We start from the raw sequence: 144179 nt of genomic DNA, 5'->3' as shown, positions 1-144179 counted from the left end.
TGGACTTTGGGATAGTTCCTGTGTTGCCCATTGCCTTACTTGGATAGAAGGAAGTTTCTTTGCTCACCAGTGGGAGTGGGGAGCCTTGAGCAGCCTATCTGTCCCTGAAGGAGTGACCTCAGCACAAGATCTTGTAGTAATTGGTCGTTTTGGACCATTTCTAGCTCTTTTGAAGTTCCCTGTTTAAAAATCCGCTTTTGCGTGATTGTGCGCTTAGCGCAGCGGCGTTTAAACAAGTTTAAACTATTTCTGGCTCGCCAAGTCTGCTCTTCAGTTTTTCCCTTAAAACAGCTCTACTTTCAATATAATCAGTCTATTCTCTATTTAACAAGCCCAGCACTTGCTCCTAAAGCTTTTTTTCAAAAGTAAAGCACTCTTAAACTAAAGAAAGCAATACATCAACCTACAATCCCCGTGAGTACCTATTTCCCTTCAAGTCCTTTCTGACTCAGTTACACAGCAATCCCTTACACTATTCTAGCATGTCGAGTGGTCAATTACTGGCATCCTCTCCAGTTCAGCTGGTTAATCTGGGAATCTTGAGGCAATGTTACAACTGCCTCATGTACACAGATAACCCTCTCCTCCCAACAAATACAAATACATGTGAGAGATGCAACTATATAGCCAAACTGGAGGCTGAGCTCTCTTGACTCAGGACTGGCAAGACCAGTCAGGAGGAGAAGGTAACCACACACACCACAAACCCAGTCTCACATAGACCTACCACAACTGCAAACCAAACACATAAACACACAAAGACATACTCGGAGGCTCTAATTAAAAATCTACCAAAACAACAGAGGCTTCCAAAGCAGACATCCAAGAAACCACCACCTCAAAACACAGCACATGCAACACATTTCACAAAGTCAGTGTGCCAAACAGTCACAACCCTTAAGGCCAAACACCATGCCTGATACACTTGTAATAGGTGACTCTATAGTCAGACACACTGACGTCCCGCTCACCAGACTGAACAAGGAGAGGGTAATAGTAAGCTGCCTGTCGGGCGTTAGAATCTGCCACATAATACAAGCACTCAGGTCACTCCAAAGCAAGTACAAATATGACTCAGTCATTGTCCATGCCGGCGTGAACAACCTGAGACGTACCTCCCTGGACTACATGAAAAGAGACATAGAGGAGCTCTCCGATTATGTAGCCCAGGCCGGTATGACCCTGACCCTGAGCAGCATCGTACCCTCACCGAGAATGATGCCACAGTACAAAGACAAGATGATCAGCTTTAATAATTGGCTTAATTACTGGTGTCATTCTAGGGGGATCCAATGTCTGTCTGCCTGGTATGACATGCTTGACAAGCCGCGCTGCTTCGCAAGGGACGGCTTGCACCTGTCACACCTAGGCTTCCGGATATTGGCAAAGGCTCTTGCCACCCCCATAGTGCCTTTTTTAGGCAAGGCTCAAAAGACAAACCCACCTCCCTAGAAAACAAAAGTGGAAAAAACTAAGGATAATGCTGCTCAACGCCAGAAGTCTAAACCTCAAGATGCAGGCTCTCGAAGCCCTCCTCAGTATGGAGAGCATTGTTGTCTGTGCAGTGACTGAAACCTGGTTCAAGGCTCCTGAGAGCACCCCAGCACTACCAGGTTATACCTCATATCATGCATTTCGGCCCCAAAACTTGGACAGAACCACAAAGGGAGGGGGAGTGTCCGTATTCATCAAAGACACCCACACCTCCAGGTTAGTGGCAACGCACAAAGCATTGGAGACCATCCATGTGCAACTAACCGTAGGCAAAACTGCCCTACAATTTGTAGCATGCTACAGACCACCCTCTCAAACTCAGGAACCCCACTCAGCCTTCCGGAAGACACTGGAGAATATGAATGTCTCACCAGATACCATCATATTGGGAGACTTCAACTACCCAAACATAGACTGGGAGCATTACTCAAGCCCAAACACCCTAGCCCAAAGGTTCCTAGAATGCATAAACTCAAATGCGATGGAACAACTAGTCACCACTCCCACAAGAGGAGATAATATACTAGACCTGATCATCACAAACATGGGGACACAGTGCTCCACACCGGAAGTATACCATTCAATAGTGAGATCAGACCACAAACTAATCTCACTGGAAAACCACATCCCACCCCCACCACAAAAGACCACAGTGAGTAACTTCTCAAAAGTTGACTTTTCACTTCTTAAGATTGAAGTGGTATCCTTCAAGCCCCCTGGGCCAATGGAAACCACATCCCACACTGCTGAATCCTTTATAAATGCTTTCTACGGACACCTCCAAGAATGCATGGATCATGCAATCCCAAATAAAACCAAGACCCTTTCCACCAAAGGCAGGCGTCCTGTCTGGTGGACCCCAGCCATAAACAGACTTTATAACAGGAGGAGAAAGCTACTACAGGACAGAGCAAAATCCCAAAAAGGGAAGGCATCTCTGATCAGTACTAGCAAAAAACTACGATCACTCATAAAATCATCCAAGGCCAACTTTGAGAGAAAAATCGCAAAAGACACTAAAGATAATCACAAGGCCTTCTTTAGTTATGTTAGAAACCTGGGCGGAAACCCCCGGATATGCTCAGAGTTAGTTCAAAATTACAAAAAATACACTGAACCCATAGATATTGCCAACATACTGGCAGACAGGTTTAGTGCAAATTTCTCCCCTCCCTCCCCCCCAAAAGAAGAAATATCTATCCCAGCTGAATGTAGCCTCCCTGACATCCCAGATGTCCAGGTGAGAGCTGCCCTCTCCAAAGCTAAAAACACAGCATCAATGGGACTAGACGGTGTCCCGGGTTGCGTGCTACATGAACTTCAAGAGGAACTAAACTCGCACATAAGGATGCAGTTTAATCTTAGTCTTACTACAGGATACGTACCCAAAGAATGGCTTACAGCAACAGTGGTTCCACTCCACAAAGGAGGTGCTTCTACGGACCCTGGAAATTACCGCCCCATAAGCTTGACGAGCCTGGTCTGCAAAGCTATGAAGAGGATCATTATGGAACTCATAAACAAAGACATTGGGGACCTACAGACACTTGATCCTACCCAATTTGGCTTTGTTAAGGGCGGATCCTGCCTTTTGAACCTGGTCGACTTTTTTGAAACAGTCACTAAAGCCATCGATGAGGGTAAGGCAGTTCACACAGCCTACCTTGACCTTGCAAAGGCCTTCGACACAATACCCCACTCGGGCATCATAGACAAGCTCATCAGCTTAAATGTAAACCCATATGTCACAAGATGGGTTGCAAACTGGCTAAGGGACAGAACCCAAAAGGTCAGAATTGCTGGAGCCATGTCAGATTCTAAGCCAGTCAGAAGTGGTGTCCCACAGGGCTCGGTCTTCGGACCCCTCTTGTTCGGCATTTATTTTTCAGAGGTACAAGCAAACATAGGAGGATTGTGGCTGACAAAGTTCGCAGATGACTGCAAACTGGGCGCCATAATTGATACTCCAGCGGACACATACATCCTCCAGAAAGGCCTCACAGAAACGGATAACTGGTGCCAGAGCCATGGCCTTAAACTGAATGCCAAAAAATGTATAGTCATACCCTTTGGGAAAAACAAAGTACCCACAGATTACCACATAGGTGGTAATCCATTAAGTACTGAAGAAGTAATCAGGGACCTAGGGAACCAAGTTGACAGTGACTTCTCATTTGACACTCACGTTGCCAAAGTGGTTAGGAAGACCTTCTACCTTGCCCAACTTATCATGAAAGGATTCACATCTAGATCAAGAGATGTCATTGTGCCCCTATACTCTTCCCTTATCAGGCCCATGATTGAGTACAATGCCCCATTTGGTATGTACTTTACCCGGCACCTGCAGTAGCTGGAAAGACCTCAGAAGTACCTCACCAAGAGGATCAAGGGTCTCAAACATATGTCATATGCTGCCAGTCTGAAGAAACTCCAGCTCTGTTCAGTGGCATACCGCCTACTCAGAGGAGATCTATGCCTGACGTACAAGGCCATGTCCAATCCGGAATTAATGGACATGCTCCACCTCAAAAAATCCAAATCCATCAGAGCCACGAGAGCAAGAGATTTGAACCTCAACACAGATATGAATAGGACATGCTGGAGGGACAGATTCATAACTCAGAGGCTTCCCACACTCTGGAACAGAATCCCAGTCCATGTTAGGTAGAGCCCCTCACTGACTCTCTTCAAGAGAAATCTTGACGAGTGGATGGGAGATCGTAGGTTTACCCCAGGGGTCATCTCTGTGTCACTACTAGACAGAGGCACAGTAAATTAAACCTTATATGGGCACAGTCGTATCATTCCAAGGGGTGGCGGAAGCCACACATACTCTGGCTAGGCTTATAAATGCCCTAGGGCAGATATCCTAGTACTAACTTATGAACCTATATATATATATATATATATATATATATATATATATATATATATATATATATATATATATGTGTGTGTGTGTGTGTGTGTGTGTATGTATGTGTGTATATATATATATATATATATATATATATATATATATATATATATAGATATATATATATATATATATTACATGAGTGTTTTGGATATCGCACAGTGAAAACTCTACGACTGAGTTTCTCTTGCAGTTTTTACTGAATGGTCTGTGCGCCATTTTAGTCTTTGGTTTACATGTGCATAGATGTATATCTGTATCTTTATCTATTCTCTTCTTATTGTTCCTTCCTTTCTTACACTTTTGTTTTATTCACAGAATGTGTTTGCTGATATTCTATACTAAGTTGTATATTTGTCCTGATGTTAAATTCTGCATTCTATAAGTAACAAGTCCTTTTTTATCACTGCCTCGGATTCAGCAAGCAGCCGTGCAGGAATAAGTTATTCTTGCATGGCAGGGACTGTTCCTGTATAGCACGGCAGCGCTCTTTGCATATTCATGAAGGCGCACTGCCTGTGCTGTTAAATGGACATACAGCTGTCTACGAGTGCAGGGGGTGTGTCAGAGAGCAGAGCTCTCACAATACTCTCACCCCTGCACTCCAGAATTGCCTTTCGGCAGTTAAAATGAGCGAGAACTCTCATAACACCCCCAACCCATCAGGAAAACAAAAGTGGTCAAAGGCAAAAGGGACCAGGGCTAGTCCACTGGGCCATAAAGACCCTGTTTTCAGTGGAGGCCCAGGGAGAAAAGCTCCAAATATTGCAAGTCACATATTACATGTTACAAAAGAATAACAAAGATTTGTACAGAACAATTAAAACATTTACAGAAATGTAATACATTATGTAATAAGCTTTTAGTGAGTAATTTAAACAGAAGGTTACTAGACCTTTTGGAGGTTGGGTAAACTGAACATTTGCAGAAGACATTTTTGTCAAATAAGCTCTTTGTAGGTAAAAATTAAACAAGTAGCTACTAGCCCTTTGGCGGTTAGGTGGACCATTTTGCACGGAGACAGTACAAGAAAATTGGATTATGGAAAGTATAGTACATTAGATAGCAGAGAGAAATTCAGTCCCTGGTAGGGCAAGACTGTTTTAGGTTGAGATGAAGCAATAGAACTGGTAAATGGTAATGATTCAGTGCAGGGTAGAAAGAGATGAGGTACAGAGGGGTTTATGTTGGAGCGTCACATGGGCTTTCCCATTTGGCTGATAGATGAAAGAATAGCTGAGATTTGAAACTGGTGTGGTTTGGAAGGTTGCAAAGGTGGGGAGGGGGGTTCCACTGCTTGGCTAATGAGTAGGACAGTAGTAGGTGGCCAGGAGGTCATGCTGGTTTGTGGACCTGAAAGAGAATTTGGTTGGTGGATCTGAGTTGGCGGTTGGGTATATAGGGTTTTAAGGATGTAGTGAGAAAACTTGTGGTAGCAGGATTCAAGTTTGAATAGTAAGCCGAGGTTGAGATTTGTGAACAGAGGGGCGCCATACATCAGGGAGGGGAGCAGGAATGCGGATGCCAGGGTTTAATGGGTAGAGGGGCTGAGGAAGCAATTGCGTCTGTAGAGTAGACCTATCTTTTGATGGTTTTTTTTGACTGTGGAGTGGATGTGGGTATCATATTTTAGTTCATCATCAATGATGATGCTGAGAAACTTGGTGGTGGGAACTATTTCAAGGGGGGTATTGTTCTGGCTCTGTACGGTGAATGAGGTTTTGTCAATAATGGAATTTTTGGTAGGGGAAAGGATCATTATTTTGGTTTTATTTGCATTTAGAGCTAAGTGGTTGAACTGCATCCAGGTTTCGGTTGTGGAGAAGGCTAACTGGGGGTTTTGCAAGGAGCTTAGAGGGTGAGAAGGCTGAGCAGATGATAGCCGAGTCGTCTGCATATTGGATGACAGATGATTCTGGGATGGAGTGGTGAAAGTTGTTAATAATCAGGTTAAAGAGTACAGGGCCAAGAATGGAACCTTGAGGGATGCCTGTGAGCTCCTAATTTGCAATCATCTGCAAAGTTAGTCATTCACAGGCCACTGATGTTGGGCTTGACTTCAGAGTAGTTAGTACTCAAAAGGAATGGTCTCAGGACCAATCCCTGATGGACTCCATGTGTGACTGGCCTCTTTGTAGAGATGGACTCCCCAATTCTAACTTCATGGGTCCAGTCTGTGAGCCACCTGGCTATCCACAGGGTGACAAAAGGGTTTGTACATAATTACTTAAGTTTATCAGTAATGCCCAAGTGGGGCATTGTGTTACATGCTTTGGCCAGGTCAAAGTGCACAGTGTAAACCATTTTGCCTTCATCCATTGTTTTGATGACCTTCTCAAAGAAGTCCAGCAGGTGCAGTAGGCAAGTGCTGCCCTTGATGAAACCAGATTGGGTTGTGACCAGTGTCTGAAGGTTCACTATGTCACTACTGATCATCTCCATGATAATCTTTTTCCATGGCTTTGCATACGAGAATATTGAGACTTATGGTTTTGTTGTTCCCGGGATCTGTAGATGGCCCACCTTTGTGCAGAGGGATGACTTTTGCTGTTCTTCATTCCTGATGCACAAAGCTTGTCTGGAGGCTACAGTGATAAAGCAACTCCAGAGTACCTGATAGATCATAATTTATGCTATTTAGAAGGCATTCTGGGATATTCTCTGGGCCCATTTATGCAGTGCTTTCTGGCCTTAGAGCATTAAGGACCTTGTCCCTAGTTGACAGCAGGAGTAGTTATATTTGATGGTATTTCCTGAGGGAAGGCTGATGGTTTTGTGACTGGTAAAGTTGGAGCTGAATTTGCCAGCTAGTAGTTTTGCTACATATGAAGGTTCATAGGTAGGTATTAGACTATCAGCCCCAGGGCCTGTATAAGCCTAGCCAAAAACCAGGCTGCAAAGAACTACAATACATAAGCTCTTTTAAGAGGGTCTCCTTGTTAACTTGATTGTTTTACATTTTTTTGTTTTGTTTGTTTTTTTTTTTTTGCTAGTTTTTATCCTGTCTGTATTTTGAGTTTCTGTGTTTAGTGTCTTATGATACATCCTTGCCAGGTCTGTGTAATTGTACCTTTATGAGTTATGACTGGAAATAAACTGATTTTGAAGAATGCAGCATATATTTAGTAGCAAGGCCTCAAGATTTAGGATGGCTGGTAGTGGTATTCAATACCTTCAAAGAGATCCAGCTATGAATGTCCTGCCCTTTGAGGAACCATGTATCTGTGCTGTAAATGGGAATGCTGCAATTGCAGGCTGTAATGATGTGCTAATGGGTTAGACTTCTATTGTACAGAAACCCATTCACACAAATTCAAAGATCAGAACTTAAGATTGCTCTTTATCATTGAATGGGATTGTTGTTGCACACCAGTGGCCCCCTGATGAGACATCTGTGGGTGCAAAGATATTTTGTGCTTATTTAAATTTTTGCTGACTTGTTTCCACTTCATTTAATTAAGAACTGATGGATTGTTTAAAATGTCTTAATTGATTTAATGCATTTATTTACTTATTTGACTTTATTTACATGGTAATACATCCATCACAAAGTGCTACTTTCAGGCATTGCCTGGGAACATCCTGTGGAAAATGATGGTTACTTTTCTTCTTTTTTTGGGGGGGGGGGGTGTAGTTGTAGAGAGGCTAGTACAGTTCTTATTTTTATTATTTACAATTTATTTTTGCTGGTGACAGTGGACTTATGAGTAAGTCTCAGTATAAGGTGGACAAAGGAGCACTGGTCCTTCTATGGCTTGTGTAACAGGCAATCGCTGTGGAGGGTCATGTTGTATGTAGACTTTGTGAAGGTCATCTGGAGATGAAAATAAACTGTAGAGAGTGGATTTCACATAACCTACTTATACCACACAACTGGGCATACAGGTAAGTGTACATTTTATGTATGGGGCTAATTTAAACTCTTATTACAGTGTTTTACTCTAAGTAGTATATGTATTATTTATTACAGGTTACCAGTTTTACTATACTTTAGTAGCCGCAGTGGTACAGCGGTTGCGTTGTTGCCTCACAGCAAGAGGTTCTCCCGTTCGATTCTCAGCTAGTGTGCAGGGAGTGCCTTCTGTGTGGAGTCTGCATGTCCTCCCCGCGGTCAAGTGGCCTCCAAAAGACATGCTTGAATGGACGTGCCTTTGCTGAAGGTTGGACGTCAGGCTGGCAACTTGGCACCATAAAAATCGACTGCCAATCATTAGCAGACCGGAGTTCCGCTGTGGCGACCCCTTAAAAGACAAACAACAACCAGTTTTACTGTACTTTCATATGATCATTTATTTCAGTGCATACCGGCTCTTTTCTCCAATGTTGTGTGTGTGTGTGTGTGTGTGTGTGTGTGTGTGTGTGTGTGTGTGTGTGTGTGTGTGTGTGTCCATGTAGGACCTGTTGTTTAGGCCTTGTATCCTTTCAGTAAGGTATCCTTGTGTGAGCTCCAGTTGTTGCATGTGTCTGAACACATACATGCCAAAGGGGACATTATGTGCAATGACTGCCCAGGCAAGGCTGAGTAAAGGGGGTCAAAGACATCCCTAGATCTAGACACAATCCCTTTGTTTATAGTCTGTGCAATATAGAAGGACTTTCTTACAACAATAGACACTTGGTCAAAATTTAAGTCACTGTCCACATAAGTTCCCAAATCTGGAACAACTGGGTCAAGTCTTAGGGGCGTATTGTCAGTGTGGTAGATGTCCTTCAAGGATGCATCTGCAGTCCTTACAAATGGGTTGTCCTGTCGTCAGGCAGCCCTTCGGTCGGCCGGATTCCAAAGTCTGGGTCTGGCCTCGGCTGGTGTCGCACTTCACCCGACGTCATAGCTGCAGTTATTCGGGTATAAAGGCACCAGCCGACGCCATTTTCCTCAGTCTTTCTTGCCGCGTGGCGCCCGAAGCAGAAGCTGTTCGCAAGTGCCGGTCGGTCAGAACCAGAGATTACTACTACTGAATACGTCTACTACTACCGAAGACTTCTAAAAAGCTAAGTACCCCGTTGGGGACTCTTTCTTGCCTCAGCCGATGTCAGAAAAAGTGAATAACTGTTTAACTTGTGGGAAACAAATACCTCATAAAGATTTCCACTCTTACTGCTTACCTTGTCTAGGCCCAGACCACGACGTAGCAGCTTGTATAGCCTGTGCTTCTTTTAACCGACGGACGCTTAGACGCCGATCGGAATTTGCTGAGGAGTTTTTCGGCTCCGATTTTGCTTACATTATGCCGTCGGATCCTCCGACTACGCAAATATCTAAAAAGCGCAAGGAAAAGGACCGACACTCGCGGTCCGTGGTTTCGGCCGAAACCGAGGTTAAGCCAACTGCGAGTGTCTCGGTTTCGGCTGAAACCGAGCAAGCGGTTCTTCCTTCAGCCGAAAACTTACCTCCTACCGAGGCCTCTTCCAACCTGGTGGAATCGGCTTCTAAAATCACTCCTGCTCTTACAGTTTCTCAGGTATTATCTGACACTATCCCCTTGGATATTTCTACCCCTGCACGTGGAGCTGCTAGGCCACCTGCATCCATGTCCATTAAGGCCTTTGCCAGGGCCAAAGCAGCTAAAACAACTAAATCTGTGCCTGCTAAGATTCCCTCTCACAGGCCTAGCTCTAGTTCACAAATGCTTAGTTTAGCAGAGGACCTCATTTCTTTACTCCGGGGATCCCAACCTCACCCAGACAGGGCCTCTCACCCACTTCCAGAGAAGAGGCCTAGAGCAGAGCCCCCTGAGCCTGTTTCAACAGATGATTCCTCTGATGATTCAGATAACACAAACCCTCCAGAGGCTCCTTTCTCCCCTTATGAAGACTCTGATGCTGAAGAGTCCATTCCTTCTGCCTCTCCGCCTGAGGAATTTTCCTTTGGGGAAACCTTGCATGCTATGAGGGAACAATTTCAGTGGCAGGGCCAGGATTTTCAGACTCCAGAAAAAGGCTTAGAACCTTTCTGCATTTACCACAACATAGGCCTTTAGCCATTCCTCCAGTTCTTTCTGTTGTAGATGATGCATTTAATGATGCTTGTACTGCTCCTGATTCTCTACCTCCGGCCTCTGCTAAGCCCGATAGGTACTACAGGGTCCCGGACACGCATTACCATTTGTATAAGGCTCCCTTTGCAGATCCCGAGACCATCTCCCAGGGTCCTAAGGCTGTAGCAGCTACCTCTGCCAAAAACCCTCTCCCCTCTGAAAGGGAATCCAGGTCCTTAGAGAGATGGGGTAAAAAAGTTTACACTTCTGCTACTCTTTCAGCTAGGGCCTTGAACTGTCAATTCCACATGATCCAGTATTAAGAATTTATGCTAGACCAGTTAACCAAAAAACTGTCCTCGGATGAACCATTAGACAAAAAAATCTGTTCAGGAGATGGTACATAACATTCAGCAAGTCAGTAACCATTCCTTAAAATGCGGCTATGATGCACTGGAGGCTTCCTTTAGATCAGCCATGACTGGCACAGTTATCAGAAGGCATGCGTGGTTAAAAGAGCAGGCCTTACCAGACCATGTCAAATCAAAACTACTAGATGCTCCCATGGACAAGATCAATTTGTTTGGCTCTCCTGCACAACAGGTGCTGAAGAAGATGGAAGAGAAGGCAAAATCTGTCCAAACAGTGAAAGATTTCTTACAGGTCCAACCTCCAAGGTTTAGCAGGAATTGGCCCTCCAAGAATTGGTCCTTTCCAGACTCCTCCAGAGCTCAGAGAGGCAGGAATAGGCATTCAAGAGGCAGAAGCCAATCCAGGGGTGCCTACAGGGGACGCCAGTGGCAGGGTAACAATCAGCGAGGTGCAGCCACAGACACAGCCACCACCACTACTACAGGACAATCACAGTGACTTGGCTCTAGCACCGCCTACCAGGGAACAACTAGAAGCACCCTTGGGCGGAAAGCTAGCTTTATTTTCAGTAAACTGGCATTACATCACAAGAGACAAGTGAATTTTGCAGACAATAGACCAAGGTTACAGGTTTCACTTCCATACTCTACCAGGGAAGAGAGGAATGCCAAACCTACCTCCAAATCAAAAGGCAGAAGCTCTAAAACAAATAACTCAATTATTAAGGATGAGAGCTGTGGAAAAGGTACCATCTATGGAGCAAGGACAGGGATTTTACTCCAGGCTCTTCCTGGTACCAAGAAAAGAAAGCAAATGGAGACCTATTCTTGACCTGTCCGCTTTAAACACATTCCTCATTGTTCCAAAGTTCAAAATGCTGACCCTACAGCAGCTTCTTCCCATGCTGGGCAAGGAGTCTTGGCTGGTAACTCTAGATCTCAAGGAGGCATACCTGCACGTCCCCATACGACCAAATTGCAGAAGATACCTCAGATTTCTTGCAGGATCAGAGCATTATCAATTCTCAGCATTGCCCTTTGGCTTATCTACTGCCCAGAGTGTTCACGAAATGCCTGGCATCAGTAATTGCTCATTGCAGGCTTCAGGAATCCAAATCTACCCTTACCTGGACGACTGCCTGATACAAGCGGACAACAAAAACAAGCTAGCAGAAGACTTGAAAAGGGTCATTTACCTACTACAAGCTCTGGGATACACAGTCAATATAAAAAAGTCAAGACTGATACCATCCCAAAGGATAACCTTTTGGGTGCAGAGCTGGACACAACGAAACAAATGGCATTCCTAACAGTAGAAAACAGGAGCAACTCCTCTCTACTTCTTGGCATTAACAAAGCAGAATCATCTAACAGCAAGAAACGTTCTGCAAGCCTTGGGTTTCATGGCATCCTGCATAATATTGGTTCCACATGCCAGACTGCATATGAGAAAGTTACAGTGGTACCTAAGGAATTTATGGTCTCAGCACAAGCACAGCCTAGAAACCCAAATTCCAATAATTCCATGCCTGAAGCAAGAATTCCAATGGTGGGCTCAGGCCTGTCAATCAAACAAAGGATTGCCTTTCCACAACACTCAACCAAGCCAAACCATCACAACGGACGCCTCAGACCTCAGTTGGGGGGCCCACATGCTGGACAAGTGCATTCAAGGTTTATGGACTCAAGACCAGCTGCACCTACACATAAATCAGAAGGAAATGCTGGCAGTAAAACTGGCAATTCAGGCATTCAGACCATTTCTTCGAGAAGGTCAACTGTTGATAAGGACAGACAACACCACAGTTATGTGGTACATCAACAAATAGGGAGGCACACATTCTTACCCTCTATGCCGGATGGCAGTGGACCTCTGGAATGTGGCCCTGAGCTACAACATTCAGTTACAAGCAATTTTTGTACCAGGAAAAGAAAACATTCTAGCAGACATACTAAGCAGAACTACCACGGATGCCCACGAATGGATGCTACATCCGGACATCTTCAAAGCCATTATAAGAAAATGGGGGCTCCCACAAATAGGCTTATTTGCATCCCCACGCAATCACCAACTAAAGAAGTTCTGCACAAGGACGTACCACCCACTTGCCTGGAAGGTGGACTCCCTATCTTTCAGCTGGAAAAACCTGACAGCATATGCATTCCCACCACTTCCTTTGATACACAAGGTGCTATTGAAGATCAAAGAGGACCGTCCAAGGATCATTCTGATAGCTCCAGACTGGCCAAGACAACATTGGTACCCATTACTGAGGAGCATGTCTCGGGAACAAATATGGCCTCTACCCCTTGTTCCCTTGCTGTTAACACAGAACAACTACAACACCCTGCATCCAAACCTGAAAACACTGCAGCTGACTGCCTGGAACATTGCATAACAACAAATAACCCAAATTTATCCCAAAGGGTTAAAGACATTATCTTGGAGGCTCGCAGACCCTCAACAAGAAAAAATTATTCAGCAAAATGGAAAAGATATTTCATTTGGAGTACTGCAAAAGGAGAAAATGTGTCACTGGTGAACATAGCCAACATCCTGGAATACTTGGCAGAGCTCTTCCACAAAGGCCTGTCCTATTCTTCCATCAAGATTCATGCATCAGCTGTTTCAGCAGAATACGACTTGGATCCTCCAGTCTTCTCACATCCTCTGCTCAGGCAGTTTCTGAGAGGAATTAAAAATGTAAAACCTCCTAGGAAGCCACCATTGCCAGCATGGGACTTGAACTTTGTGCTAGAAAAATTGACACTTCCTCCTTTCGAACCAGCAGCAACAGCAGAATTACAATTCTTATCATGGAAAACTGCTTTCCTGTTGGCAATCACTTCAGCAAGAAGGGTATCTGAGCTACAGGCACTAATGGCAGTACAGCCCTTCCTGATCTTCCATCAAGATAGAGTATCCATGAGAACTAATCCTACTTTTATGCCTAAGGTGGTCTCCAGAGTATCTTTGAACCAGGCTATCCACCTACCTACATTCTTCCCCAACCCACAGAACAGGGGAGAAAGACTGTTGCATACCTTGGATGTGCATAGACAATTACGCTACTACCTGGACAGGACCAAGGCCAATAGGAAAACTGACCAGCTACTGGTAGCATATGCAACAGGAATGGAAGGGAAAGCAATTTCAAAACAGACAATCTCTAAGTGGATAGGAAATTGCATTAGATTTTGTTACTCCTACCATGGAAAGAAAACTCCAGAAAACATCAGGCCTCACTCTACAAGGGCTACAGCCACTACCACAGCTTTTCTACGAGGAGTGGCTACCAAAGACATTTTAGAGGCTGCTACTTGGAGCTCCGTGCATACATTTGCCAAGCATTATAATTTACCTTTATACTCCAGATCCCGAGCAGGTTTTGCCACTGCTGTTTTGCAAGGGATCTTAACTACACCATAATTTTATTTCTCCTCCTCCCCCAGTTTGGCTATGGTATTCTACCCATTTGTAAGCACTGCAGATGCATCCTTGAAGGACATAGTACAGTTTTGTACCTACCATAAATGTAGATGTCCGATAGGAATGCATCTGCAGTCAGGATTACCCACCCTCCTTCCCCTCTGTGGTACTCCTAGGGTATTTGCCCATCTTGTAGCTAGCTGGGGGAATCTATTATGGTGCATTTGTTTGTATATATGTACATACATGCTTATTTTTTGTTTGCTTCTACTATTTGGAATCATTAGCATTTATCCAAATTTAGCCTTCCTAGAGGGCACCTGGCATCTGGGGCAAGAAACACTGAGGAAAATGGCGTCGGCTGATGCCTTTATACCCGAATAACTGCAGCTATGACGTCGGGTGAAGTGCGACACCAGCCGAGGCCAGACCCAGACTTTGGAATCCGGCCGATCAAGGGCTGCCTGACGACAGGACAACCCATTTGTAAGGACTGCAGATGCATTCCTATCGGACATCTACATTTATGGTAGGTACAAAACTGTACTTTCCCAGGGGTACATGACTTCCCAAAAGATACAGTAATGTATTTTTGGGTATTTATTTTTAGACCATGATTTTGACACCAGTTATTTGCTTGACACAAGCCTCCCTGCAGGATGGCCCAGTCATTAGAGGACACAGTGTCTGCTCCTGGCTTGCAGTCATCTGCAAACTTAGTTGTCATCATCCACTTTTATCATTACTATTAGTGTTATTATCATCATTATTATTATTATTCAGTATTACTTATAATCATTCACTATCCTCCCTCATTATTTGCTATTAGAAGTGATTTCAGATGGGATATTATTAAGTGAGAGGATTTTAAATGTTGTTTTTCATGAGAGAGCTCTGGGGAACACAGTAGAATTGGGGGTGAGCATGGGTTGTGAGTTACAAAGCCATGTTTCAGTGTCTCTTGCAGCTTCCTGAGTACTTTTTTTGGAGGTATGCCAAGTTATCTGATACACGTATGAGTGTGAGGTCATCAGTGTATTGTAGTACGGAAGCATGTTCTGTGGATCAGTGGGGGCTGTTAAGTGTGTTAAAGAGAAGAAGGCCAAGGACAGAGCCTTGTGGGACACTCATGTTGACTGGGAGGTGTGGAGAGAGGGTGGAGTACCATTTTACTAACTGATACCTATTGGAGAAATAGCTCTTGAACCATAGAAGGGTACTGTGTTATAGACCTAATGTGTACATTTCAAGCAGAAGTTTGCGGTGGTAAATTGTGTTGAAGGCTTTAGACCAGTATAGAAATAAGGGGGAGACTAGTTTGTCATTATGTCTTTCTTTACTAACAGCATCTATGAGGGTTAGAGGTGCAGTGTTAGTTATATGGGTGGTATGGAAGCCATGTTTTGCCAATATTTCAGAGATTGTGGGTTTAGCACGATGGTTAATTTTTTTCACCTCGTAAACCCAGAGTACACAGTTTGATTCTGACTTCAGGGCAATTAGCCTGCTATTCGTACATGAATCTAAGGTCACTTTAGGTCCAAGGTTAGTGTTGTCTGTTGAATTTCCTACTTTGTATATATAGAAAATATGTGATTGCTTCCAAAGAAAGGGAATATAGAATTCCTACACTGACTGATTTGTAAGGATTGAGACAAGATGGGCAATGCTACTGGGTGCTTTCTTTAAGATACTCATTTGGAAGGTCATCAGCTGAAGCTGAGCATGGTTTGAGTTGTTTTATATCAAATAAGTGCACTGGTTTGAAGATGAAAGAAGACATAATCATATATGGCTATTGGGCAGTGTTGGGGTTTGATGTTTGAATCCTTGTTTAAGAACACTATGCTGTCTATGAAATAAGAGATTAATTCTATTCCAGGTTTGATTGATGAGTTTTTGGGAGAGAGATTAGAGTTGAATTTTTGACCATGTTGCAAGAGTTTTTTAACAGATGACTAGAATCTTTTTAGGGATGTGTTACCTATTGTTCATCGTGTTGTGCTAGTGTAGTGTTTTGGCTTCATTTATTTGTTTTTTTACTACAGATAAGGAGCATTCGGAAGTTTGGGATATTGTGATGTTTGGTATTTCTACCTTTCATTCCATTCCACTCTTTTACTTTCCTGTATTAGCATCTACTCTTTTTGGATAGCCAGACTGCATTATTTGTTTTTACTCTCTTCCTTCCAGGAGTTGTAAGGCTATTTAGAAAGTTGCATTGAATTCATTTAAATTATCTTGTAAGGATAGGATTTTTTGGATATTCCAGTTAAAAGATAATAGGGTAGTAATGCATATGTCTGGGTTAAACATGTACAGGTTGCATGATGCTTTATAAACATGCCATTTAAGTGGATGTGTTAGATGTATGGTGTAATTTCTCAAACTCTTTTGGGTTTCTAACACCATTATGGGAATGGACCCTACGCCTAAGTTAGGGTTTGGTTAAAGATCATAAAATTTAGTATTGCTTCAATCTTTGTTATCTAGAAGTGTTTTTCATAGCACCAACAACGGGGCCCTGAATTGATTCCTGTAATTCATACAGAGTTACATTTATGGGAAGCGTATCTAAAAATGACTGCAGTTTTGTTTGTTTTTTTATGTGCCCCATTGCTGGTACTACTGCTATTGGAACTATCTGGGCAATTTTCCTCAACACTGCTCTCGTTTCTGCCTGCAAATCTTGATGTTTTATGACTTTGTGTCTTGCTTTATGTAAGACACTGTAATGGCAATGTATAGCAGTTTCAATCATCAATGCTACTTTTGTGTATTTTTCATAAACTTCTGTATTTGGTGTTCTCACACCGACTTTTTTGGACTGTTGGTACTTGGTGATCCAATCTGATGTACACTTCATCATTCTCTTTAATACTTTGTGGTTCATGTTCCTAATTCATCTCAGCTACTTCTGTCTGCGGTGTTTGAACAATCCTCAGTGGAACAATCATGCCACACTATTGTGTCTATTGGTGTATAGGCCCTCTGCCATAAGCATGTCACACCCAGCTACAATGTCTGAGACTCATTGCAATTCTTTTTTTTACAGAGCCTACATTTGTCTGCCTCTCCAACATGTTCATGGACTTTGTAAACTAATGTGTATGTGGTCCACTATCCTGGGCTGCTATTATTGACCTTTCATCCTTTGGTTTCAAATTGTGTCCCCTTATCCATTCCTGTGTCAAATCCTTATCAGCATGAAGTTGTTCCATGAGATCTCTATACTTACTATATTTACGGCTTTTCCACATTGTTTTCTTCTAATCTGATCCTTCTTACATTCCTCTATATTTGCTATGACTTCAAAGAAGTACATTCCAAACAGGAGAGGTGCAAGTGCTGAGTCCTGGGGAACACCACTCTAGTGACAGGTCTATTGGTGGGGGTGGATTCCCCCACCCTAACTTCATGTGTCCTATCCACAAGCCATTTGACTATCCATTGGGTTACGCAGGGATTTATGTCTAAATTTTTAAGTTTGTCTGTGATACCTAAGTGAGGTAGTGTGTTGAATGCCTTTACCAGGTCAAGGTAGGCAGCATGCACTTTTTTTTTCCCATCTTCCATGGCTCAAGTGGTCTTCTCAAGATAATGAACTGGGTTTAGTAGGTGTGATCGACCCTTGACAAATCAAAACTAGGATGGGTCCAGTGTTTGAAGATTTCCTATGTAGTTATTAGAGCCATTATAACTTTTTCCATGGCCTTGTATATAATACTAGTCCAACTTATGGGTCTGTAGATGTCCTTCAAGGATGCATCTGCAGTCCTTACATATGGGTTGTCCTGCCTCAGGCAGCCCTTCGGTCGGCCGGATTCCAAAGTCTGGGTCCGGCGTCGGCTGATGTCGCCCTTTCCCCGACGTCAGAGCACCTCGGGTATAAAAGCGTCAGCCGATGCCATCTTCCCCAGTCTTTCTTGCCGCATGGTGCCCAAAGCAGAAGCAGTTCGCAAGTGCCGGTCGGCCAGCTCCTGTAACTTCAGCTACGAAGACTTCAAAAGCTAAGTACCCCGTTGGGGACTCTTTCTTGCCTCAGCCGATGTCAGATCAAACGCTTAAAGTTAATAATTGCTTAACTTGTGGGAAACAAATACCTCATAAGGATTTCCATTCTTACTGCCTCCCCTGCCTAGGCCCAGACCACGACGTCTCAGCCTGTACAGCCTGTGCTTCCTTCAATCGATGCACTCTTAGGCGTCGGGCGGAGTTTGCAGAGGAATTTTTTGGGGCTAGTTACTGTTACAATATGCCGTCGGAGACTCCGAATTCTCATTTAACCAAAAAACGGAAGGACAAGGACCGACACACGCGGACCATGGTTTCGGCTGTAACCACGCCTAGGCCTACCGCGAGTGTCTCGGTCTCGGCTGAAACCGAGTCCTTGGTACTTCCGACCGTCGAAACCGCACAACCGACAACCTCGGCCCCGGAGGCCTCTTCTGAGTCGGTTATAGAATTTCCCTCAGAAACCGGTGTTCTGGAAACACCCGACACCATTTCTCTAGACAAAACTACGCCAGCACGTGGAGCAGCCAGGCCTCCTGCATCCATGTCCATAAAGGCATTCACAAGGGCTAAAGCTGCTAAACAGCCAAAATCTCTGCCTCCCAAGGCTATTCCTCAGGGATCCACTACAGGTTCACAGATTTTAAGTTTAGCTGAGGACCTTATTTCCTTAATTAGGGGCTCTCAGCCACATCCGGACAGGGGCTCTCAACCTCCTCTAGAAAAAAGGCCCAGGGTTGAGCCCACTGATCCCCAGTCCTCTGATGAGGCCTCAGATGACTCTGCTCTGTCAGACTACCAGGAGGATGCCTTTATGGCCTACGAGGATTCTGATGCAGAGGAATCTATTCCCTCGGCCTCCCCTCCTGAAGAGTTGTCCTTTGGGGAGACCCTTCACTCCATGAGAGAGCATTTCAAATGGCAGGGCCAGGAATTCTTTGTTTCCAGGAAGAGATTAAGGACTTTTTTGCATTTACCTCAGCATAGACCTTTGGCTATTCCTCCTGTTTTGAATGTCATTGATGATGTGTACTCTGAGTCTAGCATTTGCCGTGACTCCCTTCCTCCGGCTCCTGTCAAACCCGATAGGTACTACAGGGTCCCGGACTCAAATCATTTCCTTTACAAGGGCCACTCTGCTGACCCAGAAACTATTTCCCAGGGCCCTAAAGGGGTTGCAACTGCCACTACTAAAAATCCACTCCCCTCTGAAAGGGAGTCCAGGGCTTTAGAGAGATGGGGTAAAAAAGTGTATACTTCTTCCACTCTTTCTATGAGGGCATTAAATTGTCAATTCCATAAGATACAGTACCAAGAGTATTTGTTAGATGAATTGCATAGAAAACTGTCTTCACCTGAACCCCTAGATCGCAAGGCACTTCAGGATCTGGTACATAACTCCCAACAGGTTAGCAACCATTTCTTGCAGAGTGGTTATGATGCATTGGAAGCTTCATGTAGGTCAGCAATGACAGGTGCAGTCATACGTAGGCATGCTTGGCTGAAGGAACAAACTCTGCCAGATCATGTTAAAGCAAAGCTTCTGGATGCGCCACTGGAAAAGCAAAAGTTATTTGGCTCCACTGCTCAGGAGGTCTTAAAGAAATTTGAGCAAAAGGCTAAATCTGTACAAACAGTCAAAGATTTTCTCCAGGTCCAACCACCAAGATTCAGCAGAAATTGGCCTTCTAAGAATTGGTCCTTTCCAGACACAGAAAGATTTCAAAGAGGCAAGAACAGGCATGCCAGAGGTAGAGGGCAAGCTAGAGGCTCCTACAGAGGACGTCAATGGCAGCCTCCTAACCAGAGAGGTAGTGCAGGACCTACAACTGCTGCACAAGGACAGACTCAATGACTTTACCTTGACCCCACCAACCAGGGCTCAATTGGAAGCACCTTTGGGCGGAAAGCTATCTTTATTCTCAAAAAATTGGCACAGTATTACAAGGGACAAATGGACACTGCAAATAATAGACAAAGGATACAGGTTCCATTTTCATACATTACCAAAAAGAAAAGGCATGCCAAACCTGCCACCGAATCAAAGGGCAGAGGCTTTAAAACAAATTTCCAACCTATTGCAAATGAAAGCTATAGAAAAGGTTCCTCTCACAGAACAAGGCCAATGATTTTATTCCAGACTATTCCTTGTCCCAAGAAAAGAAAAACAATGGAGGCCTATTCTCGACTTGTCCGCACTGAATACTTATCTCATTGTGCCAAAATTCAAAATGCTGACCCTACAGCAACTCCTTCCCATGCTGGGCAAGGGGTCTTGGCTGGTAACTCTAGACCTCAAGGAAACATGCCTGCATGTCCCTATCAGACAAAGTTGCAGAAGACACCTCAGATTTCTTGCAGGTTCAGAGCATTATCAATTCTCAGCATTACCCTTTGGCTTATCTACTGCACCCAGAGTATTCACGAAATGCCTGGCATCAGTAATTGCACACTGCAGACTTCAGGGGATTCAAATATACCCATATCTGGACGACTGCCTTATACAAGCGGACATCCAACAAACTTTGGTAAAACACTTGAATTATGCCATCCGCCTACTTCAGGCCTTGGGATACACAGTCAACATTCGCAAATCAAGACTTGTTCCATCCCAAAGAATAACTTTTCTGGGTGCGAAACTAGATACAACCACCCAAATGGCTTTTCTCACAGAAGAAAAACAAAGACAACTACCGGATTATTTTGAAAATCTGACAAAACAAACCCAGCTGACTGCAAGGAAAATCCTGTAGGCCCTGGGTTACATGGCATCTTGCATTCTTCTGATTCCACAAGCAAGGCTGCATATGAGGAAACTACAATGGTACCTAAGGAGTTTATGGTCTCAGCACAGTCACAGCCTAGAAGCTTTGATACCACTCATTCCATGCCTTCAAAAGGAATTCCTATGGTGTGCTCAAGCAAGCTAGTCAAACAGGGGTCTGCCCTTCAGCAAACCAATAATCAGCCAAACCATTACAACGGACGCTTCAGACCATGAATGGGGAGCACACGTGGAGGGCAGATGCATTCAAGGACTATGGTCACAGAAAGAATTGCGCATGCACATAAACCAAAAGGAAATGCTGGCAGTGATACATGCAATCAAGGCCTTCAAACACTTTCTGCATCAGGGCCACCTGCTAATAAGGACAGACAATACCACAGTTATGTGGTACATAAACAAGCAAGGAGGTACCCATTCCTACCCTCTTTGCAGGCTGGCAATGAATCTTTGGGAACTTTCCCTAAAACTCAATATAGAGCTGCAATCCCAGTTTGTGCCAGGAAAAGACAATGTACTGGCGGACAGCCTAAGCAGAAATATCATGGATCCACACGAATGGCTGCTGCACCCAGACATCTTCCTTCAGATAACACAATTATGGGGGAGGCCGGACATAGATCTTTTTGCCTCCCACCACAACCATCAGCTGAAGAAATTCTGCTCAAGGACATACCACCCACAAGCATGGAAAGTGGACACCCTCTCTTTCAGCTGGAATACTCTAACAGTGTATGCATTTCCACCTCTTCCATTAATGACCAAGGTCTTACTGAAGATCAGGACAGAACAGCCAAAAGTGATTCTGATAGCTCCGGACTGGCCAAGACAGCACTGGTACCCACTGTTAAGGAGCATGTCACGCACGAAACCGTGGCCTCTACCACAATGGCCACTTCTTCTGACACAGCACAATTACAAAACTCTGCACTCCAGCCTGAAAACCTTGCAGCTGACAGCCTGGAAAATACCTTGACTCCTCACCAGGATAAGCTATCCAAGAGAGTGAAGGATATCATTATGGAAGCTCGCCGGCCTTCCACAAGAAAGGCATAGTCAGCAAAATGGAAAAGATTTCGCACTTGGAGCACCACAAAGGGCCTAGATGCGACAGTGATGAACATTGCACATATCCTGGAATACTTGGCAGAAATGCTCCACAATGGCCTTTCTTACTCTTCCATAAAAATTCATGCTTCAGCAATTTCAGCAGAATACAATACTGATCCACCTGTCTTCTCTCATCCTCTGCTAAGGCAGTTTCTAAGAGGAATTAAAAACATCAATCCTCCAAGGAAACCACCAGTGCCTACATGGGACCTTAACTTCATGTTGGAAAAATTAACTCTACCTCCCTTTGAACCAGCAGCATCTTCAGAACTACAGTTCCTGTCTTGGAAGACTGCCTTCCTTCTGGCCATAACCTCAGCAAGAAGAGTATCTGAGTTACAGGCCCTCATGGCAGTACAACCATTTCTTATTTTTCATCAGGACAGAGTCTCATTGAGAACCAATCCTTCATTCATGCCAAAGGTGGTATCCAGGGTCTCATTGAACCAAGCTATTCACCTGCCTACCTTTTTTCCAAATCCACAAAACAAAGGGGAGAAACTTCTGCATACCCTGGACATTCACAGACAGTTGCACTACTACTTGGACAGAACTAAGACTTACAGAAAAACTGACCAGCTGTTTGTAGCATATGCTGCTGGTGTACGAGGAAAAGCAATTTCCAAACAGATAATTTCAACATGGATAGGGAATTGCATTTGATTCTGTTACTCTTTTCATGGCAAAACTGTGCCAGCTAACATTAGACCTCATTCCACCAGAGCCACATCCACCTCCACAGCCTTCTTAAGAGGGGTGGCTACCAAGGACATTTTAGAAGCTGCTACATGGAGCTCCGTGCATACATTTTCCAAGCATTACAACTTACCCTTATATTCCAGATCCAGAGCAGGCTTTGCTACGGCAGTCCTGCAGGGCATTTTAGCTACACCATCCTTTTCTTAGATCCTACCACCCCCAGCTTGGCTATGGTATTCTACCCATATGTAAGTACTGCAGATGCATCCTTGAAGGACATAGTACAGTTTTGTACCTACCATAAATGTAGATGTCCGATAGGTATGCATCTGCAATCAGGTTTACCCTCCCTCCTTCCCCTCTGTGGTACTCCTTGGGGACTTATCCCTCTTCTAGCTAGCTGGGGTTATCTATTATGGTGTATTTGTTTTATATTACTGTGCATGTTTGGAATTTTTTGCATCTCTCCAAATTTAGCCTTCCTTAGAGGGCACCTGGCATCTAGGGCAAGAAAAACTGAGGAAGATGGCGTTGGCTGACGCTTTTATACCCCAGGAGCTCTGACGTCGGGGAAAGGGTGACATCAGCCGACGCCGGACCCAGACTTTGGAATCCGGCCGACCGAAGGGCTGCCTGAGGCAGGACAACCCATATGTAAGGACTGCAGATGCATACCTATCGGACATCTACATTTATGGTAGGTACAAAACTGTACTTTTCCTGGGTCTGTTGATGGTCCACCTTTATATAGAAGGATGACTGGTCCTGCATTTCCTAGAGATGAAGCCTGGCTAGAGGCTGTGGCTAAATAGACATTCTAGTGGGCCTGAGGGGTCAATTTTCAAAATAAAACTGAGGCATCTTTCGTATCCTCAGTAGTCCACTCTATCATCTTTAGGGCTCTTTTTTGCCCATCAGATCTTGTGGACTACTACTTCTTTCTAGAATGGGGCAGGGACATCCTCTCCCTGAACCTGGCATAACCCCATTGTTGGAATGTTTCTGTGTCATGAAGATTCTACAAAAAGTTCTTCCAGTCCTGGAACCAGTGCACATATGAGGCTCGGGCACTTTTTTTTATCTTATTACTTGTGTACCCAGTTGTCTTTTTTATTTTTTAACCTACTTATGTCCGTGACAAATACTATATAAAATGCATTGTATACATCAGTGTCATACCCAGTAATGTTAAGTTTATTTAAATAGAAACTCATTGCTAACCAGTGTCCTGTCTTTTCCTACATTCTGCTATAGATGATTGTAGTTATTATATGTATTTCTGGATTCCAATGTGTTCTTGTTACACAAAATTGTAAGAAAAGCAATTTCATGTATTTGCAGCTCACTAGAAGAAATGGTCATTGGAGGTTACCAGTCTAATGTCCCTAGAGCCTTTTTAAGCCCAAGGACTAGAAAGACTTTGTTTATGCCTGTGGCTTAGAACATCTGTAAGCTGCTGCTGTCCATAAAGACCACAGGTGATACGCAGGGGTGAAGTTATGATTTCCCAAGGCCACAGGTGATACGCAGGGGTGAAGTTATGATTTCCCAAGGCCACAGGTGATACACAGGGGTGAAGTTATGATTTCCCAAGGCCACAGGTGATATGCAGGGGTGAAGTTATGATTTCCCAGACATTGATCCGAATTTTATTTGAATAGGCTTAAAGAAGAGCTCTGTTTCACATAAATGGCGAGTCCTTTCCAGAAAATGGGTAATCTCTCAAGCATACACCTTTTCCTTCAACATATTTTGCTTATGTCACAGATGATGTTTAGATCCTTAGATTGGGTAATTGTTGTGCTGTTAGTTTTGTGAATGTTTGGCATATTCATCAGGGCTGGATCTGAGAAGGCCTTGTAGGCTAGGTATAGACTGCCCCTCAGTAGTCTGTAGGAGACTTGAGTACAGGGACAAGGGTTTGAGGGGATCCACGTAGGACATGTTATTTACACCCTGTATTCTATTAATGAGGAATCTCTGTGGCCATTATAGTTGTTGCAAATGCCTGGTCAGGTACATGCTGAAGAGTGCAGTGTACTCGATTATTTGTTTAATGAGGGCTAAGCTTATGGGATTATGATCTCCTTAGATCTGGATGCCATGCCTTAACTTATAAGTAGTATGGGTATAGTTCCCCATACTAAAGGGGTGGCGTAAGCCACAAAACTATGGGCTAGGCTTGTAAATGCCCTCGGGCAGATAGCCTAGTATGAACCTATGAACCTATGAACCTATGAACTTGCCACACATAGAAGATTTTATCACCACCATGGACACATGGTGATCAAAGTTCAGGTTACTGTTAACCTGAGTTATTAAGTCCATTACCAATGGGTCTGCTTTTAGGGGAGTGTTATCAATGTTGCAATTTGCAGGGGTGGTCTTCTTCTTAAAGGGTATAAATATGCATTTTTGGCATTGAGTATTGGGTAATGTTCCTGGCACCAGTTACATTGCTCTCAGACCCTCCTCAAGGGTATCTACATCTTTGGAGGAATCAGTCATTGCACCCAACTTGCAATCATCTGCAGATTTGGTCACCCAAAGACCCTCTATATTTGCTATGACTTCAGAGAAGTGTATTCCAAACAGGAGTGGTCCAAGTGCTGTGTCCTGTTGAACAATACTAGTAACAGGCCTAACCTTTTGGTGGAGGTGGAACACCCCCCCCCCCCAATTTCATGTGTCCTGTCCATGAGCCATTTTGACTATCCATCGGGTTACTGTGTAAGTCCGTCTTGAAGTATACTGACATCTTTTGGAGATTCGGTGATTGCATCTCATTTGCAGTCATCAGGAAACTTAGTCAGCCACAGCCCCTCTATTCTGGTGTGAACTTCAGAGAAGTGTATTCCAAACAGTAGGGGGCCCAGCAGTGATCCCTGTGGAACCCCACTGCTAAATGATATGCTGGTTGAGGTAAAGTCCCCAACTTTGAGTGTGATCTGTCAGTGAGCCAGTTAGCAACCCACCTGACAACATAAGGGTTGATATTTAACTGGAAGAGTTTATCAATGATGCCTGAGTGTGGGACTGTGTCAAGTCCTTTACTAATTCAACATAGGTTGTATGCACAGATTTGCCTTAATTTATGGTGCGGGTGATGTTTTTGAAAAAGTCTACCAGGTATAACAGGCATGACCTGTCTTTGACAAAACCAAACTGTTGGATCAAGGGTTTGGAGATTACCTATGTGCTTATTTATTGGGTCCATGATGATTCATTCCATGGCCTTACATACAGATAAGGCTGGTTAACCTTATGGGTCTGTAGTTTCTGTAGTCTGAGTCACACTTTTAATACTCTTGTCAAGTGGCATATGACAAATGGAAAAAAATAAACTCTTAGTTGTAAAACTAACAATAAGGGGTCAGTGACACAAATGCTGTTAGACGCAGTTATACTGTCACCTTAGTCAAAATACCTTCTGCATGCCAGTGTATGAGGGTGTGTATATGTATATATCCACTATATATATATATATATATATATATATATATATATATATGTATGTGTGTGTGTACACATATATACGTGTGTGTGTGTGTTATCACACACACACACACACATATATATATATATATATATATATATATATATATATATATATATTATATGCATATGTGTGTGCGTATGTGTAGACATACAAATATACCTGGATCTATAAAGACATAAACATATACAGAGAATACATTTTAAACAACCAAAGCAATACATATGATAAACACCCAATGGCACGACACATGGATTTATTTATTTAAATTATCTGTTTCCATCTTGATAAGGGGGAAGTGGTCGCATCAACACAGCCATTTCTTTGTTATTGTACATCAAAATATTGTTAATGAAATAAAAATAAAATAAAGATTTGAAAAAAAAAAGCCATCTGAGTCACAAAAGAGGCAGGTTTGAGAAAAGGTTTGAGAATTCTAATATAAACAGTGAAGTATACCACTAAAACTGTTATGAGCACTACATACAAAGTTTTAATAAAATACACTCATTATCACATATCCAGCACATACAAATTTGACAAGCACTCAAGAATGCAGTCAAATATTCAGGAAACGACTGAAAGATCCAAACATTTTACCACCGTACAGGGAAGAAAAAAGGAAATAAATTCAGTTGGATGGAATCAGTATTTTATACAGACAGTTATGCTGTGATTCCTGAAGGGTGTCAACTAATGGGAAAATACTTTTAGTACAGTAACAAGATTCAATTTCAAAGGTGTCTGACATGTATTTTTATTGAAACACTGAAAGATTTTATTCTTCTAGAGTCTTAGGACATTTGCAACTCAATGGGTTTGTTTCCAAGATGCAACTGTCCAAAGCAATGCTGTCCTGTGAAATGAGGGAAACTGTCTTATAAATGTATGTCTGCATGAGTACATGCACTATATAAGCAAAACTATTGCTGACAATATGAAAAATAATTATTATTGAAGGGAAAAAGGCATGTAGCAGCAAGCATGAAACGAAAAAAAAAAATACAATTTCTTAGGCTGGGATAATCAGTTTTAGAAAAAAAACAAGCACATACTGAAGATGTAATTTCACTGCTGCAAAGGCTACAGATCTAAGTGTGTGTGTGTGTGTGTGTGACTAAAAAGCATTTCTGGCTGATGCCAAGTCAGCCACTCAACTAATTAACTTCCTATGGGTGGGGGAAGGAAAATACAAAAGGACACACTGTAAATTCTCCCTCCCCCACTGAAGTTTGTGAAACCTGACCTGCAGTATCAGTATGCTAATAAGCTTCTCTGAAAACCCTGACTCTGTGTGAACATGTGATTTGCACTGCACTGAAATGTAAACAAAGTCTCTAGCAAGTAACTTATTTTAGAAACGAGATAGTGCCCCTTTAACTGCAGAGAGACAGAGATACAGTGTTTACAGAATCAAAGACACACAATATTTACTGACTCAAATCTTAAATAAGTGCAGAAAAATATACTTAAATCAACTTGTGTCCAGTTGATATATGCAGACAAGTCTCAGTAGCCAGCAACTCGATTTAAAATGATTACTAGAAATGTAACCAATAAGGTCTTTTAACTGTTTATTTAATTGCTCAATTATATTTAGACTGTTAAATAATTAAGCCAAATGAATATTTAAGAGCTGGTCATTTTGTGAAATTCATTCTGAAGTCCTGACTTGAAAGGGGATAAAAGCACTTAATGTGCTGTGTTTTTAGCAGTGTGATGTGTATTAAACATATTCTTGCTTCAAATACACTTTTCGAGTTCCATTTTTCCACCGTTCTGTATGTTTTATATTTCTTACTATGCTATCTTTCTGCAGCTGCGTTATTCTTCTGAATTATACTGATGTAAACTGTTTTAACTGGACTATTGTACCTGGATCATAGCTGAACAGGGTCAAGAGACCAGCCCATCTACCTGGTCACCAAATTGTAAAATAAGTGAATGAAGTCAATTTAAAAGTGCTTCCACATCAATGGTTATTTTTAAAAAATAATACTTACTGATGTACGTTTTAAACAACCTTATTAAATCATCACATTTTAAAGCCTGATATGAGCACAAATATATTAAAAGAAAAGATATTTTCATGTAGTTTGTTTTCTACAATTTTTACTCACTCCAACATTATATAAATTGCTCATTGCCTGCCTTCCCTTTAATATCATTCTTCCTACAGAACATTTTTCTGCATGTATTCTTTTCACAAAATTATCTTTATGTAATTTACTTATTACCTTTTGTAAAGTCCTCACCTCTAGCTCTTTTATCCCACGCGTGATATTCAGTACTTCAATTACAGTTTGTTTAGATCTCGGTTTTCATTTTCTAATAATTCCCTTTTCTTGGCTGCACTGTCAGTTCCTGTGTGCTCTTAGTTTTGTAACTGTTGCAGGTACCATGATATTAGTCATGCTTAAACAGCCTAACAGGAGGCTATGATAATGTAAAGTCAGTTTATTTTCAACTCAGTTTTATTCTGTGAAAAATAGTTCTGTGAGAAGCTACAGAACATGGGATATTGGTTGGCAGTCATCCATTGGTATGCCCATTAAGTAGATCACTGCATTTATTTTCTGTTAATTAGTTCAGAAATGCAGTAGACCCGTTACTTCATGTTAATTTGGTTTTGTAGAAATAAGTTTTAGAGAAAAGAAGGGATTATGGAAATTGCCCTCATGCATGTTTTAGGCTCATACTGTATATGTATATGTATATGTATGTATGTGTGATGAGATGAAAATGTATAGAGTAATATTTTAATAAACAACAATATTTTTACCCTGGTTTATTTATGATGTCTAACAAAAGACTTACAAATATTTGCATCATGTGTTCACTTAATATATTCAACCTTATATGACTGTTCATAAGTTTGAAATTCCCTTTGTTTGATTCTAAAGTTCACCTAAGGACAGCAGACTCTTTCAAAGTTATGCCATTGCCACTGTCTTGGATTAACAGCTGTAATATCTATTTGGACTGTCTCTCTCAGTCTTGGAAGAGTTTGTGTTAAATAATGTCCTCTCTAGACTCTAGTGATGTATCCTTGAGAACGTCGCTGGGGTTGGAATTTTACAAGAATGGCAAAACATTTTTAACTAGGAAAGAAAAATATGTTCTTAAATGATTGTCATTCTCTTAAAACTCCAGCTCCAGTTGTGGTCTAAAGGATGAAGCCCTAAATGCTTTCTATGCAGGGTGCAGTTTACATCTAACCACTCTATACATTTTACTAAGTACCCCAGTATGTTCATCATAATACTCAGTGTTGCAGGTATCTTTTCTGAATTTTTTGCCTGCAGGTTCCCAGTGGCTGGTTTTCCTCTAGGAGCTGCACCTTCCTACTATGATCCTCAGGTGACTCCCTCTAACTTGGATATCTAGACATCTGTGATATAATAAAAGGGGTGTTGGCTGGTGCCATCTTAAGTTGTTGCCATAGTTCTTTGTCCCTTGCAGTCAGTACTCACTGTCATCAGTACTCCATGTTAACCTTCCCTCTGAGAGGCAAGTATCCCACTGAGGAAATTTTGTTTCTCTTAGTAATTTTATCTTGACAGATGTCTGATAATAGTGAGGATCAATTTTCTAGTAAATATATTGAAAAATTGAATAATTGTTTAGAGTTTAGAAAGTATTTTCTGTTTTGTCCATGACTGAAGCGTGAAATGTGAGGGTGTCTACACTGCACCAAATTCATCCATGAGGACAGTTTGTCAAAGTCTGGAATCTCTCTGGGACTATCTAGGCCAAAAGAAGGAGCATGCCTGGTTTTCTTACAGCATGATGTCTGTCAAGGCCTCTGCCAGCTGACATTCAAAATGCGAGCACTGAGAAAAGCACAAGAAGAAGAAACTTCAGGAAACCGATAACGATCGTATTGCATCTGAAAGCTTCTTTAGGCCTGCTGGCACAGAGACTGATGAGGGGCATTCATAGGCCCTGTTCTCAGCATTAGTTGTGCTTGTAGCTTCTGGTCTGACTGTTTTGGAGGCTGCTACTTCATCAGCTTTAGGTACTTTAGGACTATAACTGATCAGCTCACTGGTCTCTCTGAAGGTCCCTACAACTGATACCAACATAGTCATCAGAAAAGGTGAGGGTGACATTCCTTCACTGTTCTTTTGAGAAGAGACTCCTGGAAACTATATTGAGGTGTTCAGTGCCTGCCCATGACTCACAGGCCCAAAGCACAGAAGCAGAAACCAACAATCATTAGTTTACCTCAGCACAGGTGAATAGCTCCTTGATCCAGCACACAACCCACATTTTATACTAAGACCTTCACCAATTGAGCCAGGATTTCATAAGATTTTTGAAATGTTATTTGTTTTGCATGTATGTATTTACCCATCTATCCTTTGTTAACCATTTTCATCCCAGTAGGCTGGTAGACTCTATTTCAAGAGAGACCCAGTGTGGTAGTTATACTGACTAGGGGAAATTTGACAAAGGACATGGAAATTCCCCAACTCTTTTTATTTGTACTGAAGTACTAGCAGCAGAGGGCTACTACTGGGCTGAGAAACTTCCAGTATGACAGAGGATAGCTGTCACAAAGCTAAGAATGCTGGAACGTCTGTGGAGCCATACAGCATTAAGTAACCTGTAAGCCACATAAACATGCAGGGTGCATGTGGATGATGGCCAGACTTACAAAGGCCAGCAGATAAATGTACAGGAAACATTTGATATGGTTGTCTAGGCTTATAAAGGATTTAGTGGTCATTAGCCTAGTAAAGAACTATGAGCCTAATACAAAGAGAACCGATGCAATTGTCTCCAGTTTTGATGAAGAAGGACTTGAAACATACATTTTAATGGATTTAACCAGAAGGAAGAGCCTCAGGAAGGAGGTGAGGCTGACTGGAATATGATGGTTGCACAAGTGCTGCAGAAACAGGATGCTTCTGAAAATCTGGTAAGAATCTGGGAGAGAAATGACTGTATATTTTATGTAAATCTGTGTGTATGTTTGACTGACAGGAGCCAATTTTAAGTGCATATGCCTGCTATGGGTAACTGATACAAACACTGCCAGGAGAACTGAGAAGATTTATGAAATTGTGAATCGGGCAGGCAGAAGAAGCATGGAGGAAGAGGGAAGCATGTTAGCACAAAGGAACATTGAAGGTCTAAATGAGCAGAGAAAACTACCACTGGTAAGAATAAGAACAACGTACAATGTTACCAATATTATGAATCAGAACAATAGCAATGAAGACATTATCTGGTATTACACTATGAATAATATATGTGAGAGTGTTCAATCTCGCCATTTGTTCTTACACCTGGGTTCGGAGCCGATCCTCGGCTCCGTGTCGGCCGCTTGCAAGCTCTGCATCGAGAAGAAGCTCGAGACAACCTAATACCCACAATCCCCCTCTGCCTTTACCTCAGATCTAGTTTGCCGCTGCAGCGTTCGCATCACTGGGTCGAGCTCGAGCACCTAAAGATAAGATTTAAGATTTTTTTCTTGTTGTTTCAGAGTAATTTTATTCTAAAAAGTTTGTTTAGTGACATAGTGTGTGTGTGTGTGGTACGGTTGAGGAATTCTCGGTTCCGTTTAAGTTTATTTAAACTTATTAGAGTTTCCCTCGGGGCCTACCACCCCTTATTGGATTGACTACCGGATTGACATTTTTCCTTTTACTGGATTCGACAATTTCACCGGACTTGACTTTATTACTGGACTTGACTTCTCACTTTCTAGCCATACTAAGTGTAAGATGTCTGAAAAGGCTAAATCTGGGTTCAAGCGTTGCCAATGTGGGCAAAAGATGTCAGTTATTGACAATCATAGTTCCTGCATCTACTGTCTTGGCCCTCTCCATCTGCAAGAAGACTGCTCAATTTGTCATTCTTTCAGTGGGAGGGTCATGACAGATAGGCGCAGGAAACTTATGGATAGGGGTTTGTTAAAACCTACCTTTCAAGAGGCTCTGGATGCTTCAGACCAGGCATCCAAATCCTCGAAGGAATCGAAGACGTCGGAGCCCAGGTCATCGGCTCCGAGCTCTTCAGTTAAAGTTAGGTCACCGGTTCCACAGACTTCGGGGCCGAGTGTTCAACTGTTGTCAGTTTCTGAGCCTCGAGTCTTGGAACCGGTGACGGAGCTCCCTCCCTCGACACTGTTGAGGTCGGCTCCGTCTTCGATTCCTTCGACCCGTTCTTCCAGGCCCCTCTCTGATACTGATGTAGACCGCATGGTGCAGAAGCTAATGGAGAATACGGCCTTATCCAAACTCATCTCGGTCTCCTCTCAATTGGTGTCGAGACTTGAAGGCCTTCCACTGTCTCCATCTGTTCCTCCTCCGAGACCTGTCCAGTCTTCGGAGCCGGAAGAAGCTGAGCTGCTGATTGTGGAGCCCTCGGTGCCAGAACCGCCCTTTCTCGGTCGGCTCGTTCACCTCGACTCCGTCGGATCCGGTACCGGAGTCTCGGAGCCGAAGATCCATCCTGGGTTCCGGGACCGAGAGTCGGACCGATATTTCAGTTCTGACGCTCCCTCTCGGGGCCTCGGCCCGGATCGACTCGGTTCCATCCTCGGGGTCGATGCCTTCGGTGCCTGTTTCGGGGATTCTTCCCATTTCTTCGAACCGGAGATACCTCGACTCGGGACCCGGGGGCCTTCGATCTCATGAGGAAGGTGTTGTTTACCCAGACAACCACATCAGCAGATACAGCTTCTCCTCCCCATAAAGGTCCGTTATCCTCCTCTGCACCCACGGCTACATCTAAGCGTCGAGCACCTGTGTCTCAGCCACCCCTGGAGGGTGCCCCTCGGAGGCTTCTTCGGATGCCCCCCCCGAAGAAGTCCCTAGGAAAAGATTGTGTAAGAGGAGACACTTAGATTCTCCACAAGAATCTTTGACATCTGATACTGACTTGGATGAGTCAGAAGGGTCCCCAAAGTCACCTTCAGAAGATGTCTCCTTTTCTGACATCTTGGAGATCCTAAAGCAGAGAGGTGATTGGCAGTCCCTCCCCCCTTCTGAGGATGAGTCAGTCTTGCTGAAGGCATTTGGTGCTCGCCCTTCCTCCTCCTGGGTCACTCCGCCCTTCGATGAGTTAATGGAGCTGATTGCTCGAAGGGCGTGGGAGGCTCCTGACACGGTGGAGCCAGTCCCTAGAAAGCCTAATAAGTATATTACTGCACCCCAGGACAAGGCTTATCTGACAAAAGGAGTTCCAATGGACGCTATGGTGGTGGCAGCGGCCACGAAAAAGGAGATGTCGGAATCTTCCTCATCTGTCCATCCCCCTAACAAAGATTCTAGGACCATGGACAGGTACGGGAAGCGCATTTTTAGTTCAGCGGCTTTTTCTATACGATCCCTGAACTATTTGACCCACTTCACACGACTACAGAGGGATCTAATCAAAGAGTTGGGAGATACTCTCCAGGGTACTACAGATGCTGCTGTCTCGGAGAAAGTTACAGCACAACTCAATACCCTTACATCCATTGTAAACTCGTCCATGAGGCTGATCTCATATGCAGCCGAAGGTTCGAGTAGGGCAGCAGCTTCAGCGATTGCTCTTCGTAGACAATCCTGGATGCGCTTATGTTCATTTGCGGAAGCCTTCAAGTCTTCCTTTACTAACGCCCCATTTGACGGTGCCACTCTCTTTGGCCCCAAAGTAAAGGAGACCCTTACCCGGTGTGAGCAGGAGGGAAAGACTCTGTCTGCTGTCGGAGTCCATTTTTCCACCCCATCCAGACTGTACCCCAAAGGGCAACGCGGTGGGAAAATGTGGTTTCGAAAACCCCAAGGTTCTTTCCCAGGCACACAGGGTGATGCCCCCTCTAGAGGCAGAGGTGGAAGACGCCACCCTGGCGGCAGAGGGGGTCCGCATAGTCAAGGTGACAGGTATACCCCCCCCTGGAAAACCTTTCCAGCACTCCTGAGAGGAGGCCCGACTGTCCTGCTCTGGAGGCAGTCGGGGGTCGCTTAGCTTTATACCCGCAGGCCTGGCAAAACATTACTACAGACAACTGGGTAAAAATCGTTGTTACCAGAGGTTACAGAATACCATTCCTATCCACCCCCATTCCAAAGAGAAGACTCCCAGATGTGCCGCCCCATCTGCGAGAACCAGCAGCTATAGAAATTTCAAAGCTGCTAGAAAAAAGAGTCATCCAACCAGTCCCAGCGGACCAAAGAGGATTCGGAACTTACTCAAGGTTCTTTTTAGTTCCAAAGAAGACAGGGGACTGGAGGCCGATTCTGGACCTAAGCAACCTCAATACCTTCGCCAAGAAAGAAAAGTTCAATGGTCACGCTTCAATCGATCCTTCCATTCTTACAGAAGGACGACTGGATGTGCTCAATAGATCTGAAGGACGCATACTACCACGTCAAAATGGCCAGGGCGTCCAGAGATCATTTGCGCTTCTGGCTGGGAGCCAGTCACTTTCAGTTTCGAGCCCTGCCCTTTGGTCTGACCTCAGCCCCCAGGGTTTTCACCAAATGCATGGCAATGGTAGCGTCTCACCTGAGACGCCTACGATTCCAAGTGTTTCCGTATCTGGACGACTGGCTCCTTTCTGCCACCACCCAGCGTCAACTGATACAGGCCAGGGACTACACTCTACAACTTTGTGTTCACCTCGGAATTTCCGTAAATTTCGAAAAATCTTTACTACAGCCATCACAGTGTATCTTATTCCTAGGAGCGGAATTGGATACGCATCAGTTAATTCTAAGGCTTCCTCCAGAAAGGATAGCTTCACTACAAAGCCACATATCTCTTCTTCTATCATCCAGAAAATCCCCAGCAAAACTGGTACTAAAGGTTTTGGGTCTCATGGCAGCTTCTCTCATTGCGATACCATTGGGGAGACTGCACATGAGAGTTCTACAATGGCTACTGTTTGCTCAATGGTCGTTCCAACAGCTACCTCTGACCCACGAAATTCTGATCACAAATACATGCAAATCTCACCTAGCCTGGTGGCTTCAGACTTGCAACCTTTCCAGCGGAAGACCATTTGTGCTACCCGCACCGACAGCTACGGTGACCACGGATGCTTCCCTGATAGGGTGGGGGGGCATCTTTCAGGGACAGACAGTCCAAGGCGAATGGACCAATTTGGAGTACAATCTGCACATCAATGTTCTAGAGTTGAGGGCAGTGTTCCTAGCGTTGCAACACTTTGCTCCCCTTCTTCCTCTAGGGACTATTGCAGTTCAGACGGACAACATGTCTGTAGTCTGGTACATAAACAAACAAGGGGGAACCAAGTCCTATCAGCTATACAGAGAGGCCATGAGAATCTGGCAATGGGCGGAATCCATGGGTCGCTTTCTGATAGCAACGCACATCCCGGGGTCATCCAACGTCATAGCCAACAGGCTGAGCAGAGCAATCCTGTTGCCGCACGAGTGGTCCCTAAAACAGTCAGTTGCGAAGAAGATTTTTCGCAAGTGGGGCCAGCCTTCCTGTGATCTGTTTGTGTCTCCAATGAACGCCAAATGCAGGAGCTACTTTGCCCTATTACCCCCTCCAGGGGAAGTCCCCAGGGACGCGCTAGTTCACGATTGGCCCCCGGGTCTCCTGTATGCTTTTCCTCCTTTTCCCCTGATTGCGAAGTTTCTGCAGAAAGCCAACAACCTGCAAAGGACGATCATCCTCATTGCCCCATTCTGGCCTCGTCAAATTTGGTTCCCCTTTCTTCTGGCACACCGCATTAGGGGACCCTGGATCCTGGACCCAGAGCCAGATCTACTGACCCACTCGTCAGGGGCTCCCCACCCCTCCTGTCTCTCCATCTAGCAGCTTGGCTGCTCCGCTTCCCTACTTAGCCAGGTCTGATCTTCTTTCACCTGCAGTTCAGAATATACTAGTGGCTTCTCATAAAGCTTCCACTACAAAGACCTACACTAGTAAATGGAAGCATTTTGTATTCTGGGCAAATACACAGCAATTGGATCCTGTCATAGCTCCTTTAAACAAAATCTTGGAGTTTTTAACAGAATTGTTCCACCAAGGAGCTTCTCCTGCCACTTTAAAAGTGCAATTGGCTGCCATCTCCAACTTTCATGTGGAAGAATGTGGGGCTCCTATTATGGCCCACAGACTTTGTAAGGCCTTTTTAAAAGGGTCTTTCCATATTAGACCACCAGTTAGATCTCCTACATCACCTTGGAATCTAAACCTTTTATTATCCAAATTGATGTTACCCCCATTTGAACCAGCATCCTCTTGTCCATTGAAGTATTTGTCGTGGAAGACCCTCTTCTTGGTAGCCATTACATCTGCTAGGCGAGTATCTGAGCTTCAGGCTCTTTCCATTAAACACCCTTATTTGATCTTTCACTCTGACAGAGTATCTCTTCGCACTAATCCATCCTTTCTCCCCAAAGTTTGCTCTATTAATAACATTAATCAAGCCATTGAATTACCCACCTTTTTCAAAAATCACTCCAATAAATTGGAATATATGTTACACAAGTTGGATGTTCATAGACAACTTAGATTTTACTTGGATAGAACAAAGGATCACAGGAAATCTGATCAACTTTTTGTAGCCTTTGCTGATAGCAGGAAAGGTGTAGCGGTTACTAAACGAACTCTTTCCAAATGGTTAACTGATTGTATTATCTATGTTTATGATTCTTCGAATCAAACTTTATCTGTCAAACCCAAAGGACATTCTACAAGATCAGTTTCTACATCCCTGGCTCATGCAGCTCGCCTACCATTAGACACTATTTGTGCAGCTGCCACTTGGTCTAAACCACATACATTCATCTCTCATTACAAAGTAGACAGGGTTTCTAGGGACAGGGCAACCTTTGGTTCCACTGTGCTCAAGAACGTCCTCCCGTGAGTTCCTCAGGAACATGGAGCTAGGGACGCTACCCAGGTGTAAGAACAAACGGCGAGATCGAACACTCTCACATATAGAAGTTATGTCCTTACCATAACGTTCCATGTGGAGTGTTCATCTCGCCTTTGTTCTTACATTCCCACCCACCCACCCTAAGGAAGAACGTTCAGTTTGGTGCCTGGTCTGGGTTATTTTGCTTCTGCATTTGCAGTTGTTGTATATATATGATGTACATGTGTGTATATATATAGTTATAAGTGTTCTTGCTTCTATGTAAATTGTTGGCATGAGTGTGTTCTCTCTCTGACTGCTGGTTTGCTTGCAAACTAGATCTGAGGTAAAGGCAGAGGGGGATTGTGGGTATTAGGTTGTCTCGAGCTTCTTCTCGATGCAGAGCTTGCAAGCGGCCGACACGGAGCCGAGGATCGGCTCCGAACCCAGGTGTAAGAACTAAGGCGAGATGAACACTCCACATGGAACGTTATGGTAAGGACATAACTTCTATTTTTGCCTCTGAGTTTTGATTTTAAAGACATAGCACTCATGCAATGAAGATCTTGTGAAGTGACATTTAAAACTTATTGACAGAATACTTGATGAATGAAGCAGAGAAAATGCATATTGTCACTGTTTAAAGCCTTTCAGTTACATAATTTAAAGGACCACTACGTGCTGTTACTTTAATTCCTCATTTTAAAAATGGTTTTCTCCCCTACTGTTTGAATGCCACACCTCATAAGTGTGATGCTGACAATGGAATTCCCAGATTCAACTGGTTCTGATGTTCTCCGTTTCTTCCTCTCCATTACTAGTAACCATGTTTAACTCTACATGAGTCTCGCCGAGCTGTAGAGAGTAAATGGGTGCAGGAAGGTCCTAACTTAACACCCTTCATATTTTTTCATTTCTGCCACTGCTGCTCAATGAACCGACGATGATCCACATACTTTGACTTGTTTCACTCAGAAACCAGCTCCAGCTAATTATTGATGCAGCAGATTGTTTTGGCATCCAATTCAACGTTGATAGCTACTCTGGGAACTATTCTACAAGTGTCCAAGAAAAAACTCTGGGATGGCACCACAGCTGAAATAAATAAAACCAGTGACAGCACGTAAATGTACAACAATTCCAAGGGTTTGTCAATTCAGTATAACACTTTATTCACCAGCGAAAAAGAGAATACGATAAGCACTTTCAGCCTTCACCAGATCATAAAAATCATTAAAAACAAACTAATTTAAAAATAAACCAATCATAAAACTGAAAAAAACTTAATAACCAATAACAAACTTGCAAAAATAAACCAGTAAGGGATTTCCAGAGTGTCTACAAACCAGTAAGTATATCGCTTTACTGTCGCTCTTCATTTGCTAGCATAAACACCTCTATCCACATGCTAACCAATCATAGCCCTTTCAGAAAAATTCTTCTAACACAAAGAATTGGAGACAATGAAATATTTATTGTATCAAACATGCTTAATAGCTTCTTCAGACTGACAAAAGTATAGTGCTAAAACTAGGTCCTTATATAAAAATTCAAAAACACCTAGACCAATCATAGGACAATTTCACTTAACGAGCAGAAAATCTTTAAAGGTACAAGTATAAAATTAAATACATAGAATGGTAAATACGTGGACCAGATTGGATAGTTAATACTGGATAAATGGTAGTTCAGTGGGGGCATAGTTTACGGTGGCAGTGAAATGTCTTTAAAGGAGAAGAGCTCCACGTTTGCAATCAGCACATAAATAACATGGCTGCACAATTACCAGGGGTTTGTCCTTTGGTTTTCACAGGCAGAATTACCATTTTACATCTCATTGTTTATGAAATTCATAATATGAGTGTTTGCCTTCTTAAGGCACTCAGAAGTGAACATGTGCTGTTGGGCCTTAAAGTAGCACAAATAAAAAAGTAGAGAAATTGAAACCTTTTCCATATAACTTCTTTTATTTTTTAACACCTTTATTGAAGTATCACTTGTGACATAGGCAAATTTACATTTCTACAAAAGTAATAAAATTGTATTAAATTACAAATAACAAACATTATACTTCACATATATTGCTATGGGTGGCCACGGTGGTGCAGTGGTTAGCATTGCCGCCTCACAGCAAGAGGTTCTCCGGTTCGATCCCCGGCTGGGGTGCCTTAGTCTGCATGTCCTCCTGTCCTCCCACATCCCAAAGACATGCTGCAGGTGGATTGGACACTCTAAATTGGCCCTAGGTGGAGTGTGCCTTCTGTGGAAGGTTGGGCGGGCTGGCAACTCGACACCGTAAAACTCCACTGCCATTCAGGACAAGGTGATCGAAGAAGAAGAAGAAGAATACTTCACATATATTGCTATATATTATATAACTAGGAAATATTACATAAATTATTCAATTCCTGCCCTTTTTTAAACAAGAAACATCCTTATTAAACCATCACTTACAACATAAGCAATCATACATTAATATAAATGAAAACAAACCACACAGACACAATCCTAGTTGCAAGCATTTCACATCACAAACCATACTGACACACTCCCACTTGCAAACATTATACATCACTTATATTCTGCCCAATCATTCTCAGTCAGACATTACATGGCTTATTAAAGTCAGCATTCATTAAACCGAATGGATGTATCAGACAATAGATGCAGCTACGTTTGATAGCAATGAGTAAGTCATTTTATAACCTTTCATAGAAAAAGTTTAACATCCCCAAAGCCCTAGGAGGTGGTCATTATAACTCATTAACTGTTGCATTGAAGTTTTTTACTTTTTTTTCTGTATTACATTCACAGATGGCTGTTGTGAAATGAACGTCCCTGCCATGTCTTATCCTGTGCCTTTGAGGGTGATTGGGAGTTATTCTTTACTTTTTTTCTGTATTACATTCACAGATGGCTGTTGTGAAACGAACGTCCCTGCCATGTCTTATCCTGTGCCTTTTTGAGAGTTATTCTTTACTTTTTTTCTGTATTACATTCACAGATGGCTGTTGTGAAACAAATGTCCCTGCCATGTCTTATCCTGTGCCTTTGAGGGTGATTGGGAGTTATTCTTTACTTTTTTCTGTATTACATTCACAGATGGCTGTTGTGAAACGAACGTCCCTGCCATGTTTTATCCTGTGCCTTTGAGGGTGATTGACAGTTGTTCTTTACTTTTTTTCTGTATTACATTCACAGATGGCTGTTGTGAAACAAACAACTCTGCCAGGTTTTATCCTGTGCCTTTGAGGGTGATTGACAGTTATTCTTTACTTTTTTTCTGTATTACATTCACAGATGGCTGTTGTGAAACGAACGTCCCTGCCATGTCTTATCCTGTGCCTTTGAGGGTGATTGGCAGTTGTTCTTTACTTTTTTGTGCTTATGTGTCTCCACTGACTTCAGTTTGTTTGGCATTCATAGGTGTTTACTTGGCTTATGAACACAAGGGCCTAGCCATGCTCTGACAACTTCTGATACCCTTGATAAGTGTAAGCAGGGGCTTGTGAGATGAAACATTTACAAGCCAGGTCTGGGATATGAAACATTTCCAGAGTGCCCTGTTTGACCACTGCTTGCAGCTGATTCTGGCAACCAGTGGTTTATGCTATGGCCTGACTGTTTAACTGGGGATGACTTTGCAATCATTGATTATACCCTGGTACCCTGTAATTTATAGGGATGTCTGCCTGAGTTGCATATTGGCCACTCTTGTATGTAAACTTGTGACTGTCACTCTTTATGAACCACGTGTTATCTTCTATACAGCCATTTGTCAGAGAGAAGTATAAAATGGCATCTCCCTTCTTCCTGTTCCCCCACCCATGTGGAGCCGTGCAGTCCTCATATCCTGTTCTGTCACAATATATACATTCAAGTCAGCCGTTATTAGCACCAGTTCATGTTGTCCTGCTTTATCTAGTAGGTCCTGCACCTGCTGTCTGAATGCACTCTTTTCCTCACTGTTACAACCCTGCTGTGGGGCACCGGGCAGTATTCATAATCTCAGCCTATCTTTACACTGGAGCCTGCTGTGGGGCACAGGGCAGTATTCATAATCTCAGCCTATCTTTACACTGGAGCCTGCTGTGGGGCACAGGGCAGTATTCATAATCTCAGCCTATCTTTACACTGGAGCCTGCTTTAGGGCACAGGGCAGTATTCATAATCTCAGCCTATCTTTACACTGGAGCCTGCTGTGGGGCACAGGGCAGTATTCATAATCTCAGTTTATCTTTACACTGGAGCCTGCTGTGGGGCACCGGGCAGTATTCATAATCTCAGCCTCTCTTTACACTGGAGCCTGCTGTGGGGCACAGGGCAGTACTCATAATCTCAGCCTCTCTTTACACTGCAGCCTGCTGTGGGGCACCGGGCAGTATTCATAATCTCATCCTCTCTTTACACTGGAGCCTGATGTGGGGCACCGGGCAGTATTCATAATCTCAGCCTATCTTTACACTGGAGCCTGCTGTGGGGCACAGGGCAGTATTCATAATCTCAGCCTATCTTTACACTGGAGCCTTATGTGGGGCACAGGGAAGTATTCATAATCTCAGCCTATCTTTACACTAGAGCCTGCTGTGGGGCACATGGCAGTATTCATAATCTCAGCCTATCTTTACACTGGAATCTGATTGTCATGAGTGTCACTAACAATGGGCAAAACTGCAATCCAAATTATAGCTTGTTACAGATCATCCACCATGTCCCAGGACCCCCACTCCGCATTCCTGGAAACAATGGAAACATAAAGGTCCTACTAAACACTCTGATGTTGGGTGATTTCAATTACCCAGACATTAACTGGGAGAACTACTAAAGTACAAACTCCCTTGCCAAACATTTCCTAGAATTTATAAACTCAAATGCCCTGGATCAACTGGTCAACACCCCCACCAGAGGTGACAACATATTGGACCTGGTCATCACCAACATGGGCGACTGGTGTTCCACACAGGAGATCAACGCCTTGCTTGTTAGATCTGACCATAAACTAATCACTCTGGATATCCACATTCCGCCACCAACCCCGGTTAAAGAAACCACCATGAAAAATTTTTCAAAAGCAAATTTCACGTTACTTAAGACCAAAGCGGGAAGTTTCAAAGCCCCCATGCTAAAGGATAATGCTGTCCAAGCTGCAAAATCCTTTACTAATGCACTCTACGGGCACCTACAAGAATGCATGGATCGTGCTATCCCAAACAAAACCTAGACTCACTCCTCCAAAAAAAGAAACCAGTCTGGTGGACCCCTGCCACAAACAAGCTATACAACAGAGGGAGGGAACTAGTACAGAAAAGAGTAAAATCCCAAGAAGGAAAGACATCCCTGATCAGTATCAGCAAGAAACTACGTTCCCTCATAAAATCATCCAAGGCTAGCTTCAAAAGAAAAATTGCCATGAATTCCAAAGATAACCACAAGGCATTCTTTAGCTATTTCAAGAATCTAAGTGGCAATTCTCAGATCTGCTCGCAGTTAGTGCAGAATGGCACAAAATACACTGAAACGACCGATATAGCCAACATCCTGGCAGACAGGTTCAGTGCAAACTTCACCCCCCCCTCTCACCCCGAAAAGGGCCCATAACTATACCAGAAGAATGTAGTGCCCCTGAAATCACAGATACTCAGGTTAAAACAGCCCTCTCTAAAGCCAAAAACACAGCAGCCAAACACACTGTTTAAACTCAGCCTTTCCACAGTCCACATTTCCACGGAGTAGTGCACAGCAATGGTTTTTCCACTCCACAAAGGTGGAGCCACAACGGACCCCGGGTACTATCACCCTATAAGCCTGACTAACTTGGTCTGCAAAGCTATGGACTGCATCATCATGGATCTCATTAACAGAGACATTGGAAACCTCCAAACACTGGTGCCTAACCAGTTTAGCTTTGTTAAGGGCAGATCATGCCTCCTAAACCTGGTGGACTTCTTTGAGACAGTTACCAAGGCTATAGATGAGGGAAAGGTGGTCCACACAGCCTACCTACACCTTGTAAAGGCCTTTGACACCATTCCCCACTCAAGTATTATAGACAAGCTCACCAGCCTGAACATAAACCCCTATGTCACGAGATGGGTTGCCAACTGGCTCACGGATAGAACCCACAATGTAAGTGTTGTGGGAGCTAGGTCTGACTCTAAACCGGTTACAAGTGGCGTTCCCCAGGGCTAAGTCCTAGGACCCCTCCTGTTCGGCATATACTTCTCAGAGGTACAGGCAAGCAGAGGAGGACTATGGCTGACCAAGTTCGCAGATGACTGCAAACTAGGGGCTATAACTGACTCTCCGGCTGACACAGACATCCTCCAAAAGGGTCTCACTGAGACAGATACCTGGTGTCAAAACCATGGCCTCAAGCTAAATGCCAAAAAGTGCATAGTCATCTCCTCTGGAAAAAAACAAAGTACCCACAAACTACCACATAGGTGGTAGCCCCCTAAATAAGGAAGATGTAATAAGGGATCTGGGGACCCTAGTAGATAGTAACCTCTCCTTTGGTAATCACATTGCCAAAGTGGTTAGAAAATCCTTCTATGTGGCCCACCTAATCACAAAAGGGTTTGCATCCAGATTGAAAGAAATCATTGGGCCCCCCTATACATCACTCATCAGACCCATCATAGAGTGCAGTGCTCCATACAATGACCAGCAACAACTGGAAAGACCACATAAGTACCTCACCAAGAGGATCACTGGCCTCAAGCAGATGCCCTATGCAGCTCGACTGAAGAAACTCCAGCTGTACTCGGTTGCATACCGCCTACTCAGAGGTGATCTGTACCTGACATACAAGGCCATGTCCAACCCAGAATTGATAGACATGCTCCACCTAAAGAAAACCATATCCCCTTGAGTCACACGCTCCAGGGATCTAAACCTCACCACAACAATAAATAGGACGTGCTGGAGGGATAGATTCCTGTCCCAAAGACTTCCCATTCTCTGGAACAAGATTCCAATCTACATTAGGCAGAGCTCCTCGTTAACCCTCTTCAAGAGAAACGTTGATGAGTGGATGGGAAACAGAAAGTTTACCCCAGGGATGACTTCAGTGGATCTGCTGGACAGAGGCACAGGGAACTAATCTAAGGGGGTGGCGAAAGCCAACACATTCCAGCTAGGCTTATAAATGCCTTCAGGCAGATAGCCTGTGCCTACCTATGAGCCTATATCCCTCACTGCCTTCCGAAGCCTTTCTCTCAGCACAATTCTTAGGTTCATAGGTAAGTACTAGGATATCGACTCAAGGGCCTACGTAAGCCTAGCCAACAAGGTTCCTTGGCTTACACCACCCAAGAAAGTTATTTTCCTGTGCCACTGTCGAGCAGAGACACAGAAGTGATCCCCTGGGTGTATTTCCTATTTCCCATCCACTCATCAACATTTTTCTTGAAGAGTGCTAATGAAGAACTTTGCTTGACATAGATGGGTAGCCTGTTCCAGAGTATGGGAAGTCTCTGGGACAGGAATCTATCCCTCCAGCATGTGCTGTTTATTGTGGTGACAAGGTTTAGGTCCCTAGAGCATGTAGCTTGGAGGGATTGGGATTCCTTTAGGTGCAGCATGTCCAACAGCTCTGGGTTTGGCATAGATTGCTATGTTAGGCAGAGATCACCTCGGAGTAGGCGATATGCTACGGAGTAAAGCTGAAGTTTTTTGAGGCAGTCAGTGTAGGGCATTTGTTTGAGACCAGTAATCGTCTTTGTGAGGTACTTCTGTGGCCTTTCCAGCTGCTGCAGATGTCATGTGAGGTACTTTCCAAAAGGGACATTATACTCTATAATGGGTCTAATTAGTGTCGAGTAGAGGGGAACAATGACCTCTTTTTTCCTGGATGAGAACCCTTTTATGATGAGGTGTGCCATGTAGAAGGACTTCCTGACTACTGTGGTGATGTGACTATCAAAGGAGAGACTACTGTCCACCTGGGTCCCAAGGTCTCTTATCACGCATTCATATTTAAGTAGATTGCTGCCTATGTGGTAGTTCATGGGTACAGAGTTTTTACCAAAGGAGATGACACTGCACTTTTTGGCATTGTGCTTGAGGCCATGGCTCTGACACCAGGCATCTTTCTCAGTGAGGCCCTTCTGTAGGATGTCCACATGATTTGGGGACTTGACTATGGTTCCTAGTTTGCAGTCATCTGCGAACTTTGTTAGCCAGAGGCCATCTGTGTTAGCCTGTACTTCAGAGAAGTAGATAAAAACAGGAGAGGTCCCAGGATGGAACCCTGTGGTATTCCACATGTCACTGCTTTGAGGTCATATTTGTAGTCTGCAACTTTTACAGTGTGAGTTCTTTCAGTGAGCCAGTTGGCAACCCATCTTGTGACGTAGAGATTTATACCTAGTTTAGTGAGTTTAGCTATAATTCCAGAATGGGGGATGGTGTTGAAAGCCTTGGAGAGGTCAAGATAGGCTGTGTGAACCACCTTACCCTCCTCTACGGATTTGGTGACTGCCTCAAAGAAGTCAATCAGGTTCAGCAGGCATGAGCTTCCTTTCACAAACCTGAACTGGATGGTATCCAGAGTTTGGAGGTTACCAATGTCTTTGTTTATGAGTTCCATGATAATACGTTCCATGGCCTTGCAGACCAGGCTCATCAGGCTAATAGGTCGATAGTTCCTGGGTGTAGTGGTGGCTCCCCTTTGTGGAGTGGAATAACTGTTGCTGTGCACCATCCAGTGGGCACAAAGCCTGATGTGAGGCTATTATTGAACATGGTGCTTAAGTAGGGAGCCAGTTCATTCTGAAGTTCATGTAAAATGCAGCCTGGGATGTTGTCCGGTCCCAAGGATGCTGTGTTTTTGGCTTTAGAGAGTGCAGCTTTTACCTGCATAGTTGTGATTACAGGGACTCTGCATTCTTCCTGTATAGATATGGGCCCTTTAGGGGGTGAGAGGGGGGTGTAAAGTTAGCACTGAATCTATCTACCTGGATGTTGGCAATATCAATTGGTTCTGTAATTCTCGTGCCTTTGTGCTGTAACTCAGAGCAGATATGGGTGTTGCCATCGAGATTTTTGACATAGCTATAGAATGCATTGTGGTTGTCCTTGGAATTAGTGGTGATTTTGTTTTCGTAGCTAGCTTTGGAGGATCTTATAAGGGATCTCAGCTTCTTTCTAAGGCTGACCAGGGAGCTCCTCCACTCATGGGATTTTACTCCCTTTTGCAACAGTTTCTTCCTTCTGTTGTTCAGTTTGTTTATGGCAGGGGACCACCAGACTGGCTTCCTTTTTTTGGAGGATAGCGTCTTGGTTCTGTTTGGGATAGCACAATTTCTAGCCTATCTTCCTCTTGAAGTGTGGACTCTGGATCCCACTCCAAGTTGCTGTGCTGCACTGGTCTTCCATCTTGTCTCCTGGATACATAGGATGTTCAGCCTCCTCCTTACCATCATGTCATCTTCTTCTAAGCTGTGTCCTGTCAGTGAGCCTACACTGAATAGCAATTCTCAGTTCACATTTGGCAGGTTCATTATTTTATGTTCAGCTTTCACTCAACAGAGCTATCCTTGGTAATCCAAGTTGGACAAACATACACCGGCCGGCCAGAAAATTATTGACCTATTGCTGATGAGCTTTATGGCAGTCAAACAGCCAATATCGGGCACATGCACACTTTGTGGAGTACATTCAAACCTTACCAAAACCTATATTTTAGTAGTGGGTGAAAAGTAATATGAGTAAGCCATAGAATTCATATTTAACACGTGCTTATCTTTGTTTCCACAAATAAACAAGGAAGCAAGGTTGTATCATAATAGGAAGACATTTCATGAAAATGTATATTGAATGGAGAAGACATTGAAAATGTGCAGTGAATACTAGACACATGACCTAGGTTCATTTCATTTATCCCTAACAGTACTTGGCCAGTTGCCAGTAGTTATTAGAGATCCTGTTGCAAGGTTGTTACAGGTGAATTAATAGCCCTACGGTGGTATTGCAGAAGAACAGGGTTCCCAGTGGTGCTTCATACGTTGTTAGTTATGCATTGCAGGTGATCAGTATACCCGAATACACAGCAGTGGCTTCACTTCTTCTAACATGTTCTGGATACTTCATGCATGTTTGTCTGTGTATTCATCTTCTGGAAGATTAATTTCTTATTAAGTGTGAATACCTGATGGATTATATTGTGTTTTATACTGTACCTGGAATCCAGAATGATACTGCTATGTGGTCTCATGCAGTGAGCAGGGTATTTCTATGACTGTTCTTTAGTATATTTCTCAGTTGTATATAAATGTCACAATATGCTGTGAACAAGAGTCATTGTCACATGTAATATGCCTGCTTTCCATTTGGTGATTACTCTTTGTTGATGTGACTTGCATAAGCAGTGTGCATGATACATCTGTAAGGCAAACAGTAATTGTTAGTCAGCTGGTGCAGTGGAATAGAGATTGCACAAATATGGATGTATATTGGTTTTGAGCTTTTTTCTGGTGACCTGTCCATGCTTAGCTATAACTGTTTTTCACAGGCACCAGATGATTATTAATGTGTAGCTTCAGTTTGAAAACTGGTTTCCAAGGTGGTACTTTTCATACCTCATCTGATGCTGTTGTAAAGATTCCTGTGAATATGCTAAGCCATTGTTTGTGAGTTAGGGCTCCCATGCATATGCATCACATCACCTTCTTCATCTTCTGTTGCTAAACAGTCATTTGAAGTTAATCACTGAGGAGTTGTGATGTCTGCCTAATGAATGTATCTACTCAGCATGATACCTGTTAGGTCAGCTGGCACACAAACAGACTTCAAGCAGATCTGATCTGATACTGCTGCTGTCTGTGTTTAAAAACAGAACGTAGCTTAGAAGTTAAAGCAAGTACAAAAGCAAGAAAAAGCCTCTTACTTTAATCACAGGCTCTGGGGATTCATACGGTGTGGTTAAACCCCGCTCTGCTCATCCTCCCTGCCCCCTATTACCACCCACCCCAGTAATTCTGAATTTATAACCCGTCAGATACACCCCTCCTCCTCCTTCACCAACCATTTACAGGAATTCATTAATAACCCACCCCTACCAGTATTCTCCCCACCTACTATTACACCTGTATATTCCTCCCATTATGTCTCTAATACTTACAAAGTATTTTAAAATACCACCTCTACTCTACACTCTACCTTTACTAGTCACCATTTATTCTCTCACCATCTATGAAAACCAATCCCTTATAGCTTTCAACCATCCCAAACACCTTGCTACCATCCCAATATTCACAAACCATCCTGCCCATTCATTCATGTCCAGCAACACCAACTCCTGTAACTCTGCTAACTCCCACCCTGTTATACTCAGATATGTTAACACCAAAATTAAATGCTACCAAAAACTGATGAATACATTTCTAAAGCTCACAGCTAGTTTGCCCCACACACTTACTATTGCTGGGGATATCCACCCAACCCTGGGCAAGCATCCCCAGACGACATCAACTCTAATCATAACAGCCCAAACATAAGCAAAGCCCAAATAGACCCCCAAACTCACTATTGACCTGCCTCTTAAACATTAGAAGCTTCAACAATAAGGTCCACAACCTCCATGCCCTTCTGACAACCTACTCCCGCGACATACTTTGTATCACCGAAACATGGTTAAAACCAACTACGCCAGATAATGAAATTCTACCTCCAGGATATAATATACTCAGGCTAGATCATACTACCAGGAAAGGGGAGGGGTTGCTGTTCTCTATAAAACCACCATAAATGTTACTCTAGACGACCTTCAACCACCGATATTTAACAAAGCAGAAATTATGATTTCCAAACTACAAATAAATAAAAACTAATGTATAAACATAGTATGTGTCTATATTCTCCCAGGTAATAACTCAGGGACCCTAGAAGACATCCTCTACTGGCTATCCAGTGCCTACCCCCAAGAGACCATTGTTCTAGGGGACCTTAATATAGATTGGAACACCCGCACTGCAGAGACCCCCAACCACCATGTAAACCTACATGGTTTTACACAAACTATAACCTCCAGTGCTAGGATCAGCAAGCCTAACATTAAAGAGAGTATCCCAGACTTGATATTAATTAATAGCCCCCACCACATGTACAAATAAGATACTCTTCCTGAAGATCTAAGTGACCATTTCTTAACATATACTATTAGGCATAAATTTGAATGTCCACATCTACCAAAATATAAGACAATAAGTAATAACAAAAACTTCAACTTTAATAAATTCCTAGAACTTAAATTATGCAATTGGTCAATTCTAAAGCAACTACCACTAGATGAGGCAGTAACACACTTTAATAACACATTCCTGGCAGCCATTATTGACAACCATGCACCTACATGCTCTATTAGAATTAAAACAAAAGTTGACCCCTGGCTCACTAAAAAAAACAAACTAAAGATCATCCAAAGAAATAATGCCTGGAACACCTGGTACACCTCTAAAGCCCCACAAGATCAACTCAAATTTTGACAATATAGGAATGATGTAAAAAAATCCACAAGCCACAGAAGTTCTGGGCAGGTATTAACAAACTTCTCCACCCAGGGCAATCCACTACTCCATCCCCCTCAGCCCCTACCCAAAAATCAGCATAGTCCATTGCCAACACCTTCAACAGTTTCTTCACAGAAACCATCCAGGCCTTTGCTAGCAAACTTAAACCCACTTGTCCTAACGCTGAAACCCTTAAACCCAGTGACAATCTCTCCTTTAGCTTCCAAAAAGTTCTGACTTCACTGATTAGAGCCTTAATTAAAAAACTCAAACCAACCCTCATTTTAGCTGACCACCTCCCTGCAGACTACCTGCAAAAAGCTACTGATGTCATAGCATACCCTGTCACTATTTTGATAAACAGAACCATAACTGAAGCCTCTATCCCATCTATCTGGAAAATATCCCATGTCATACCACTCCATAAAGGTGGCAACTTCACTGAACTGTCAAAATATAAACCAATAGCTATCCCCTGTGGCTAAAATTATTGTAAAGTGTATCCATAAACAACTCTTACACTACCTTATTTAAAATAATCTTCTGGCCAACTCCCAGCATGGATTCAGACCACAGCACAGTACCACCTCAGCCCTCCTCTCCTTTTCTAATGTCATAAATGTCATAAATTCCAACCGTAACAGCAACAAACTATCTTCTACCCTGTTTCTCAATTTTTCTAAGGCCTTTGACATGGTTAACCACCAGCTATTCTTATTTACCCTAAATAAATTATCCCTAAACAACCATGTTATACAATGGTTTCCATCTTATCTTAGTGGAAGACAGCAGGCTGTCCTCTGACAGGTCAAACTCTCCACCCTTCTTCCCATTACCCTTGGTGTCCCTCAAAGCTCCATATTAGGTCCCCTTCTTTTCTCCCTCTTTATCAATGACCTCCACACTGTAATCCCAGATGCAACCTGTATACAATATGCCGATGACTCCCCCTACAGATCTCCTTAGTTTAACCCAGAAAAACCTTTAATACAGTGGAAAACTGGATCTCTAATCAACAGCTGATATTACACCCTAATAAAACAAAGCTATTGCTCTTCTTCCCTACTCACAAATCCTCTCAGCCTTCGTTTATTATAACATCTAATAATAGGACCATAATCTCACTAGATATGTATACCAAACTCCTGGGTGTTATAATAGACAACAACCTCAAATATGACTTGCATATAAACCAAACTATTAAAACCATTAATAAAAACTTGGCTCCCTATACAAAAACAAACCTTTTCTCACCCCTCTAGCTAGGACTGCCATTGCCCATACCCGTCTGCTTTCTACTCTACTCTATGCCTCACAAATATTCACTAACTTGAACAAAACTGATCTCAGCAAACTCTCTAGCTGCTACAATCAAATTGCCAGGTTTGCCACAGGAACTCACTACAGGACACACCATTGTCAAAACCTACAGCTCTTAGGTTGGCTAGAACTCCCCAGGCTAATTCAATTTCATCAACTTACTGTAGTATTCAGGGTTATTAACCATCCAGAACCCCCCCCCCCCTTAAAAACATTATCCATTCCTACAAAAATGCTAGGCCTCTTCGTTCCACTACAAAACTTTTGGTTCAATATGTTAAAGCTAACAACCTATCTGGAGAATCTTTGTTTGCAAATTCAGTAGGCAAAACCTGGAATTCACTCCCATCTGACCTTACTTTGAACCCCTCTTTTATTCAGTTCAAAAAAAATCTAACTCAAAACTCACTGGTTATGTCCTTGCTCTAACCCTGACTAAAGCCTCATCTACTTCCATATCCCTGCAATGTCTTATTCATAGCAACTAACCTCTTACACTACAAGGTTTGAAAAGAGAAAATGTAATATATTTGTAGATACTCTGTATATAAGCTGCACCTATAGGTTTGATAAGAGAAACTGTAACATATTTGTATATATTTCTGTATATAAACTGTATTCTTCATAAGCTTGAAATGTGAGACTGTAACTTGTATGTTAATACAATATGTTAGTGCATATACTGTACCTTGCTTGTCTTTATCTGTTTGTAAGTTTGGAGCTTTTCTCCCTGGGTCTCCTCTGAAAATGGACATGTATCCAGTCAGACTATCCAGGTCAACAAATGTAAAATAAAAATAAATAAATAAATATGTATTGTCATGCAAAGCTGACTAATTAGCTGAACCTTGCTGGGTGGGAAATGTGCTACTCTTGCTAGCTGAAGGTTGGAATATGGGAGAAGTAACTTGAGAAAGAACTAGAAGCAGATCTAAGTTGAATGTCTACAAAACCCTGTTCTCTCAGCAATGAGCTGGTAACTCTGGATGCTTTTTTTCACAGAATGTGTAACACATCAGCAGGAAACACATTTGTAAGAGGCACCATGTGACAGTAAATTATACTTTTACTGAGGCCTTTCAGAATTAGCTTTTGTCATCTGTTCTTCCATTATAAGTGAATGGAACTGTCAAGTGACAGTCCAGCTATGGGCATTGTAATATCAGAAACAGTGTACACATTGTATTATGGGGAAGATTTTTCTTTAGAAGAAAACAAACTCTCATCAGGATGTCTGCCCCCCGGAGGGCATTCATGGTTACAAACAGAATAAAATTAGTACTGACTATTTATTTCTGGTACATACAGATTTGCTATGATCCAGACTTAAGGAAAAGTTAAAAAATATATTTTTTTATTTTTTTTCAAATTGCTGTCCTTTAAGCATGCAATGAAAATGCAATTAAATGTACAATTCAGAACAGCAAATGTAGAAGAATATGAGTTAAGAATTTTTCCTACCACTTTCTAGTAAAGTACATGATGATAGTTTATTTTATTAAGAAAGTGTAAGAAGAAAGAAAAGTTTGCAAAGGAGGGTGGGAAGTCTGGATAACACTGAATGTGAGTGAAGGAAAAATACAGCGGGTGTTAAATATAATAATGGTAAATGGGAAAAAGTGCAGTGGTAGATATTGGGGACAAACAAAAGCTTGTATGTGTGTGTGTGTTTGTGTGTGTAGAAACAACACATTTATTGCAAGACTGTAACAAAATAAGATGTGGACATTGTGGGAAAAGGGGCATACTACCAGGAATTGTAAGCCAGTATGTAGAAAAATGTAACGAGAGTGGGCATTTCTGGTTGGACTGCCTATTGTTAGAACAAATAAGGGCAAATAAAGAGAAGAGAGGGGAATTTATTGAAAATGGAAAAAACAAGAATAGCAGAAAGTTGCTGGAAAACAAAGCACAGGTGCCGGTAATAGCGTATAATGATTTAATTTCCGCTTTCGTCACAACTTCATCAGAATACAAAGAATGTAAAAATCAACCAGTTTAAATAGCCCAATCAATTAAAATACAATTAGTTTGAACAAACAACAAAAATACATACAAGTACTAATAATAATAGTGATAAAAATACTTATGCATTAAAACAAGACCTTAAATCTGTATCTTTATTTATAACTAATTTACGATGTTTTAAAAAACACTTCAAATTAATACTTTCATTTAATCCTGGAAAACTATCAGATTTAAGTTTAACCTGCCATAGACATTCCCGTTGTTCAATGTAGTTCTTAAAGTCCCCAGCCCTCTTATCAGATTTACATTTTTCCAACACAGAAAATAAAATTTTTTTGTGTGTAGTACACAAGATAGAATGCTTATATAAAGCGTTATTGTGATCTTTAACTTTAATGGCATATAGATGTTCCTTTATGCGCGTAGCTAGGGTTCTCGTAGTGCCTGTAGTATCTGAGTTCATTGATTGTAATACTAGCGGAGTTGTTTATGTTAGCATGTGTTCCTCTTGCCCTGCCTTTTACGTGGGGATGACTACGAGAACCCTAGCTACGCGCATAAAGGAACATCTATATGCCATTAAAGTTAAAGATCACAATAACGCTTTATATAAGCATTCTATCTTGTGTACTACACACAAAAAATTTTTATTTTCTGTGTTGGAAAAATGTAAATCTGATAAGAGGGCTGGGGACTTTAAGAACTACATTGAACAACGGGAATGTCTATGGCAGGTTAAACTTAAATCTGATAGTTTTCCAGGATTAAATGAAAGTATTAATTTGAAGTGTTTTTTAAAACATCGTAAATTAGTTATAAATAAAGATACAGATTTAAGGTCTTGTTTTAATGCATAAGTATTTTTATCACTATTATTATTAGTACTTGTATGTATTTTTGTTGTTTGTTCAAACTAATTGTATTTTAATTGATTGGGCTATTTAAACTGGTTGATTTTTACATTCTTTGTATTCTGATGAAGTTGTGACGAAAGCGGAAATTAAATCATTATACGCTATTACCGGCACCTGTGCTTTGTTTTCCAGCAACTTTCTGCTATTCTTGTTTTTTGCGTTTTTAGTTTTGAACTATTTGGCGTTTTTTGGTGAATTTATTGAAAATACTACTGAAGATATTTGTGAAAAAGAAAGTATTGTGAAATAAGTGAAGGGAACATCAAATACTGGAAAGAATAGAGGTAAATGGGGGGTTGGGGTGCACACAGAGATGTCTCTGACACAAGCTAAACATAAAGTTGCAGTATTAGAAAGTGATGAAGGTGAGGGGGGAGGATTGGAGACTGGAGAAGAACAAAAAGATGAAAAATTAATTGGAGAAGCTGAGAAGCAAAAAATGAAAGTAAAAAAGAACAAAGAAAGGAGAAGGAGGGTATAGCAATATTGGCATTAAATGTAAACAGTATACAAAATTATTTCAGGAATTGTTTAGTGACTGAATGGTTTAGGAAATTAAATATGGATGTGACATACTAGTTAGACTCAAGATGTGTGAAGAAATAAAAAAGAGAAATATCTGAGACCATATGGTGCAGGAAGATTATGCAGCTGGCATAACGGTTAAAGTCTTTGCCTCCCTTCCACAAGATGCAAGATTAAAGCCTACCCTCACCTCCAGTCAATGACTGTGTGGAGTTTGTATGTTCTGTCTGTAACTCTGGGGTGTTCCACCCACCTCCCAAAACATGGTGGGTGTTTTCACCCGAAACTCCCAAAAATTGAAAGGAACAGACTTTAGGTGATACCTATAATGGGAACAGATGTATACTGCTTTACTCTGGTGCATGGCATCCTCTAGGCAGAAGAATACAGGTCACAGACCGTACACCAATCAGGGCTAACCACTGTGTGTATAAACTAGCTCTAGGTGATTTAAGCATGTTGACTAATGTTGCCAAACATGTGCTTAGGTATTTGCCAGTGGTAAGTGAGTTCAGCACCAACATTTTTCTGATCTAAACCAGGGACCCATGCTGAAATTAGTAGGGGGCAAAGTGCCTCTTTTGCAAATATGAGCCCACCATAAAGCCCAGCAATAATGTGTCAATAAGCTACTATCCAGCTGGTGTCCAGTTGCCCAGGTAGGGTTAACTGGTGTAGCTTTGTTGAGCAAAAGCTGGATGTAAATACTTCCCTGTTCAGTGTAAGGGTAGGGCAGTATTCATAATCTCTGCCTATGCCTTACAACAAGGATGTGATAGTGAGGAAAAGAGTGCATTCAGGTAGTAGTTGTGGGACCTACCAGATAAAGCAGGACAACATAAGCTGGGGACTTGAATGCTCATATAAGGACAGACAGACCAGGATATGGGGACTTCCTAGGTTTACATGAGTAGAGCAACATGAATAAAGAAGGAAAGGAAATTCTAGACTTCTATGTAGGAGTTGGCTTAATGGTCAGCAAAACATTGCTCATTAAGAGAGGCAGTCACAAGATTACATCCAAGAGTGGCCAATATGCAAATAAGGTAGATGTTTTCCTAGTAAGGAAAGGGTACTGGAGTTGAATCAGTGATTCTAAAGTCATTCACAGTGAAGCAATCAGTCCACAGCTTAAACCACTGGTAATAAGAACTGGCTGCAATCAGTGGTAAGAAAGATCTCTAAGGTCAACAGAGATTTGTCTGAAGACTTGGAGGTTAACTCTAGTGATAACACAACAGATCCAGGAAATATTCAGGGCGTTAGCACCTCAGGAAGAAGAGGAAGAGGAAATAGGTGGATTGCAGAAAAATGGCAAAGTAACAAAACAGTATGTGAGGACTACAGAAGAGTTATGTGATGAAAGGAGATGCTGCCAGCCCAGCTAGTTGGAATTTTGTAAATAATTATATGTCATTGGTGAATATCAAAATGATTTATACAAGATGCTTGTGTTACAAATGTTTTATGTCATGTGTATTTCAAACTGCTTGTACAGATGTGTATGTTGAAAGGGGTATTTGCAAAAGATTTGGGTTTAAAATGGATGCACAGTGTGCCCTGCTGGAAGAGAATAGAAATGTATATGCACTATTTTAACTATCTAACTGTATATATTTTAACAGTGGAAACTGGGATACAGGAGGTTAACCTCAGTTTAGTAAATTTTAGAAAAATACCTGAAATTAAATTGTTTTATGGCTAGGTCAGGGGTCTGCAATCTGTGGCTCTTCAACCCCACTGTAGTGGCTTCCTGTACCTCTGAGAATTAATGGCCATCTACGGCACAACACACACACACACACACACACACACACACACACACACATGCAAAGATCAAGCAATCCCAACACAGGAACACAATTACGGATGGATGTTAAGTATTGTTCTTATACACGTAGTTCTTTTATATTTAGTAGAACTAGATATGAAACATTATATTCGCTGTTATCTTCATTTTAGAGGTCAAATAGCTGTTATCTCGGTGGGAGAGGGCTCAGGAATGGCTCTTTAGATAGTGACGGTTGCAGACCCCTGGGCTAGGTCATAAAAGATGATATCTTGCAGTTTTCAATATAGCAACAGACACAATGTCTGTACTAGAAAACGTTCTGTATTGTCTTTAGGGTGAATTAATTACTTGTCCTGAAAGCTTGAAGGAATGCAATTGATGTTCTTCATCTCACATTGCTGCAGTCCTTACATATGGGTAGTCCGCTGTCCTCGGTCGGCCCGAATACCAAAGTATTAGGCTGACGTCGGTCATGGGCGCTCAGATCTGACATCAGAGCGGCAGGGTATTAAAGCGCATGACCGACGTCATATCCTCAGTCTTTTTTGCCGCATGGTCCGATGCAGAAGCAGCGTTTGCAAGTGCCGTTTGGCGTTCTGAAATTTTCGTATTCTGAGTTTCAGACCGAATCCAAGTTGGGCTAAGTACCCCGTTGGGGAATATTTTTGTTTATTCTTGCCTCAGTTAATTCCGGATGTCAGAAAAAGTGAATAATTGTATTTCTTGTGGGAAACAGATACCGCATAGGGATTATCACTCTCTTTGTATTCCTTGTTTGGGACCTGAGCACGACGTAGTCGGGTGTCGCTTTTGTGCTAGGTTTAATAAGCGCACCATTAAGCGTAGGTTAGATTGCGCTAGGCTTGTCTTCGGTAAGCGGTGTAATTATAATATGCCGTCGGATCCTCCGACGCCCGCTACCGCAAAAACAAATCTTTAAAGTCCAGGCAGGATGAGTCGTCCGTTCCGGACGCCGGTTCTTTAGAAACTACGGTGGAATCTGTGGATCCGGCCGAGGTTTCAGTTGAGTCTCAGGGGGAGGCTTTAATTTTGCAAGATGTGGCCTCTCAGGAGTCAGGTCAGGCTGAGGGGGCCTCTCAGGTTGCTGTTCTCCTTCCTTGCCTAAGGTGGTTAGGCCTTCTCCTTCTGTCTCTAAGGCTCCTTCCAAAGGCAGGACTGGTTTGACTTCCACGGGTGTCAGTCCTAGTTCTGCAGGTTCTGTGCCTAAAAAACACATGCTTAAAATGGCAGAAGATTTGATTTCTTTAATCAGAGGTTCTATGCCCCCTCCTGATAAGAGGCCTAGGGTGGAGCCAGAGGTGGAAAGTTTGGATCAGGCTTCAGATGACTCAGAGTCTTCGGCTGAAGACATTCAGGATTTTCCTCCTTATTCTGATTCTGACGCAGAGGATTCCACTCCTTCTGCTTCTCCTCCAGAGGATTTTTCTTTTTCAGAAACCCTGCATTCTATGAGGGAGCATTTTAAATGGGAAGGTCAGGATTTCTCAGATTCCCGGAAGAGGCTTAGGGAATTTTTGTTTTTACCACAACATAGGCCCTTGGCTATACCTCCTGTTTTGGATGTGGTTCAAGACGTTTTCTCCGAGGCTTCCCTTAATCCAGACTCTCTGCCTCCTGCGCCAGTTAAGCCGGACAGGTATTACAGGGTGCCTGAGGCTCATAAATATCTGTATAAGAGTCCAAGGGCTGACCCAGAAACTATTAGCCAGGGACCTAAGGGTGTCAGGGCTTCTGTTGTAAAGAATCCAGTTCCTATAGATAAAGAGGCTAGAGCTTTGGATAGATGGGGTAAAAAGGTGTATACCTCTTCCACTTTAGCAATGAGGGCTTTGAATTGCCAGTTTCATATGTTGAAGTATCAGAATTTTCTCCTTACTCAACTAAAATCTAAAGTGGATGCTTTGGCAGAGGGCATAGAGTGTAAAGAATTACAGGATTTGGTACATGTCTCTGAACAGGTGGGTAAGCATTCTTTGCAGTGTGGTTTCGATGCTTTACAGGCTTCTTCCAGGGTGGCTGCCACTGGTTCAGTTATTCGCAGGCACGCCTGGCTTAAGGATCAGAATTTGTCAGAGCATGTTAAAACTAGAATTTTGGATGCTCCTTTACAGTCTGAAGTTTTGTTTGGTTCTCCTGTGGAGTCGGTCTTGAAGAAAATGGAAGACAAGGCTAAGTCTATGCAGACTGTTAAAGATTTTTTGCAGGTGCAGCCTCCTAAGTTTAGCAGGAATTGGCCTACTAAGGGGTGGGCTTATCCTTCTTCTGATTCACAGTCTAGGGGTAGATCTAGACGTGGTAGGGGCAGAGCTCAGAGTACTTTCAGGCCTAGAACATGGAGTTCACCTGCACAATCTACAGGTGAGGGCAGGGGCCAGTCCTTTCGTAAACAGGCCCAATGACCTGCATTTTCAGCTGCCAGATTCTTCTTGCCTGGCAGCTCCTTTGGGAGGAAAGTTGGCACTCTTCAAGCAAAACTGGCTTTTAGTCACCCAGGACAAATGGGTATTGGACATTATAGACCGAGGCTACAAGTTTTATTTCCATACATTGCCTCCTTTCAAAGGCATGCCAGACGTTCCTTCTCAGCAAAGGGTAGAGGCTCACAAACAGATTTCTTTACTTCTTCAAATGGGAGCTATACAGCAGGTCCCTCTGTCAGAAGTGGGCCTAGGATTTTATTCTCGCCTGTTTCTAGTACCAAAGAAAGGAAACACGTGGAGGCCGATTTTGGATTTATCTATCCTCAACACATACCTGGACATTCCAAAATTCAAAATGTTGACGTTGCAACAACTTTTACCTCTGTTGGGCAAAGATCACTGGATGGTAACTCTGGATCTCAAAGAGGCTTATCTTCATGTTCCTATCAGGCCCAGTTGCAGGAGGTACCTGCGTTTTCGGGCTGGAACTTTACATTATCAGTTCTCTGCATTGCCCTTTGGCTTATCTACTGCGCCCAGGGTGTTCACAAAGGTTCTGGCTCCAGTGATAGCCTTCTTAAGGTTGAGAGGAATACAAATTTATCCTTATTTGGACGATTGCCTGATTCTTGCTCAAGACAAGTACGAACTTCTTCATCATCTACAGTATGTGATGGCAGTGTTAAGGTGCCTAGGGTATTCTGTGAACGAAACAAAGTCCAGTCTAGTACCCTCTCAGGAAATGTGCTTTCTGGGTGTGAGACTGAATACAGCTTCCCAGATGGCTTTTTTGACCCCGGACAAGCAAAAGAACCTTACTCTTTACTTCCATCAATTGTCTCTACGGTCCAGGCTGACTGCAAGGACAGTCCTTCAAGCCTTGGGGTTCATGGCATCTTGTATCCTGGTGCTTCCCAATGCCAAACTGCATATGAGGAAGCTTCAATGGTATCTCAAAAATGTATGGACACAACACTGCCAAGATCTGGACACTGTCATTCAAATAATACCTTGCATACAAAAGGAATTTTTGTGGTGGGCTCAGGAATGTCACCTAAACAAGGGACTCTCTGTGACCCGACCAGAGGCGAGTCAGATTTTAACGACAGATGCCTCGGACAAGGCTTGGGGAGCATACCTCAATGGAAAATGGGTTCAAGACACGTGGCCTGCCAGACTTCAACATTTGCATATCAACTTGAAGGAGATGTTAGCAGTCCAATTTGCATTGATGGCTTTCAAGGATTTACTTCACCCAGGGCAAGTGTTGATTCAAACAGACAACACAACTGTCATGTGGTACATCAACAAGCAAGGGGAACCCATTCGTACCCTCTTTGCAGGCAAGCAATGATTTTGTGGGAGACTGCTCTCAGTTTACACCTCAATCTTCAGGCAAGGTTTCTACCAGGAGCACAGAACTCCTTAGCAGATGTTTTGAGCAGACAGATAGTGGATCCCCACGAGTGGAAATTGGATCCTCATGTATTTCGAAAGTTGACAGTGATATGGGGAACTCCAGACATAGATCTGTTCGCTTCTCCACTGAATTTCCAGTTGCCAAAGTTTTGCACAAAAATGTTTCATCCTACAGCTTGGAAAGTGGATGCTCTATCATTCAGTTGGAGCAATCTTCACGTCTATGCCTTTCCACCTCTGCCTCTCCTCCCCAAGGTACTCTTGAAGGTCAGACAAGACAAGCCATCCATGATTCTAATAGCTCCAGATTGGCCTCGACAGCACTGATACCCACTGCTGAGAAGTTTAGTACGGGAGCCTCCATGGCCTTTGCCTTCGATTCCGCACCTTTTGTCACAGGAGGGCAATCATTTCCTCAATGTCAGGATTCAGTCCCTGCATCTAACAGCCTGGCATATTCTGTTCTAGACCCTGGAGGGTCTCAGCTTCCACAACAAGTTTTGAATGTTATTTTGGAGGCCAGAAGGCCTAGTACAAGGAAAGTTTATGCTGATAAATGGAGGAGGTTTTTTATTTGGAGCAAAGCGAAGGACTTTGATGTTTCCAGGCCTGATTTAGGTGTTTCTCTTCAATATCTTACAGAATTATTAGACAAGGGTTTGTCTTTCTCCTCTATAAAGGTTCATGCTGCAGCCATTTCTGCTCACTATGACTGTGACCCTCCATTATTCTCTCATCCTTTGTTTAAGCAATTTCTTAGAGGGGCAAAGAATATAAGACCCCCGCGTAGAGCTCCTACTCCTGCTTGGGATCTCAATTTTGTGCTGGAAAAACTTACTTTACCTCCTTTTGAACCTGCAGCTACTGCCGAGTTAAAGTTTTTGTCTTGGAAGACTGCTTTTTTGTTGGCCATTACGTCTGCTAGAAGGGTTTCTGAATTACAGGCTCTTATGGCAGTTGAACCCTTCCTAATTTTTCATAAGGATAGGGTATCTTTGCGTACTAATCCTACTTTTATGCCTAAAGTGGTTTCTAATGTGGCCTTGAACCAATCTATTCATTTGCCTACTTTTTATGCAGATCCCCAAAATAAAGGAGAGAATTTTGCACACTTTGGATATTCACAGGCAGTTGCGTTATTATTTGAGCAGAACTAAAGGGTTCAGACAGTCTCAGCAGTTGTTTGTTTCTTTTGCTTTGGGTTCTCGGGGAAAACCTGTTTCAAAACAAACTATTTCTAAGTGGATTGGTTTTTGTATTGCTTTCTGTTATTCCCATCATGGTACGGAGATTCCAGCTGGGATTAGGCCTCATTCCACTAGGGCTACTACCACTTCTACAGCTTTTTTAAGGGGAGTAGCTACTAAAGATATTTTGGAAGCAGCTACTTGGAGTTCAGTGCATACTTTTTCTAAACATTACCACCTTCCTCTTTATTCCAAATCTAGGGCTGGATTTGCCACTGCAATCTTACAGGGCATTTTGGCAGCTCCCAATGCTTTATGATTTTGCCAGCCTCCCTTTACCTCTGCTTTGGGATTCTACCCATATGTAAGGACTGCAGCAATGTGAGATGAAGAACATAGTACAGTTTTGTACCTACCATAAATGTAGATGTTCGAAGATCCACATTGCTGCAGTCCAATTTACCCTCCCTCCTTCCCCTCTATAGTTTGGATTGGTTGTATGGTTTGGGTGGTAGCTGTTATTTGTACATGCCTTTTTGGGAAGTATTCTATTTTTGGCTGTGGCCTTTCTTTTTAGGGCCTTCTGACATCTGGGGCAAGAAAAGACTGAGGATATGACGTCGGTCATGCGCTTTAATACCCTGATGCTCTGATGTCAGATCTGAGTGCCCATGACCGACGTCAGCCCAATACTTTGGTATTCGGGCTGACCGAGGACAGCGGACTACCCATATGTAAGGACTGCAGCAATGTGGATCTTCGAACATCTACATTTATGGTAGGTACAAAACTGTACTTTTTATGACTTCCAGCATATGCCAGATATCTGAGGAGAAGACCTTGTGTGTATATTTTTACAGGTAGATGCTAAATGCTACCAGCTGCCATCAGTGGTTGTTTTGGGTCAAGGAACTGGAGTCAAAGACAAGAAATGAACTCATTGTGCAAGCTATCCCAGCAGTAATATTTGAGATACGAATTTGAGAAATCTCTTAGTGAGACCGGGCATTCTGCATTATGTCTTGGGCCTGACAACAACTAGAAGTTCCATTCACATCTGCCTTGTTCTGTAAGTAAGTTTCTAGGGTATAATAACTCTTAGATATAGTCAGGAATATAGCAAAGATTAGTTTAGATGTTTTTCTTTATTTATTTGAGACTGTCCTGCAATGTTGTTTTAAATATTCAAATGAAAACAAAACCGAAGCCCCAGACAAAGATATGGCTCACAGCTATAGAATAAAATATCCAAGTAGAAAAGCTGAGTCAAACCACCACGGCTGTAGCAAACACAACCTTATTACAAAAAGTACTGGAAATAAGTAAGCGCTTTCATGATCACACTGACTGCTTCATCAGACTGCTGTTACTAACTTTCTCATCTTATTTAAACACATACTGATCCAATAAGAAGCTCTACTTAATTAAATACAATGACATTACTAACTTCTTTTAAAGCCTTTAGAATATTCAGACTCTGACTAAAACCTTATTGCATAAAAATCTAAAATACGCATTCATGTTTTGTTTAAAAATGCAATTAAGAATATGATGCTTTCTTTTACTACATTTAGTGTCTAAGTGCCCTTGCTTTGAAGAAGGGTTTTAATGTGCAGCCTGCAAATATATATATTCCTGCACTACCTTTGTAGATCCACAACTGCATTTTATGATTCAGGCAAAATGTTATGCAGACTGCAGAACTAAGAATATAGCATATTTTAGTTTCTGCCAAGTCTGCAAGGTTTTTTACATAGGGAAGACTAACAGAATGTTAAAGGATCGCATACTAGAACATGTCAGGGATATAAGTAACAAGAACGAAACGAGTGCTTTGGCTAAACATGTGGAAATAGAAGGGGCACAACACACATTTAAATTCCTTGTACTAGAGATACTTGAAGAAGGGGTTAGAGGGGGGGGCATAAGAAATAGGACTGAAGCTGCAGAGCAAAGGGGGATTATGAGGCTAAATGCTGATAAACCACCAGGGATCAACAAAGCTGTCTCATTAAAACCCTTACGAAGCCCAAACGACAGATGTATGAACAGTGTGTGGACTCACAGAGGGGTGTCTACAGGTAGTGAAAGCAGGTGCTTGTAGATCAATATGTATGTATACCTTTAGCAAACTTTCCACAGGGTTGCACATGTGTATAAATACTGAGCACGTGAGTCTGATTTTCATTTTTATAATAAGCTGTGGAATTGTAAGCATGCATGTCTATGTAGTCCGTCACTTAATCAGTTTGTTTATATTTTGTACTGCTGCTATCCATCCTGATGTGTTTTTTTTGTAGTAAAGCCTATAAATTAACTACCCCACCTGTTTGTCTTCAATTGTAAACCAAGACGAGCAACATGGTGTCAGAAGTGGCATGTCTAAAAAGGACATGGTGTCAGAATGGGATCCAGATTCAAGGCCAGGAGGCACCCAGTTAATACAGAGGAATGGATCATCCCAACTTTACGTATAACTTACAAAAACAGGTCAGAAATTAATTTCAGGTGTTAAAACTTGCTTAACTCATTCACCTCAATAGAGCTCAGTAAGTTTGCACTAGAGCTTCCAATGGGCGAAGCCTAAGCCTTTTGATAGAATCAAATTATGTCCCCACATTTCAAAAAAACAAATGTTCATATCTCTGGAACCACAGAGGTTATGAAAGAAGTATAAATGGCAAACTCCTCATTGCAAACTGTGCTTATATTGGTGGTATTCTTTAGGTTCTAGGTCTTAAACTGAATTTTATGAGTCACAGTAAACACTGGAATGATTACATTTGTAATATTTTCTAAATAACTTACAATATCTCAGCAATTACTCAAGTTACCAACATAAAGTCAGCAGCAATTTATGCATCTAGTGGACAGCTTTCATATGAGGCTAAGGACTTCTGGTTGTTGAGATATTTAGAAAAATGTGAAAATTATATTTGTATAAATTAATGGCCTGAAGAAGACCTTGTTGAAAGCGCTAGCCAGATGTTAAATAAACTTTTCTTTTCCTTTAAACTTCGCTGAACGCTTGGATTAGTGCATTTGAATGTCTACAAGTTATTGTTCAGTGAAGTTAACTGATGCAATTGGAAGTTCCTGACAGTGCTGAATAGCAAGTTGTGACTTGTTGTAACTGACTTTTGAATTTAAAGAACAGTTGATGGTGTGCCATTACAGGCAGCCTTTTTGAGTATACATGGACATTGCTTTTCAAGAGTCCTGCTTCTCTGTGCAACAGTTTTGACTTTTTGGACTTGGTATTATTCATTTTCTTGTGTGCACGGAGCTTGTTGTGAGTGCTATCTTGTCTTTACATGAAATATTAATGCACTTGAGTTTGCCATTGTGTAAGCTTTAAGATTAAATCTTTAAAACCTTGTATATAGCATGGATTTGGAATTATTGATGCAAATATGAACAAGAAATATTTGATTCCTAAAGGCATGAGTAGGAGTTAACTGCAGATACACCTGGAGGTGTCACTAGGATGCAATGAGTTAAAAGATTTGCTGCTCAAAAAAATATAAAATGAAACACTCAGAATAGTCAAAGCAAAATTCTAGTTAAACAAAATGTCCAAAACTGCAACATACTGATAAAAATATTAGAAATTAGGGAAGAGTTTGAAACAATGCCCGAATCACATAAAATGTATACAATAATGAAAACAACCACATTTTTTGCTATGAGCTACTTTTTCCACATTAATAAAGCTATTTGTACACTTCAGATGGTACAAAGTCTTTGTAAGCTTGTGCAGTATTACAGTACACTTATTTTGCAAGATACAGCCTTTTCAAAGCACATTTCACAAATTACAGTATTTCAAAGAGTTTATTGTGCATAGGTTCATAGGTTGGTACTGGGCTATCTGCCCGAAGGCATATATTAGCCCAGCCACGTTGTGCGGTATTCACCGCCCCTTTAGTAGTTCCCTAGACCCTTGTACTAGCAGCTAGTACCCTTGGCCCCTATCTAGTAGTGCTGTTGGTGTGATCCCTGGTGTGAACTTTCTGTTGCCCATCTACTCATCAAGGTTCCTCTTGAAGAGTGCTAGTGAGGGGCTCTATCTTATGTAGATCGGGACCCTGTTCCATAGTAAGGGAAGTCTCTGCGAAGGGAATCTATCCCTCCAGCATGTTCTATTCATTGTTGTGTTGAGGTCTATATCCGTAGAGTGTGTAGCTCGAGTAGATGTGGTTTTGCTAAGATGGAGCATGTTCAACAATTCTGGGTTGGACATGGCTCTGTACGTTAGACAGAGATCGCCTCTGAGAAGGCGGTATGCAACAGAGAACAGTCTTAGATTTTTCAATCGTTCTGCATAGGGCAACTGCTTGAGGCCTGTAATCCTCTTAGTTAGGTACCTCTGTGGTCTCTCCAGCTGCTGGAGAGGTCTAGCCAGGTACATTCCAATTGGTGCATTGTACTCAATAATGGGTCTGATGAGGGAAGAGTAGAGGGGCACCATTACACCTTTAGATCTTGATGTGAACCCTTTCGTGATCAGAAGGGTCACATAGAAGGATTTTCTAACCACTTTGGCAACATGGTTATCAAAGGAAAGCTGACTATCTACTTGGGTCCCTAGATCCCTTATTTCTTCTTCAGATTTCAGGGGATTACCTCCTATGTTGTAGTTTGCGGGTACTCTGTTTTTTCCAAAGGGGATTACTTCGCATTTTTTTGCATTTAGCTTGAGACCATGGCTTTGACACCATGCATCAGTCTCATTCAGGCCCTTCTGGAGGATCTCCATGTCGGCCGGAGATTCTATTATAGCACCCAGTTTGCAGTCGTCTGCAAACTTAGTCAGCCACAGCCCTTCCATGCTTGCCTGTACTTCTGAGAAGTATATGCCAAACAGGAGGGGCCCCAGGACAGAGCCCTGAGGCACACCGCTCGTTACTGGTCTGGATTCAGACATAGATCCTGCTACTCTTACTTTATGGGATCTGTCTGAGAGCCAGTTTGTGATCCATCTTGTGACATTAGGGTTTAGCCCAGGCTGGTGAGCCTATCAATAATACCTGAATGGGGAATGGTGTCAAATGCTTTAGCAAGGTCAAGGTAAGCCGTGTGTACCTCCTTTCCCTTATCTATAGCTTGAGTAACTGTCTCAAAGAAATCCTCCAGGTTCAGGAGGCATGATCTGCCCTTAACGAAGCCAAACTGTGTGGGGTCCAGCGACTGGAGGTTCCCAGTCTCTCCATTTATGAGTTCCATAATGATTCGCTCCATAGCCTTACAGATCAGACTGGTCAGGCTTATTGTCGGTAGTTCCCAGGGTCAGTTGTGGCCCCACCCGTGTGTAGCGGGACCACCGTTGCCATGCACCATTCTATGGGCATATGTCCTGTGGAGAGGCTGAGACTGAACAGGGTATTAAGATGTGGGGTTAATTCCTTTTGGAGCACGCGTATGACACAGCCTGGGACACCATCTGGTCCCATGGAGGCAGTGTTTTTAGTTTTAGATAGAGCCTTGTTAACCAATGTATCAGTAATAATTGGACTTACACAATCCCCTGGAATGGTAATAGGCCCTGTAGGTGGGGGGGGGGGGAATGTCAGAAGGGTCAGTGTATTTTGTTCCATTTTGTACTAGCTCAGAACAGACCTGAGCGTTGCCATTTAGGCTTTTGACATAACCATAGAAGGCCTTATGGTTATCCTTGGCATCCTTGGCAACTTTCTTTTCAAACTTAGCTTTAGTTGACTTGATGAGGGCCCTCAGTTTCTTACTAATGCTGATCAGGGATGATTTTTCTACTTGAGATTTGGCCTTTTTTTGTATAAGTCTCCTCCTTTTATTGTAAAGTTTACTTATGGCCGGGGTCCACCAGACTGGTGTCTTCTTGCTTGAGGAAGGTGTCTTGGTTTTATTTGGGATAGCATGGTCCGTGCAATCCTGAAGGTGCATATAGAGTGCCTTGGTGTAGGATTCCGCATCCTGGATATCATTATCCTTCTGCAAGGCAATAGTGAAGCTTTACACTTCAGATGCAAGTAGTTTGAAGTCTGCTTTGGAAAGGTTTTTGACTATGGTTTCTTTGACTGGGGGAGGTGGAGGGGTGAGGATGTCCAGGGTTATCAGTTTGTGGTCGGATCAGACCAAGGAGGGAGTGATAACGGGTGTGGTACAATGGGCGCCCATATTTATGGTGATTAAATTTAATATGTTGTCCCCTCTAGTGGGGGAACATACTAGTTGTTCAAGAGCATTTGAATTTATACATTCTATGAATCGCTGAGCATAGGAGTTGGAACATTGGTAGTTCGCCCAGTCTATACCAGGGTAGTTGAAATCACCCAAGATTATGGTGTTGGGTAGGACCTTTATATTTTTCAATGTCTCAAGGAATGCAGAGTGAGCATCTTGGGACATGGTGGGCAATCTATAACCAGCTATGACTTGAAATGTGGTTTTGCCTGCTGATAGTTGCGCATGGATGATCTCTGGGGCATCATGCTGCGATACTAACCTGGAGATATGGGTATCCTTGATGAATATGGATACACATCTGCCCTTTGTACTGCGATCCAGTAACTGGGAAGGAAGGTATGATATGAATTGTAACCTGGCATTTGAATGTTATTACAAGTACTGGCTGTGTGTGCATGTTCGTATATAATTAGTGTGTTTGAGCATACTTTGTTGGCATGGCAGATGGATTTCAAACAACAGCTCCACTTGTATTTGACAATAATATTACAGAGAACTGGAAACTGAACAAGAGTACAATATTCTCCTACAAACTGCATTTTCTGATAAGGGTGACTGTACAAAGGGATTTATTCTGCTTAATTTAATTGGTTCAGAAGCTATAGAAAGACAGCATTCATTTGTGTATGCACCTGCTGTGTTTGCAGGAGAGGAGGATAAACGTCATATAGTCGTACTGGCTGAGTCAAAGGAAGAGCCTGGATGCTTAAAATGTAAATTTAGAGAAATGTGTAATCATCAAATGAATATTACAATGGAAAGGCACTTATTTTACATGAGAGATCAAAACCTGGTGAAACCTTTGCAGCATACATAACTGACTTGAGAAACAAAGCTACAATGTGCAGATTTGGTGACTTAAGGGATGAGTTGATAAAAGATAGACTTATGTGCAGTATTAAAGATAATGCTGTAAGAAAGATTTTGCTTCATGGCAGTGATTTAACTTTGAATAAGGCCATTGAGATGTGTCAGATATGTGAACTTACCGAAAATCACACAGATATGCTTACAAATGAGAAATGCGTGCTTTAAGTATCTTCTAGTGCTCATGTTGATAAAAGAAACAGGCCCAAGCACATGTCAGCAGTGATGCGGCCTGCAACACTCACTGGTTAACCACATAGCTTTCTAGTAAATTCCAGAGTGTGCACAGATTCAGTGAAACACAAGGGAGACTCAACAAAATCAAAGATTGTGCCTCTACCCAGTTTCATAGCCAACTGTCATAATCGTGGTACAAATCATGAATCTGTATGAGAAGGGTGCTTAGCTTTTGGTCAGCAGTTCCACAGATGTAAAGAGTGGAGTCATTTCCAATGATGATGTAAATCAAATAAGGGACATTCTTTTATTAAAAGAGAACATTCAAAGATACATGGTGATCAGTTAGAAAGCTGTGACCCTACTTTTTATGTTGATGGTGTGTCTGTGCTTAATGAAACAGTCGATGCAGTAGAGTTATGGGAAAAGAATGAGGCATTTTATATGGTTCAAATAAATAGAAGACCCATAGAACTCAAAGTTGACACAGGTTCAAAGTGCAATGTTATGTCAGCAGAAACATTTGCTAGAGTATGCACTCATAAGAAGCTTGATTTGGCAAAGTGTGTGAAGCTTGCTGCTTATGTTGGTTAAGAAATTCATACTGAAGGTCCAGCAGTGGTTTTATACTTCTATGCTGGGAACAGCTATGACTTTCAATTTTACATCGTCAAAAGCCACATACAGACATTATTAGGCCAAAGTTTGAAAATGGGGCTGCCTTCATTTAATAAGGAAGTACACCATGTAAGTTTAAAAGACCAGAATTCTAATTTTACCCAGTCTAATTTTCTACCTATGCTGATTTTTTTCAAAGACAAACTAGGGAAAGTACCAGTTGTGTACTCCATAAATTTAGACCCTGAAGTTACCCCAGTTGTCAGACCAGCCTCTAAAGTGCCAATAGCTATGCAGAACAGAGTCAAAGGTGAGCTAGAAAAAAACGGTTCAGCAAGGTGCAATTTGTCCAGTTGATGTACCTACTCAATGGGTATCTTCCATGGTTGTGGCCCATAAGAAAAGCTCAGAATATGTATTGATTCATAAGATTTGAACAAAGCGGTGAAAAGACCTAATTATCCGATGCATACAGTCGAAGAAATCGCTACTATTATGCCAAATGCCACTGTTTTTTTTCTGTTTTGGATGCAAAAAGTTAATTTTAGCAAATGTTGCTTGACTGAAAATCATTATTGCTAACTACTTCCAGTACTCCCTTTTGCAGACACAGATTTTTTCAAGAATTCCATTTGGGATAAATTCTGCAAGTGAAGTCTTCCGGAGTGCCACGGAACAATTTTTGTCTGAGTGTACTTATGCTATTATAGTAGATGATATTCTAGTATGGGGTATTGGTGAAGCTAAGCATGACAGAAACCTCAAGAAAGTTCTGGAAAGAGTACATGAAGTGAATATTAAGCTGAAGCCTGAAAATTCAGGCTTGTTTATTGTTTTCAGGCTATGAGAAGTTACTTATGTTGGTTATTTATTTACCAGTTCAGGCTTATAACCAGATCCTTCAAAGCAAACTGCTATTCTCGAGACGCCAGCTCCAGACAATGTTTGAGCTCTACAATGTTTTCTTGCCATGGTTAACTATATAGGCAAGTTAATTGCAAACTTGAGCCAACTTTCGACACTGCTTAGAGAGCTGACATGCAAATATGTATCTTGGTTATGCTCAGAGCATAAGAGAGCATTTGATGTCCTGAAACAGAGAATTGCCAGTCCACTAACTCTCAGATACTATGATATTCACAAACCAGTTACTCTTTCTTGTGATGCCTCGATATTTGGTCTTGGTGCAATCATTCTTCAAGAAGGTAGACCAGTAGCCTTTGCCTACTTCCTAATACTTTATATTCCTCATTCCTCATACTTTAATGATACATTCCTCAAGATACTCGACTCCCATGCTCCAAAGCGACTAATCAGGACCAAGGAATGCATAGCACCTTGGCTAACAAGCGATACCAAAACTAAAATTAAACTCCGAAACCAAGCCTGGAATAAATGGAGAGCTTCCAAAACCCCCTTAGACCGTACCAAGTATCAACAGCTTAGAAACTCAACAAAAGCAGCCATTACTACAGACAAAAAACAATATTTCTGTCACCTCCAGGATAAACATCAGCATAACCCTAAGAAATTTTGGTCTGGATTTAATAACCTCCTTCATCCAGGCAAATCTACCACCCCCACCCCTGAGAAATATATAGGTCAAAATCCAGAAGTAATAGCCAATGCCTTTAACTCTTTTTTTACTGAGACCATTCAGTCACTAGCCAGTCAGCTCACCTCAGCTCCCTCACCTGTAACATTAACTAAAGACCCTGCACACCCCTTTAACCTTCAAACAACATCCACCTCCTATATTCGTAAGCTTTTGAAAAAACTAAAACCAACAACCCTAGCAGCTGACCAACTCCCAGCCGAATACCTACAAATTGCATCTGACGTCATAGCATATCCCATATCAATCCTAATCAACAGAACCATAACTGAAGCTATCATTCCCACCATATGGAAAATCTCTTATATCATCCCTCTCCACAAAGGTGGGACCTCCACGGACACATCTAATTACAGACCCATTGCAATTCTGTCTCCACTAGCCAAAATTATGGAACGATGTGTTCACAAACAACTTACAAATCACCTTACCCTGAACCGTCTCTTGTCCAATACCCAGCACGGTTTTCGCCCCATCATAGCACAACCTGCTCTTCTCTCCTTTGTTGACTCAGTCAACAACAACCGTAACAATAAATTAATATCCTCTGCGCTCTTTCTTGACCTATCGAAAGCCTTCGATATGGTCAATCACCAGCAGTTGCTCCATACCCTGGAAACCCTACAGCTAAACAAATCAACCATAAGTTGGTTTAAAGCCTACCTCTCTGGAAGAAAACAAGCTGTCCAATGGCAAAGCAAGTTGTCGGACCTACTCCCCAATAACATAGGTGTTCCCCAGGGCTCTATACTTGGTCCCCTTCTCGGTCTTTATTAATGATCTTCACTCAGTCATACCCAAAGCCACCTGCATTCAATATGCAGACGACTCCACCCTGATCTGCTCCGAAGTCTCTCTCACCAAACTCCAAGCCACAACCCAGAAATGCTTTACTATTGTAGAAAAATGGTTCTCCGAATTAAAACTCTTACTTAATCCTTCTAAAACTAAGCTACTTTATTTTTCCCCACTGCAACTACCACTCAAGGTAAAGAACCACTAAATGCCAATAACCCAACCTTCCAAGTGTCTTCTACCAATGGTACCATTATAGAACCGGTCTCCAACACCAAACTACTAGGTGTGACCATTGACCACAAACTAAAATTTGACACGCATGTCAGCCTGACCATCAAGTCTGTAAACAAGAAACTCGGGTCCATGTATAGAATAAAGAACTTCTTAACCCCACACACCAAACTAACAATAGCACGCACCCACTTACTTTCCACCCTCCTATATGCCTCCCCGATACTCTCATTTCTCAACAAGAGTGAGCTCAATAAACTTTCCACAGCCTATAACCATATAGCTAGATTCATAACGGGAATGCCTTATCAAACCCACCACTGCCTAAACCTAAAATCGCTTGACTGGCTTGAACTGCCCAATATACTCAAACTCAGCCAACTTGCTGAGGCATTCAAAATAATGAATCAACCTGACAAAACCCCCTCACTGAGCAAAATACTTACCCCCTACTCCAACCTCAATTGCCTCCGATCATCTAAAAGCCTCCTAGTGCAAACCGTTAAATCTAATAATTCGAGAGGCGACGCTCTCTATGCTAATTCCATTGGAAAACTCTGGAACTCCCTTCCAAGCAAACTAAGACTCTCGACCTCTCTAAGTCAATTCAAAAATCACCTTAAAGAATTCCTTAAGTCCCACTGGCTATGCTCCTGTACTAAACCAGACTAGCTCCAAACGCCCAACACCTCTGAGCCTCCTACCATCCCAAAATCTTTCTCTGTCCCAGAAGGAACCACTTTGTACACTTCTTAGATTAACTACAGAAGCCACTACTGGTTTTCCTAATGGAACTGAAGTCAATTTGTGTTTAAGTCTATATGTTACTAATATGTTCACTTGCATGCACCTCTTGGCAACAGAATGCATAACCATTTGTTTATAAATCTTATGTGAATAATATTTACCTTTGTCTGTATATGATATGCACCTTCTTTGTATATGAGATGTACCTTTCATTACTTCTGGAGCTTTTCTCCCCGGGCCTCTACTGAAAAAGGACATGTATCCAGCTAGACTAGCCCTGTCAACAAATGTAAAATAAAAATAAATAAAATAAAAAATAATTCAGCATCCAGTACTGTCATTGCTAAGATGAAGCATCATTTTGCAGTCCATGGTAGACCACACAAAGTTATTTCTGACAATGGTACACCATTTACAACCTAGCAATTCCAAAGAGTTGCTGAAGACTGAGACTTTACTCATGTTACAAGTAGCCCTGAGTACCTGCAGTCTAATCGTTTGGCAGAACGTGCAGTCCAGGGGGCAAAACAATTACAAGAGAAGTCAAAATGAGATAATAGTGATGTTTTCTTGAATCTCTTGAATCTCAGAAATATTCCTTTTGATAAACATCTTGGTTCACCTTCACAGAGACTTCTTTTGAGACAGACCAGAACCAAACTACCAGTAGCAGTCATCTATTGGTTTCATTTGTCAAAAACTACAGATCAGTGAAACCCCATCTGTTGAAGAAGCACTTATCCTTGAAGTTCTATCACGATAAGACCAGCAAACTACTCAGTTCCTTACAAGACAGGGAGCTATTGAGGATGCAGACATCCAAAGGTTTTGATCAGATTGGAGTCATAAAAAGTGAATGTCCAGAGCCAAGATCGTATAATGTGGAATCACAAGGAGTAGAGTTTAGGGGGAATTAGAAACATTTGATCCCGGTGTCCGAGCCTGTATTACAGTATCATACCTGTGAGAAAGACTCTAAATCTCAGAGTGAGTTATCCAGCATTCCAGTTCCAGAGGACATTACAGTAAATATAACTTTTCCTGAGAAGAATCCCAAAACTCCAGAATTTGTTTCCTCACCAATGACTGCCACTGTTGATAAACTCAGTTCTGATTGCTATATCACTAGATCAGGTTGCATTTCCCGATCATGTTCCAGATACATGGCAATGTGGGCATAAGGACATAAGTGTTTTATTTCTTAGTGTCTGTACAATTGCATGACATTTCAAATGTCATTTTATTGTGAGTAATTCAATAAAGAGGGAGGATGTAGATCAATATGTATGTATGTATATCTTTAAGAAGCTTTCCACAGGCTTGCACATGTGTATAAATAAAGAGCACGTGTGAGCCTGACTGCCATTTTGTAGTAAGCTTTTGAGATGTAAGCATGGATATCTTTATAGTCTGTAGGTTAATCAGTTTATTTATATTTTGTACTTCTGCTATCCATTCTGATGCGTTTCTGTGTAATAAAGCATATAAACAAACTGCCAGTCCTGTTTGTCTTCAGTTGTATACCAAGACGAATGACAGTGCTCATCAGGGTTCAACTCTGATCCACTACTGTTCATACTGGTGATGGACTACTTTAACATACAGGCCAAAGGGGACAGATCAACAAAATTGTTGTATGCAGATGATGTGGTATTACAAGCAGACAGTGCACAAATATTTCAGCAAATGATAGAGGAATGGAATGCAAAACTTAAACTTAAGACACACAGTATGAAGTTGATGACAGATAAGATGTCATGGAAGCAAAATGGGGAAATCAGAATAAGCTGAAAATTTAGATATCAGGGAAAACATTAAAACAGGTTAACAGTCAGTATCTGGGAGAGGTGGGATAGGAGAAGGGAAGTCTGAATGAGTCCAATAGTGAGAGGGGCTGCAGTTAATAAGCTTGATGTAGTGTGACAAAAGAATGTCAAAGGTGCTAAAAAGTAAGATGTACAAAACAGTGGTGCACCCAGTACTACTGCATTATACAGAAAACTAGACAATAAAGGTAGAGCAGTTGAGGAACATAGAGGTGATAAAGATGAAGGACATGAGATGGGTGGTAGGATGTACATTGTGGAACTGAAAAAGGAATGGGGACATCAGAGCAGATACCCAAGTAGCTACAATTACAGAAAATATCAAAGAGAAGACATTATGGTGGTGTGGGAAAGAAAAGATGGGTGAACCAGCACACAGGCAAATCCAGTCATATACCAGCTGAGTCCAACATGAAAAAAGAAACTACTGGAAACCAGGCCAGAGTGAGCTGCAATCCTTTAATAATTCCAAACCATTTTCAAGGTATACAGAGTGAGCTGAAATCCTTTAATAAATCCAAACCATTTTCTAGGTACACAGAGTGAGCTGAAATCCTTTAATAATTCCAAACCATTTTCTAGGTACACAGAGTGAGCTGCAATCCTTTAATAATTCCAAACCATTTTCTAGGTACACAGAGTGAGCTGCAATCCTTTAATAATTCCAAACCATTTTCTAGGTACACAGAGTGAGCTGCAATCCTTTAATAATTCCAAACCATTTTCAAGGTACACAGAGTGAGCTGCAATCCTTTAATAATTCCAAACCATTTTCTAGGTACACAGAGTGAGCTGAAATCCTTTAATAATTCCAAACCATTTTCAAGGTACACAGAGTGAACTAAAATCCTTTAGTGGTTCCAAGCAATTTCCAGATATGCAAGTAAAAACTTTTGTGCAGAGGGCTTCCTCAGAGCAGATACCTAAGTAGCTTCTATCACAGAAAATATCAAAGAGAAGAGATTATGATTGTTTGGGTGCATGAGCAGGAAACCAGAAGAAAACCTGGTGAAGAAGGCTAGGGAGAGGCAGGAAGAAGGTAAGAGGAAATGAGGTTGTCCAGCAAAGAGATGGATAGATTGTGTGACAGAAGACCAATGACAGGGCAGACTTGACCATCAAAGAAGGTAGGATACTGGCAATGAATTGAGAGGTATGGTGGCAGTGATGCAATACCCTGACACCTCTAGAAAGTAGGGAAAAGGGAATGATGGTGGGAAATGACACATTTAGGGTTATGGATTCTGATAAGATGTGAGGAAATAAAAGTATTAGATGTGATAGTAGTAGTACCTGCTATGGTGATAATATGTGATATGTTATTCTTGGAGGCTACAGGAGAACTTCAGTGCATTAAATTTTCCCTTAGCTGTGGTCTCTTCTCTAGTGGTACATTTTTACCATTGTGCTTCCCTATCAGTCAATGGCTCAGTACAGCCTCTGAGCTAGCCTCTCTAGTTCTTCTCATCTAATTTAGTGATCTACCCCCTCACAGGATCCTCAACTGGTCATTTGTAGTTGATCCCTGGAGCAACCACACCTTTTTACATAACACTGTGGAAGGATAATACCCCACCATTTCTCTTGCCTCCCTGATTGAATTAGGCATCCTGAGGCAATGTAGCAATTGTTTCATGTACACTGACAACCCACTTCTCTTACGATACTCAAACGCATCAGAAAATCTCCAAAGTATTACAAAACATTTAAAGAATAATAGTTTTACATACATTAAAAATAATACAAAAATGGAGTTTAAATAATTATACCAAATTAGACATAGTATTAAGAGTAGATGCAATTTCTATGACAATGATCTAACACTTAGAGAAATTTTAGCCTGTTTATAGAGAAATTAAAGGTCAGTTAGTATAAGACAAACAGGAATTGCAATACAAAGTGAGAGAAAAGCAGGCTTATGGTGTATTTAGAGAGAACGCCTGGAGAAAAACTGATAGAAGTAAGGAGGTGAGTGAAGAGGGGAAAATAAGGAGATGTAAGACAGGAGTAGGTATTTGTCCATAGTTTCCTGGATATAGTTTATCCTGGTGTTGAGCAAGAAGATCACAGATAACTTTTGGCTAGAAAGCCTTTCAGAATGAGTTTCAAGGATGGGAGGGAGGGTATTGACCTGATGGATAGAGATGAAGAGTTCTAGGCCTTAGCAACATTGTACAAATACAGACAACACTCAGCAGATTGATGGACAGACAGGAGATTTTGGTCACTGGATGATAATGACTGACTAGGAGCATAGTTATGTGGAATGTTATTTAGTGCTGGACAAGCAGATGGATTCTGGATAATGTTATAGGTAGTAAGAAGTGCTGTGAATGTATTAGTTGATGGGGTAGTTCTAACCAGAGACAGAGCCATATGGTAAACCAGTGGTGACTGGGAGTTATGTAGAGAAGGTGGATTTCCATTTTACTGACTGACACCTATAAGACAGGTAGGTTTTGAACTATGGAAGGGTGGCCTGAGAGTGACCTAATGAGGACATCTGAAGTAAATATTTGCTGTGACAAACTGTGTTGGAGGCTTTGTAGACAAATCTAGAAATAAGGAGGAGACTAGTTTGTCATTATCTCTAGCTTTATTGACAGTATCTGTATATGTTAGCAGTGCAGTGTTAGTATGGGAAGGATGGAAGCCATGTTGAGTGGGGGATAGGAGTTCTTCCTGTAGCAGAGAGGTTAGCAATTGTTTTTAAATGCATTTATCAAGTATTCTGTGGATATAAGACTGACATATGTTTAGAGTTAGTAGTGTCTTTTGAATTTCTTCCTTTGTGCAGAGGGAAAATATGTGACTTTTTGTAGAGAGAGGAAACATGGGATCCCTGTACTGACCTATTTATAAGTATTGAGACAGGATAGGCAATGCAATCAGCTGATATTGTGAGGTATTCTCTTGGAAGGTCATCAGCTGGTTTGAGTTTGTTTTAGAGATGTTTTATATAGGATGTGGGCACAGGTTTGAAGGTGAAAGCAGATGTGATGATATGTGGCCACTGAGCAGGGTTGGGATTAGATGTTGAGGAATCCTTGGTTACAGATGCTACACTACCTATGAAATAAGAGTTGAGTTTATTTTTATTTATTTTTATTTTTATTTTACATTTGTTGACCGGGCTAGTCTAACTGGATATATATCCATTTTCAGTAGAGGCCCGGGGAGATAAGCTCCAATACACGATCCAATACAAAATATAAGTACAAACAACAAACAAAAATCAGATATTATAATAAAAATAGCAATTATCATAATAAAAAAAAAACATCAACAATGGTAACATGTGCAGTACAACCTAGAGGTTGTAACAGGATGTACCCTGAGGTCAAGAGTCAAAACAGTGGAAATTGAATGTATGGAGACATAATACAGGTTAAGTCAGAAATAGAAAAAGGAAGTTAGATGTTGCAATGGATTTATTTAACAAAAGGTATATAAAGAGGATAGAAATAATGTAAAAAAGGTAGATAAGAAAAATATAATAAGACGGAAGATATAACAGAGGATAGTAAGCACTAGATAGGTAAGTCAAGTTTGTAGAGGTAAAGGACTATTCTGGTTTGGAACAGAGGCATAGCCAGTATGATTTGAGGAAAAGTTTGTCTGTTTTTGAAGAGAGATAAAGAGGTGAGTGAAGAGAGGTCATTAGGGTCATTAGGGAGAACATTCCAGGATTTACCTACAGTATTAGAGAAGAGAGAATCCCCAGCACTGTTATTAGGTTTAGAGGTGTATACAAGAAGTTTGTGTGATGAGCATAAGGACTTCAGATTTTTATAGAGGGTGATGAGGCTAGATAAGCTTGGAGTATTAGAAGGTTTATAAAGAATGTTGTGGGCAATGGTTAGTTAGTGAAATTTAATCAGGTGTTGTAGTTCTAACCATCCTAGCTGGTTTAAATGTATACAATGGTGGGTTCAAAATGGGTTGCCTGTAGCAAATCATGCAGTGTTATTATAGGACATTTCCAATTTGCTGAGGTTATTCTTGGAGAGATTAGTAAAAATGGGTGAGGCATAAAGGAGTGTTGAGTGTGAGCGATAGTAGTTTTAGCAGTAGGGGAAAGGAAGGGTTTAATCCTATAGAGAGAGTGAGCGATAGTAGTTTTAGCAGTAGGGGAAAGGAAGGGTTTAATCCTATAGAGACTGCCAATTTTTTGTTGACAGTCTTTATAGTATTGTTGATGTGAATGTTGAAGTTCAGATTAATGTCGATGGTGACACCTAGTAGTTTGGTGGTAGAGTCTGGAGATATTATAGTACCATTGGTAGATGTCACAGAGAAATGAAGAGGAGAGGACTTTTGAGTAGGAGTGAAGAGGAGGAGTTTGGTTTTCTTTGGGTTCAAAAGAAGGCAATGCTGAATGAACCATTGTTCAACTATGTTGAATACTTTTTGGGTGAGAGAGTGAAGGTCGGAGGATGTAGCTGAGCATAATAGTGTAGAGTTTTTAGCATATTGTATGCAAGTGGCTTGTGGGATAGCTAGATGAAGGTCATTAATAAATATAGAGAAGAGAAGAGGTCCTAGTATGGACTCCTGAGGGGCACCTAAGGTAATGGGTAGATGGATGGATAAAGTGTTATGCCAAAGTACCGCTTGCTGTCGTTTGTCACTTTAGGATTGGAACCATTTTATGGAAAGTGGGTCTAATGACAGAGATTTTAGTATGTTTATGAGAATCTGGTGGTTTACTATGTCAAATGCTTTAGACAGGTCAATAAACAGAGGAGAAGAAAGATTATTCAGGTTTTGGTGCCTGTTAATGTAGTCAGTAAAGGAAAGGAGGGCAGTGGTAGTGCTGTGTGAAGGTCTGAAACCATGTTGACAGTTGGAAAGTAAATTGTTTTCGATTAACTGGTGGAGTAGTTGCTTACGGATACATTTCTCCATAATTTTAGCTAAATGAGAAAGTAGGGCAATGGGGCAATAGTTTGATAGCTCAGTGGAATGTCCACCTTTATGTAGGAGGATAATATGGGAGACTTTCCATAAGGTGGGGATGTAACCTTCAGTAATAGTTCTGTTGATCAGTATGGAAATAGGATAGGCAGTTGCCTTGGATGATAGCTGTAGATATTCAGAAGGCAGTAGGTCTGCAGAAGGAGAGCATGGTTTCAGTTTATTCAAGAGGGTTTGAATAAATGTGGTTGGGACAGGTTTGAAATAAAAGGGGGGGGGTTGAGGAGTATGAAGGTATTAGGTGATAGTTGACAAGCTAGTGTTTGGATAGTATCTGTAAAGAAGATATTGAAGGTATTAGCTGTATGGGTGGAATTCTTCTGGTCTGCATTTTGAGGGTTTGGTGTAATGGATTGACCTGGATGGAGTAACTGCTTAATGCTAGCCCAGAATTTTGGTGGGTTGTTGTGATTAGGTTATTGATATTGTAAGTAGTAGTTTTGTTTATCAGAAAGTATGGCCTTCTTAGTGTAATTTCTTAGCTGTCTAAAGATTTGTTGGTCAGCAGGGTTTTTTGTCATTCTCCATTTGGCCCAATATTTATTTCTGAGATGAATTTTGTGTTTGCTTTCATAAGAAAGCCATAGGGCAGGCTTGGCCTTAATTGTAATAGATCTGGTAGGAGCATGGTGATTAAGAATGGCAAGGAAGGTAGAATTAAAGAAATGAATGGCTTCATCTAAAGGAAGTTGTTTTAAGGGAACCCAATTACATGCTCTTAGTTCCATTTGGAATAGATCAGGGTTACATTTATTTTTGGATCTAATATTTCTGATAGAGTTTGGAGTGGGGGTGTTGGCTTTATGTCTGATAGTGTAGGTAAGTGAGTGGTCACTTATATCATCAGGGAGGGCTCCAGAATCATAGTAGTGAGTATGATTGTTTGTGAGAATCCAGTCTAATATGCTTGCTTTCTTGTTAGCTTTATTTATTCTGGTGGGGGTCTGGTGGGGGAGGCAATGGGTTGAGAGAAACCATATAGGTTTATGTGGGTGGTATGAAAAATACTGCAATAGAAATTCCAGTCTAAATTTATATAACCTAGGATTATGGTTTCCTGAGGCAGGTGTTGGGACAACCAGCAAAGGATATTTTCCATGGTGGCTATGTTATTTCCAGGGGGCAGATATATACACATAATATAGATTGATTTAGCATTGTTAAGTTCAAGTTTAGATATGAGAATTTCAGCATTGGAATCTAGGGGTATATTACAGTTGTATGTGGTTAATTGAAAGCTAGATTTAAATAGAATAGCAACTCCACCACCTTTTTAGCTACTCTGTCAACTCTTAGGATATTATATCCAGGTGGAATAATTTCATTATCTTTGATGACAGGTTTTAGCCATGTTTCTGTTAGGCAGATAATGTCAAAGGACTATACTTCTACGAGAGCATGGAGTTGAGCCACTTTGTTGTTAATACTGCGTATATTAAGATGAGTTAGTAGGAGAGAGTTAGAAGGTTTAGCAAGGGGGTAATTGATTGATTGATTATGGTTATGAAGAGAGATAGGGGTTGCTGTTGGGCCAGGGTTAGGATGAATATCACCATCCTTTACTGTGAGGAGTTGTACAAGATAGCTTGGGTTAGGGAATTTGCTGTATAGAAGTAACACTCTTTTGAGATATAGTGTATTATATTTAATGTGTAGTGTTCTATGATACTTTGCAAGTAGGTAGCTAGGTGAGCATGTTATGTTTGCATGGTTATGCAGGTGCGGTAAGGGTTGAGAGTTGATTTGTTGGTTGGGGTAGTTAGTATGTGGATATAGTGGGTGCTCATACGAGGAGAGTAAATAGGCAAAGGTTAGAAGAGGTAGTGGTAAAAAGTGAAGCAGAGTAGAATTTGAAAAGGATTGGTTGGATTAGCCATTGGAAAGGATTAGCTATTTGTTGTATATATGTGGAGATGGAAGTATTTAAGGTGAGAGTGTGTAAAGATAGGAGGGAGTGATGAGTATGGAGGGGAGTGGTTAGAGATGAGAGATGAAAGAGAAGTTGACCAATGGGAAATGTGGACATGGTAATGGGAAGAGGAAGAGGTGTGGTTAGAAAGTATAAGAGTAGGACCCCTGGGGTGTGTGGGAATTGGGGGTAGGGAAGGGAGCAGAGTGAGCCCGCAGGGCAAATGGAGCGGGTAGACAGAGACTGGAGCAGTTGTAGAGGAAACAATCAGCAGGACTAATATGTGAAGGTAAGTTTTAAAAGTCAGATGTGGTAAAGGCCAGTGAGAAATGATCCTAGGAAAGGTGGTAGTAGTAGTAGACAAATAGTAGTAAAGAGTAAGGTGGGAGAACAGGATAGCAATGCAGGTACAATAGGAGAAATAGTGTAAGTAGCTATGTAATAGAGAGGATGAGAAGGGGTTGAGGCCGGGTAAAGAGTGCCATCTAGTGGACAGGCCTAAAAATGCAGGCAGATGTAAGATAGAGTCAGATGGAGTAAACAAGGGAAAGATGGGAGCTTAGTCAAAAAGAGGGATCCTAAAGAGGATAGGAGTGAGAGAGTGATTTATGTATGGAATGGGGGGGCTGCTGGCTGTCCTAGATCAAGACATATGTTACCAGCTGTAGCAGCAGTGTACTAGTAGAATGACAATTCAGGCAGTAATTATTTAATACACATACTTTTCCTGTATCCTTGATATAGGGTTTGTAGGGTAGATAGGCTGTGAGGTGTTTTGCAGATAGTTGCAGGGGTTCCTTTAGGTTCTGACCGATGAGTGCTGGAAGCACAAGTAGAGCAGAGTAATTTTCCTGTATCCTTGATATAGGGTTTGTAGGGCAGATAGGCTGTGAGGTGTTTTGCAGATAGTTGCAGGGGTTCCTTTAGGTTCTGACCGATTAGTGCTGGAAGCAAAAGTAGAGCAGGGTAATACAGGGGTTAGACGCCAGCAGATTGAGCAGACAGCAGCCAGGGCAAATCCCTAATTCTAAAGATCCTAAAGAGTTGTATTGTGGTTTCAAGTGATAACTTATTGGGAAAGGGGTTATAGTTGAATTTATGGCCGGGAAGCAAGATTTTTTTAATGGCTGTCCAGAATTTTTTAGGGCTATTTTACTATTATTCTGATAGTATTATGCTATAGTTTTGTTTGCCTTTATTAATTTGCTTTTTAGTTTGACAAATCATTCTGACATTTTCATCATATTGAGGTGTTTTATATTTTTTGTATTCTTTCTATACTTTTTTCTATCCTGCATTAATATTCTGCTCTTTCTGGACACTCAGAATGCATTATTTGTTTTTAGGTGGTGCTGCGGTAGCGTTGTTGCCTCACAGTAAGACGTTGCCCTGTTTGATTCTCAGCTAGAGCGTCTTCTGTGTGGAGGCATGCATGAATGGTCATACCTTCGTTGAAGGTTGTGCGTCAGGGCTGGCAACTCGGCACGTAAAAATCTACTGCCAATCATTAGCGGACCAGAGTTCCACTGTGGTGACCCCTAACCGGGAAAAGCTGAAAGATACCACAACAACAAAGTCTCTTCCTTCTAAAAAATTCAAGGCTTTTAGGATATTCAGGGAAGTTGTATTGAATTCATTTACAGAATCATCCAGGTGGAGGATTTCTAGGAAGTTCCAGTTAATAGATGATAGGTTAGTATTAAACATGTCTAGTTTAAACTTGGAAAGGTTAGGTGTTGTTTTATAAACCTGTTATTTACATGGATATGTGAGATGTCTGGTTGTAGAGATATGGAGATGATCACTGTGACAGTCAGACATTGTACCTTAGATTGTGTATTTGATAAGATCCAATACTAGATCCAGTTTAATAGGGAATTTGATGTCCTGCTATAATGTGTGTGGTTATTAATTACTTGTGTGAAACCAAATAAGTTCATGCTAGATGTAGGGGAGTTAGTTTATGTCCAACCAACTGACATTCACATCACTAGTAGTATTATTTCTTGTGGAATTGTTATGGATATCCAGTGTAGGATATCTTCCAACATATCTGGATTGTCACCAGGAGGGATGTAAAGAACAGCAATACATAGTTGTTTAAAGTTGTTTAATTTCAAGAAATTACAAGAAGCTCTGCTGAATTGAATTTTGTTATTGGTTTCTTGTAGGGGTAAATATGGTAGTTGTAGGGAAATATTAAGGCAGTACATTACCCTTCCTCTTTATCTGGTCATTATGGATGATATTGTAGATGGAAGATGTAATTTTGTAGCTGTTTATGTTGAATTTAAACAAAGTTTCAGTTACAGTGAGAATATCAGGTTTATGTTGAGTATGTTCATAGGTTTATAGGTCTGTACTAGGCTAATGGCCCAGGAGCCTTTACAAGGCTAGCCCATAGATGTGCCATGACATTGTGCCGCCTGATATTAGTTCCCTGTGCTTCTATCAAGTAGAACCACTGAAGTGATCCCCAGGGTAAACTTTCTGTCACCCATCCACTCATCAAGATTTCTCTTGAAGAGGAACAGCAAGGTGCTCTGCTTGACATGTATGGGAAGTCTATTCCAGAGCATGTGCAATCTCTGTGTGAGGAGCCTGTCCCTCCAGCATGTTCTGTTGATTATGATGATGAGGTTGAGGTTGCTGGTGTGTGTGGTGTGGAGGGATAGAGATTTCTTTAGATGTAGTATTTCTAACAGAGCTGGGTCAGACATGGCTTTGTAAGTCAAGCAGAGATCACCTCTAAGTAGGCGGTAAGAGACAGAGACTTAATGGAGTCATTTGAGTCTGTCTGTGTAGGACATGTGTTTAATACTTAGGATCCTCTTTGTGAGGTACTTCTGTGACCTCTCCAGCTGTTGCAGGTGTCTAGTGTGGTACATGCCAAATGGGGCATTATACTCAATGATTGGTCTAATGAGGGAAGAGTAGAGACAGACAATGACCTCTTTTTTCCTGGATGCTGCAAAACCCTTAGTGATGAGATGTGCCACATAGAAGGACTTTCTGACCACAGTGGAAATGTAGTGGTCGAAGGAGAGGTTGCTGTCAACCTGCATCCCCATATCTCTTATAACACCTTAAGTGTTCAGTGGGCTTTCATCAATGTGGTAATTAGTGGGAACTGAGTTTTTACCAAAGGGGATGATGACGCATTTTTTGACATTAAGCTAAAGACCATGGTTTCAATACCAGTCATTGGTCTCAGTGAGGCCCATATGTAGGATGTCTGCATTACCTGGGGAGTTAATAGTGGCTCCCAGCTTGTAGTCATCTGCAAACTTGATAAGCCAGACTCCCTTTGTGTTGGCTTGGACTTCTGAGAAGTAGATGTCAAAAAGGAGAGGACCTAGAACTGATTCCTGTTGGACTCTACTCGTGACTGGTTGGCAGTCTGGCTTGGAGTCTGCTACTTTCACATTGTGTTCTATATGTGAGACAGTTTGCAACCCACCTGGTGATATAGGGGGTTGAGGCCTAGTTTGGTGAGTTTATGAATAATTCCCAAGTGAGGAATGGTATCAAAGGCCTTGGCCAGATCGAGTTAGGGTGTATGCACTGCCTTATCTTTATCCCCAGCCCTGGTGACTGACTCAAAAAAGCCAACTGGTTGAGCAGGCATGATCTCCCTTTCACAAGGCCAAATTGTGTGGGGTCTAGAGTTTGGAGATTTCCTACATTTTCTGTTAAAAAGGTCCATGATGATGTGCTCTATAGCTTTACATATCAGACTCATCAGGCTAATGGGGCGACAATTACTAGAGTCTGTAGTCACTCCACTTTATGGAGAGGGATGACTGTAGCAGTGTGCCATTTGATAGGGACAAAGCCTGAGATGAGGCTGTGACTGAACAGGGCACACAGATGTGGTGCCATTTCACTTTGTAGTTCATGTAGAACACAGCCAGGGATATTATTGGGTCCCATGGAAACTGTATTCTTGGCCTTGGACAGTACAGCTTTAACCTGTGCTGCAGTAATGCTGGGTCCCTGGCATTCTTCAGGTATTGTGATTGAACCTTTGCGGGGGGAGAGGGGTAAATCTGACACTGAATCTGTCAGCCAGTATGTTGGCAATATCTGTTGGATCAGTATAGGAGGTACCATTGTGCAGTAACTCATAGAAAATCTGGGTATTGCTGTGGAGGTTTTTGATATAACTGTAGAAGGCTTTGTGATTGTTTTTAGTGTCTGCTGCAATTCTGCTTTCATAGTTGGCTTTAGAGGATTTGATGCGGGATCTCAACTTTTTGTTGAGGCTAATAAGGGATTTTTTTCCAGTCTTGGGACTTCACCTTTTTCTGCAACGGTTTCTTCCTTCTGTTGTAGAGTTTATTAATGGCAGGGGACCACCACATTGGCTTCCTTTTTTGGAAGAGAGTGTCTTGGTTCTGTTGGGTATGGCTAGTTCCATGCATTATGTACTTGTTTGTACAGTGCATTGGTGTATGATTTGGCAGTCATGCAGCTATTTTCCATTGGCATGGGTGCTGTGAAGTTATCCACCTCTTTTTTTAGTAGCCCAAAGTCAGCTTTGGAGAAGTTTTTCAAGGTGGTTACCTTTGTGTGTGTGTGTGTGTGTGTGTGTGTGTGTGTGTGTGTGTGTGTGTGTGTGTGTGTGTGTCTGTCTGTGTGTGTGTGTGTGTGTGCGTGCGTGTGTGTGTGCGCGTGTGTGTGTGTGCGCGCGTGCGCGTGTGTGTGAGATATGGATTTCCATGGTGATTAATTTATGATCGGATCTAAACAGGGAGGGATTGACTATTAGTGTAGCACAACAGTCACCCATGTTATTAATAACCAGGTCAAGAATGTTGCTTCCTCTACTGGTGCTGGTTCAGGCCATTGGAACTGATGAATTCCAGGAAGTGTATTGGTTCTTAAGTAGTTTTCCCAGTTGATGAAGGGCTAGTTGAAGTCTCCTAGTATGATAGTGTTGGGTTGGACCTAGAGTCCACTGTGGTTAGGAATATGAAGTGAGAGTCTAGGGACATGGTTGGGGACCTATAGTAGGCTATGACTTGGATCACTATCTTACCCCATGTTAGTTATACCTGAAGTATCTCAGATGTGTTATGCTGGGCTACTAGTCTGGGTGTGTGCATATCCTTTATCAATATGGAAACACCACCACCTTTGGAGCTTCAGTCCATGTTTCAGGGCCAAAAGGTGTGGAAAGAGTTGTAGCCTGGTAGTACAGGGGTGCTTTTTGCCACTTTAAACCAGGTCTCCCTTACAGCAGAAATATCAGTGTTATCCATTTTGAGGAGTGCTTCGAGCAAGTGCATATTGAGCAGCATGACCCTCATATTGCAATTATTTATAGCTGTTACAGTGGTAATTTGATCTTTGGATCACCACCTTAAAAAGACACTGTAGCGGTGGCAAGATCCTTAGCCAGTACCCAGAATCCCAAGGGTGACAGATGCAGGCTATCTGTGGCAAAGCATTGAGGTCTGTCAGTCATGTCATCCGAAGCAGAGAGATACTGGATCCCCTTAGAATTACACCAGAAACTTAGCCAATTGTTGAAGTCAGTCATTTTTTGTTCATACTGCGATGTCTTTCCGGGTGAGGGTAGGATACTGCTCAGAGCTAGGGTCATACCTGCCTGAGCCACATAATCCGAGAGTGCCACCATGTCTCTTTTCATGTATTCCAAGGGAGGTGCATCTCATGACATTAATACCCACATGGACAATGACAGTCATACATTTCCTTACTGTGGAGTGACCTGAGTGCATGTGTTATGTGTCGGTTTCTGGCACCTGATTGACCGCTGACCATTGCCTTCTCCTTATTCAACCTAGTGAGTGGGATATCTGTGTGCTTCACAGTTGAGTCACCTATGATTAGTGTATTGGACAAGGTGTTTAGCCTTAGGGGCTTAGGTTGAGGAGCACACTGTGGAGGTGAGCTATGTACCTGTGATTTGTGCTGTATTGTGATGATCAAGTGCGTTTCTGTCTTGGAGGTCTCTGCTGTTTATATGTGAGAGCTGTGATGATGGGTGTTCTGCAGGGCTATGTAATCCATGTGGTGTGGTGCAAGTGTTGCCCTTCTCCTCTTGACCAGCTAGTCCAGACTTGGCTGGAGAGTGCATAGCTTCCAATTTGGAGATATAAGTGTATCTCTCACAGGTCTGATTGTTGGGAGGTAAGAGGAGAGGGCTGTCTCTGTACTTGAGGCAGTGGCGACACTGCCTCAAAATCACCAAGTGCACCAGGTAAATAGGAGAAAGCACAGGGAACTTCCCTTTAATCATGCCAGGAGGGGTGGTCATAACTACTAAGTACTGAAGCTATTTCTATGAAGAATGACTAGTGCTATTGGCCTTTAGATGTGCTACAAAAATTGCTACAAAAACTTGTTGAAGTGAAAAATGATTAAGCTATTTGAAGTGCAAGAGGGAAAGAACTAGCAAGATCTAAGGGAAAAACTGAAGAGCAGACTTTCTGGCACCAGTAATACTTTACTTCTGCTCGGCTCCACTGCTTGGAGCTTAAACAAGTACAAACCTGTGCAAACATGGGCTTTTAAACCAGAAAGTTGAAAGGGATGGAAAATCTGTCCAAACGGTCAATAAACTACAATTTCTGGCCCAGAAGCCACTCCTCTTGTGGTAGATAGGCTGTCTAGTGCTTTCCACTACCACTGATAAGCTAGAAGGTTTCCCTGCAACACAGAAAGGCTTGTGCAGGCTCAGATGCTTACAAACAGTCCTGAATACAGCAAATCTGTATCTGGACTAGACTAGCTACAGGAAAGGTGGGAAACAAGCTTAGAACTTTTTTTTGTAGTCTGAGTAGTCCACGTATGTAGTTCAGCAATTTTCTTTTGTATGTTTTTAACATTTATGGTAGCAAAAGGTAGATTACCAGGGCTAGGGGTTGACCATTGTTGGGTTACAGTAGTGTGTGGAAGGGAAATGTTTTGATCTTCATTGTGATAGGTGGGGCAAGGATTAGAAAGAAGGTCTTCCCTAAGAAGGATTTTAGTATATTGGGAAATTATTGATACTTGTTTTTTGGAGAATATTTTTCCAACTAATTTTGTTTCTGTATGATGGAGTTAATCAATCTATATTTGCATCATTAAATAGGTTTGGTGTGATGTGTGGAGAGTGTTGGGAGGAAGTATGAACAGGAGTTGGGACAGAGTTGGAGGTATGTTGAGCACTATTATAGAGTCAGGGTAGGATGAAGACACTTCAGGTGCAGTTAACCATTGACAAGACCCCTATACAAATCACAGATAGCTATAGGCCTCCAACTCTGACTAAAGATGCCCAGTTTCACCTATCAGGATCTCTTTGAATCTATCAAGATTCAGCCCATTACACTGCTCCTGGGTGACCTTAACTAACCAAACATAGACTGGAAGAACTACTCATGCGAGAACAGAAATGCCCAGAGATTCATCAATTTTGTCAATGCAAATGCTTTGGAACAGCTAGTATATACCCCCACAAGAAGTGACAATATCTTGAATTTAGTATTAACCAACATGAATATCCACTGTATCATCCCTGCAGTATAATCCTCCCTGGTAAGACCTGACCATAAAGCGGTCAGTTTCATAATCACAGTCTCCACTGACCCCCCCCCCCTAGCTACGTTCAAACAAAAATACTTTTCCAAAGCTGATTACAGCCTCCTGAGGGATGGTATAAACAGCTTCACAGCCCCTTCCTCCTCTCTAGGAACTGGCACCAGTATCCAAAACTATACCAAAGCACTATACGAACATTTATATATATGCATGGAATCAGGAATATCCAACAAGACTAAATCCTCATCCTCAAGGAAAAGTAAACCTGTCTGGTGGACATCTGCAATAAATAAACTTTATAACAAAAGGAAAAAATTCCTCTCCAGCACCAAGAAGGAGCAAGTGCCCAATTGGAAGCAATCCCTTCTAAGCCTGAACAAGCAAATAAGCATACTAGTGAAATCCTCCAAAGAAAACTTTGAGTTCAAATTGTCCACATCTAGTAGAGACAATCATAAGGCCTTCTTCACATATGTCTGCAATCTCAAAGGAGGCACCCAGATCTGTTCAGAACTGGTGGTCAAGGACACCACATATACAAATGCTGTAGATATAGCAAACTTACTGACTGACAGATTCAGAGAAAATTTCATCCCTCTGTCCCCCCATCAGTAAATCGGGACATTCCCAGTACCTGCCTTCTTCCCCTTATATCTAGGGAACAGGTCATCACTGCTCTCTTAAAGGCAAAAAATACAGCCTCCATGGGACCCAATAATATCCCAGGCTGCATCCTACATGAACTCAGGCAGCAACTTGCAGCATCATTAGGCGCCCTATTCAGCCAAAGCCTGAATACCAGCTTTGTCCCAGCTGAGTGGAGTACAGCCACTGTCATCCCTTTATATAAAGAAGGAGCTCCACCGAGCCAGGAAATTATCGATCCATCAGCCTAACTAGCCTGATCTGCAAGGCCATGGAAAGGATTGTCATGGACCTCATTTACAAGGACACTAGCAACCTTCAAACACTTGATCCCATACAGTTTGGCTTTGTCAAGGGGAGGTCATGTCTGATGGATTTGGTTGACTTCTTTGAGACAGTCACCAAAGCCTTGGATGAGGGGAAGATGGTGCACACCACCTACCTTGACCTGGCCAAAGCCTTTGACACTATTCCCACTTGGACATAATAGATAAACTCTCTGAACTAGGTGTCAATCTGTATGTTATCAAATGAATAGATCCCACTTAGTCAAAATAGGGGAAGCCACCTTAAGCAGTAGACCTGTAGCGAGCAGCGTACCCCAGTGTTTGGTCTTGGGTCCTCTGTTATTTGGGATATACTTTTCTGAGGTGCAGGCCAAAACCAGTGGGCTATAGCTGATGAAGTTTGCAGATGACTGCAAGCTGGGCAATGTCATCAATTCCCCTATTGACGTGGACATTCTCCAAGAGGGTCTCACCCAAAAAAATGACTGGTGCCAGAAACATGGCCTCAGATTGAATACCAAAAATACATCATCACCCCCTTTGGGGAGAGTGACATTCCCACAAATTATCACATTAATAACAACATCCTAAGCACACAATCAGTTTTGTGCGATTTGGGCACCCAGATTGATAGTAACTTGACTTTTGACCACCATGTTGCTTCTATTGTATGGAAAGCTTTCTACATGGCCCACATCATTAGTAAGATTATCTCATCCAGGGACTAGGAGGTCATACCATCCCTGTATTCTTCCCTTATAAGACCCATTATTGAGTACAATGCCCCATTCGGCATGTACCTCGCAAAGCACATGCAGCAGATGGAGAGACCACTGAGGTTCCTCACCAGGAGAATCTACCATACACAGATACGCTAAAAGCCTTATCCCTCTGTACAGAGAAAGAAATGAGAACACAAGAGCAGATCCAAAGTACCTCAGTTACAGAAAAGCTCAAAGAGAACAGATTACAGTGGTATGGGCACATGTACAGGAAAGCAGCAGACAACTTGTTGTAGAAGATTTGGGACAGACAGGAAGAAGGCAAGAAGAAACGAGGGGATCCAGCAAAGAGGTGGATTGATTGTATGAGAGAAGACCTGCGACAGTCAGGCATGAATGTCAAAGAAAGTAGGAGAGCAGCACTAAATAGGAAGAGATGGCAAAAGTGACATGACACCCCGACTCCATAGAGAAAATAGAAAAGAGGGTTTGATGATGATGATGTGGAAAATGTAATAACTATAAAGGGTCAAGTGAAGGAAGGAGCTTACAATATATCTGAGCTCTACATAGTATTGGCAAAATAACTTGTAAAATTAGCAGTGGAACACAGTATTTGCATTGTCATTCCCAAATAATTGTATTTGTTAAAACCCCATCTTAATACAGGCCTCAGAAACTAACACCACATTTCCCATTAAACACATTGAGTTGAAGCCACTGTTTGGCTGTTAATGGGATAATTTTGGTGTTAATTTTTCAATTAAGATGCATTTGTAATGAAAATGTAAAGTGGATGTCATTGCTATGGTGTGGGAGTTTTTTTAAATCATGGAGAATGATTTTTGGGTGGCCTTAAAGAGGTTATTGCAAACTGTATCATGACTCAGTGCACTGAACAAGGATGGAGAAATGCTGACTTTAACTGGACACATTGTTGAGATGTAGAAGGAACAGAAGGAACACTTTCTTTAAGGAACTCCTGAATCCAAGTCCGCGTTGTGTATGTCTGTGGTGCTAGAAGCAGATGGAGGAAATATATCCATTTTGGCAGGTGAGGTCACTGCAGTGGTTAAACAGTTATGCTGCAGCAAGAATGCAAGAGTGGGTGAGCTCTGTCTGGACATGCTGAAGGTACTGGCCATCGTTAGGATGCTGTAGACAGTGTGTGTTTTCAGTATTGATGCAAGGCAAGGATAGTACCTCAGGATTGCTAAAATGAAGTAGAGGGATCCATTTTTAAAGGGCAGAGAAGGGTGTGTTGAACTTTACAGCCTGCCTGGGAAGTAAGGGTTCTGGACCTCACTGGTAAGATCAGACCATAAACTAATCTCACTGGATATTCATATCCCGACCCCACCCCCTGCCCAGAAAACCACAGTGAAAAACTTCACTAAAGCAAACTTCACACTCCTCAAAATCGAGGTGGAATCCTTCAAAGCCCCCGGGCCTGTGGAAAATACGGCCCACCAGCTTAACTATAAACCCCTATGTCACTAGAAGGATTGCAAACTGGCTCAAGGACAGAACCCACATGGTTAGAACTGCTGGATCCATGTCAGACTCCAAACCAGTTAAAAGTGGTGCCCCACAAGGCTCAGTCCTGGGACCTCTCTTGTTCAGTATATATTTCTCAGAGGTAAAGGCCAACACAGAAGGACTGTGGCTGACCAAGTTTGCAGATGACTGCAAACTAGGCACCATAATCGACTCTCCAGCTGACACAAGCATCCTCCAAAAGGGCCTCATAGAAACAGACAACTGGTGACAGAGCCATGGCCTCAAGCTAAATGCCAAAAAGTGTATAGTCATCCCCTTTGGCAAAAACAAAGTGCCCACAAATTACCACATAGGTGGTAATCCATTAATTACAGAAGAAGTCATTAGGGACCTGGGGACTCAAGTTGATAGCAATCTCTCATTTGACAACCACGTGGCCAAAGTGGTTAGAAAAACATTTTATATAGCCCATCTAATCATGAAGGGATTCACATCTAGATCAGGGAGGTCATCGTGCCTCTTTACTCATCCCTCATCAGGCCCATAATTGAGTACAATGCCCCTTTTGGGATGTACCTTACCAGACACCTGCAGCAACTGGAAAGACCCCAAAAGTACCTCACCAAGAGGATCAAAGGGCTCAAACAGATGCCATATGCTGCCCGGTTAAAGAAACTCCAGCTCTACTCAGTGGCATACCGCCTGCTCTGAGGCGATCTGTGCCTGATGTATAAAGCCATGTCCAACCTGGAATTAATGGACATGCTGCACCTCAGAAAATGCAAATCCCATCGAGCTATGCGCTTGAGAGTCTTGAACCTCAGCACTGAAATAAATAGGACATGCTGGAGGGACAGATTCATAACCCAGAGGCTCCCTTCACTCTGGAATAAAATCCCAGTCCAGGTTAGGCAGAGTCCCTCATTGATTTTCTTCAAGAGGAATCTTGATGATTGGATGGGAGATTGTAGGTTTACCCCGGGTATCACTTATGTGTCATTGTTAGACAGAGGCACAGTATACTAACCTCGAAAAAGGGCATAGCAAAATTCATTTAAAATGGGTGGCGAAAGCCAAACACACTCCAGCTAGGCTTATAAATGCCCTAGGGCAGATAGCCTAGTATGAACCTATGAACCTAAGAGACTGCATCCTATAGTGAAGCATCTGATTTAGAAAAGGCAATATAGATTCTGTCCTGACTGGAGAACAATGAATGAACTCTTTGACCAGGAACAAATATAGAAAAAACCATGGCAGCCTGCAAATACTGTCTCCATGTATATTATGGACTTGGGGAGATCACATGATTGCGTATCCTGGATTGCCTTGTGGGAGGTACTGCTACAGTACAGAGTCACAGGGTGACTGCTGTATGTCATCTGGTTCCTGTATCTGAGGAGCAAACATTGTGTTCACATTCTTGGCACTAATTCAGATATATTCAAGATGGGTGTAGGACTCCATCAAGGGTATATATTGTTTCACATTATGTTTATGATTTTCATGTATAGCATATTAACATACAGCTTATTTTCTTAACAATTAGCAGTTTGGATAGATGAGGGTTACATCTTTATTGCTGAAAAGGATGTTGTCCACTTATGCTCAAATGACTATCTCTAACATACACTGAGTTGTTCAATTCATTTGCCCTAATTTTTCAGAAGTATTCCAACAAGTACACACAACATCAAAGCACAAGTATTTATATGGAAACACACCTTTAAAATCACACCACATAAAAAAAGAAGTTTTTGTTTGAGAGTGCAAGTATCCCTGCTTAACCTTGTGGGATAATTTGCCACCAGTTACTCCTTACGCTATTATCATTATTATGTGTTCACTATAATTAAGGGAAAGAGCATAAACTACAACAATGACAAAACCATGTCTTTGTCTAATTTATTTGGGTTTTAGAGACAGATTAAGGCACATAATTGGAGGGTAAAGCATGTCACCACAATGTCTACTCCACAGGCATTGGGGATAAAGTCATAACTACAGCCCTAGTGACCCAGCTTTGATTAGTGGTTCAGGTGTCTTTTGGAGCCTGTGGGGGGATCAGGATGTTTCTAATAGAGGGGTCAAACCTGGACTGTCTAAGACAAACCCCTTGGAGGAGAGAGATGATGCAAAGAAGACCCAAAATGGACATTTGGCTACAAAACCTCCAACATGTAGACACCACTGTTGGTGCACAGTAGTGTGCACTTCCAGCATGTAGTCATCACTGTAGATGCACAGTAGTGTGCACCTCCAACATATAGCCATCACTGTAGGTGCACAGTAGTGTGCCCCTCCAACATGTAGACATCACTGTAGGTGCACCATATTTTGCATCTCCAACATGTAGCCATCACTGTAGGTGCACAGTGGTGTGCACTTACAACATGTAGACATCGCTGTGGGTGCACAGTGGTATGCACCTCCAATGTATAGACATCACTGTAGGTGCACAGTGAATTGCACTTACAACATGTAGACATCGCTGTGGGTGCACAGTGGTGTGCACCTCCAACATGTACCCATCATTGTAGATGCACAGTAGTGTTAACCTCCAACATATAGCCATTACTGTAGGTGCACAATAGTGTGCACTCACAATGGGAGGGCACAGTGGTCTTGCAGTTGGTTTTCCCCACTTAGTGGATGGGCTATGGTTGGCATAAAACAATTCTTGATAGATATCTGGATGATGACCTCAATAACTCTATCTACGTCAGTCTTTACACTCCTAAATCCTGGAAACAAGAGTAATACTTGCCCAAACCCTGACAAATCTCCAGCAGAGATAGGCTCACTTTTCAACTCTTATTTTATAGAAAGTATATCCAAACTCGCTGCCACCTTTCCTCAAAGTTGCCAAAAGCATAGTCTATTACAAACTCAGCATTCCCCAAGAAACTCTTCACTCATCCATTCTCTGACTCTCCTATTCATACCTCCACGATAACCAACCTCCTGCTAAAACTTAAACCCAGTAAAACTGCCCCAGACATTCTACCCCTAGAATACTTACAACTTTCAGCCAGATCCATCAGCTGCCCCATTAGTATTCTCATAAACAGATCTATCCATGAATCCTACTTACCCTCCATCTGGAAAAAAGCCTACATCATTCCCCCTACACAAAGGAGGCAACAATACAGAATTCTCTTATTTTCTCCCCATAGCTATTTAATCTCCCATCTCTAAAATAATGAAAAAATGCATTCAAACCCAACTAATGAACTGTCTTCTGTAAAATCAACTCCTTTCTAACACACAACATGGTTTTTGGACTGAACACAGTACCACAACCACTCTCCTATCCTTCCTAAATACAGTAAACCACAATCGCATTGATGGTAAACTTGTCTCTGCAATTTTGCTCGATCTCTCTAAGGCCTTCAACACCATCTTTCACTTTCTCTTCCTCTCTAAGCTGTCACATCTTGACATATCCACTTGTGTCTTTGACTGGTTTACCAACTACCTTACTAACAGACCACAATCCACTAAATGGCTACGATGTGTAGCTCAAATTTTCTCACTACCTCCACTGGAGTTCCCCAGGGGTCCATCTTAGGACCTCTTAGGACCACTTTTCTTCAGCATCTTCATGCAAGACTTTCACTCTGCTCTCAAACATGCATCATTAGTACAATATGCAGATGATTCTACAATTATCTGATTCAGCATGTAAGAAATAGAACTCATGTCCATGACCCAAAATGCTTTCTCCATTTCTGAAATCTGGATAACCAATAATCACCTTGATTGTAACCCCAATAAAACCAAACTTCTTGCTCTTTACAACCAAAAAAAAAAAAAATTATTCTAAATAAATCAGAATTTATCACTTGTTCTTCTAACAAAACAGCCATAGAGATAGTCCCACATACCAAGCTACTCGGTGTCACTATTGATGATAATTTAACATTTGACCTACACATTCACAACAGCATTAAAAAACTCACCAAAAACTTGGCACCCTTTATAGGCACAAACCATTTTTAAACTACTCCACTAGAAAAGCACTTGCCCATACATTTCTCCTCCCAACACTCCTCTATAGTGCCCTCATTCTATTAAATATTCAGTCCTGCATAAAAGCCAAGTTAGACATCTGCTACAACAAAAATCACTAAGTTTGTGACTAGTGCAAAATATACTTCCCATAACTGTTGTACATTATGATCCCCGAACTGGCTTGAGCTCCCACAACATCTCATATACATACATCTGCCTACTGCACACAAATTTATTTATAAACCTCTCAAATGCCCAGCCGTTGCCTCCCTTTTGACTCCTTATCAACCAAACAGATACCGTAGATATGAAAATCAGTCTCTAATCCAAGTATACAGACCCAAACTCCCAGCAGGTCAGTACCTCTACTCTTTTACTGTAGCTAAACTCTGGAATGTTCTTCCACCTCCTCTCCAGACCATAAATAGTGCCCCCTTATTCAAAAAGTCTTTACATCAATATCTCTCATCTCATTGGCTCTGCCCATGCACCTTTTCCAAAATCCCCGTAACCTGATTTTCCTGATATACCCCGACTATACCCATGTTCATCATTAATCTGCCATTTTAAGCTCCACCCCTGAAATACAATGTAGAGCAGAAGGGTATAGAAGGTGCGTAACAATAATTTTTGCAGTTCTTCCCCACATGATCCAAGAATACTGTATAAGTTAATCACACAATCTATCTGTCTAATAGTTATGAAATAACTACATAATTGTATATCTTATCTGTTTCTTCAGTCCATCTCTTCTTATACTGGATACCTGCCAAGATCAAAGTTCCTTTAAGAACTTTTAGCCATACAATTGTACAATGTGAGTTACCTGTTTGTTATTCTCAGAAAACTTCTACTCCTTGTAAATACTTGTATAACACATTTCTATTACCCTCTATTTGTTTAAGAAGCTTGCTATTTGTAAGTACGTGTTTAACAAACTAATGCTTGTATATACTTGTTTAACAAATGTTATGGTGCTTGCTACTCTTTGTAAATACTTGTTCAACAAATTTCTATTCTATTGTATATTGTTTATGGAGCTTTTCTCCCCAGGCCTCCACTGAAAATGAACTCATTTCAGCCCAGTGGATGTTCCTGGTCAACAAAAGCAAACAAACAAATAAATAAATAAATACCTGACTGTCACTCCATGGGAATGAATGGGCTGGGAGCAACTCTCATCTAGAAAGAATGAGACAATAGTTTGGCAGAGGGCTGATTGGTTGAAGGCACTAAATACCAAAAAATAGTAGTGAGCAAACATGAAAAAAGAAAATGCACAGTTGAACATCCTTATTCAAACACAACTTGAACAAATGGACCTTGAGCAGATAAATGCAAGCATTGGGCTTGGGCGGCACAGTGGTGCAGTGGTTAATGCTGTCACCTCACAGCAAGAGGTTCTCTGGTTTGATTCTCAGCCGGGGTGCCTTCTGTGTGGAGTTTGTATGTTCTCCCTGCATTCGCGTGGGTTTCCTCCAGGTACTCTGGTTTACTCGCACATTCTAAAGACATGCGTCTGGAGCATTTCTCCCCGGGCCTCCGCTGAAAGCAGGATCTGTGGAACCTAGTCGGACTTTCCCGGTCAACAAATGTTAAATAAATAAAATAAAAATAAATTTGGGATGAAAATCATCACCTCCAAATCTGATGCTGTGTTCCCACTTAGAAAAAAAATGGCTTGTTCTCAGCAGACAAGGGGGCGCCAACTGCCTGAGTTTTTTTATTGTAAGCATCTTGAAGGCTTGTTCACAACTGAAGATTTTGGATCAGGAGACTGACCATCAGATGGGTACAGCTAAAGCAGAACTGCAAATGTTGTACCAGGCTGTGGTACTGAAACTAAACCCAAGTCGTAGGAAGAAACTCTCAGTGTAGGTCAGTCTGTGTACCCATTCTCACCTGTAGAGGGTTATGAACTTTGGGTAGTGACTAAGGGTTGCATTCTGGATATAAGTAATAGATACAGTGTTCCTTTGCAGGGAAAGTGATCATTGGACACAGTAGTATGTGGAACAAAGCAAACCAAGAAGATCTGAATGTACATCTACTCCTCCTTCATGTTGGGATGAGTCAGTTGAAATCACTTTGACATCTAATAAGGATATTTTCTGGATGGAGCCGTAGGAAGTGAATTCTCCACAGTCCACTTGGGAGAAGTCTCAGGGGTAAACCCAGGATACCCTGGAGGGATGATACCTCTCAGCTTGCCTGGGAATGCAGGGGTATGCCGCATGAAGAGCTGGAAATTACTGATATGGATATGGATGTATGGTCAGCACTTCTTAATTTGCTACCACTGCTACTTTCATCAAGGCTAACAGCTTAGTAATGGGTGAATGAGTGGATAATTCCCAGATTATTTACATTGTTTTGCATCTTAAGAGTCATATTCATAAAGCGTAAGTAGTGCATGGACAAATGGTTGAGACTGACTGTAACATTTTTGCTAATGTTACTTTTGATACTTTAGAAGTCCTTCACTATGTTTTTCTTCATAAAAAAAATGAGCAACCAGAAATCTATCCAATTTTTAACCACATAGTCTTTCTCTTCCCCTCTCTGAAATACTCATGCAATGTGTATACTAGCAATTATTTTGCCACCTTACCCCCAATACCATCATTTATGATATGACAATATGACTTCTACTCTGGCCATGACACCGAAATATCATTTCCTAACTTCAGTGACTATATCAGCGTCACAGTGGTGAAATCCATATTTGTAGCTCTATCCAGTGTCTTCATTGTTGTTGGCCAACACATTCACATGTGACCTCCCTGCAGAATCTGTTAGCTGGTTCACAAGAAACATGGCTGAACACATCCTATCAGTCTACTGGAAGGATTCTGTTTCTCTTCCAGAGTCAGTCACAATTTTGTACCCTAGAGATTTGTTTTAGATCCACTCCTTTAAAAGCTCCATTAATGGTATGGAACCTGAAAATCATTTATGCTCTGGAAAATCTATATCCAATATCACTTCTAGACATTTTCACCAAAATTCTCACTGGCTTGAGTTCTGAGGGCTACTCCTAAATACTAATTACACTAAGACCATTTTATTTCCCACAGATAACTCTGTGTTCATTTGACCCTCTGTCTTTCAAATTCCATAAACTAATGTACTAATCCAAAGCTCAGCCTTTCTATAGATATAAACCATGTTTATCATGTACATATCTGCACAGCATGGTTTCACTTATTACTGACTGCTTTATTCCTCTGCTGTTCTAACCAGTTTAAAATCTAGCCTTTCATCTACATGACAAGTGCATAACACAACTGAACGTTTGCAGTTAAGCACCCCTGTAAAACACACCACTGCCAGCCACTAAAGCAGGCTCAATTCTTTGGACCAGAAATTCATCTACCAAGCCACTCACTATGACCCACACCATTCTCTTGAAGCCATAACAGATGCCTAGCTACCCAAACACTGATTCATTTGCACACTCCAGCAATATGCCTAAAGTCAAAATCATTCCATCTTGCATTAGTGTCTTAAGCAAGAAAACAAAATGGGGTCTTAGCATTTTCAAGTCTGGTAGGATATGTCTGTTATAAACTTCCTGAATTCATTAATCAAATTCCTTGAAAAACTGCCTTCAAGAAAATATTCATATGTTACACTGTACATTAAACTGGGAAAGCTGTTGCTCAGATGTTATCAACTGATATACCAAGTTTATTCTCCTCATTTTACCTTCTCTGTACCCATGACACTTTCCTGTTCTTTCCTGACTTTTATGGTATCTCCTGAGTTACTCCCCCTTTCTCAAACCCACACATTTACTAAGTTTCACCTTAACTACAGTATTAAAATATCTTCAAGTTGTAGCTGCTGTTATTATGCAGTTAAATATCTTGTGGGTACACACTGGCACTGTTAACTAGTGTGTAAATATTGTAAATGCTGATGCAAACACCTTCTCTGTTCTTACATACCTTGTTTTATGCTATTGTGAAATGTGCTAATCAGTCATAACATGCCTTATGCAGAGTGCCTTAAAGCTCTTTCCTTCTAATCAGTCTCCTATAGATTGCTGAGGGGTGATCTATCCATAGCTTAAAAGGCATTTGCAAACCCCACACTTATGTATCTCCTGCATATTCCTAAGACAAATAGTATCAGAAATACAAGGTCTAGGGACCTGAATTTTGTCTGGAGAGACAGATATGTGTCCCAGAGATTGCCACTCCTATGGAACAGGATTCCCTTCCATGCAAAGCTGAGTTTGTCTATTACCCTGTTTAAGCACTAACAAGACTAGTGGATGGGGAACATGAAATTTACACCAGGCCTGACACACATGTCCCTTATGGCAGAGGTAGCTTGTAAAAATGTGTCAGTGTCTGTCATCAATATCCTGTGTGGGGATTGCTGTGATTGTGTAATAACAGGATTCATTGTGGGGTCGGTTTTTGATAAATTATTATGTTGAGGACCTACTATATGTCACAATGTCCACCTTACAAGGCCAACAGATGTCAAACACCAGAGAAGTTGGTGTAGACAATCCATAGCCGTACTTGTGACAGTATGGGTTGGTGAACAATATAGGCAACCCTTCTATTACTCAGAGAACACTCTCACCATGGCCTAAAAGCTAAAATGGCCTCATAGAAACAGACAACTGGTGACAGAGCCATGGCCTCAAGCTAAATGCCAAAAAGTGTATAGTCATCCCCTTTGGCAAAAACAAAGTGCCCACAAATTACCACATAGGTGGTAATCCATTAATTACAGAAGAAGTCATTAGGGACCTGGGGACTCAAGTTGATAGCAATCTCTCATTTGACAACCACGTGGCCAAAGTGGTTAGAAAAACGTTTTATATAGCCCATCTAATCATGAAGGGATTCACATCTAGATCAGGGGAGGTCATCGTGCCTCTTTACTCATCCCTCATCAGGCCCATAATTGAGTACAATGCCCCTTTTGGGATGTACCTTACCAGACACCTGCAGCAACTGGAAAGACCCCAAAAGTACCTCACCAAGAGGATCAAAGGGCTCAAACAGATGCCATATGCTGCCCGGTTAAAGAAACTCCAGCTCTACTCAGTGGCGTACCGCCTGCTCTGAGGCGATCTGTGCCTGATGTATAAAGCCATGTCCAACCTGGAATTAATGGACATGCTGCACCTCAGAAAATGCAAATCCCATCGAGCTATGCGCTTGAGAGTCTTGAACCTCAGCACTGAAATAAATAGGACATGCTGGAGGGACAGATTCATAACCCAGAGGCTCCCTTCACTCTGGAATAAAATCCCAGTCCAGGTTAGGCAGAGTCCCTCATTGATTTTCTTCAAGAGGAATCTTGATGATTGGATGGGAGATTGTAGGTTTACCCCGGGTATCACTTATGTGTCATTGTTAGACAGAGGCACAGTATACTAACCTCGAAAAAGGGCATAGCAAAATTCATTTAAAATGGGTGGCAAAAGCCAAGTACACTCCGGCTAGGCTTATAAATGCCCTAGGGCAGATAGCCTAGTATGAACCTATGAACCTAAGAGACTGCATCCTATAGTAAAGCATCTGATTTAGAAAAGTCAATATAGATTCTGTCCTGGCTGGAGAACAATGAATGAACTCTTTGACCAGGAACAAATATAGAAAAAACCATGGCAGCCTGCCAATGCTGTCTACATGTATATTATGGACTTCTACATGTATATTATGGACTTGGGGCGATCACATGATTGCGTATCCTGGATTGCCTTGTGGGAGGTACTGCTACAGTACAGAGTCACATGGCCACTGCTGTATTTCATCTGGTTCCTGTATCTGAGGAGCAAACATTGTGTTCACATTCTTGGCACTAATTCAGATATATTCAAGATGGGTGTAGGACTCCATCAAGGGTATATATTGTTTCACATTATGTTTATGATTTTCATGTATAGCATATTAAGATACAGCTTATTGTCATAACAATTAGTAGTTTGGATAGATGAGGGTTACATCTTTATTGCTGAAAATGATGTTGTCCACTTAGGCTCAAACAACTATCTCTAACATGCACTGAGTTGTTCAATTCATTTGCCCTAATTTTTCAGAAGTATTCCAACAAGTACACACAACATCAAAGCACAAGTATTTATATGGAAACACACCTTTAAAATCACACCACATAAAAAAAGAAGTTTTTGGTTTGAGAGTGCAAGTATCCCCGCTTAACCTTGTGGGATAATTTGCCACCAGTTACTCCTTACTCTATTATAGTTATTATGTGTTCACTATAATTAAGGGAAAGAGCATAAAGTACAACAATGACAAAACCATGTCTTTGTCTAATTTATTTGGGTTTCAGAGACAGATTAAGGCACATAATTGGAGGGTAAAGCATGTCACCACAATGTCTACTCCATGGGCATTTGGGATAAATCCATAACTACAGCCCTAGTGACCCAGCTTTGCTTAGTTGTTCAGGTGTCTTTTGGAGCCTGTGGGGGGATCAGGATGTTTCTAATAGAGGGGTCAAACCTGGACTGTCTAAGACAAACCCCTTGGAGGAGAGAGATGATGCAAAGAAGACCCAAAATGGACATTTGGCTACAAAACCTCCAACATGTAGACACCACTGTTGGTGCACAGTAGTGTGCACTTCCAGCATGTAGTCACCACTGTAGATGCACAGTAGTGTGCACCTCTAACATATAGCCATCACTGTAGGTGCACAGTAGTGTGCCCCTCCAACATGTAGACATCACTGTAGGTGCACCATATTTTGCATCTCCAACATGTAGCCATCACTGTAGGTGCACAGTGGTGTGCACTTACAACATGTAGACATCGCTGTGGGTGCACAGTGGTATGCACCTCCAATGTATAGACATCACTGTAGGTGCACAGTGAAGTGCACTTACAACATGTAGACATCGCTGTGGGTGCACAGTGGTGTGCACCTCCAACATGTACCCATCATTGTAGATGCACAGTAGTGTTAACCTCCAACATATAGCCATCGCTGTAGGTGCACAATAGTGTGCACTCACAATGGGAGGGCACAGTGGTCTTGCAGTTGGTTGTCCCCACTTAGTGGAGGGGCTATGGTTGGCATAAAACAATTCTTGATAGATATCTGGATGATGACCTCAATAACTCTATCTACGTCAGTCTTTACACTCCTAAATCCTGGAAACAAGAGTAATACTTGCCCAAACCCTGACAAATCTCCAGCAGAGATAGCTTCACTTTTCAACTCTTATTTTATAGAAAGTATATCCAAACTCGCTGCCACCTTTCCTCAAAGTTGCCAAAAGCATAGTCTATTACTAACTCAGCATTCCCCAAGAAACTCTTCACTCATCCATTCTCTGACTCTCCTATTCATACCTCCATGATAACCAACCTCCTGCTAAAACTTAAACCCAGTAATACTGCCCCAAACATTCTACCCCTAGAATACTTACAACTTTCAGCCAGATCCATCAGCTGCCCCATTAGTATTCTTATAAACAGATCTATCCATGAATCCTACTTACCCTGCATCTGGAAAAAAGCCTACATCATTCCCCTACACAAAGGAGGCAACAATACAGAATTCTCTTATTTTCTCCCCATAGCTATTTAATCTCCCATCTCTAAAATAATGAAAAAATGCATTCAAACCCAACTAGTGAACTGTCTTCTGTAAAATCAACTCCTTTCAACCACACAACATGGCTTTTGGACTGAACACAGTACCACAACCACTCTCCTATCCTTCCTAAATACAGTAAACCACAATCGCATTGATGGTAAACTTGTCTCTGCAATTTTTCTCACTCTCTCTAAGGCCTTTGACACCATCTCTCACTTTCTCTTCCTCTCTAAGCTGTCACATCTTGGCATATCCACTTATGTCCTTGACTGGTTTACCAACTACCTTACTAACAGACCACAATCCACTAAATGGCTACGATGTGTAGCTCAAATTTTCTCACCACCTCCACTGGAGTTCCCCAGGGGTCCATCTTAGGACCTCTTAGGACCACTTTTCTTCAGCATCTTCATGCAAGACTTTCACTCTGCTCTCAAACATGCATCATTAGTACAATATGCAGATGATTCTACAATTATCTGATTCAGCATGTAAGAAATAGAACTCATGTCCATGACCCAAAATGCTTTCTCCATTTCTGAAATCTGGATAACAAATAATCAACTTGATTGTAACCCCAATAAAACCAAACTTCTTGCTCTTTACAACCAAAAAAAAAAAAATTGTTCTAAATAAATCAGAATTTATCACTTGTTCTTCTACCAAAACAGCCATAGAGATAGTCCCACATACCAAGCTACTCTGTGTCACTATTGATGATAATTTAACATTTGACCTACACATTCACAACAGCATTAAAAAACTCACCAAAAACTTGGCACCCTTTATAGGCACAAACCATTTTTGAACTACTCCACTAGAAAAACACTTGCCCGTACATTTCTCCTCCCAACACTCCTCTATGGTGCCCTCATTCTATTAAATATTCAGTCCTGCATAAAAGCCAAGTTAGACATCTGCTACAACAAAAATCACTAAGTTTGTGACTAGTGCAAAATATACTTCCCATAACTGTTGTACATTATGATCCCCGAACTGGCTTGAGCTCCCACAACATCTCATATACATACATCTGCCTACTGCACACAAATTTATTTATAAACCTCTCGAATGCCCAGCCGTTGCCTCCCTTTTGACTCCTTATCAACCAAACAGATACCTTAGATATGAAAATCAGTCTCTAATCCAAGTATACAGACCCAAACTCCCAGCAGGTCAGTGCCTCTACTCGTTTACTGTAGCTAAACTCTGGAATGTTCTTCCACCTCCTCTCCAGACCATAAATAGTGCCCCTTATTCAAAATGTCTTTACATCAATATGTCTCATCTCATTGGCTCTGCCCGTGCATCTTTTCCAAACTCCCCGTAACCTGATTTTCCTGATATACCCCTACTATACCCATGTTCATCATTAATCTGCCATTTTAAGCTCCACCCCTGAAATACAATGTAGAGCAGAAGGGCACAGAAGGTGCGTAACAAAAATTTTTGCAGTTCTTCCCCACATGATCCAAGAATACTGTATAAGTTAATCACACAATCTGTCTAATAGTTATGAAATAACTATATAATTGTATAGCTTATCTGTTTCTTCAGTCCATCTCTTCTTATACTGGATACCTGCCAAGATCAGAGTTCCTTTCAGAACTTCTAGCCATACAATTGTACAATGTGAGTTACTTGTTTGTTATTCTCAGAAAACTTCTACTCCTTGTAAATACTTGTATAACACATATCTATTACCCTCTATTTGTTTAAGAAGCTTGCTATTTGTAAGTACGTGTTTAACAAACTAGTGCTTGTATATACTTGTTTAACAAATGTTATGGTGCTTGCTACTCTTTGTAAATACTTGTTCAACAAATTTCTATTCTATTGTATATTGTTTATGGAGCTTTTCTCCCCAAGCCTCCACTGAAAATTATCTCATTTCAGCCCAGTGGATTTTCCTAGTCAACAAAAGCAAACAAACAAACAAATAAATAACTGACTGTCACTCCATGGGAATGAATGGGCTGGGAGCAACTCTCATCTAGAAAGAATGAGACAATAGTTTGGCAGAGGGCTGATTGGTTGAAGGCACTAAATACCAAAAAATAGTAGTGAGCAACATGAAAAAAGAAAATGCACAGTTGAACATCCTTATTCAAACACAACTTGAACAAATGAACCTTGAGCAGATAAATGCAAGCATTGGGCTTGGGCGGCACAGTGGTGCAGTGGTTAATGCTGTCGCCTCACAGCAAAAGGTTCTCTGGTTCGATTCTCGGCCGGGGTGCCTTCTGTGTGGAGTTTGTATGTTCTCCCTGCGTTCGCGTGGGTTTCCTCCAGGTACTCTGGTTTACTCGCACATTCTAAAGACATGCGTCTGGAGCATTTCTCCCCGGGCCTCCGCTGAAAACAGGATCTGTGGAACCTAGTCGGACTTTCCCGGTCAACAAATGTTAAATAAATACAATAAAAATAAATTTGGGATGAAAATCATCACCTCCAAATCTGATGCTGTGTTCCCACTTAGAAAAGAAATGGCTTGTTCTCAGCAGACAAGGGGGTGCCAACTGCCTGAGTTTTTTTATTTTAAGCATCCTGAAGGCTTGTTCACATCTGAAGATTTTGGATAAGGAGACTGACCATCATATGGGTACAGCTAAAGCAGAACTGCAAATGTTGTACCAGGCTCTGGTACTGAAACTAAACCCAAGTCGTAGGAAGAAACTCTCAGTGTAGGTCAGTCTGTGTACCCATTCTCACCTGTAGAGGGTTATGAACTTTGGGTAGTGACTAAGGGTTGCATTCTGGATATAAGTAATAGATACAGTGTTCCTTTGCAGGGAAAGTGATCATTGGACACAGTAGTATGTGGAACAAAGCAAACCAAGAAGATCTGAATGTACATCTACTCCTCCTTCATGTTGAGATGAGTCAGTTGAAATCACTTTGACATCTAATAAGGATATTTTCTGGATGGAGCCGTAGGAAGTGAATTTTCCACAGTCCACTTGGGAGAAGTCTCAAGGGTAAACCCAGGATACCCTGGAGGGATGATACCTCTCAGCTTGCCTGGGAATGCAGGGGTATGCCGCATGAAGAGCTGGAAATTACTGATATGGATATAGATGTATGGTCAACACTTCTTAATTTGCTGTCACTGCTACTTTCATCAAGGCTAACAGTTTAGTAAAGGGTGAATGCATGCATAATTCCCAGCTTATTTACATTGTTTTCCATCTTAAGAGTCATATTCATAAAGCGTAAGTAGTGCATGGACTAATGGTTGAGACTGACTGTAACATTTTTGCTAATGTTACCTTGGATACTTTAGAAGTCCTTCACTATGTTTTCTTCATAAAAAAATTAGCAACCAGAAATCTATCCAATTTGTAACCACATAGTCTTTCTCTTCCCCTCTCTGAAATACTCATGAAATGTGTATACTAGCAAATATTTTGCCACCTTACCCCCAATGCCATAATTTATGATATGACAATATGACTTCTGCTCTGGCCATGACACCGAAATATCATTTCCTAACTTCAGTGACTATATCAGCGTCACAGTGGTGAAATCCATATTTGTAGCTCTATCCAGTGTCTTCATTGTTGTTGGCCAACACATTCACATGTGACCTCCCTGCAGAATCTGTTAGCTGGTTCACAAGAAACATGGCTGAACACATCCTATCAGTCTACTGGAAGGATCCTGTTTCTCTTCTAGAGTCAGTCAACATTTTGTACCCTAGAGATTTTTTTTAGGTCCACTCCTTTAAAAGCTCCATTAATGATGTGGAACCTGAAAATCATTTATGCTCTGGAAAATCTATATCCAAGATCACTTCTAGACTTCAACTCATTTTCAGCAAAATTCTCATTGGCTTGAGTTCTGAGTGCTACTCCTAAATACTAATTACACTAAGACCATTTTATTTCCCACAGATAACTCTGTCTTCATTTGACCCTCTGTCTTTCAAATTCCATAAACTAATGTACTAATCCAAAGCTCAGCCTTTCTATAGATATAAACCATGTTCATCATATACATATCTGCACAGCCTGCTTTTACTTATTACTGACTGCTTTATTCCTCTGCTGTTCTAACCAGTTTAAAATCTAACCTTTCATCTACATGGCAAGTGCATAACACAACTGAACATTTGCAGTTAAGCACCACTATAAAACACACCACTGCCAGCCACTAAAGCAGGCTCAGTTCTTTGGACCAAAAATTAATCTACCAAGCCACTCACTATGACCCACACCATTCTCTTGAAGCCATAACAGATGCCTAGCTACCCAAACACTGATTCATTTGCACACTCCAGCAATATGCCTAAAATCAAAATCATTCTATCTTGCGTTAGTGTCTTAAGCAAGAAAACAAAATGGGGTCTTAGCATTTTCAAATCTGGTAGGATATGTCTGTTATAAACTTCCTGAATTCATTAATTAAATTCCTTGAAAAACTGCCTTCAAGAAAATATTGATATGTTACACTGTACGTTAAACTGGGAAAGCTGTTGCTCAGATGTTATCAACTGATATACCAAGTTTATTCTCCTCATTTTACCTTCTCTGTACCCATGACACTTTCCTGTTCTTTCCTGACTTTTATGGTATCTCCTGAGTTACTCCCCCTTCTCAAACCCACACATTTACTAAGTTTCACCTTAACTACAGTATTAAAATATCTTCAAGTTGTAGCTGCTGTTATTATGCAGTTAAATATCTTGTGGGTACACACTGGCACTGTTACTAGTGTGTAAATATTGTAAATGCTGATGCAAACACCTTCTCTGTTCTTACATACCTTGTTTTATGCTATTGTGAAATGTGCTAATCAGTCATAACATGCCTTATGCAGAGTGCCTTAAAGATCTTTCCTTCTAATCAGTCTCCTATAGATTGCTGAGGGGTGATCTATCCATAGCTTAAAAGGCATTTGCAAACCCCACACTTATGTATCTCCTGCATATTCCTAAGACAAATAGTATCAGAAATACAAGGTCTAGGGACCTGAATTTTGTCTGGAGAGACAGATATGTGTCCCAGAGATTGCCACTCCTATGGAACAGGATTCCCTTCCATGCAAAGCTGAGCTTGTCTATTACCCTGTTTAAGCACTAACAAGACTAGTGGATGGGGAACATTAAATTTACACCAGGCCTGGCACACATGTCCCTTATGGCAGAGGTAGCTTGTAAAAATGTGTCAGTGTCTGTCATCAATATCCTGTGTGGGGATTGCTATGATTGTGTAATAACAGGATTCATTGTGGGGTCGGTTTTTGATAAATTATTATGTTGAGGACCTACTATATGTCACAATGTCCACCTTACAAGGCCAACAGATGTCAAACACCAGAGAAGTTGGTGTAGACAATCCATAGCCTTACATGTGACAGTATGGGTTGGTGAACAATATAGGCAACCCTTCTATTACTCAGAGAACACTCTCCACCCACATCTCGTACACAAACACACTTGGCTAGGCAACAGCCACTATATTGGTAGTTTTGCATATTGCCTCACAGATAGTAACCACGGTGTGATTGCAGTGGACTCCATGCCTGTTGACCACAACAGTGCCACTGAAATCATAAAGTACTTTGATGTGTTACATCTCCTGACTGTGTGTTATCCAGCAATTAAAAGGACATGGCATCCTGCTCCATCCCCTCAGTAGCCAAATAAATGTGTACAGTGGCCCTTTTGCCATGTTCCCCACTGGATGCCTGCAACAACTGTAGAGTCTGCAAACGTTCACCACAAATGGAATGCCATGCCTTATACACATGCCCTGTATGCACAGACGCCACTAACTCTACTGAATACCCGTATCTTGCAGTCAATGTAGGTACAAGCATGACCTCAGTTACATAGCCAGGTTTCACCAAATGAGATCAGGAATGCTACATCAGAAGATAACAATCTGTCCACACAACATGCCCCAGAGACCTCAAGTACACTTCCACATGTCAAAGAACATGCATGTGAGACGTGCACAACCCAGACACTGTCCATGTTAGGGAATATAGAGTACATACATGGGAAGCAGTGCACATCACTGGCCACCCATAATATTAACTCTGATGAGTGGATAGTGAATACAATACCCACCCATGGGAGAACTCCAGGGACTACACCCCTGAGCCACACTGGGGACTATTGCCATGTGGCTTGATGCAAAGGTATTCCCTTGGCCTAGCCTTGTAGAGCCTTCACGCCCATTCACCTACTACTCAACTGTGAAGCAATGCACCTATGGATCTCAGTACTGGCAAGTGTGTGTGTGTGTGTGTGTGTGTGTGTGTGTGTGTGTGTGTGTGTGTGTGTGTGTGTGTGTGTGTGTGTGTGTGTGGAGATGAATGATTTTGAAGCCATTCACACTCATTACACCTCCCACTGCCCTACTTTAGCATGCCTGCTGATGTCGGTCACCTTGAAATAACCTTTTAGCCAAGTTTCAGCCTTATAAGCTCTGTGGTGCTTGCAATAACTGCGTAATATTGTAATATAGCAAGCTAGTTAAATAGGAGTTCTAATCCTGGTCTTGCCAACTGTGATAATGTGTGTGTTTGTGTGAGAGAGTGCGTGTGTGTGTCTTTGTTGACACCTGATTTTTGTGGGCATTCACACTTACTACACATCCTTTACCCCTCCTTTAGCACTACTGCTGCTATCACTCACCTTCAAAGATACCTTTGGACAGCTCTCCAACATGTAAGCTCCATGGTGCATGCAATAACTGCATAGCACTGTAACAGCAATACATAGCCAGACAGGGGTTTGAAACTCAGCACTGGTAAGTGTGTGTGTGTGTGTGTGTGTGTGTGTGTGTGTGTGTGTGTGTGTGTGTGTGTGTGTGTGTGTGTGTGTGTGTGTGTGTGTGTGTGTGTATGTGTCATCAGTATCTTGTGTGGGTGTTGGGTTGATTGTGTAATGACAGGATCCATTGCAGTTAGGGTTTTGCTGCATTATTATATTAAGGACCTATATGTCTCAATGTCCACATTACAAGGCCAACAGTTGTCAAACACTGTAGAGTTTGTTGTAGACAATCCACAGCCATAAATGTGTACTGTCATGTGCAATTACTATGTGACAGTATGGATTAGTAAACAATATAGGCAACCATTATAATACCCAGATACCACTCTCCACCCACGGAACATACACAAACGCATTTGGCTCTTTCTCCCTTCCTTTCTTACTTTCTCTCTATCTCTCTCACTGTTTCCCTCTCTGGTAGATGTGGAAAATACATCTGTTTTGAATAGGCAGCAGTTTGACTTTTGTAGGTAATGCTCATGATCAGCTGATGGCCTGTGCATGAATTGGAGTCCGCCACTTGCTAACTGTATGTGGAACAGCTGTGGTATCATTCCTATAGCCAATTGCATGGAAACACATTCCTATAACTAAGCACTTTATGTGGGTGTTCGCCCTTTTCCTTCACTGTGAGCAGGACTTCATGTGGGTGTTTGACAAAGCATCACAGAGGGTAGTTGGAAATACCTCTTACAACATACACTGTGGAGACAGGCCAACAAACAGGAGGGGGATGTTCCGGACATGGGGACAGAATGTAAGTATTGCTGTTCTACATTTAAAGTAATGTTGGTTTAACAGGGTTTGTGTGGCTATGGCTGTTCTGCATGATTTAAAGTCTGGCATGACAGTGTTATGCGGTTGAGGAAACTCTCACCTGTTGGGCTATCTGCAGACTGGCCAGAGTTTGGAGCCTTAAATGTGGCGTATTACTCACACATTTCCTGTCTTTAGAAATGCAGTGGCATACTCTGATGATTGCTGTCAGTAAATGGTGACATCCATGTGTGTTACTGACGTCATATCCCTCAGAAGAGATATGTCACAACAAACCCTGTTACACCAGCAATTTTCTCAGTTTATCACAGCAATATGTCAATATTGGCCCTGTGTTTGTGCTTCTGCCCCCCCCCCCCCAAGTTTGTCACCCTTTGTCCATATCTGCATCTGAACAACTGGAAAGGCTGCAGAAACACCTCACTAAAAGAATCACAGGGCCTAAAGCAGATGGCCTATGCTGACCATCTAAAAAGACTCCAGCTATACTCTGTTGCATATTGTCTACTCAGAGGTGATCTCTGCTTAACATACAAGACCATGTCAAACCCAGAGCTGTTGGATATGCAACACTTAAAGAAATCACAATCCCTCACAGCCACATGCTCCAGGGATCTAAACCTTGTCATCACAATGAACAAAACATGCTGGAGGGATAGGTTTCTGACCCAGAGACTCCCCAGACTCTGGAGTAGACTGCCCATACATGTCAAGCAGAGCACCTCGTTGGCCCTCTTCAAGAGAAACCTTGATGATTGGATGGGAGATAGGAAATTCACCCCAGGGATCATGTCAGTCAGCCTGCTAGACAGGGGTCCAGGGAAGTAAATATTGTGGGAAGAAATAGCCAGGGAATTGTTATGGCTAGGCTTGTATTGGCCCTAGGGCCGATAGCCTAGTACCAACCTATGAACCTATGCCTGGCCCTCAGTGTCCTGTTTGGATACAGAATATCATTATTCTTTGGGAAAACGTGGCTGGGCTTAGAAAGGCCCCTCAGTTCACTAGCCTAGTAAGAATCTATGAATCTATGTTGTTCTAACAAATGAAATGTTAGTAAAATCATGACTTCCATGAGTACAATTTTCTGCTATATTTACTTCATTTACTTCCAGTTCATTATTATTCAGAAAAGAGTTTCTCTTAACTGTAAAAAATATGTAGATGTTTATTCCGAGATTCTATTGTCATTGCTCTGTCCAAGAACACTGATGGTAAACCTGGACCATCTGTAATGTTAGCAGTTTTCATGTCCTACAAGCACACTTAGTAAAAAAATGTCCTAGAAGATAAGTTGCCCAAAGCAGGCAAAATCCAAGCCAGTGCTTCATCTCATGGAGCTCATGACTTAACTACAATTCCTTGTTAGCACAGAAATCTCAGACATTTACAAAACATCAACGGCAGTGTTTAAGTTGAACAATTTACTTGAAACATAAAAGTAATTCCAATAGGGTTAGAATCTTAAAGATATGATGGATGTCCATATTCAGAACTGTTACAAAGATCACAGGCCTTTAACCTGAAATTTAGTAAATGAATTTATGTCACTGATGGATGGGTATGAATAGATAGAATAACAAGCTCTTCAATGAAATAAAAGTGTTAGATACCCTCTAAAATTAATGAGCTAAGTGCAGAAAATAAGAAGCTATATGATGATATGATGGATGTTTTACTGATTCTTGAACAAAAACTTATTGCTATAAAGAAAAGAAAGTTAACACAAGATTTAAATAACTTTAACACCTGCTATTCCCCCCGTCCTTGTCTTTGCAATCACACCAGTAATATCAGTATCAGGATCATAGGCTCATAGGAAGTTACTAGGCTAATGGCCCCAGGGCCCTTACAAGCCCAGCCAAGTTTTCTCCTTATTTCCACAATCAGCACCAATTGCCCCTCTCCAAGAGGGACACAGTTGGAACCCCCAGGGTGAATTTATGGTTAACCATAGCACCATTAGCATGAACATCAGTATGCAGGAACTACATCTGATCACATGAAGCTAACAGATGTCACCAAGATTGCTTCAGTGACCACAAGAAGGTCTTCCCAGGTTGTACACCTAATCATGGTGATGCTAACATTGGTCTGGCTCTTGCACCTTTTAGTGGAGCAATTCAAGGGACTGTTTCAAACTAATCCATTAGCAATGCCTCAGAGACCAACAAACAACCTACCAAGGGGAAGAAGAGGAGAAAGAAAAAGCTCAGGACAATCTGCCAAGGACTGGCAATAAAGTACAAGGCATACCTGCGGTGTCAGCTTTGGTTGTAATGCCTCAGATTATAATTTAACTGCATCAGAACTCAGTATTGGTTTCACTTTTATCTTCAGCTGTGATGGCAATATTTCTAATAGCCAGACTGAACTGTCAAATTTACTAGAAATTTGAATTAAAACTTACTTTCAAGAGAAGCTCCTTCTTGGAGCAAGCTCCATTATGCAAATCAAGTACTTTTATTGCAGATAATCACCCCATAATTAATACCTTTCAAAAGGCTTGTTCGGGTGACAAGCACCAATTATATAATGAAAAACAAAGCATTAATAGTATTCATATCTGACTGATTCAGGGAGACTAGCATTAAATTCTCTGTTGGTCGTTCATGAAATAATCATAAAAGGCACTGACCAAGATGTGGAAACAGTGATTATAAACAGAAAGTATTTTTTTTATAGTGTTTATAGTTATTTTAGGACACACTTCTAAGAAAATTGAAAAGAGTGAATTGTCAAATATTATAGCAATAGTAAACACTGCTATTTATGATCTGCATTTGAAGAATTACATCATCAGTGATAATTTTAATTACTTTTATACTCCTCACCCGAATATACCCATTTATTATGCTTTAACCAAACTCCATATAGACACAGAAAAGGCAGCAACGAGGCCTATAATCTCAGCTAGGGTGTGGTCAACTGATCTAATCTCCATATTTTTGGAATGTAAATTTAAAAATGTTTCTGCTGAAGGATGATGTTTTATTAACAACAGTAAAGATTTTTAGATAAGGTACACTTGTGGTGTGAACAACATAAGTGACAACATTATATCTTCAATACACTAGCTGTAGACTTGTTACTTACTGCAATAGCTAATATGGGAGTTGAATCTATTCGGACAAAGGTAAGTAAATTGTCTAATTATTCAAACTTTTTATAAATACCATGTGTGATCTGCTATTATTGGTTTTATAAAATAATGTCTTCTTATCTAACAAATACATTTACATCCTAAGAAGGGGAGTAGTTATGAGTACTCCTGTTGCCAATTACTATGCAAGTATTTTATTTATTTGGGAAGATGAATTTGTATTTAATAAACAAGACTTTTTTTATTAAAGTGTTATTTTTTATAACTACATTGTTGAAATTTTCTTACTCTGTGAAGGAATAATGGATTTGTTGAAAAGTTTTGCGGCTTATTTGATATGAACTACATATTTTCTAAGTTTAAAATTGCTGCATCTTAGTATAGTATTCATTTTTTGGATATTACTTTGACCTTTCCACACTGCGGTGGTGGTGCTGTGGTAGCGTTGCCTTACAGTAAGACGCTGTTCGGTTCGATTCTCAGCTAGAACATCTTTTGCGTGGAGACATGCGTGAATGATCCTACCTTCGTTGAAGGTTGTGCGTCAGAGCTGGCAACTCGGCACGTAAAAATATACTGCCAGTCATTAGCGGACCGGAGTACCGCTGTGGCTACCCCTAACCGGGAAAAGCCGAAAGACACAACAACAACTTTGACCTGTCCACAGCATGGTGCAATTATAATAGCTGTGCATAAGAAATCAGCTAAAAGCAATACCTATATGCATAGATGCAGTATGCACCTTGAAGATATATTTCAGAATGTTACAAAAAGTCAAATGATGTGAATATTTGGTTCAAATAATAGTGAGGAGAACCACATGTAGTAACTGAAAATGTCTGAGTGATTTCACAGCTACAGGATATGGACAAGAATTGTTATAAAGTCTGAATATTGCTGGACTGTATTTCTCTAACAGACATTAATCTGAACATACATATTAAAGTAATGAACCAAATAAGATAATTATTACCCATAACAAACATACTAATGATATATAAGGTATAACTAGAAAACATTCCCACATTTCAAGGCTTAAATGATATAATAGCAGATAATTATTTACATTTACAAATACTAATTATTTGAAGCAGAAACTTTGCTATGAAGAAATAGATTTTAAGTTAAAGAATAGAATAAGTAAAAAAAAATAGAATGAGTTAGAAAGTTGGCATAATACCATGCCATAAATGCCAATATTATAAATTGTTATATAATAAAAGGGGTCAATAGTAAGAGGAGTGAAAAGTGATTAGAAGGAGTAAGGAGTGATAAAATTTAACTGGCTTTGCAAAAACCTGCTGTTGTTGTTTTTTTTGTGTACTTGATACCTATATTGCCTGAACAAGGAATCTCATGGGCTATAGCTAGAAGTGCCTAACACTAGGCCCTTGGAACTACCATCTACTGTGTTACTTCCTCCTACTCCCCCCCCCCCATTCAGCAGTCAATTCTATGTACAATAACCCCTAGTCTCTGGATACAGACTCCCTCTAACCCAAGAGTCACTAACCTCCTTGGATACCTCACTCACGTTTTATAAGATAAGATCTGACAGGTATGCCTGTCATAACTCCAGCTCTCTCCCTGTTTGTAATCCTCCCTAGATTTCTTTCAGTAGGATGTCTAGTGTTATTTGACAACTGTGGTTCAGAGTTATGCTTACTGCTAACAAATATCCATTCCCCTGAAGTAGCCCCTTTCTCTCTGAGTCCCGCACCCTTTGGCACATTTAACTTTGATTTAGGCTTGCTACTATTACCCCATTTATTCATGAAGCAACTACATCCTTATTCTCAATTTGAGTTGTGGGTACTTTCTAGGTGCCCCCAGAGATACCTTCTCCTATGTGCTGGTCTCTATATTTGGCTGTGTGTAACTGAATATACAAAGCTGAATCATAAATGTCATTTCCTATAAGGATATCTGTAGGGGTATCATAAGAAACTTCCCCCAGCTTATCTCCTTGCCTCCCCCAGTCCAAATAAACCCATTTCAATGGCAGCTGAAAAGGTGTCCACCCCATGATCTTTACTGGAGTGGGCTTCCCAGGTAAGTAAATCTCCCGTCTACAACTTCAGGCTTAACATAATTACAGTATGTCTAATGAGGCATCATTCTTAGCAGTAGGGCTGTTACCTCCTACGAGGAAAGGGTACTGGCACTTGTGACAATCTGGAGCAACTGCAGTCACAAGGCAATCCATCAGTACTGTTTTGATGTGACTGTTATCTCCCTCAGGTGGCTGTGTTCCCCACCCTATCTCTACTGAAAATTAAGCAGTGCACATCCAACTTGATTATATTGGAATCATTTAATGCAATCACCTCACCCATTACTGGAACCAGTGACACCCCCCCTTTGCCTATAGAACCTGCTGCAACTGTGTAGGCTACTAGCCATGGATTGTGTTATGCCCAGATGCAGTGCTAGGTGTTTCCTGCTTGCTAAAGAAAGGTCAGCCTTTTTAGACATTTCTCATCATTTGAGTTACATTCCCAGTCTGTCAGCCAGACTCTGATATTTTTGGGCAAACTACTGAAGCACAGATGAGAGCCTGAAGCATTTATCTCTCTCGCATTCAATATGTGATCCATACACAGACAGTTCAATGTATACAGGGAAGATATCTTTTATCTATCTATCTATCTATCTATCTATCTATCTATCTATCTATCTATCTATCTATCTATCTATCTATCTATTTCTTTATTCGACCAGGTAAATGGGCTGGTCCACTGACCATTTTCATGAAATAAACAAGCTGCTTTGGTAGCTGAATGATTTGAACAGCTGGACCAATGATCTGGAGGATCTAGGTTTGAGTCTTAATTGAAGCATACACTTTGTTGTTGTTGTGCTCCTAGACGTTCACTACGTCCTGTGCTTCTACATGCTTCTCATTGACATGGCATTTTAATTGCATTCTGACTCTGGGAATTTAGCTGATGCCGTCTGTCCTTTCTATTTCTTTGACTGATTACATTATGGGTATTGAGCTGGGGAAGGAAGATGCTCCTGCACTTAATTCTGTATCTATGTTTTGCAGTGAGCCTTGTTTATGGGTTAAAAAATGGTTTACAGACTAGCTCTCTTATCTGGTAGAAAATGAATTATTCATAAATAAATATATCAGAAATGGGCCATGTATACCTCCTTTTTTCTCACTCAGCTGATGGAACTTGGTATACAAAATAAATGAAAATAGATAAAGGAGGGGGGAATTCATCAGTAAAGGGAGATTAAATATAAAAAGAAAGTATGGTTTGGGGATTAAAATGGAGTTTATCTCTCTCTCTCTCTCTCTATATATATATATATATATATATATATATATATATATATATATACATATATATATATATATATATATATATATATATATATATATATATATATATATATATGGGTTACCTTCATTTGGTCGGCAGTTCATTTCACTGTGAGTGAAATCAGCAGGACTAAATCACTGAAACTTCATTTCACTGATAACTCATTTTACTGACACTCATTTCATCGACAGTCATATATGGCTTGTTCCCCTCTGTAGAGCGATCCTGGAGTTAGAATATATAGTAAGGGGGTGACGGGGGCACCGCTCCCCACAATGGGGGGTGTGGGCGAAGCCCCCATGTATAATAAACGTTATACACTATATACATGTATACCGACAAGTGCAATGAAGAACTGTTTACAGAAAACAATATAGATCAAACCCCACATTGTGGTGGGCTGTGCTCCCCTCCCCCTTTCTATATATTCTAATTCCAGGATTGCTCTACAGTGGGGAACAAGCCATATATAACTGTCGATGAAATGAGTTGTCAGTGAAATGAAGTCATTTGGTCTCATTCAAATGAGTGCCAGTGAAATTGGCTTTCGACCAAATGAAGGTAACCCATATATATCTGTACATATCTGTATAGATATATATATATATATATATATATATATATATATATATATATACATATGTGTGTAAACCGACAAAATTAATAAACTTCAGAACTCAAACAAGCTGGAAAGGCACTAGGTACTGTCAAAGTCAGTAAACCACAATCAATTTATGCGTTTCGTCCACTTTTAATCACTGTGAACTTCTTCAGAAAACATAAACTTCATAAAATAACCAGTTTAAATACCATCAGTTAAAAATCACATGGTGAATACTTCTGCTACTTTGTCTGTTAGAGCTTTGAATTGTCAATTTCATATGTTGAAATATCAGCAATACCTTTTGTCTCTGTTAAAAGGCAAGTTGTCAGCTGTCTCTGGTGGTGCAGTAGATAAGGAATTGCAGGATTTATTGCATGCTACTGAACAGGTGGGTAGACATTCCCAGCACTGTGGTTTTGATTCTTTGGAGGCTTCTTGCAGGGCTGCAGCTACGAAGCGCATTTATTAGAAGGCATGCATGGTTAAAAGAACAAAGTTTACCTGATCATGTTAAGGCAAAACTTCTGGATGCCCCCTTGCAGCACAATGTCTTGTTTGGGGCCAAGGCTGAGGAGGTGTTAAAGAAAATGGAAGACAAAGCCAAATCTATGCAGACAGTTAAAGATTTTCTACAGGTACTACCCCCTAGATTTAGCAGGAACTGGCCAGCTAAGACTTGGTCGGTCCTTTCTGAGTTTGGACAGATACCAGAGAGGCGGATATAGGTGTTTTCAGAGGTAGAAGACAGCCACAGACAGGGGCGGCTCGTGGCATAGGGCTGCCGGACTGCAGCCCCCTCAAAAATAAAAAAAGAAAGAAAAATGAAAAATAAAAAAAAATATTTTAAAATTAGCGGACTTAAGCATGCGCATAGACCGAGTCCCGACTTATCGGTCTATGCGCATGCGCAAGGCAGCCCGGCCATCCCCATAGGGGGACACAAGGAGACGTCTGTGCACTTTTACAGTGCACAGACCCGCCAGGAGTATAGGATGCGTCCGGACTGCAAGAGGAGCAGCAGGGACTCGGGACAGAGCCTTAGGGATCTCGTCGGCGTCGGGAAGGAGCATTGGGATCTCGCGGGTCTTCAGTGTTGCGCGGGAAGGATGTATGTACGTTAACTGGATGTATTCATTCAGGTAAGGTGCCTTTTAATTTACAATGTTTATTTTTATTGAGTTTGTGCTTTTTAATTTACAATGTTTATTTGTGTGTGTATGGTGCTTGTGCTTTACTGGACTTTGTGTATGGTGCTTGTGCTTTACTGGACTTTGTGTATGGTGCTTGTGCTTTACTGGACTTTGTGTATGGTGCTTGTGCTTTACTGGACTTTGTGTATGGTGCTTGTGCTACTGGAGTGTGTGTGTGTGTGTGTAACTTTGAACTTCATCCTCTATGTATACTTTCAGAAAAATACTACACAAGGCTTTTTTTGTTCTTATTACAAGTAGCTGCACCAAAATACCCTTTTCTTATGAAACAAATCTCACACTAAGTGCAGACCTTGAAATGAGCCTAATAAATACATGAAACATCTTTTGCCAATGTGCCTTGAAATGCATCTTAAATGCAAAGTATGAAATTGAGTTGCTGCTTCATTTATAGTGCAGTAAGTACTTTATGGGGCCAATTTTGTCAAATTCAAAGTGCTTAGGTCAGCTTTCTTACATGTCTAATTTGTAAATGTCCTTGAAAATTGAAGAAAAAAAAAGTACTGCTGATGTTTTATTTAAAATCTGGCAAGACTTTATTTTTTCAGGTTAACTTTAATAATAGTAGAGGCACTTATTTCAAGCTCAAACTGTATGTGTTAGGGTACTTGTCCAGAAGTATAATTGCTTGGCTACAGATGCATCAGAGCTTTTGTTTTGCTGTCTCTCACTGCCCAAGTAAATGAGAAACTATTATCAGCCTCATACTGTCCGTGGTAGTATTGTTGCCTCACAGCTATAGGTTTTCTGGTTTGATTCTTGGTTGGGGTGGCTTCTGTGTGGAGTCTGCATCTCCTCCCTGTGTTTGTGTGGATTTGCTCTGGTGCCCTGCCATTTTACAAAGACGTGTCTGCAGTTTTAATCCCTGCGTCTCTGCTGAAAATTGTTTTTGTTCTGTCCGCAGTAAAATTAACAGACATTTGAATTTCAGACTTCAGGTTTCTGAATGTTTAATTCCTTGCATAATTGATGGTGCAGTGGTAGTATTATTGCCTCACAGCTATAGGTTTTCTGGTTTGATTCTTGGTTGGGGTGGCTTCTTTGTGGAGTCTGCATCTCCTCCCTGTGTTTGTGTGGATTTGCTCTGGTGCCCTGCCATTTTACAAAGACGTGTCTGCAGTTTTAATCCCTGCGTCTCTGCTGAAAATTGTTTTTGTTCTGTCTGCAGTAAAATTGACAGGCATTTGAATTTCAGACTTCAGGTTTCTGAATGTTTAATTCCTTGCATAATTGATGGTGCAGTGGTAGTATTGTTGCCTCACAGCTATAGGTCTTCTGGTTTGATTCTTGGTTGGGGTGGCTTCTGTGTGGAGTCTGCATCTCCTCCCTGTGTTTGTGTGGATTTGCTCTGGTGCCCTGCCATTTTACAAAGACGTGTCTGCAGTTTTAATCCCTGCGTCTCTGCTGAAAATTGTTTTTGTTCTGTCCGCAGTAAAATTGACCAGCATTTGAATTTCAGACTTCAGGTTTCTGAATGTTTAATCCCTTACATAATTGATGGTGCAGTGGTAGTATTGTTGCTTCACAGCTATAGGTTTTCTGGTTTGATTCTTGGTTAGGGTGGCTTCTGTGTGGAGTCTGCATCTCCTCCCTGTGTTTGTGTGGATTTGCTCTGGTTCCCTGCCGTTTTACAAAGACGTGTCTGCAGTTTTAATCCCTGCGTCTCTGCTGAAAATTGTTTTTGTTCTGTCCGCAGTAAAATTGACAGGCATTTGAATTTCAGACTTCAGGTTTCTGAATGTTTAATTCCTTGCATAATTGATGGTGCAGTGGTAGTATTGTTGCCTCACAGCTATAGGTTTTCTGGTTTGATTCTTGGTTGGGGTAGCTTCTGTGTGGAGTCTGCATCTCCTCCCTGTGTTTGTGTGGATTTGCTCTGGTGCCCTGCCATTTTACAAAGACGTGTCTGCAGTTTTAATCCCTGCGTCTCTGCTGAAAATTGTTTTGTTCTGTCCGCAGTAAAATTGACAGGCATTTGAATTTCAGACTTCATGTTCTTCAGAATACATAGTAGCACAACCTTTTTTTCTAGCAATTTTCTAAGTTTATAAGATGAATATTTTAAATTTGTCCCTATTTTTGGGACTATATTCCCCCATTATTGGCTTTGTCCAGGTTTTTGTGCTAAGGTTGACAGCTATGGCAAGAACTGAATTCACTGAATATGTTTGAGGGCTGTATTCCTCATTACTGGGTTTGTCCAGGTGTTTTGTACTAAGAGGTTGACAGCTATGGTGAGAACTGAATTCACTAAATGATAGCCATTTAAGTTTCAGTCTTCCTCTCTTTTACAAAGCAGCTGATGTGGCGTAGTGGTATGTTACTCTGACTGTTTTTTGCTCAGGGACCTTGGCAGTAAAATATATGGTGGCAGCACATTTTATTCTAGCAACTTTCCAAGATTATACAAGCAATGTTTAATGTGTCCCTGGTTTTTGGGCTTTTGACCCCCCCCCCAATACATTTTGGCTTTTTCCAGTTTTCTTGAGCTGCGAAGTTGAGATGCAGTTGAGTATTGAGTAGATTTTACAAGGAGCTGAGAGCTGCAGGGGAATAGAAGTTGAGCGCTTTGCCTAGATAATACTATAGCACAACAGGTTGTGTACTTGCTTTTGATGCAGAAGGCTGTGGGTTCTACTCCCACAAGGGGTGGATGCTGCCGTACTGAGAATGTTCTCCTTGGTGAAGATACTAACTATGAGTTTGTTATCAGTTTGCCATCCATTTCCTCTTGCAATATTATTACTAGCTTATCATTTTTAATGTAATATAGGCAATTTATACCCGAGGGGCAACAGACACTTTATTTTTCGATGAAACCATGACATATAAAGGTGATTGCTAGCAGCAACCGCTTCATTAGTTACAGATTTCTTTAATGTGGAATTATTTAGATGACTTACTTCAGAGATTGTGCATATTTACTGATAATGGACTGTAGAATTGTGCATATTTACTGATAAAGGTGGACTGTAGAATTGTGCATATTTACTGATAATGGTGAACTGTAGAATTGTGCATATTTACTAATAATGGTGGACTGTGGAATTGTGCATATTTACTAATAATGGTGGACTGTAGAATTGTGTATATTTACTAATAATGGTGGACTGTGGAAGTCTGAGTAGACTTTTTATGATAAATGTTCTCAACTGGGCAGTTTTGCCATTATGGGTGCATATGGTTTGTTTCATTGCTTACTGGAAAAATGTTCAAAACAAATTTAAAACACCCTCTAAGAAGTGTACTGTATTGTACAAGGAATATAATTTTAGTACAATGAGGAAGGTGTATCAAAGAGCACATGTATGTTTCATATGCAAGGGGCCTATGATTCGAAAACAGCCCAAAATTAATCTTTATCTGCCACTGGCAAAATGTATTTTCTTTGAATGTGGGTTTCAATGCTGTTTCAATGAATGTGAGTTTCAAGGGCAGAGAAGTTTCAATGCTAAGTTTTCATTGTGAGACTGCATTGCTTTGTTTAACAGATGACTTAGTGTTTGTGCTGTAAAATACAAAATAAAACTTTCAAATGAAGTCCAACTCATCATAGAAGTAAAGCAGTATGCACATTAGTGTTTATGGTAAATGGAGTGAAATAGCCAAGTAATGGTTCATTGGAATGGCTGCAGAGGCTCCATTCAACCATTATTTTGTCAGTGGGGAAGGGCAGCAAACTCAGACAGGCCCAGCTGAACTATACCTCCCAACTGTCCAGATTTTCAAAGAATGAATAGATTTTTGCTTCTTATTTTTGGTTTGTTGTTCATAAAATTTGTAGTTTTAATTCCTAAATGATTTGCCAGAAGTCACTAAATAATAAGTTTCAGACTTCATAACCTTCAGAAAATGCATGTTAAAGTAAGAGCTGTTCTATCAACTGTCTCAATTTATACAGGAGCAATTTTAGTACTATTTATATGTGCCCCCAGTATATTTGGCCTTGTTCAGATTTACTGCATTAACAGGTTGAGAGGTACATGCAAATAAATTGCTTTATAGAATTAGGCATAGCCAACCTCTCAACTGTCCCCAATTTTTGGCTCAAAATGTTGCTCTTCCCTAATAATCCCTCATAAAATAGCAATTTTGGAAGAAAACATGGAGGGTTTACAATTAAGAAATAACTGTAATAATCAAAGTTATAGATTACTTGAAATGCAGGTAGATTCTTTTATTTTGTCAGCTGCTCAAGGTAGCAGTACTAATATTAAAGTGTCCCTTCTTTGACAGGTAGCAGCTGTATTGTGTGTCTATTTTATATTTTTGCATCACATTTTTGGTCCATTTTCATAAAATTGTGTTTTTGGCAAATTAGTGACAAATCACTAAAGACTGAAGTTAGAAAATGACAGACATTTGAGTTTCAGATTTTATACCCTTCAGAAAATTCATACTAATGCAAGACCTATTCTATTATCTTTCTAAGTTTATTAGAGCAATATTTAAAAATTGTCCTTATTGTTGGGCCTTTGTCCCACTTCTGTGTATGGCTTTGTCCAGATTTCTTGCTCTTGAGGTTGAGAGGTATGACAAATGTGTCAGGGCCATCACAGTCAGCCAGAGAGATTTCAAATTGTGACATGCTTGTTGCACCCCACTCCCCCATGTAGTGACTCTGGATGTGTCCAAGCAAGGCAAGGAGTAGTTGTATCTACCTTGGATGGGGAGGATACACTGCATAAGTACTACAGTGGCTTTTCATCTGTCCATGATTTTGCAGAATGGTCTGGTTTCTGTCATATTTTGTACTGTTGATTTATGCTTATTACTCAGATTTATGCTTATTACTCAAAGTGCCTTTTGCTCTGTGTTTAAGTAGCAATGCTTTAATGACCATAAGGTAAGCTTGTCTGACATTGTAAGATGCAAGTAAGCTTTAATAAGCATACTGTTAAAGAATTGCCAACATTGAAAGCCTTTCTGTTGTTGCCATGCAGAGAATACTTGACTAGATAATGTATAAGCCTTGGGTATTAAAGGACAGTATTCCATTATTTTAAAGCTCATTACACTTGTTGGAGACTTCCAGTCATCTCTACAGACTTTACCCGTAAACTAAACAGAATGCCAATCATGTGTGGTCCATAACCTGTACAGTAATTCTTTAAGCAATGTATCTTGAGCTTGTTTCTTGTTTGCTTTTCATTTTTACTTTTATCATGTTTTCCCCATGAAACAAGTTGTCAGGCAGCAGGTCTTTTTTGGATAAGAAACATTTTTACAAGTGGGGGCATCACATAGATTTCTACTTTCAACATGTTACTTGGTACTTTAATAAAGCTGAATATATTATAATTAGAACTGCAGTGCAAGGAGAAGTGGTTTGAGTTGAGTGCTTCTGGTTTTTTTTATACTTGATTTTGACTGGCATTCCAGTAATGTATTTAAAAAGTAATTTATTTTTTCATGCCTCACAACCTTTTGTTTCCATCTAGATATTAAGTAAGCTGTCATGCAGCCAATGCATTGAAATATTTTTATTCTTCTACACTTATTTTTGTCTTGATTGGACTTTCATAATGATGGTTTGCCACCCAGGGCAGCGTATTTAATTAAAGTTAGTTTTTTGTGGTTTTGTGCATAGCCCCTCCCCTTTATGGTTGACCACACCCCTTCCCCTTGACCCCACCCATTCAGCTGTCTCCTGCAGCCCCCCTGTGATTTGAAGTCACCAGCCGCCACTGGCCACAGACCCCTTTCAAACACAGACAGTGGAGTGCCCCTTCTCTCCAGAGTGGGGAAGATAGGTCACAACCTTACAGGAAACAGTCTTTATGACTCTCCCTTTTTGGTTCCAGGAACTCTCCTCCTAGAAGCGCCTTTGGGAGGAAAGATCTCTTTTTTCCATCACAATTGGAGCCAGATGACCCACAACAAATGGGTACTGGACATAGTTTTAAGGGGTTACAAGTTTCATTTGCATACCTTGCCGACACCAAACGGATGACCAGATCTACCAAAGCATCAATGGGCAGAGGCACAACTACAAGTTCAGTCCCTCATGGCTCTGGGGGGCCATAGAATTGGTACTGACTCCAGAAATAGGGCAAGGTTTTTACTCAAGACTTTTTCTGGTTCCCAGGAAAGAAAACACATGGAGGCCGATCCTTGACCTTTCATTATTAAACACCTTTCTACATATTCCAAAATTCAAGATGCTCACTCTGCAGCAGTTGCTGCCTATCCTGAGCAGAAATGCTTGGATGATTACTTTGGACTTGAAAGACGCTTACCTGCATATTCCCATAAGGCAAGGGTGCAGAAGGTATCTGAGATTCAAGGCGGGCTCGAAGCATTACCAGTTCTCTGTGCTGCCCTTTGGCTTATCTACTGCACCCAGGGTCTTTACAAAGTGCCTGGCACCAGTAATGGTGTATTGCAGACTGCAGGGAATTCAAATTTACCCTTATCTGGATGATTGTCTCATTCAAGCGGACAGCAAGGAAACTTTACTTCAACACCTGGCTTTTGTGCAGTATCTTCTCAGGTGCTTAGGGTTCATGGTGAACCTAATGAAGTCAAACCTGGTGCCAACTCAACAGATTACTTTCCTGGGTGCTCTTCTGAGCTCGACAACCCAGATGGCTTACTTGACGCCCGACAAAAGAGTGCAACTGGCTTCTTCTTTCAAAAATCTGGCCTCGATGAATCAGCTGACTGCAAGAAAAATTCTGCAGGCTTTGGGTTACATGGCGTCCTGCATTCTGTTGATTCCATATGCAAGGCTGCATATGAGGAAAGTACAGTGGTACCTCAAGAGTGTTTGGTCTCAGCATTGCCACAGTTTGGAAACAGTGATCACACTTTTGCCTTGTCTCAAGCGAGAATTCCTTTGGTGGGCCGAGGCCTGTCTCCGGAATGAGGGGAAGCCTTTTTGACCCACTCCGGCCAATCAAGTCCTAACGATGGATGCCTCGGATTATGCATGGAGAGATCACATGCAAGGGAGATGTCTTCAAGGTGCTTGGACAAAGGACCAGCTGCACCTGCACATAAATTTGAAAGAGATGCAAGCCGTACCGCATGCCCTGACAGCCTTCAAGGACCTCATCCTAGAAGGGCAATTACTGATAAAGACAGACAACACTACAGTGATGTGGTACATAAACAAGCAAGGGGGCTCTTGCTCTTACCCCCTATGCAGATTGGCCATAACCCTGTGGAACACAGCACTGGTCTACAAGGTGGATTTACAGGCTCAATTCCTGCCAGGAAAAGACAACACTCTGGCAGATGGTCTGAGCATACACCTTTCAGATCCACACGAATGGATGTTGGATGTTCAGATATTCAAAATGATAACAAAGGCATGGGAGTGCCCGGACATAGATTTTTTTGCATCTCCCCAAAACCATCAACTTCGGATATTTTGCACGAGGTCTTACCACAACTTGGTGTGGAAAGTGGATGTCCTCTCATTCAGTTGGAAGCACCTCTCAGTTTATGCATTTCCTCCATGGGGGGCCAAGCACTAGGAAATCTTATGAAGGTAGATGGAAAAGATTTTGCTCCTGGAATCAGGCCCAAGGTGTCACTTCTGCAGTTCCTAACATTCCTCTGATTTTCCAATATCTAACAGAGATGTTAAATAAGGGTCTATCTTTTTCATCTATCAAAATTCATGCTTCTGCTATTTCTGCACACTACAATACGGATACTCCTATTTTTTCTCATCTGTTACTTAAACAATTTCTCAGACGGGCAAAGAATATAAGGCCTCCAGTGAGAGCACCAGTTCCTGCTTGGGATCTCAACTTTGTTTTGGATAAGTTAACTTTGTCTCCTTTTTGAACCTGCAACCTCCACAGATTTAAAGTTTTTGTCTTGGAAAACTGCTTTTTTGGAATTACAAGCACTCATAGCTGTGGAACCCTTTATTATTTTTCATCAGGACAGAGTTTCCCTGAGGACTAACCCCACCTTTCTGCCTAAGGTGGTTTCAAAAGTTGCCCTCAATCAAGCTATTCATTTACCTACTTTCTATCCTAATCCTCAAAGTGAGGAGGAGAGGATTTTGCATTCTTTGGACTTGCACAGGCAGCTTCATTTTTACCTGGACAGGACCAAGATTTTCAGGAAATCTGACCAGTTATTTGTGGCTTTTGCTCCTATTTCTCAAGGAAAAGCAATCACTAAGCAAACTATTTCTAAGTGGATTTCCCACTGCATTAAGTTCTGTTATTCTCATCATGGCAAACCAGTTCCAGTTAATGTAAGAACACATTCTACCAGAGCTACTGCTACTTCCGCTGCCTTTCTTAATGGTGTTCCTACCATGGACATCTTGGAGGCTGCTACTTGGAGTTCTGTGCATACTTTCTCTAAGCACTACAACCTCCCTCTCCTTTCTAAATCCTGGGCAGGCTTTGCCTCTGCAGTTTTGCAGGGCCTTGTAGCCACCCCTTCTGTTCCTTCACCAGCCACCCTTTCTTAAGCTTTGGGATTCAACCCTAAAGTAATGACTCCAACAGTGAACCACGATGAACATAGTACAGTTGTGTACTCTTACCATAAATGTAGATGTTCGAGTGAGTTCACTGTTGCAGTCTGGGTTATCCTCCCTCCTATCGCCTCTTTTGTTATTCTTTCATACCGTCTGTGTTTCCTTTGCACTCCTCTTTTTCTGAGGTTTATTTGCTGGAGACACTTGGGTGTCTTATGTGTTCTGTTTGTTTTTGGGCACCTGACTTCTGGGGCAAGAAAAACTGGAGTAATGGTGTCAGCTGGGGTCTTTATACCTTCTGGTGCATTGTCATCAGGATAAAAGCGACCTCAGCTGACGCCCGATCCAGACTTTGGGACTCTGGTCAATTGAGAGCTTCTACCGGCAGGAAGAACCCTACAGTAATGACTGCAACAGTGAACTCACTCAAACATCTACATTTATGGTAAGAGTACACAACTGTACTTGGTTCTGCCAGGAGGATGAGGCCTTTATCTGTGTCCTGTGTTTTCCCAGACATTCTGGTCACAGTTTTGTGTTCCTGCATGACACAGTCAGTGTGTATAAGGTAAGGAATGATTCATGATGAATTTTAAGTAATTGGTTTCCTCTACGGGGATGAATAGACAAAAGAATTATCCTCCAACATTTTCAGCCTGGATTTTTTTTCTTGGTTAATGAATAATGTATTCATATAAAAAAGTCAGTATTTTTCTGACACAAAGCAGAAGCTTAGAAAGTGTGATATTATAGGTTCAATAGAGTAGTACTAAGCTAACTGCCCTTGCGAGCCATTTTAAGCCTAGCCAATCATCCCTTGTGAGACTCAAACCCTGAACCTTGCGTTTGTAAGGCAAACACCTTAACCATTAGGCCACCCTCCCACTACTAAGTGACATAGTAGAAGGTTATGTAGGAAAGATGTGCTTTTTTTTTGCTGATTACAGAAAGTTTTGCAGCATGACTGATACACAAGTAGGTTCAGAAAAAAGATAACTGTCAATGTAAAAGAGATGGTGTTAAGCATCTTTGAGGTAAACTAAATTGAAACAAGTGCAAAGTGTTGTGTGAAAGTGTTAGCATTTACAAATGAGGAAGGGGTCAAGGGTTCATCTTATCTGATTAAATGTATGCAGCTATTATGAGGGGGAGCGTCAGAAAGGCTGTTTGAATACTTGGCTGTGTACAAAAGGGCATGGTTAAAACAAACTAAAAAAAGTTATTATTCCTTATACAAAGAGGTATGGTAAAACAAAAAGTTATTATGCCTTATACAGGTAGAGCTCACAATTTGACAATGAGCAGTTCTACAGATCTCATCTTTCTAAGGATGTGGACAGTTTGAAGGTAATTTAGTTCACCACGAGAAAATGGTGCATGGTCTACACCATATGTCACACACAGAGACATATATATTCTTAAAAGAGGTATAAAAACATTTAAGCACCACAGTAATGGTAGTAGAGTGCACGTGGTTGCCATATTAAAAATAAAATAAAAGATGTTACAGAACAAGAGGACACAATCTGAACTCGCGCACAGCTCAGAGGAGTAAGAGGAAGGACTATTTCACAGAAAAGATGATGAATGATTTGTATAGTCTAACTGAAAATTTGCACTATTAAAACAGTAAATGAGTTTAAAAATGTGAGTCAGGCATATGAGATATTTGTTGTGATCAGAAGTGTAAAGTAAACTGTTGGTTTATCTAAACAGATATGCCAGTCTGGAGATTAGGTGGGCCAAACTATCTTTTTCTGGAGCCATAGTCTATGTTTCTATAGCTTAACCATGTGTAAAGCAAAAAGTCTGCAAGTAGTTTTGCTTGTAGGGCTCTCTTCTTTATGAATTCTCTAATTAATGCGGCAGTCCCTCCTTTGTGCCCTGAAGGATGCAGGCTGCATGTTTTAGTTAATCTGTAGTATGGAGTTGGCCTGTATTCTATCAAAACAGCTAATTCCACCTTAGAAAATGCATTGCTTATCACAGGAAGCAGATAGTTTTCCTTAGTTTTAACATTATTTTCTTGTATTTATTTTTTGTGAGAAAAAAAGGCATGTAAACCAAAAATAACTTCATATGTAAGGGTTATCTAACAGTGTAGTACCTCGCGGGCAGTACTGCGCAGCTTTGGGCGTGTTGAATTTGACTGGCACATTTGAGTGACAGCGAGAGCTAAGTAAGCTCTGCAAAACAGCGAATATTACTAATGAAACCTTGCGCACAACACAGCGAATATGCCCCCAGTCAAAGCATTACATTTTCCGTGCTGGATATCCAGAAAGCTTTGAAATGTAAACACAGACATCACAGTTTTGTAAAATACCGTGCTGCAGACACATTTTTAATGGCAAAATTACAATAGACAACGACTGCTAAGCACACAAAACCAACACATTTTCTTTGCTGGATATCCACAACACAGCGAATATGCCCCCAGTCAAAGCATTACATTTTCTGTGCTGGATATCCATAAAGTGCTGAAATATAAACACAGACATCACAGTTCTGTAATATACCTTGCTGCAGACATGTTTTTAATGGCATAATTATAATAGGCAACGACCGCTAAGCACACAAAACAGCGAGTGCTGACATGTCAACACAGAGATCTGAAGCATAAACACACAGGTTTTTTAATGCCACAAGTAAAAAGCACTGAAATATAAACACAGACATCAGAGTTTGGTAATACATATAAACTGGACACCTTCTTAATACCGCAATCACATTTATTGCAAGAAAAGCACATGCTACATACGTACCAAATACATTGCAAAAAATCAAGTTTATATCAAGAAAACCACATACTAAATACCTACCAAATACCTACATATTATAATATGAAAATAATCAGGTTTTAGTGACGGGGATTTGCTTATTATATTTTCATGTTGTTACAAATGTTAAAAGTGTTATATCATTATCGGTGTTAAATAGCGTGAAATGTACAATTATTATGTCAAATTAATCAAGGTTTTAGAAGGTAGATGTTTGTGACGGGGGCTTGCTTGTTGTAGTATTTTCATGTTTGTTTGTGGATGGTAGTGATGGGGACTTGGTTGTCAAATGTTTATTTACATTATTTAGAAGTTGTCCGGTCTTCGCAATGTCAGTTGTGGGTGGTTAGGGGCGGGGTTTGCTACTGCACATCCTACGAGGTACTACACTGAAAGATAACCTATGTAAGCATATACTGATATTTTATTAGTAGTAAGTAGCGGAATGCATCTGGAGTATTTAGAGTTTTGTGTACAGTGTCATTTTTTATATAAATATGAAAGTAAAGAAAGTTGGGATTCATAAACAAATAGCATAATGTGTTAATTGAATTTGTGTTGTGTGGTGATGTACAGGGTGGCCCAAATCAGTGTGTCGGGTTGCACCATTGTGTTGCCTGGTGAAATACTGCAGCCAGCATTGTATGCAAATGAACATATAATGATATGGAAATGAGTAGCATTATGGTAATAAGACCAATTAGAAATGCAAATGAGAATGAGCAACATAATGGATTGATTTAGAACTGTATAAATCTTGCTCAACATGGTGCGTTATTTTGCAAATTTGAATGCCATCATTTCTTGGTGAACACAGACTGACCATGCTAAGATGCTAGGAGTGGATCGGGTGATATGTTCAAATTACTGAAGGCTCACTTCCGAGATTCTGTTAGTAGCACACTGCAATATGCCTTGGGAACTGCAACAAGATATTTACTGTCTGTACAGTGTTGCAAAGCATGGTATTATGCAGACCATTAAAGCAGGGGATTACCACTGGAGGTCCAGCTTGACCATAGTCAGTGGTAGAGGAAGTACAGGTTGATGAACTGTTGGAAAAACTGACAACAGCAGAAGACTGTGCGAGGCTGAGGCAGGTGCAATACATAGTAGCACTGCAAACATTTGGTGTCTGGTCCACAACTGTGGGCCAGTACAGACTCAACAAGGCCTAAAACTGATGTGGGCAGTACTACACCTAGATTATGCTGTACAGTGCAGCAGACATTAACTACCCATGAAACACAGCAGTGAGGGTAGAGCACAGGTGTCATATTGCACTGGTGAGAAGAGACAAATTGAGAGGTATCAACGGTGGGCACATTGGTGAAATGGGGACTAAGGGTGTGGAAGGTAGTGAGTGACATGGCTAAGTGATTGCAGTAATGCATTGTGTATTTTTATACTTTTGTTGTTATTCATGATCACATAGGTAGAATTTGAGTTTGGTACATTGGCAGCTCAGATATAAGATAAAGAAATTATTTTTTTTACACAACCAAGTGTGGATGCCTGAGCAGTTCCACTGAGGTCACCACAGAGTAAAATAGTGGAATTCAGAATCCACAGGTCAGTCCTAAATTAATATGAGGTAGTACCATGTGATGTAGGGTGCCTTAGCTTTAAAATATAGGCATGAATTAAAACTAGGTAGTAATGAGTGATGTAGGATACCTTAGTGTTAAAAAACATAGCTTATTCTGTTTGGTAGGGAAATGAGCAAATCAGAGGCCATGGGCCCCACAACTGTTATGCAATTCTGTTTGTGGCTAGATCACACAGGAGATTGTTATCCACAGTTTTACTTCTTAGTTTTTGTCGTGTCTTGTAGTTGTATAATAAAGATCACTTCCATTTTCAGGGTTTATCCCTCTTCAGAACTTTGAACTTTAGATTATAGGATGTGTTAATTATGTGTTGTGTAATATTGTTCATAAAATAAATACCAGTTGCTCTTGTCCATAAGTTGTGGTTCTTAGGTTCATAGGTTCATAGGTTCATACTAGGCTATCTGCCCGAGGGCATTTACAAGCCTAGCCCATCGCTTTAGGCTTACGCCACCCCTTTAGTATGGGGAACTATACCCATTATTTTGCTGTGCCTCTGTCGAGCAGTGACACTGAGGTAATCCCTGGGGTATATCTGCGATCTCCCATCCATTGGTCAAGATTTCTCTTGAACAAGGCCAGCGAGGTGCTCTGCCTCACATGTACCGGGATTTTGTTCCACAGCATAGGGAGTCTTTGGGTGATGAACCTATCCCTCCAGCACGTCCTATTAATAGCCGCGTCAAGGTTTAAGTCTCCGCCTTGTGGCTCTGATGGATCTAGATTTTGAGGTGAAGCATATTCATCAAATCTGGGTTTGACATGGCCTTGTATGTTAGGCAAAGGTCACCTGAGCAAGCGGTAAGCAACTGAATAGAGCTGGAGTTCTTTCAATCGGGCAGCATAGGACAGATTGTTGAGACCCTTTATCCTTTTGGTGAGGAACTTTGTGGCCTCTCCAGCTGCTGCAAGTGTCGGGTCAGATAGATTCCGAATTGCTCATTGTACTCAATCATTAGTCTGTTGAGTGATGAGTAAAGGAGACTATGACCTCCCTTGATCTAGATGAGAATCCCTTCATGATAAGGTGGGCAATGTAGAAGGTCTTCCTAACTACCTTAGCTACATGGGTGTCGAATGACAGACTACTATCAACCTGGGTCCCCAGGTCCCTGATAACTTCTTCTGTGCCCAGTGGATTGCCACCTATTTGGTAGCTAGGTAACCTTGTTTTTCCGGCAGTATGACTATGCATTTTTGGCATTTAACTTTAGGCCGTGGCTCTGGCACCAGTTATCCGCTTTCTGTGAGACCCTTCTGAAGGATATCTGTGTCAGATGTTTTCTACTATATGCCAGTTTGCAGTCATCTGCAAACTTTGTCAGCTATAACCCTCCTGTGTTTGCTTGTACTGGAAAAGTAGATACCAAACAAGAGGGCCCAGGACTGAGCCCTGTGGGACACCACTTGTGACAGGCTTTGAGTCTGACATGGCGCCAGCAACTCTGACCCTGTGGGTTCTGTCACTCAGCCAGTTTGCAACCCATCTTGTGATGTATGGGTGACATTTAAGCTGATGAGTTTTCAATGATACCCGAGTGGGGTATTGTATCGAAGGCCTTAGCCAGATCGAGGTAGGCTGTATGGACTGCCTTTCCCTCATCAATGGCTTTGGTGACTGTTTCGAAAAAGTCAACCAAGTTTAAAAGGCATGATCTGCCTTTGACAAAGCCAAACTGGGTTGGATCCAAAGTCTGCAAATTCCCTATGTCTTTATTTATGAGGTCCATTATGATCCTCTCCATGGCTTTGCAGATAAGGCTTGTCAAGCTAATGGGCCGGTAATTTCCAGGGTCGGTGGAGGCACCTAACATGCACACCACTGTCTGTGTATTTGTCAATTGCACTCCTCTTTCCAAATAAAGTTTTTAGTAAACAACTATAAAAGCAAAAGAAACAGCACAGGTGCGCAATAAAAAAAAAAAAAAAAACTGGTAATCCTGAAACTTTTTTTTATTGCGCCCCTTCCACAGTGCGCTGGTTTTCAGGATTTAATACAAAACTGTGTATTTTGTGCCCCACCCCATTTGTAAAGTGATTATTCTATTTTTCTGCTCTTGTTTATTTACATAATTATTTTAATTTGTTAAAATCTACAGGACAAACTGAAAGCATCACTGTCATCCCTGGAACTAAAAGTCAGAGATCTTAAAGATTTACAAACCAAGACTGAGACAGAATTCCGGGAGATAGAAGTAAGTAAATTGACTATGGTTTGTTTTGAATGTTTTCAGTACAAGTAGTCTGCAACAAAACTGCAGGAAAGGCATTGTGCTTTGCAGGTCTGCATTGCATTACTTTAAAAATGATTTCATGCCATACGCTATTAATTGTATGTAATTAGAGTATGTGAAGATCTGTTGGTTTTGTTGTAGTATATTTTTAAGATTTGTGGCAATGATAAAGAAATGAGTCATTTCGAAAGCCGAATGTATCAGGAAGTTATAATGTTGACTGAATCATGTTGACCGACTGAATATCTTTTACTTGAATATCATTGGTCGAAAAAGAAAAAAAAGCCAAAAACAGCTTTCAGTGAACACTATTTATTTATTTATTTTTTGCAGGGGCACAAGCCTCTTTACATCCTCGCCATGTGGGCTAGACTTCAACACCCCCATCTTTTATATACCAACTTGAATGCCCTACAGTAGTGGGGGGGGGGGGGCAGTGCAAATGCAAAGGGAGCCAAAAGTTGTTTTCAGTGATAATAACTGGATCAAACAGCAGCATTCAAACAAAAGCTGTTCTGTGGAATGACAGATTCATGTATGTTAGAATATTCAAAATAACTACTTAAGGTTTATTTAATCCTTACACCTGATCTGTTTGCGTGGATTTGATTTGAACAAGAAGTGATACATTAACTAGGGAATTATTTATTTATTTTAAATAAAATCAGTCATTTAAGCACAGTGAATGACTATTAGAAATGTGTAAAATAACACAAAACATTTCCATGGTTAATTTTAGTGGAGTGTATAAGTCTGATATAGTGCTTGTTGTGGCACAAAGGTTAGTGTTCCTACCACACGGTGCTGATACCACTAGCTTGGTTTCACTGTGTGCGCATTCTTTTCAAGTCTACATGTTCTTGTTTTGTCCAACAGGGTTTTTTCCTTCATCTAAAAGACATGCAAGTATTTGAGTTGCAATCTCCAGATTGCACATAGTTTTGTGTGTGTGTGTGTGTGTGTGTGTGTGTGTGTGTGTGTGTGTGTGTGTGTGTGTGTGATTGACATTTCAGAGAGAATTTGTTTTTGTTGGCTGCCAAAACAGGGTTTCTGCAGTACTGAATATGATAGTGGATCTCCGAATAAGGTTTAGCAAGTATGGTCATTTTCCTGAAATCTGTTGCTGCTGAACCCGTAGTCTGAACAAAGTATGTTTCTTTTGCTAGCTCTCCAGTAAAAAATGACCTATGGTGTTAACTTATGGCCTTAACCTGTGAAATGCCAGATACCAAGAGATCTCTCCAAGTATTCCTTTACTTTTTTGAATGCAAATCTCCATATCATGCTGGTATGCACTCTGACAGTATCACTTCTAGGAATTCGTCTCTGAATGTGACAAACTCATTAAGCCAGAAGGATCAAGAAAAATTGCATTGAACCTACCAAGTAACAGTTTTTCATATATTATTGTTATTTTTTTCCAAACATTTAAATACAAAGTTATTTCTTCTGTACAAGGTATATATTTTTTTGTACACCATCCTGATATATTTTGACATTTTTAATTGAAATAATTATATTGAGCAATTTAAATCTATCACTTTATATAGTTATCAAAAAAAAGCCTTTTACCCACTTTTTATTTCTTAAAAGAATAGTCAGGTTCTCTTCTACCATCTTGTAGCAATCAGTTCTTAGCAGACTACCTATTTAGCCCCCCCACCCCACCTAATATCTGGAGTAAGTTTATTTAGGCTGTGAGTGTAGTTGGCACCATTTTCAAAAGTTATGCTAGGTAGTAACAACTCACAGTCCATCAGCATGGTGTGCTCGCCATGTAAGTGCTAAGGGTTTTGCTCAGTCATACTGTGTAATGAATTTTTGCTATGATTATCCTAACAGAGTCTGCTCTTGTATAAGAAAAGATAAGTGAAACAGAAAGGCTTGATTTATACATATTTAAAACCATAGCCCTGTTCTTGTGCAGCAGTGCTGTGCTAGGATATCTTGACTGTGCACATCTAGAAGTTATACACTTCTGATTGACAAGCTTGTTTTCAATACACTATGAGGATAGAACAGTGAACTGCCTGCAGTTTAACGGTGCAGAAATATCCCCTGCTTGTTGTTATATGAATAGTTACAATATGGTTTGTTGCTGTGTATCACTGTGTAATTCTTGGTCACAGCAGAAAAAGTTATTCTGCAAGCTTTAATTGAGGTATTTAGTTTACTCTCCTGAATGCAAATGTTTAAATAATGCCGGTATTATTTAACTTTATTACATATGGGAACTCTTACATTGCGTATGTGCTTACAGTGGCATTAGTAACATTATTTATGCTACATTACTGACCAGATGAATGCTTTGCTGACAGAAGTACTGCTTCATTACTTGCATGTATGTTGAGATAGGTTCAATTCCTGCAATTGATATAGCTCTGTATACTGTGCGTGGTTTTTGGTCATGGGTTTAACTCTCTAATGCTGTAATGTAGCTATAGTTTGCTATGCAGTTATTCTGTCAGTATACCCTCACCCAGTAGCAGCTGCTTTCACACACTTTGTACAGCTCCTTACCTACACAGATCACCTTAGCCTTCATCATCATTAGAGTCTTTAGCTCACAGAAATGTCCAACTGCAGTAGCGTGCAAGGACCCTACAAGAATTTATTATAGTAACTCTCCATTATACCAATAAACATAGGTCTTTCCACTACTAAAACCCATTGTTTAAAAACAAAAACTAAAGAAAGTATAAACTTTTACCTTAACATTTAAATTATTCTGTCAGTAGCATACACACAACCAGGGACATAGTTACATGATTTCCTCCCCTCATCTTACAAGTCATATTAGTGTTTGTGAATTCTGTTACCTCAATTTAAGTGATTTTTTTTTTTTTTTTGGCACTATGTGTGCCCAGGCTCTCAGGTCCATTCTGCTCCCCTACCCTAACCCCAAATCCTATCCATGCCCACTTTACCTATAATGAAACCCCACAACTTTGCCCATCACTTCAAACAATCCAATCACATTGTGCTAGCTCAACTCTACCCCATCCTGTACTCCAAGCAAGCCAATCATGTCATGCTAATCATATTACACAGCTAACAACCAGTAGTTTGTAGCACCCTTCATAATGTCTCACTCTTACTAACATTTAATTTTCCTTCCTCATGATGCACTACTTGTAGTTCTACTGCATCTTTCTATGCTCACCTCTATGTTGTTAACGCTAAGCCAACATCTGTAACCATCCTCCTCTTAGTGCCATCTGAAAGCTATTCAGAAATATCACCCTACCTCATACAAATAATTCCAATACTCTTTTCCAAAGTAAAAATTCTTCTTACTAAAAATTCTGTTAATTATATTATGTCAACAAACTCTCCCCACTTTCTGTATACAACATTGTCAGTTCAACAAGAATACAAAACCCATCACCCCACTCTTCAGTATTCTCAACCTTATCACTCTGTGGAGATATACACCCCAACCCCGGTCTCACTCTTCAATCCTTCCTGTGACATCCAACTCTCAATTCCTTTAAATCCCTACATATAGTAACACTAAGCTTAGAAAGTATTCACCACAAAACTGCATTCCTTCATGCCTGTATAGCTCTCAATAAGCACGACTCCATTGCTGCCACAGAGACCTGGCTTAAACCAAATATAAAAGCTTAAGAAATCCTACGTCCAGGCCACAGTACTTTTCTGGCCTTTCCAGCTGCTGCAGATGTCTTGTGAGGTACATTCCAAAAGGGGCGTTGTACTCTGTAATGGGGTCTAATGTGTGTAGAGTAGAGGGGAACAATGATCGCTTTTTTTCCTGGATGAGAACCCTTTTATGATGAGGTGTGCCATGTACAAGGACTTCCTGACTACTGTGGCGATGTGACTGTCAAAGGACAGACTACTGTCCACCTGGGTCCCAAGGTCTCTTTATCACACATTCTGTGTTAAGTAGATTGCTGCCTATGTGGTAGTTCATGGGTACAGAGTTTTTATCAAAGGGGATGTCACTGCTCATTTTGGCATTGAGCTTGAGGCCATGGCTCTGACACCAGGCCCTTCTGTAGGATGTCCACATCATTTGGGGACGTGACTGTGGCTCCTAGTCTGTAGTCATCTGCAAACTTCATTAGCCAGAGGCCTTCTGTGTTAGCCTGTACTTCAGAGATGTAGATACCAAACACGAGAGGTCCCAGGATGGAACCTTGTGGTACTCCACTTGTCACTGCTTTGAGGTCAGATATGGAGTCTGCAACTTTTACAGTGTGGGTTCTGTCAGTGAGCCATTTGGCAACCCATCTTGTGATGTAGGGATTTATACCTAGCTTAGTGAGTTTAGCTATAATTCCAGAATGGGGGAGGGTGTTGAAAGCCTTGGCAAGGTCAATATAGGCTATGTTGAACCATCTTACCCTCATCTACGGCTTTGGTGACTGCCTCAAAGAAGTCTAGCAGGCTCAGGAGGCATGATCTGCTTTTCACAAACCCAAACTGGGTGGGATCCAGAGTTTGGAGGTTACCAATGCCTTTGTTTATGAGTTCCATGATGATATGTTGCATGGCCTTGCAGACCAGGCTTGTCAGGCTAATAGGTCGATAGTTCTCAGGATCAGTGGTGGCTCCCCCTTTGTGGAGTGGGATAACTGTTGCTGTGTGCCATTCAGTGGGCACAAAGCCTGATGCCAGTCTATTATTGAACATGGTGCTTAAGTGGGGAGCCAGTTAGGTGTAAAACGCAGCCTGGGTGTTGTCTGGTCCCATGGATGCTATGTTTTTGGCTTTAGAGAGTGCAGCTTTTACCTGTGTAGTTGTAATAACAGGGACTCTGCATTCTTCCTGTATAGATATAGGCCCTTTAGGGGGTGGGGGGGTAAAGTTAGCACTAAACCTATCTGCCAGGATGTTGGCAATATCAGTTGGTTCTGTAATTTTCGTGGCTTTGTGCTTAAACACTTGAGTGTTGCCATCAAGATTCTTGACATAGCTATAGAATGCTTTGTGGTTGTCCTTAGAATTAGTGGCGATTTTGTTTTCATAGCTAGCTTTGGAGGATCTTATAAGGGATCTCAGCTTCTTACTGAGGCTGACCAGGGAGATCCTCACTCATGGGATTTTACTCTTCCTTTTTTTGGAGGATAGCATCTTAATTCTGTTTTGGATAACACAATCCATACACTTGTGTAAGTGCTTAGAGTGAATTTTTGTTGGATTCAGCAGTTGTAACTGTATTGTCCATCTGCATGGGTGTTATGAAGTTCACCACTTCTGTCTTAAGAAGCATGAAGTTGGCTTTGGAGAAATTTTTTGCTGTGGTTTCCTTAATGGGGGGGTGGGGGTGAGATGTGGATATCAAGGATGATTAACTTATGGTCGGATCGGACCAATGCGGAGTTGACTTCAGGTGTGGTACACCGGATACTCATGTTGGTAATGACTAGGTCTAGGATATTGTTGCCCTTGCTGGGGGTGTGGTTAAGTTGATCCAGGGCATTGGAGTTTATGAATTCCAGAAAGCGTTGAGCGAAGGAGTTGGTACATGAGTAGTTTTCCCAGTTAATGGTGGGGTAGTTGAAATCGCCCATTATTAGGGTGTTTGGTTGAACCCTAATATTTTCCAGTACATCAAGAAAAGAGGAGTGGGAATCCTGGGGCATGGTGGGGGATCTGTAGCAAGCTACAATTTGGATTGCAGTTTTGCCCAGAGTTATTTGCACTTGGATAACCTCGTATGCATAATGCTGAGCAACTAACAAGTGAAAGAATACAAAAGCTGGGTAAACGCCTGGTATACGCCTCAAGCGAAAAAACGAAAAAAAAAAATGGTTAGACCACAGCTGAAGATATAAAATGGAATACTCCATGCCAGGAAATAAATCACTTGCAGCTTCACAGTAGTGCCTTTTATAAAACCAAAAGTTGTAGCTGAGATGTAGTAGTCACAGTAGGAAACAATTCACTTGCAATTTCACTCCAACTGCCCGTTATTAAACAAAAGTAAGCGCTTTTGCGATCTAAATCAACTGATCGCTTCTTCATACTTATAAAAAAACAGTTAAAACAATGATATTTAAAATGTTTCAACCAATGAAAACACATATAGAACTATGACATAGACTAATTAAAGCTACATACAATAGTATATCAATTTGCCTTGTATTCTGCATAAAATAAAATATGCATATAACAAACACATTTATGTAGTAATCCATATTATTTTGTGTTTTAGTGGTCTAGATTTTAAAAAAGGTTTCAAGGAAACAGCATTGTTCAGTCCAGGAGACCTATCTGCCTGAAGTAATAAAATCCATCTTTGTTCTGCTTCCTCTACCTTATTCCTTATATCGCCTCCCCTCTTACTTTTGTTTATTATGTCTAAAACCATGAAATTAAAAATATGCTTCCTACCTTCTTCTTCCACATGTTTTTCTAAAGCACTTGTGTCTTTTTATATAAAAGGCACTACTGTGATGCTGAGCAACTAGCCTGTAGGTGTGGATATCCTTAATGAATATGGACACACCTCTACCTTTGGTGTTTCGGTCCAGGTTTCATGGCCGAAAAGTGTGGGGGTGCTCTCTGGAGCCTTGAACCAGGTCTCAGTCACTGCACAGATATCTATGTTCTTCATTTTAAGGGGTGCCTCGAGTGAGTGCATTTTGAGATTTAGACTTTTAGCATCGAGTAGCATTACCCTCAGTTTTTGCTTGCCTCTTCCTGTTACGATGGTGAATTTGTTATTTGATCCTTGTCTAAAAAAGGCACTATAGGGGCAGCAAGAGCCTTAGCCAGTATCTGAAATCTCAGGTGCGACAGGTGCAGGCCATCTGTGGAAAAGCATCATGGCCTGTCGACCATGTCATCTCAAGAAGACAGATACTGGATCCCCTTAGAATGACACCAGAAGCTTAGCCAATTGTTGAAGTCAATCATTTTGTCCTTGTACTGCGGTATCATTCGAGGCGATGGCAGAATGGTACTCAGGGCTAGGGTCATACCTGCCTGGGCTACAATATCGGAGAGCTCTTCCATGTCTCTTCATGTAGTACAGGAAGGTGCATCTCAGGTCATTCACACCAGCATGGACAATGACAGAGTTATATTTGTACTTGTTGTTTAGTGACCTGAGTGTGTGGATTATGTGGCAGATCTTGGCACCTGACAGGCAGCTGACAGTAACCTTCTTCTTGTTTAGCCTGGTGAGTAGGACATCAGTGTGCCTGACTATAGAGTCACCTATGACTAGTGTGTTGGGTACGTTGTTTTGCCTTATCGGCTGTGGTTGAGTGGCACACTGAGTCTGTGGGCTATGTGTCATTTGGGTTGTGTTGGGGGATGGAGGTCGCTTGCGTTTCTGCTTTGGAGGTCTCTGTTGCTTAGACAGATTATTATTGAGAGCCTCTGAATGTTTTTGTGGTTACTATGTGTGTATTTTGGTGGTGTAGATTCAGTGAGACTATGTGATGAGTGTGGTGTGGTGCAAATGTTTACCTTCTCCTTATGACTGTCAAGTGCAGTCTTGGTTGGAGAGAGCTTTACCTCCAGTTTGGCTAGATAAGTGCATCTCTCATAGGTTGTAGTGTTGGGTGGTAGGAGGAGAGGGTTGTTTGTGTACATGAGGCAATTTCTACATTGCCTCAAGATGCCCAGATTCATCAGATAGACAGGAGAGAACACTAGGATCTGACCCTTGGACATGCCTGAATAAAAATCTATTTTCCTCTAGATAAATGAGGAAAGTGAGTACAAGAGTTGTTTTTCTCTAAGCAAGCGAGAAAAGTAAGTACAAAAACTGTTTTCCTCTAGGTAATGATGAAGATTGAGTGCTGTAGTAATTAGTAGCTTATTTAGTGCTTACAAGTTCTGAACAAGCGCTGAGCATGAATAAGCAAATTTAAGTGCTAAAACTAAGAATCTGTATCTACACTAGACGAGTTACAGGACAGAAAAAAGTGCAAATGCAGGCTTTTAAATCAGAAAGTTGAGAGAGATGGAAGAGATTGCCCAAACAGCCAATAACTACAATTTCTGGGCCAGAACCACTGCTTATGTGGTAGATAGGTTACCTAGTGCTTACCACTCCCGCTGATAAGCTAGAAAGCTTCCCTCCAACACATAAAGGCTTGGGGGGGCTCAGAAGCTTACATACAGTCCTGGATACAGCAAATCTATATCTGGAACACTAGTTACAGGAAAGGTAGGAAACAGGCTTACAGCTTTTTTTTTTTACAGAAAAGTAGTAAAAACAATTCACATGCAGTGCAAGCTAGCACACTTGAGTATGTAACAATATTTGACCAAACACAGTTTAAAAAAATGCAATTAAATTAAAAAGGACTAAAAGCAAGTGCAAAGAGAGTTTATTGGGTAGAATGTGGTAAAGAGATGGGACTGGGGAAGTGTCCCACATCAAATCTACAGTGGGGCAGGCAACTGCAAAAGCCACCAAATTTAAACTACAAACCAAAAATTGAGCGGGTGAGTGGGACAAAACAGTTTCAACAGAGATCTAAGCAACAACTAACAGTACAAACTCTAAAACCAAAAAAATAAACTCCGCTCTGTATATTTGCAGATCAGTTTCTCAGAACAGGGAGACAACAGTTTCAACAGAGATCTAAGCAACAATTAACAAACTCTATAACCAAAAAAAATATACTCAGCTCCGTGTATTTGCACATAGTCTTGTAGGTAGTCTCTCAGAACACAGGTTCCAGCAATTAAATGCAGGCTGTTACTAATAGGTCAAATTTTTTGCATGTGATCCTTGAATTAGATAACACACAAGCTTTAAAAACCAGTTGTACCAACTGAAGACATGGCAGAAAATAGGGGTGGAGTGGGGAAAACAGTTTCAACAGAGATCTAAGCAACAATTAACAAACTCTATAACCAAAAAATATATACTCACGTCTGTATATTTGCAGTGTACGAATCATCAGGTCCATCCAAGAGTCATATGTCCCAAACCTTTGGAAAAGAGCGTTTTCATACCTGTCCTTAAGGGTGGCAGGTCGAATGATGTCTCAAACTGCCAACCTATAGCTATATTATCCCCAATCTCTACGTTTTTTGAAAAATGTGTACACATGCAACTTCTGCATTTCCTCCTCAAGAACCACATCCTATCTCCAACCCAGCATGGATTCAAACCCGTTCATAATACTACAACTACATTAATATCCTTCTTGGATGCAGTCAGTAATGTCAGAGGCTCAGGAAATATTGTATCTACCCCATTTCTAAATTTATCTAAAGCCTTTGATATGATATCGCACTCACTTCTATTTCATCTCTCAAACACTTTACTAGCTACCTCTTCTCTCTGCTGGTTTTCCAGTTCCTTATCTGATAAACAACAGGCAGTTAGATAGCAAAATTCCGTATCACCATATCTTCATATCTCTACCTGTGGTCCCCAAGGCTCTGTATTAGGGCCACTCCTGTGTAGTATTTTTATTGACCATCTTCACTCCTCATTCAGCCAGGGTTCACACACACACAACATGAGGATGACTCCACAATTATATGCTCTGGTAAAACTACACCCAATTTGCAACAAATCACTCAGTCAGCATTTACTGCCATAGAGACATGGTTGTACAACAGCCACATCTCTCTCAACCCCAGCAAAACCAAACTTATGTTAGTTACACCCAAGAAAAATACTTCCATAAAAAATCTGTTCACAATGTTTTCCCAGAGAAACACTAAACCTGAAATAGTTTGCCACGCTAAACTGCTAGGAGTACTAATTGATTAAATCCTAAAATTCGAGCTGCACATACAACATAACTTCAATAAAACACGTCATAGTCTAAGTATTCTCTACAGG

Source organism: Protopterus annectens, chromosome 10.part0, assembly GCF_019279795.1.
Source record: "Protopterus annectens isolate FY-2018-M chromosome 10.part0, PAN1.0, whole genome shotgun sequence".
NCBI lineage: Eukaryota > Metazoa > Chordata > Ceratodontiformes > Protopteridae > Protopterus > Protopterus annectens.
Note: the sequence above shows the minus strand (reverse complement) of the source record.